At 42.5% G+C, this 122,319-nt stretch overlaps 3 protein-coding genes across 4 annotated transcripts; all 3 read right to left on the bottom strand.

Annotated features, from left to right (window-relative positions):
• Positions 1-1,249: 1,249 nt before the first annotated feature.
• Positions 1,250-48,594, bottom strand: LOC135465698 (importin-4-like). 2 transcript variants are annotated; one of them, XM_064743010.1, is made up of 29 exons: positions 48,523-48,594; positions 46,723-46,809; positions 46,408-46,493; positions 44,830-44,871; positions 42,312-42,444; positions 41,313-41,449; positions 41,029-41,071; positions 38,229-38,294; positions 37,709-37,810; positions 36,249-36,332; positions 35,741-35,875; positions 32,216-32,269; positions 25,425-25,534; positions 24,358-24,466; positions 22,922-23,060; positions 22,581-22,694; positions 22,158-22,274; positions 19,686-19,809; positions 19,251-19,362; positions 18,687-18,799; positions 18,483-18,560; positions 16,490-16,653; positions 15,881-16,074; positions 13,308-13,478; positions 10,087-10,295; positions 7,927-8,059; positions 5,122-5,226; positions 3,877-3,946; positions 1,251-2,847 (listed from the first exon to the last, which is right to left on the bottom strand). In XM_064743010.1, exons 1-29 carry the CDS (start codon positions 48,586-48,588, stop codon positions 2,717-2,719), a joined length of 3,228 nt encoding a protein of 1,075 aa, XP_064599080.1. In that variant the 5' UTR covers positions 48,589-48,594; the 3' UTR covers positions 1,251-2,716. The 2 variants fall into 2 exon arrangements, with proteins under 2 accessions (XP_064599081.1, XP_064599080.1); XM_064743011.1 differs by lacking the exons at positions 42,312-42,444; positions 44,830-44,871; positions 46,408-46,493; positions 46,723-46,809; positions 48,523-48,594 and adding an exon at positions 42,123-42,155 and having other exon boundaries at positions 1,250-2,847.
• Positions 48,595-52,303: 3,709 nt separating this feature from the next.
• LOC135465532 (glycosaminoglycan xylosylkinase-like) lies at positions 52,304-64,731 on the bottom strand. Its single transcript, XM_064742770.1, has 7 exons — positions 64,274-64,731; positions 61,582-61,665; positions 58,692-58,804; positions 58,146-58,320; positions 56,986-57,189; positions 53,931-53,996; positions 52,304-53,428 (listed from the first exon to the last, which is right to left on the bottom strand). Exons 1-7 carry the CDS (start codon positions 64,729-64,731, stop codon positions 53,218-53,220), a joined length of 1,311 nt encoding a protein of 436 aa, XP_064598840.1. The 3' UTR covers positions 52,304-53,217.
• A 16,614-nt stretch (positions 64,732-81,345) lies between these two features.
• LOC135465686 (negative elongation factor D-like) lies at positions 81,346-104,487 on the bottom strand. The gene is made up of 16 exons (XM_064742991.1): positions 104,180-104,487; positions 102,714-102,862; positions 101,732-101,841; positions 100,899-101,008; positions 99,266-99,373; positions 97,418-97,570; positions 97,077-97,207; positions 95,107-95,227; positions 94,283-94,349; positions 93,714-93,826; positions 89,684-89,820; positions 87,300-87,414; positions 84,341-84,436; positions 83,439-83,579; positions 81,929-82,058; positions 81,346-81,485 (listed from the first exon to the last, which is right to left on the bottom strand). Exons 1-16 carry the CDS (start codon positions 104,255-104,257, stop codon positions 81,463-81,465), a joined length of 1,782 nt encoding a protein of 593 aa, XP_064599061.1. The 5' UTR covers positions 104,258-104,487; the 3' UTR covers positions 81,346-81,462.
• Between the last annotated feature and the right edge of the window lie 17,832 nt (positions 104,488-122,319).

Genomic DNA, 122,319 nt, shown 5'->3' on the forward strand with positions numbered 1-122,319 from the left:
ACTGCCTTGAGTACACCCCAACCTGTAGCATATGCAATGGGTGACTCATATTGCCTTGAGTACACCCCAACCTGTAGCATATGCAATGGGTGACTCACATTGCCTTGAGTACAACCCAACCTGTAGCATATGCAGCGGGTGACCCACACTGCCTTGAGTACACCCCAACCTGTAGCATATGCAGCGGGTGACCCATACTGCCTTGAGTACACCCCAACCTGTAGCATATGCAGTGGGTGACCCACATTGCCCTGAGTACACCCCAACCTGTAGCATATGCAATGGGTGACTCACATTGCCTTGAGTACACCCCAACCTGTAGCATATTCAATGGGTGACTCACATTGCCTAGATTACACCACAACCTGTAGCATATGCAGTGGGTGACTCACATTGCCCTGAGTACACCCCAACCTGTAGCATATGCAGCGGGTGACTCGCATTGCCTTGAGTACACCCCAACCTGTAGCATATGCAATGGGTGACTCACATTGCCTTGATTACACCACAACCTGTAGCATATGCAGTGGGTGACCCACACTGCCTTGAGTACACTCCAACCTGTAGCATATGCAGTGGGTGACGCACATTGCCTTGAGTACACCCCAACCTGTAGCATATGCAATGGGTGACTCACATTGTCTTGATTACACCCCAACCTGTAGCATATGCAGTGGGTGACTCACACTGCCTTGAGTACACCCCAACCTGTAGCATATGCAATGGGTGACTCACATTGCCCTGAGTACACCCCAACCTGTAGCATATGCAGCGGGTGACCCACACTGCCTTGAGTACACCCCAACCTGTAGCATATGCAGCGTGTGACCCACATTGCCCTGAGTACACCCCAACCTGTAGCATATGCAGTGGGTGATCCACATTGCCCTGAGTACACCCCAACCTGTAGCATATGCAGCGTGTGACCCACATTGCCCTGAGTACACCCCAACCTGTAGCATATGCAGTGGGTGATCCACATTGCCCTGAGTACACCCCAACCTGTAGCATATGCAGCAGGTGACTCACATTGCCTTGATTACAACACAACCTGTAGCATATGCAGTGGGTGACCCACATTGCCCTGAGTACACCCCAACCTGTAGCATATGCAGCAGGTGACCCACATTGCCCTGAGTACACCCCAACCTGTAGCATATGCAGCAGGTGACCCACATTGCCCTGAGTACACCCCAACCTGTAGCATATGCAGCAGGTGACCCACATTGCCTGAGTACACTCCAACCTGTAGCGTTACTGATGCACCTTCTCCGGGTGTGACTACATATTGCTGATGTTGTACAAGCATCCGCACGAGCCCCGTCCACTGTTGTCACCAAGAGCCTTGGAACAACAGAAATCCTGGGATCTAGCAATTGTCCGTCCAGTGACACAATTGAAGCAACACCTGGTGTGCCCGTGGTTGGTGGTCATGCACCACACCACTGATCTACTACCTACTCCCTGACACTTCTGACTTTGCATTCTTCTGACAAACCAGGCCGCTTTAACAAATCTCATTTAGAATTCACAAGACATGAAGGCACTGTGGTGAAAATACGTGAACATAAAGCTATTTTATTGGGAGCTCAACATTTCTGGTTGAAGTATTCAAGAATTCCACAACGTCAGCAAATGACAACAGATTTTCTTGTAACCATATCATTTTACGAGAGATATTCTGTAGTACTGCGGGTAAGTAGAGGGTATTTCAGATCATTACGGAAACTAGCTGACCACAGAAAATCTGCTGGCACTGAATCCACTTCCAGGAGATACAGCAGCCAACAAAAGGCCAGGAGCCACTTTCACAAAACTTTTTTACACAAGCTGTCCAGATTAGAATGTCTTAAGGCAGCAGAATATATGCATGTGACATAAGGTACGAAAAACCGATTTACTAACTTTTGTGAAAGTAGGCCCAGGAGGCTTTTCGTCTTGGGTTAAAGTTAAAGGTGTAAGCCATTTTTATCATTCTCCCCATTAGTTTTGAAGATGAACATCCCTTTCACACAACAGAGAGAATGAGAGTGAATTTGAAATTATTCAGTCAGCTAATTTTCTGGAGATACAGAACTCATCAACATAAAGTTACTATTAATCTTAATATCAATAAAATTGTTTAATTTTTTTTTTATAATGCATGTTACCAGTTGCACGTGCCTCAATGTCTTCATCACATATACCCGGTACAGGGATCTTGGAATTTTGGCATTATAATAGCAAATACAGGAACCTGTATAACAAACTCATACTGGGAAGAACAAGTAGCATAAATGAGGCAAGTACTTATTATTTTTGTCATTTTGTGAAAACTTTCAAAGTAAGGAACTGTTCAGTCCAGCTACTAAATGAAAAAAAAAATGCTGAAAAAAAAAAGAAAATAAAACAGGATACCTCACAGTATCTCCGCGAAAAAAAAAGTTTATTGCGCAGATCAATAACAGGAAAGCAATATTCTGCAATTACAGGTAAAATGTTAGTGGCATGCAATTAGCCTTCAAATGCCCTCATTAAACATAAATCTATAACTTTAAAATTAAAAAAAATAAAAATAAAATAAGATTAAAAGAAAGAAATATCACATGTTTAAACACTTAGCAGCACAATTTCAATCCTGTCAATTCCAACTGCTTTAGACCACCACATTTATCATCAGCATGAGAATGTAACAAACATTTCACCTGTTGTAATAAAACTCTAACCTAATTCTTTATCAGCTCATTTTGGTGGCAGCCTCTAGTTTGGCTCTGTTTTCCTGGGAGAGTCCAGCTTTGAGACTTTGGACTTCAGCTGGGAACTGCTTCTCCACGGCTCTCACAAACTCTGCCAGCACCTCTTCTGACTCTGTCAAAAACAACAACATGCCAAAAAATAAGCATCGCTAGGATGGACTGTCACAGCAAGAAGTAAATCACAATACACTTTTGTTTCTACATCGCAACCAAATCTCACTGCAGTCAGTAGTACACCAATAATGTACACTAACCAAATCTGACAGCAAGGTTGCTAAAAGGCTCACCTTTAGAAGATACATACATGCAAAACTTCAGTTCGGGGGCCTCCGTGGCTCAGTCGGTTAAAGCGCTAGCGCAGCGTAATGACCCAGGAGTCTCTCACCAATGCGGTCGCTGTGAGTTCAAGTCCAGCTCATGCTGGCGGCCGTACGTGAGAAGGTCTGCCAGCAACCTGCGGATGGTCGTGGGTTTCCCCCGGGCTCTGCCCGGTTTCCACCCACCATAATGCTGGCCGCCGTCGTATAAGTGAAATATTCTTGAGTACGGCATAAAACACCAATCAAAAAAAAAAAAAAAAAAAAAAAAACTTCAGTTCAATACACTATTGATCAAAACTCAGGACGGCTGCCATGTCATGTGACCAAGTTAACCAAAACCAGCCAAAAATTTGCCTCATAACCTTGTTTCTAAAATTATCAAATTTCAACAACATCCAACAAAAACTTTCCTTTTTACAGTTCTTAAAGCTTTCAAAAAAAGGAAGAAAACTAATAAAACTCTGAACAATTTTAATGGGTGTCCCTAAAAATACATATCATCATCAAAAAGGAAAACATGAAACGTTCCATTATTACCTGTTCCATCTCCTACTATATCTAGCTAAATGCCATACCTTAGGGGAAACAACAAACATGTTTGCAACTATGTTTACTTGAGATTTGTGTCCTAAGGGTCAGCTATGTTGCAATATCAGTGCCTTACCCTCTCACCAAAACACACCAAAATTACACCAAAACATGCGCCTTCAATCTAAACATGGTAATCCATTTATACATATTTAGGGTGTGTGTCTTTTGTGTCAGATTAAGGAAGTGCAGCCGTTTCTCGGCAGTTCTGGCCCATTATCTGAAAAACTTACCTTCATTCACCTCAATGGTCCCTAGGACTTGGGATACCACTTTTAATAGCTGGGGTACATACTGGATCAACTGCAGAATAAGAAACATTTAAATCAGTTAATTTGTTAGTTTTTAAGTACTATTGTCAATAATGATATCTATAAAGAGCTTCACACTTTGTTACAATTAATATATTTATTGCTTTATTTATTTTCTTAGCTTTTTCATTTATTGTTTAGTTTCATGTTTTGCCTGGAACGATCCTGATGACATGCATGACCAAATAAACCTGTCTGATAACGCATTAGGCAATTGATGGAAATACAGCCTTTCTCATGGTCAAATTAAGGAGGCTTGATTCATTTATTCAATTAAATAATATTTAAAGTAGTGCTGAAGAATTATGCATTACGTGTATTCTGCCTGAAACTGTTAATTATAGCATTGGCACTCCATGTCACTCAGGCATGTAACTGGAGCACTGTGACCAACACTTTAGTTTACTTGCACATATAAATCTCTTCCAATGCAGGGGCAGTGTATAAAAACAAAACTTAAAGGTCATCTTTATCTGGGAAATGTGAAATGTCCCAGTAAGTTTTCCTGCTGAAGACACGTTTACATGATCAGAGGGCTCAGAAAAATAACAAATCATAAAAATATTAACACTCGACAAAATTAAAGGTTGGGTTTTCAGTTTGATTTTCATTCCATTTTTGAATTTTTTTTTAGTGTCAGCTCGCTTGTAGAACACAAAATACAACACATCTACTTATTTATTTGAATATAAAAGCTTAACACTGTATTCTAGAGGTTAGCACATTTCACTTACGCAGCTGTGGTCAGCCGCACGTTTCAGGATGTCGGAAACCTGTAAAGACCTGAAGAAGACCCATGAAGGCCTAAAGAAAACCTGAAAAAAAACCTGCAAACCTGAAGAAAACCTGCGAAGGCCTGAAGAAAACCTGTGAAGACCTGAAGAAAATCTGTGAAGGCATGAAGAAAATCTGTAAAGGCATGAAGAAAACCTGCAAAAAAACCTGTGAAGGCCTGAAGAAAACCTGTAAAGGCCTGACAAAAACCTGTGAAGGCCTGACAAAAACCTGTGAAGGCCTGAAGAAAACCTGATACATTGTATTTGATGAACATCCTGACTTTCAGCTGCAGTTTGAGCTGGATACGAATAGTCAATTTCACTAGTGAGGATGTGATGGGGAGAACAACATTTTAGATCATCACTTAGTTTTCCTGACCCTGGGCCTTACCTGTTGATTTCCAGATGTATACATCTGTGTCAAACACCTGAATACTGTAGCCTGCTCATCGTAGTCTTCCTTCAGAGGTAAACACTGTACTATGACGGGAATAACCTGAGAACGTCAAACATATCATACCTACATGTAGTTGTCATCTTTCAGAGGTAAACACTGTACTATGACGGGAATAGCCTGAGAACGTCAACCGTATCATACCTACATGTAGTTGTCATCTTTCAGAGGTAAACACTGTACTATGACGTGAATAACCTGAGAATGTCGACCATATCATACCTACATGTAGTTGTCATCTTTCAGAGGTAAACACTGTACTATGACAGGAATAGCCTGAGAATGTCAACCGTATCATACCTACATGTAGTTGTCATCTTTCAGAGGTAAACACTGTACTATGACGTGAATAACCTGAGAATGTCGACCATATCATACCTAGTAGTCATCTTTCAGAGGTAAACACTGTACTATGACGGGAATAACCTGAGAATGTCAACCGTATCATACCTACATGTAGTTGTCATCTTTCAGAGGTAAACACTGTACTATGACGTGAATAACCTGAGAATGTCGACCATATCATACCTAGTAGTCATCTTTCAGAGGTAAACACTGTACTATGACGGGAATAACCTGAGAATGTCAACCATATCATACCTACATGTAGTAGTCATCCTTCAGAGGTAAACACTGTACTATGACGGGAATAGCCTGAGAACGTCAACCATATCATACCTAGTAGTCATCTTTCAGAGGTAAACACTGTACTGTGACGGGAATAACCTGAGAACGTCAACCACATCATACCTACATGTAGTTGTCATCTTTCAGAGGTAAACACTGTACTATGACGGGAATAGCCTGAGAACGTCAACCATATCATACCTAGTAGTCATCTTTCAGAGGTAAACACTGTACTATGACGGGAATAGCCTGAGAACGTCAACCATATCATACCTACATGTAGTTGTCATCTTTCAGAGGTAAACACTGTACTGTGACGGGAATAACCTGAGAATGTCAACCATATCATACCTAGTAGTCATCTTTCAGAGGTAAACACTCTACTATGACGTGAATAACCTGAGAATGTCAACCATATCATACCTAGTAGTCATCTTTCAGAGGTAAACACTGTACTATGACGGGAATAACCTGAGAATGTCAACCATATCATACCTACATGTAGTAGTCATCCTTCAGAGGTAAACACTGTACTATGACGGGAATAGCCTGAGAACGTCAACCATATCATACCTAGTAGTCATCTTTCAGAGGTAAACACTGTACTGTGATGGGAATAACCTGAGAACGTCAACCATATCATGCATAGTAGTCATCTTTCAGAGGTAAACACTCTACTGACGTGAATGACCTGAGAATGTCAACCATATCATACCTAGTAGTCATCTTTCAGAGGTAAACACTGTACTATGACGGGAATAACCTGAGAACGTCAACCATATCATACCTACATGTAGTTGTCATCTTTCAGAGGTAAACACTGTACTATGACGTGAATAACCTGAGAATGTCAACCATATCATACCTAGTAGTCATCTTTCAGAGGTAAACACTGCACTGTGACGGGAATAGCCTGAGAACGTCAACCATATCATACCTAGTAGTCATCTTTCAGAGGTAAACACTGTACTATGACGGGAATAACCTGAGAATGTCGACCATATCATACTTAGTAGTCATCTTTCAGAGGTAAACACTGCACTGTGACGGGAATAACCTGAGAACGTCAACCATATCATACCTAGTAGTCATCTTTCTCACTCTTCTTCACTGTAATAATACATGAACCAAATCATATGCGCACATTATCAAACAACGCACACTCAAATTCCCTCTGACCCTGGTTTGCACAACATGTATGTGTACATATTACAATATTACAGGCTTTTACCTTGACCATTTGGTATTACCTCCTGGCAGCCTTACTGCAGGCCCTGGACTAACAATTTGGTAATATGTCACATTTGTGACTTGTCTGATCAAGACAACAGCCTTATTGCAGGCCCTGGACTAACAATTTGGTAATATGTCACATCTGTGACATGTCTGATCAAGACAACAGCCTTATTGCAGGCCCTGGACTAACAATTTGGTAATATGTCACATTTGTGACTTGTCTGATCAAGACAACAGCTTTACTGCAGACCCTGGACTAACAATTTGGTAATATGTCACATTTGTGACTTGTCTGATCAAGACAACAGCCTTATTGCAGGCCTTAGACTAACAATTTGGCAATATGTCACATTTCTGACTTGTCTGATCAAAAAACAACAGCTTTACTGCAGGCCCCGGCCTAACAATTTGGAAACATGTCACATTTGTGACTTTTGTCTGATCAAGACAACAGCCTTACTGCAGGCCCTGGACTAACAATTTGGTAATATGTCACATCTGTGACATGTCTGATCAAGACAACAGCCTTATTGCAGGCCCTGGACTAACAATTTGGTAATATGTCACATTTGTGACTTGTCTGATCAAGACAACAGCTTTACTGCAGACCCTGGACTAACAATTTGGTAATATGTCACATTTGTGACTTGTCTGATCAAGACAACAGCCTTATTGCAGGCCTTAGACTAACAATTTGGCAATATGTCACATTTCTGACTTGTCTGATCAAAAAACAACAGCTTTACTTCAGGCCCCGGCCTAACAATTTGGAAACATGTCACATTTGTGACTTTTGTCTGATCAAGACAACAGCCTTACTGCAGGCCCTGGACTAACAATTTGGTACAGTGTCACTGCAGCATTATTGCTGGCTCTTACCTGATCAAGAGGCACTGCACCACTATTGACTGAGACGAGGCGACAGGCGGCTGCACAGATGTTATCAATGACTCGTCCATTACTCTCCTTGCCGAGCACATCAAACAGAGTTTTGAGGACTTCAGGGTAATGGCTAAGTAGACGTCAGGAATGATACATGTATCTGATAGACCAGCTGTCATCATGGATGAGTTGAAGCATATACCAACAAGAAGATTATAAAGTACGTGTCAGGCCAAAATACTGCAACATTTATTATGGTATTACTTCAATGAATGTTGGTTCAAAGACTTTTAGTTTCATATATTTTGATGCCATTTTTTTTTTTTTGATGGCATATACAACATTTCTTCTCTCCTGAAATGGGTTCAGCTTTAAGATTGGAGTAATCAGAGCACCCAGAGAAGACCACCAGCCTGTCAGCTGTATGTCAGCTACATATACCTGTATCAGTTGTATGTGGTCAGCTACATGTACATGTATCAGGTGCATGAGGTCAGCTACATGTACATGTATCAGCTGTATGTGGTCAGCTACATGTACCTGTATCAGTTGTATGAGGTCAGCTACATGTCCCTGTATCAGCTGTATGATGTCAGCTACATGTATATGTATCAGGTGCATGAGGTCAGCTACATGTACCTGTCTCAGCTGTGTGAGGTCAGCTACATGTGCATGTATCAAGTGCATGAAGTCAGCTGCATGTACCTGTATCAGCTGTATGAGGTCAGCTACATGTGCATGTATCAAGTGCATGAAGTCAGCTACATGTACATGTATCAGCCGTATGAGGTCAACCACATGTACATGTATCAGCTGTATGTGGTCAGCTACATGTACATGTATCAGCCGTATGAGGTCAGCTACATGTCCCTGTATCAGCCGTATGAGGTCAGCTACATGTGCATGTATCAGCTGTATGAGGTCAGCTACATGTACATGTATCAGGTGCATGAGGTCAGCTACATGTGCATGTATCAGCTGTAAGTGGTCAGCTACATGTGCATGTATCAGCCGTATGAGGTCAGCTACATGTACATGTATCAGTTGTATGAGGTCAGCTACATGTGCATGTATCAGCCGTATGAGGTCAGCTACATGTACATGTATCAGTTGTATGAAGTCAGCTACATGTACCTGTATCAGCTGCTTGATGTCAGCTACGTGTACATGTATCAGCTGTATGATGTCAGCTACATGTACCTGTATCAGCAGCATGTGGTCAGCTACATGTCCCTGTATCAGCTGTATGATGTCAGCTACATGTACCTGTATCACCTGTATGAGGTCAGCTACATGTATATGTATCAGCTGTATGAGGTCAGCTACATGTACCTGTATCAGCTGTATGATGTCAGCTACATGTACATGTATCAGCTGTACGAGATTAGATGTTTTCTGAAGAATCAAATGTCTGCTGTGCGAGATCAACTGTCTGCTGTGCGAGATCAAATGTCTGCTGTGCGGGATCAACTGTCTGCTGTGCGAGATCAACTGTCTGCTGTGCAAGATCAACTGTCTGCTGTGTGAGATCAACTGTCTGCTGTGTGAGATCAACTGTCTGCTGTGCGAGATCAACTGTCTGCTGTGTAAGATCAGCTGTCAGCTCTATGGGATCAGCTGTCTGTTGTATGAGGTCAGCTGATGTATGAGATCTGCTCTCCGATGTACGAGATCAGCTCTCCCCAGTATGAGATCAACTGTCTGCTGTATGAGATCAACTGTCTGCAGTTTGAGATCATCTTTCTGCCATGTGATCAGCTGTCTCCTGTACAAGATCAGTTGTCTGCGGTATGAGATCAGCTGTCTGCCATGCGAGATCAGCTGTCTACTGCATGTTTATTTATTTTTTGACTGGTGTTTTGCACTGTACTCAAGAATATTTCACTTTTACGATGGTATTGTGGTGGAGGAAACCCAGCAGAACCTGAGGGAATCTCACAAACATTGTGTTGCGCTGGCACGCTAACTACCTTTGTCACAGAGGCCACTGTCTGCTGCAGGTCAGCTGTCGACTGTGTAAGATCAGCTGTCCACTGTGAGATCAGTTGTCCACTGTATGAGATCGCCTGACTTCTGAGGAGTGTGCTACAGAGCTGGTCAGAGGGGTTCAAGCTTACAGACCATTTTCGCTGCCACAGTAAACTGTAGAAAGGATACGGATGTAGATTGTGGCCTCCATTGGAGACGAGGATGCCGACTGCATAAGCCGCATTGCTGCGCACTTCCTCATCCTCGTCCCGAAGCCCTTTCATGAAGACTGGATACAGGACGTCGACAAGACTGGACGACGCTGAGCCACATGCCTCCACAGTTTCAGCCAGCGTCCCGATCGCAAAGGACCTCTCCGGTACAGAGCTCGTCTCTCTCTGACACATACAACACACCAGGTGAAACATGAATGTTAAACTTTGTTACACAGGGCCCGGTTGTTCAAAACTGTTTGAAGACTTAATACCAGATTTAACTTTAACCCAAGTCCTCAATTTTGCACTTGGCCCAAAAATAATTATAACGGTATATTACATATGAACTAAGTCTGCTACTGTTAGACTTTGGTCAGCTGTGTTGGCTGCCAAATTTGTCTAAAAATCTTAATTATAAACTTGACTTAATACCACTTTTAGCTAATACACTTTGGAACAACTGGGCCCAAGTCTATAAGTCCTCTTACCGCACCCCCCCACCCCAGGTTAGGCACTGATCATACACATACTCAGTTCCCTGAATCCACCCCACATGTACATCACTTTATTACACTAGTCTACAAGTCCTCTTACCCCAGGTTAGCCACTGATCATACATATACTCAGTTCCCTGAATCCACCCCACATGTACATCACTTTATTACACTAGTCTACAAGCCCTCTTACCCTCCAGGTTAGCCACTGATCATACACATACTCAGTTCCCTGAATCCACCCCACATGTACATCACTTTATTACACTAGTCTACAAGCCCTCTTACCCTCCAGGTTAGCCACTGATCATACACATACTCAGTTCCCTGAATCCACCCCACATGTACATCACTTTATTACACTAGTCTACAAGCCCTCTTACCCTCCAGGTTAGCCACTGACCATACATATACTCAGTTCCCTGAATCCACCCCACATGTACATCACTTTATTACACTAGTCTACAAGTCCTCTTACCCCAGGTTAGCCACTGATCACACATATACTCAGTTCCCTGAATCCACCCCACATGCACACCACTTTGTTACACTAGTCTACAAGTCCTCTTACCCTCCAGGTTAGGCACTGATCATACATATACTCAGTTCCTTGAATCCACCCCACATGTACATCACTTTATTACACTAGTCTACAAGTCCTCTTACCCCAGGTTAGCCACTGATCATACATATACTCAGTTCCCTGAATCCACCCCACATGCACACCACTTTGTTACACTAGTCTACAAGTCCTCTTACCCTCCAGGTTAGGCACTGATCATACATATACTCAGTTCCTTGAATCCACCCCACATGTACATCACTTTATTACACTAGTCTACAAGTCCTCTTACCCTCCAGGTTAGGCACTGATCATACATATACTCAGTTCCCTGAATCCACCCCACATGCACACCACTTTATTACACTAGTCTACAAGTCCTCTCACCCTCCAGGTTAGCCACTGATCATTCATTTACTCAGTTCCCTGAACCCACCCCACATGTACATCACTTTGTTTACTCCTGCGTTCTCCCAGCCACAAGGCCCTCTCAGAAGTCAAATTGTTTAGATATGATGAAGACATTGAGAGGTTATTTTGATATGAAGACAACACTGACAGATTGTTTTGATATGATGTAGACAAACACTGGTAGGATTGTTTTCATATGATGAAGACACTGGAAGATTGTTTTCATATGATGAAGACACTGGGAGATTGTTTTCATATAATGAAGACACTGGTAGAATTGTTTTGAAATGATGAAGACACTGGGAGATTGTTTTGATATGATAAGACGACAGCATACACAGTGAGTTAACAAGCATATTAACATCGCTGTTTGATGACACTATTAAAGGACGAGTTACTATACCTGCAGGTATACATGTACTGACATAGCAGTTTGCATCAAGTTAAAAAGGCATATCTTTGGGTTCTTGTGATGCTGCACATCCAAGCTATCCTGGTTTAAAGTAAACTAAAAAGTGTGCAGTGAGAAAATGAAAAGCGCGATCAGCTGTCTGCAGACGAGAGTTTTTTCTGTAACCTTATATACAGCTGTTTCCGCAGACATCACTCATACATTTCTTTGTCTTTCAGACATATGTGGCTGTGGTCATTTAGGTATGTTTACACCCTTCTTCCAAAATAACTCTGGTTATATTATTTGTTGTCTTCTCATTTAAACAAGTACAGAAGTTTACCCAGCTTATTATGTCAGCTGTCTGACAGACAGACGAATACAAGTATGTCTAATTCCTTGATACATGTCAGCTGTCTGACAGACAGACGAATACAAGTATGTCTAATTCCTTAATGCATTATGTCAGCTGTCTGACAGACAGACGAATACAAGTATGTCTAATTCCTTGATACATTATGTCAGCTGTCTGACAGACAGACGAATACCAGTATGTCTCATTCCTTGATGCATTATGTCAGCTGTCTGACAGACAGACGAATACAAGTATGTCTCATTCACTGATGCATTATGTCAGCTGTCTGACAGACAGACGAATACAAGTATGTCTCATTCCTTGATGCATTATGTCAGCTGTCTGACAGACAGACAAATACCAGTGTGTCTAATTCCTTGATGCATTATGTCAGCTGTCTGACAGACAGACAAATACAAGTATGTCTCATTCCTTGATGCATTATGTCAGCTGTCTGACAGACAGACGAATACCAGTGTGTCTAATTCCTTGATGCATTATGTCAGCTGTCTGACAGACAGACGAATACAAGTATGTCTAATTCCTTGATGCATTATGTCAGCTGTCTGACAGACAGACGAATACAAGTATGTCTAATTCCTTGATGCATTATGTCAGCTGTCTGACAGACGAATACAAGTATGTCTCATTCCTTGATGCATTATGTCAGCTGTCTGACAGACAGACGAATACAAGTATGTCTCATTCCTTGATACATTATGTCAGCTGTCTGACAGACAGACAAATACCAGTATGTCCAATTCCTTGATGCATTATGTCAGCTGTCTGACAGACAGACAAATACCAGTGTGTCTAATTCCTTGATGCATTATGTCAGTAAAAAGATACATGTAACTGACATCAACTTCAAGGGTATCCTGAAATCTCTCGGATTATCTTGACCACGAGTTGCCCTTTTGTTAACAACAGCTTTTGTGTCTGTGATGACAAGGTGCCAGTTTGCCAGGTCAATGCTACATACCAGTTTCCTGAGGAGGTCTGGAAGGAAATTTGAGAGGATAGGGAGGAAGTTCTGTCCTCCCATGACGCGCGCCATGGCTGGGAGAATGTCGCCGGCGCACTCGATGAGCATTCCGTCGTACTCGGCCTCCTGGTCAGCATCATCGCCCTCATCTCCATCCTGACACGATGTCTGCAGCAAAGACATTGACTGATTGATGGCCATGCTTAAGAACTTTTCACTTACATGTACACATGATGGTGGACAGACATTGGGGAATGCAGGGACACATGATGATGGACAGATATTGGCGAATGCAGGGATACATGACGGTGGACAGACATTGGGGAATGCAGGGACACATGACGGTGGACAGACATTGGGGAAAGCAGGGACACATGACACTGGACAGACATTGGGGAATGCAGGGACACATGACGATGGATAGACATTGGGGAATGCAGGGAAACATGACGGTGGACAGACATTGGGAATTGCAGGGACACATGGCGGTGGACAGACATTGGGGAATGCAGGGACACATGACAGTGGACAGACATTGGGGAATGCAGGGACACATGACAATGGACAGACATTGGGGAATGCAGGGACACATGACGGTGGACAGATATTGGGGAATGCAGGGACACATGACGACGGACAGACATTGGGGAATGCAGGGACACATGACGGTGGACAGACATTGGGGAATGCAGAAAGACACGACGGTGGACAGACATTGTGGAATCCAGGGACACATGACGGCGGACAGACACTGTGGAGTGCAGGGACACATGACGGCGGACAGACATTGGGGAATGCAGGGACACATGACGATGGACAGACATTGGGGAATGCAGGGACACATGACAATGGATAGAAACTGGGAATCACTACGTTATCCTACAAAGAATTTCTGGCTTGAAGTTCAACTTCACACTCATTGGGAGATCAAAGTACATGTTGCCTTCCAAATTTACAGATATACTGCATCCCATTCCAAATTGCCAGGTGTACAGCTCACATGCCTGAAATACAAACAGCTTAGGCCTCAGTCTTATCATTTATCATTCAGACAGAAAACTATGTCTACTTTCCATTTTTTGATACAGCTGCCTGAACCACTGTTTCAGTTGAACATACATGCCTCATACTGTACGTGAATTGCTGAAGCTAATGGCTTAGCCTACCTTGTGTGAGAAGATCTTGATGACAATTAGAATAGCCTCCACCTTCAGGCACGCCTCATGCTATAAGTGAATTGCTGTAGCTAATGGCTTAGCTTACCTTGTATGAGGAGATCTTCTTGGTGACAGTTAGAATAGCCTCCACCTCCAGGCACGCCTCATGCTATAAGTGAATTGCTGTAGTTAATGGCTTAGCTTACCTTGTTTGAGGAGATCTTCTTGGTGACAGTTAGAATAGCCTCCACCTCCAGGCATGCCTCATGCTATAAGTGAATTGCTGTAGTTAATGGCTTAGCTTACCTTGTTTGAGGAGATCTTCTTGGTGACAGTTAGAATAGCCTCCACCTCCAGGCACGCCTCATGCTATAAGTGAATTGCTGTAGCTAATGGCTTAGCTTACCTTGTTTGAGGAGATCTTCTTGGTGACAGTTAGAATAGCCTCCACCTCCAGGCATGCCTCATGCTCTATGTGAATTGCTGTAGTTAATGGCTTAGCTTACCTTGTTTGAGGAGATCTTCTTGGTGACAGTTAGAATAGCCTCCACCTCCAGGCACGCCTCATGCTATAAGTGAATTGCTGTAGTTAATGGCTTAGCTTACCTTGTTTGAGGAGATCTTCTTGGTGACAGTTAGAATAGCCTCCACCTCCAGGCATGCCTCATGCTATAAGTGAATTGCTGTAGTTAATGGCTTAGCTTACCTTGTTTGAGGAGATCTTCTTGGTGACAGTTAGAATAGCCTCCACCTCCAGGCACGCCTCATGCTCTATGTGAATTGCTGTAGCTAATGGCTTAGCCTACCTTGTGTGAGAAGATCTTGATGACAATTAGAATAGCCTCCACCTTCAGGCACGCCTCATGCTATAAGTGAATTGCTGTAGCTAATGGCTTAGCTTACCTTGTTTGAGGAGATCTTCTTGGTGACAGTTAGAATAGCCTCCACCTCCAGGCACGCCTCATGCTCTATGTGAATTGCTGTAGTTAATGGCTTAGCTTACCTTGTTTGAGGAGATCTTCTTGGTGACAGTTAGAATAGCCTCCACCTCCAGGCACGCCTCATGCTCTATGTGAATTGCTGTAGTTAATGGCTTAGCTTACCTTGTTTGAGGAGATCTTCTTGGTGACAGTTAGAATAGCCTCCACCTCCAGGCACGCCTCATGCTCTATGTGAATTGCTGTAGTTAATGGCTTAGCTTACCTTGTTTGAGGAGATCTTCTTGGTGACAGTTAGAATAGCCTCCACCTCCAGGCACGCCTCATGCTCTATGTGAATTGCTGTAGTTAATGGCTTAGCTTACCTTGTTTGAGGAGATCTTCTTGGTGACAGTTAGAATAGCCTCCACGGTGCCCTCCACCTCCAGGCACGCCTCATGCTGTACATGTTGCTGTAGCTAATGACTTAGCCTACCTTGTGTGAGAAGATCTTCTTGATGACAGTTAGAATAGCTTCCACGGTGCCCTCCACCTCCAGGCACACCAGTTTGGCCTTGTCTATGATCTCCTCTAGAGTCTCAAACGCTGTCATGACCACGATCCTTTCTGGCTCTGTCTCTATGATCTCCAGCAGTTTGGGTATTACTGTGCTTGTCATGGTCTTTAGGGCTGAAACAACGACAACAACAACTACAAACAGTGAGTATAGGGTTACAGCTAAGAACACTCATACTTCTGACCGGCCTTTTTTGCTTTCAGTGACAGTCACATTGAAATTGTCCCAAAATTTCACAAATTGTGTCTTGTGTCACATTTTGTCTCCTGTCACAGGAACTGTGATCTCTGGTGTATCTATTTCTCCACTCTCACACAAGCACAAAACCAAAGCAAAGACACAGATGGATCAATTCTAGTTTTTCCACATAAAATGGTGTCAACAAACAGTGCCCATTAAAGGCCAATCATCACTTGGGTTTTCATGCAAAACCCACCACCCCATCCCTCACACCTTCATCCCTCCCAAAAAAGTTGAATGCTACTTCCAATTATCATGTTATGTAATACAGTCACATGTCCAACACACCTGTTCCTGTTTCCTCCGATTTGGTTTGGTGATACTCATTAGCCAGGCACGTGCAGAGAGACCCCACTCCCATCACAGCGCCCTTCCTCACATTGGAAGCTGGGTAAGAGAGCATGCGCAACAACTGGGCAAAGCTCTTCTCCATGTACGGCATAAACGCTGGCCTACAAACAACAACAAGGTCAAATCAATGGTAAACTCAATGGCAAAGCATGTGTTTTTTTTCAAGCATATGCAACCAGATATATACGTGTACCTCCTAGTTTCTTGCAAAATGTTACTAAAAGGTTTATGTGAAAACTTTTTTCCTGCTTTGTGTCTTGTGTAAACAACTGGCAACAGAATCATTGGTTACAGCATACTGAGGAAAAACTTCATTCAACTGGATGGAGAAAACATCAGTATCCAGGCTGGAACATTCCCTGTCCAGGCCACCCAACTAGATGGAGAATACATCAGTATCCAGGCTGGAACATTCCCTGTCCAGGCCGCCCAACTAGATGGAGAATACATCAGTATCCAGGCTGGAACATTCCCTGTCCAGGCCACCCAACTAGATGGAGAATACATCAGTATCCAGGCTGGAACATTCCTTGTCCAGGCCGCCCAACTAGATGGAGAATACATCAGTATCCAGGCTGGAACATTCCTTGTCCAGGCCGCCCAACTAGATGGAGAATACATCAGTATCCAGGCTGGAACATTCCTTGTCCAGGCCGCCCAACTAGATGGAGAATACATCAGTATCCAGGCTGGAACATTCCTTGTCCAGGCCGCCCAACTGGATGGAGAATACATCAGTATCCAGGCTGGAACATTCCGTGTCCAGGCCGCTCAACTAGATGGAGAATACATCAGTATCCAGGCTGGAACATTCCCTGTCCAGGCCACCCAACTAGATGGAGAATACATCAGTATCCAGGCTGGAACATTCCTTGTCCAGGCCGCCCAACTAGATGGAGAATACATCAGTATCCAGGCTGGAACATTCCTTGTCCAGACCGCTCAACTAGATGGAGAATACATCAGTATCCAGGCTGGAACATTCCTTGTTCAGGCCGCCCAACTAGATGGAGAATGCATCAGTATCCAGGCTGGAACATTCCTTGTCCAGGCTGCCCAACTGGATGGAGGAAACATCAGTATCCAGGCTGGAACATTCCTTGCCCAGGCCGCCCAACTAGATGGAGAATACATCAGTATCCAGGCTGGAACATTCCCTGTCCAGGCCACCCAACTAGATGGAGAATACATCAGTATCCAGGCTGGAACATTCCTTGTCCAGGCCGCCCAACTAGATGGAGAATACATCAGTATCCAGGCTGGAACATTCCTTGTCCAGGCCGCTCAACTAGATGGAGAATACATCAGTATCCAGGCTGGAACATTCCCTGTCCAGGCCACCCAACTAGATGGAGAATACATCAGTATCCAGGCTGGAACATTCCGTGTCCAGGCCGCCCAACTAGATGGAGAATACATCAGTATCCAGGCTGGAACATTCCTTGTCCAGACCGCCCAACTAGATGGAGGAAAACATCAGTATCCAGGCTGGAACATTCCTTGTCCAGGCCGCTCAACTAAATGGAGAATACATCAGTATCCAGGCTGGAACATTCCTTGTCCAGGCCGCCCAACTAGATGGAGAATACATCAGTATCCAGGCTGGAACATTCCTTGTCCAGGCCGCCCAACTAGATGGAGAATACATCAGTGTCCAGGCTGGAACATTCCTTGTCCAGGCCGCCCAACTGGATGGAGAATACATCAGTATCCAGGCCGGAATATTCCTTTTCCAGGCCGCCCAGAGAGCTGTACTAAGCGTACATGTAGCTACTGCCATTACATCCATCGGGCATACACGTTAATTATTGTTTTATTAGGTTGGAGAAAAACAGCCATTTTTAGATACTTTCTGATAAAGTTGTAGTACGTGACCAATGTGATGGCTACATAATAACATCCCCAAGCCATCCTACACGTAGATACTCACCCTGCATTAGCCGCTAACTCTCCCAATGAGCTACAGGCGTCTTCCTTTTCATCGAGGTATGCATTCTCTACTGACACCCTGCCAAAAACAACACACAGTACTCAGATACTTTGTCAAAACAAAGAATATACCATTACTACTCTTTGTCAAAACCCAGTAAAAAACTCTTTGTCAAAGCCAAGCATGAAATACCCCAATATTCACCCTTTGAGGTCCTCTTCTTCCTCTTCACTCTCTTCGGCTATATCTTCACTATCACTCACTTCTGTGTCATTCAACAAGTTATCTATCTTCTTCTTTTCATCTGCTAAATGGGCCTGTGGAAATAAAATCAGAACATAACATTACAAGTGCCAATGCAAACACACCTGTGTGCATTTACTGCTTTGGTCAGGTAGAAGTAAAATGAAATCTTACTACTTTAATTGAAAGAAAGGAATTATGAATGTCTGTTCTTGAATTTTTTTTTTCCACAACCGTTCACCTGCTCGACTTCTCGCGAGCTAGTCAGGTGTACTTCTCAGAACCCAAGAGAATGCAGTGTCAAACATGCAAAACTTGCACTATCACTATTGGGCGCTGCTCTGGTATTCAAAACAAAGACACGAAACAAGCCACCTGTACATATATTTTGACCTTCCAAAGATATAAGAAGTTAAAACATACAAGTTGAAAGTAAGCTTGGAAATCATGAAAAACATGACAGCTATTGTTTTTCATGATTAAGTTCAGATATTATGAAGAGGAATGTCAAGGTCGTCTTCCCACCTGTACTCCCTCCACAGACATAATGGACTCGGTCATCAAATGGACCATCTGTGGGAGAAATTCTGCCACATCAGCTTTGAGAAGGGTGGACAGGGCAGCAAACAGGCCATACCTAAACAAAAATACCACCATAACCACAGAGTCCTTGAGCCATCAAACACCAGGTATATAAGAGGGATCAGGCATGTACCCCATTGACAGCTTCTTCAGCAGAATTCGCGAAGTTAAATGTCCACCAGTTTGACAAAAGCAGCATTTTTTTTTTAAATTATCATATTAAGAGTGGCTAAAAAACATTTCACAAAAAGGTAGGATATTAAAACAACTTCATAAGATACTCATAAAAACTTATTTGTCTTTTAAGTTATGTTGTTTGCTATGTATATCAAAAGCCCACGTATATCAGCTTATGTATTATGTATTACATGTCCGTACACACATCTGCGTAGATCTGGGTCATTGACGTTCTCTATCAAGTTGAGCCCCATCTGTACACATTCTCTGGACAAAGGCAGGAAGGCACTGGCACCTACAGTCCGTGCTAACACAGCCAATGTGTCTGCAATCACAACAAAGGCTTTTCACCAATTTAAACTGGAATTTATCAACTTGGTTTTTAACGCCATAGTAACCATCTCCTCCGATTTATCATAGCAGTCATATATATGGACGAGATTTCAGGAAACTGGACGAGCACAGGGAAACCACATCAAGCCTCCTGACAAAGCCACAGCCAGGAGCAGCCCTCATATACATGGACGAGGGTTGAGGAAACTGGACGAGTACAGGGAAACCACAACAACCCTCCTGACAAAGCCACAGCCACTAGCAGCTCTCATATACATGGACGATGGTTGAGGAAACTGGACGAGCACAGGGAAACCACAACAACCCTCCTGACAAAGCCACAGCCCTCTCTGATGGATTGTGCTGATTTATTTATTTTATTTTGTTAATTACTTGACTGGGGACCATCCACAGGTTGCCAGCAGACCACATTGTTGAGAGGCTACCGAGGACACATCGTGCTGCACTAGCAGCCTAGCCATTTGGCCATGGAGGCCCCCCCCACCCCCCAGATTGTGTCAATGTAGTCTTTATATCACTGCATCCAAGAATGGATCTAGAGGAAAGTTAATGACTGCAATAATCAAGATATACACAAAGGTCATTTTAATTCCAGTCTTATTCCACACCTGTATACTCAAAACTATACTCTATCCACAACAGACCAATAAAATCTATCTATTCTATGCTCTGTCAAAAGACTCATGGTTTTCTGATACTGGTGAAAAAGGCGTAAACCATGTTAACTACTGAGCCCTCCATACGAGAAAAATATCTTGGCAAACGAGTACAAATTTTCAAAGTAGAAGTGGAGGTGTCTCTCCACTGTAAGTTAACATTTGCTTAACTTACAGCGGCAGAGTCTACCAAGTCTCGCACTTCCAACGAAATAAAAAACAACTTTAGTCATATCTGGCACCACGGATCACCCACAAGTGAAACATAAATACAAGTGTACAGTACAGCCGGATCCTAACCATCAATCCTACACCCACTGCCGGAGGATACATTGACAGTCGGCCATGGTCATGAACCTGTACCTTGAGCATATCCTCTGTCTCTGGTTTAGACAGGAACATCTTTAGTCCTGCCAGTACCTGAGGGAAAGCTGTGGGAGCACAGACAGCACTGCACACTTACCTCTGGCCTGCACCTGTAACTTCAGCATATCTTCTGTCTCTGGTTTAGACAGGAACATCTTTAGCCCTGCCAGTACCTGAGGGAAAGCTGTGGGAGCACAGACAGCACTGCACACTTACCTCTAGCCTGCACCTATAACTTCAGCATATCTTCTGTCTCTGCTTCAAACAGGAACACCTTTAGCTCTTCCAGTACATGAGGGAAGGCTGTGGGAGCACAAACAGAACTGAACACTTACCTCTGGCCTACACCTGTAACTTCAGCATATCTCCTGTCTCTGGTTTAGACAGGAACACCTTTAGCTCTGCCAGTACCTGAGGGAAGGCTGTGGGAGCACAGACAGAACTGCACACTTACCTCTAGCCTAAACCTGCAACTTCAGCATATCTTCTGTTGCTGGTTTAGACAGAACACCTTTAGCTCTGCCAGTACCTGAGGGAAGGCTGTGGGAGCACAGACAGCACTGCACACTTACCTCTGGCCTACACCTGTAACTTCAGCATAATCTTCTCTCTCTGGTTTAGACAGTAACATCTTTAGCTCTGCCAGTACCTGAGGGAAGGCTGTGGAAGCACAGACAGCACTGTACACTTACCTCTGGCCTACACCTGTAACTTCAGCCTTTAGCTCTGCTAGTACCTGAGGGAAGGCTGTGGGAGCACAGACAGAAATGCACACTTACCTCTAGCCTACACCTGTAACTTCAGCATAATCTTCTGTCTCTGGTTTAGACAGAACACCTTCAGCTCTGCCAGTACCTGAGGGAAGGCTGTGGGAGCACAGACAGAACTGCACACTTGCCTCTGGCCTACACCTGTAAATTCAGCATAATCTTCTGTTCTGGTTTAGACAGGAACACCTTTAGCTCTGCCAGTACCTGAGGGAAGGCTGTGGGAGCACAGACAGCACTGAACACTTACCTCTGGCCTACACCTGTAACTTCAGCATATCTCCTGTCTCTGGTTTTGACAGAACACCTTCAGCTCTGCCAGTACATGAGGGAAGGCTGTGGGAGCACAGACAGAGCTGCACACTTACCTCTGGCCTACACCTGCAACTTCAGCATATCTTCTGTCTCTGGTTTAAAAAGGAACACGTTTAGTTCTGCCAGTACCTGAGGGAAGGCTGTGGGAGCACAGACAGCACTGCACACTTACCCATGGCCTGTACCTGTAAGGAAGGCTGTGGGAGCACACTTACCTATGGCCTGCACCTGTAACTTCAGCATATCCTCTGTCTCTGGTTTAGAGAGGAACACCTTTAGTTCTGCCAGTACCTGCAGGAAGTAAGGCTGCATGCCTTCCTTGGCTGCGTTAGCTGTCAACAATCGAAGAATCAACCTATTCACCTGTGCACTGTCAGGATGTTCAAACAACACAAAAGTTTGGGATGAATATGTGTATATGTTATAAACATTCTTCATTTGTCCCTGTATTCGAACAGAACAGAACAAAGAGGATGCAAGAAAAACAATTTGGGAATTATGCTGTTACAATTTCTGACCTCCTGAAAACTTTGAAAAAACCCTGCCTAATTTTTCCAGTTTATCCAGAGCATGAAAATTTTGTTTTCATTTTTAAGGAAACTTGTAACCTGTAACATTGTGTACGGACACTAACATACCTGCTGCTCCAATAGCACTGATAGCTAGCTCCCTCATGCTGGGTTTAACGTTGGATCTCAGGACAGACAGAAGGTGGTCCATCAAGGTGGGCAGGTAGGGTAAAATACGCTTCCCTGGAAAATACAAAGAAGTCTAAACTTTAGTACAGCAGAAAGGGTAAAACACACTCCAATTACTCTATGAAATACAACTAAGACATTAAAGAATCACAGAAGGCAGACTGGTTAAATACATTTACAGGGTTTGTGGCCATTAGAGAGTTGGGGTGGGTGGAAAAATTAACACTACAAGTGTTGTTTGACGAAGTATTCCAAGAACTCATACATGCCACCCGCCTCACCTAGATTCTCACAGAACATCTCCAGTGCGTAGTAACATTTGCCGATCCCAGTTGGGTTTGTCGCCTCCTCCTGCACTGCCTGGCTGATGTTACCGTAGATCAGGGGAAGTATCTCTGATGCATACTTGCTTATCTGCGGCTGATGTTAAAAGCAAATACATACATTAATCTGACTGCTTTAGTCACTTAAACATATGTTCAAATTAATCCTTGCCCAGGCTGGAATGTAGGCTTTTTCTTTTCTTAAAGTTTGTATTTGTCAGTACGAGTGAGAGAAATAAGGCTAGATTGACTGACTGGTTGATTGATTGGTACTTAATGCTGGATGAGAGCATCTGACACACACCACACCTGAAGGTCCTCACAGAACTGACCCACGGTAAACGGAGCTGTGTTCTTCACTCCATGGCCACAGATTGATTGATTGATAAGCATTTAAGTGCTGGATGAGAGCATCTGACACACAACACACCTGAAGGTCCTCACAGAACTGACCCAGGGTAAACAGAGCTGCGTTCTTCACTCCATGGCCACAGATTGATTGATTGATAAGCATTTAAGTGCTGGATGAGAGCATCTGACACACACCACACCTGAAGGTCCTCACAGAACTGACCCAGGGTAAACAGAGCTGCGTTCTTCACTCCATGGCCACAGATTGATTGATTGATAAGCATTTAAGTGCTGGATGAGAGCATCTGACACACACCACACCTGAAGGTCCTCACAGAACTGACCCACGGTAAACAGAGCTGCGTTCTTCACTCCATGGCCATAGATTGATTGATTGATAAGCATTTAAATGCTGGATGAGAGCATCTGACACACAACACACCTGAAGGTCCTCACAGAACTGACCCACGGTAAACAGAGCTGTGTTCTTCACTCCATGGCCACAGATTGATTGATTGATAAGCATTTAAGTGCTGGATGAGAGCATCTGACACACAGCACACCTTAAGGTTCTCACAGAACTCACCCACGGTAAACAGAGCTGTGTTCTTCACTCCATGGCCACCGATTGATTGATTGATAAGCATTTAAATGCTGGATGAGAGCATCTGACACACAACACACCTGAAGGTCCTCACAGAACTCACCCAGGGTAAACAGAGCTGTGTTCTTCACTCCATGGCCACAGATTGATTGATTGATAAGCATTTAAATGCTGGATGAGAGCATCTGACACACAACACACCTGAAGGTCCTCACAGAACTGACCCAGGGTAAACAGAGCTGCGTTCTTCACTCCATGGCCACAGATTGATTGATTGATAAGCATTTAAATGCTGGATGAGAGCATCTGACACACACCACACCTGAAGGTCCTCACAGAACTGACCCAGGGTAAACAGAGCTGTGTTCTTCACTCCATGGCCATTGATTGATTGATTAGCATTTAAATGCTGGACCAGAGCATCTGACACAGTACTTACCTGAAGGTACTCAGAGAACTGACCCAGGGTAAAAAGAGCAGCATTCTTAACACGATGATCACTGTCATTTAGACCTTTGTACACACATTGTAAAACGTCATTCAAATGTCTGAAAGACAATGATAAAGAATACAATGGTGAAATACACAATGCAAAAATACTGAATAATGAAATACACTGAAATACACAATGCTAAAATACACAATGCTAAAATACACACTGATGAAATAAACAATGATGAAATACACAGTCATACGAAAGACTTTAAATATGGCGCTTGTTGCTGCTTCGCTTGGTGCTCAGCACAGAGAGCTTAGAGCAAGGAAACAGGGCTGGTTGGCCTGGTGTCAGTATGATGTGACTGGGTGAGGTGTCACGTCTGGTGTCTTTAGCATGATACCTCAGTGGCAGCAGGATTTTGGCGGCATGGACTCGCCCTGCCACAAGACACAGTACCTGTATACACACCTAATGACTTCTCGACGTCATATGACTGAAAAATTGTTAAGTATGACGTTAAAACGCAGGCATTCCTTCATTCATTTAGAATGAATACATATTCATTACAACCATATCATTGCTTTTCATTTCGTGTATCTGTGATGACACTACACTGTCGGATAACTTGACGTATTCAGGTGGAAGAAAGGCTAGGTGAAAATACTAAAATGATACAGTATGGTTCAGAAGGATTTGTAATCTGATAACACTGTCTAACCCTTATAACTGAAGAGTCCTCACAAGCAAAATCTTCTGCAGTTTTTGTGAACTTTTCTCTTGTGATAGGATATTCCTTAAGTGACCTTTCATCAGGAAGATGTGATATTTGCTGTAATGTATTTTACAAATTAGCAAAGTAACTCAGACTATTTTGACCTTTATCACTTAAGATGCAGAAGATTTCATACTGGAAGATTCCTGTTTATTCTAATCCAGTTCACTTGCATTGAATAATATAGGTATCTAATCAAACTTTTCACTCAACTATAAGTAGATAATCATAAAACTGAGCAAAGAAAGCAAAAAAAAAACAAAACAAAACGGAAGTGAACGGTTATGTTGCTAACTTTGTGGCAATGTAATCAGCACAGCCCTCCGTTATCACCGCCATGGCTAGGTATGCTGCTTTCCTGTGCTGCCACTTCTGATGGGACAAGGCAGGTTCTACCAGCACCATCTGCAAACACACAGACATATACAGACATGACAGCGATATCGTCTGCAAACATAGACACATATAGACATCACGGCAACATTGTTTGCAAACATACAGACATGACAGCGACCCATCTGTAAACACACAGACATATACAGACATGACGGCGACATCGTCTGCAAACATACACACACATATAGACATCATGACGACATTGTTTGCAAACATACAGACACACATAGACATCACGGCGACATTGTTTGCAAACATACAGACATGACAGCGACACCATCTGAAAACATAGAGACATATATAGACATGATGGCGACACTGTCTGTAAACATACTGACATATATAAACACAGGGTTCATACACATATTTTAACCCTGAAATTCCAGGATATTTCAGGACTTTTTGCAGTGATTTTCCAGGAGTTTCCAGGACTATTTCCGGTTGACGGGCAGGGTGTGATTCATGCCTTTTGTACACACAAGCTGCTACATTTGTCAACCCAACATGTACAGTATCGGTTATTCTCGGTATCAGTATAATGGGACTCCCGCTGGATGAGGGTCGTCCGACTCGTCACTGATAAGATAAGAGCAGTGGAAATCTATAGCCTGATGACTGGAGTTTATTAAAGCTAGTACTTGAGAATCTTTCACTTTCTTAACAGCCTATGGGGTTTCTAAATTGGGAGCTGGAGAGAACCACTGGACTTCGGAGAATTATAAACAATTCCTTCACTAGCGATGAACATTTGTTCATGCAATTGAAGTGGTGAAAGGCTAATAAAAATGATTTTAAGCAAAAGTTGTCGGGTGCAAGGAGATCTGCAAGCACTTTTAATCACTTAGTCACCAAAGCCAATGAAAAATTAAGGTGAAAAACAATGAAAATTGTTAACCAAGACTGGATTCGAACCCACCACAGTTTGCAGATTTGTGACTATCTGACTGATAAAACAAGACTATTTCATAGCAATAAAACTTACCGAAATCAGATGATCACATGACTGAGCTAATTGGCTAGGTACATACATGTACAACATATACCAGGGACATATCCATGGCTATTTCAATACTGTTCACTGGTTTGGGAGCTTAAATTCTTAATTATTCCAGAATACATTTATTGAATACAACGTCCCCCACCCCGAGAATTTATAAAACAAAGCACACCAATAATAAATTTCAAAACTTTACTGAGACACATTTTCACTGTTCAAGATAACTGATTATTTCTGTTGGTAAAGTCATGTCAACAAGAGAAAAGATAAGAAATTTAGTCATCCCTTAAGTTCATTTACTTTCTCATCTAGTTCAGTACAGAGAGCATTCAGTTCTTCTTTCTTTTGTCTGGCACTTCTACGTAGGCTATTTGATTTGGCAATGAAAGTTAGCTGGCTCGTCGTTTCAGCTTTCTCAGAATATTTGTCAGCTGATCGCTCTGATTTTAATATGTCTTTCTCAATCCGTGCTTTTTTTGTTTTTAGGGATTCAACCTCATCAAGAAATGCTTTTCTTTTTTTACGATCTTCTAAGTGTGTCATATACTTCTGCCTGGCTGCTCCAGCAGAAAGAAGCAATTGTTTACTGATGTATACCTTGGTTATTCCACCAACTGATTCAATGTGATCACAGATTATACGCTGTGAAACAAGGGACTCTTCAAGAAGATTTTCAACCTCTATCTGACAGTTAACTGAAAAGCCCCGTTCGACAGATGCTTTGCCATGAGAAATTAGGAGAATGTCTCAGACAATGGTCCAGAGCTTCTTAAAGCACTCCTTTGTTCCAAAGGTCTGATGGAAAAGCAAATCCAGTCTGGAATCGTACGGCTTAAACGATTCGAACTGCGAGTGGTGTTCCACAACTGTTGTGTTAATGAAGTCCTCAAATTGAACTAATATATCATCACACTCCAATATCCCTCCCAATAATTTGTTTGCTTCCACCATTTTAGTTAGCAGTAGTTTCATTTTATCCAAACACTCTTGTTTTGATGTGGCGAGCTTCCTTGGGTCGAGACAGGTCAAGTATCTCGTCAGTGAATATTTCAGGAGACACTTCTCCATGATCTTAGCTGTTGTCTTCACAAGAAAATCCTTGCATTGTGTTCTTTGTTCCATCACTTCTTGGTCACTCACTTTTGATGTGCTACATGTAGATGCCTGGATTTTTTTCAACTCGGCTTCAGCAGCAAACCCTAAATCAATCTTGTTGCAGGTCTTGTGAATTTTCTTGTCTTTTGGGTCTAGCTGCAATAGTTTACTTATGGCTGAAGCATTAGTCAAAGAGTCTGTTTTCACAAATCGCCTCATTAGAGCTGAAAGTAATCTGAAAAGGTCATTGGCTAGGAATGGCACCATTGGCTTATCAGTTTGATAGTTAATTAGAAATGTAGATAATTGTTTGGCAATAGAAGAAAATATGTGCAACTTTACAACAATGAGCTTGTCTTGAGTGCAAGATACAACGTTTTCAAAGGACACAGTGTTTGGACTTGGGACAACTTTGTTCTTAACTTTCTCTACAAAAACTTTTATAGAAGGATACACACTTAAAGCCCTATCAATCACATTTACATTTTCCACCCAACGATGTGCACAAAATTCTAATGGAAATATGTCCGAGCCTGTTGCATTCAGAAACTCATCTCTTCTGGCAGGTGTGTCTTTGAACAGTTTATAAAGACTCTGTAGAAGTTTCTGAACTGGCCAGGTAGAACACACAAATCCATCACGAAATGCACCATGAACAATGTGAAGTCCACAACTGCCAATGTTAAGAAGTGAAGTATTATCAACTGTGGACAGTTTATCTTGCATCTATAAAATTTCCAGTTGACATTTGGTCCATCCACTGAAACTTGCAATAGCTTCTTCAAATCAAAAACTTCTGTGATCTTTGAAAAATGTTCCACCAAATCTTCTGCTGTTGCATGGCCCATGAACGTTGAGTCATAGTATCGTGTTGACACCTGGAAATGACAAATTATATATCACTCATTGAATTAATTTGCATTACAGTGTAGCATCAACTAATTATAAACACAGTAGTATAGTATAGTATACAGATATTTGTTGTGTTATTTATAAGTCATGCATGTGCTAGCCATAACAACACAACAATATCTAATCTATGAGTTTTAATTAATGTTTTTAACTATAGGACATACCATACATCACAGAGCAGAAATGTCAAAATGTCTTAAACCTAATTAAATCTGAAGTCAGTGTATAATCTAAGTTATTTTAATTTATTAATAAATGTACAAAATTAGGCCTCATATAATCCCAAATATTTTTTTTATCACATTTTGGCCAAAAATTCAGATTGCCTTAAAATATGGAAACATCAAGATTCTGACCTCTCCTTATTTATAGTACACCTAGGCTAAATCATGTAACACATCAAATTTATATCAAACTACATAGGCCTATTTAGCATATAGAGTATACAATAAAAATAGAGACAATGGCTATATAGATTCGGCCTTCTTAAATTTATTTAGATTAAATGTTTAAAAAACTTCGAAATTATTTAGGGCCTACCTGTCCATTGCTTCCCCAAATTCTTATATGCAGGTCCATCTGTTTATTTTTTGTCTTGGAGTTCATGCTTTCGTCAAATGAAAGTACATATGCTTTTTACTTATGGACTTGAGTTTTCAGTAGTTCTCTGAAGTAAGGAACAATTCCGAAGTTACACAAGTAAATGCATTTTCTTTCACCGCAGGAAAATTGTTTGGCTATTTCTGAGTCCGGGAACACCTCCACAAAAACGTCGTGGCTGTCAGAGCACGACTTAAAAGAATAGTGGGATTTAACAACCTTTAGGGCCCAAATTATTTCCGCTTTCAAACAGTCACTACGAGTGACAAAGTCCGTCAATGAGGATTTCTTTGATGTTAGAACTTGTATCAGAGTTGGGTGCATCTTTCTCGCTCTGGGTAAAGAAATCACGAATTGATAATCCGCTTTCCGCCTCGTTTTGCCTCACGAGTTGTGAATGTATTTGACCTTTGCTGTGGCTTCGGAGAGCAGTTTCGCCCATGTTTGATACATCAAAGTCTTTCATACACAACATACATCTAGCACTGTGTTTATCCCACCCTTTTCTAAGCCAGTCTTTGTAGTGGGGATATTGAAACCACCAATCACTGAATAAACATTTGCCCAGCGGCATTGTTGTTTTATTTAGCAGTGTTCATCGTCACGCATTGCTAGCACATGGCCCGTTTAAGCTCTTCCGTCCATTCATCGCACTCCTCCGTAATATAACAGCTTTACATGTATGTCGGAGGGCGGCAGATTGGCTGATGAAATTTGAAAGTTTACGGTAACTGTAACAAGGGAGATAATTTATGTTGCAAAACACACGTGTTTTGTAATGGAAAATCCCACAGCGTGTCAAACGGAAGATTTCATTCGAGTTTCAGCAAATTTGTTAGCTTTATTTTTAAGAGCGCTTTCCATCGCATTAAACTGAAAATTTGTTTCAGCAGATTTTATTTTTTCCAGAGGAGTTCATATGCGAATTTAAGGACTATTAAGGACTTTTCAAAACTTAAAAAAAATCCAGGACTTTTCAGGATTTCCAGGAGGCGTGCGAACCCTGTAAACATGACAACAGCACTGCCTATAAACATACACAGATGCTGTAAATCTTTAACCTTTTCAACCCCTAAAAAACTTTTTTGTATGAAATTTATGCATGTGTTTATTACAAAAATGATGCTGGTTTGTCTCGTTTAAGATACAAGCTTCATTAAACTGTGCAAATTACTTCTCTACACAGACAGATGGCAACAGCACCATCAGTAAACACACACATAGATATGACATCAGCACTTTCTGTAAACATACACAGACAGATGACAACAGCACCATCTGTAAACATACACAGACAGATGACAACAGCACCATCTGTAAACATACACAGACAGATGACAACAGCACCATCTGTAAACATACACAGACAGATGACAACAGCACCATCTGTAAACATACACAGACAGATGACAACAGCACCATCTGTAAACATACACAGAGATATGACATCAGCACCATCTGTACAGAAACACAGATATGACAACAGCACCATCTGTAAACATACACAGAGATATGACATCAGCACCATCTGTACAGAAACACAAATATGACAACAGCACTTTCTGTAAACATACATACACAGATGACAACAGCACCATCTGTAAACATACACAGAGAGATGACAAGGACAGCTGTCACATGACACTGAATAGAGGCCTCTAACACATATATAGCAGCTGTCAATCAAAAAATGGGAGATCTAGGATAATGATCATGAGACCAATTTCCAAAAGCACATTCAACACAACCCACAAAAGAACTAAACGAGAAGATAAAGTAAGTTATCTTCAAACAGGCAATGCAAGTTTGACTTATCAGTAGATAATGGACTATCTATTCGTACACGTATGTATGGTCTACTGTTAACCTGCAGACGGTGGTGGGTTTCCTACTGGCCGCCGTTGTATGAATGAAATATTCCTCAGTACGCAGTGCTCCAGATAAGGGGCCTATCGGCACAATTACACCTCCAAAAATGCCCAATACACATATACTTGAAAAAATCGGAGGAACAAATAAGCCTAAAAATTTGATACACATGAGTTTTTAAAAATGTACATGTTATTTCATGTTGATAGGCAGAATCACGCTTGGCTTAAGTATGGGTAAAACTATGCAAAGCTCTCACAATACTTCCCATTTGACTTGTACATTGTCTGCAAACTTGCACTGATTATAAATGACTTGAAAGGTGCAAGTCGCGCACATTGTCAAGTGAAAGAATCCCAAATTTTCAGATCTTTGAGGAGAGAAGACCCAAAAGCAGCGACGAACAACCAAAGACAAGCTGGAGTGTGTTAGAAAATATTAAAACAACCTGTTTTAAATTTGGAAATTCCAAATACTGGTACATGTTTTTTTATTATTTTATAAAAAACATCCAGTATGAAGAATGTGAACTGTAATCATTTTGGTCTACCTACAGTGTAGTAGTAATCTGAACATTTACTCAGTATCGGCAGCAGCACTTTACACTTGCAAACAGAACATTATTTCTACATATGGCCCTGAAAGGTCACCATTTCTTAGACTAAGAACATCTTTCAGGTGCAGAATATTGCATCTACATTCTTTGAAACATTGCATATTCAAATGTTTATTAACATGTACCACAAGTTTATCACAAGTTTAACTTTGTTCAAAGATGAAAAGAAAAAATAACATTTCATTCAGGACCCATTAAATTTTCCTAGGAACCACGCAAAATGGCCACATGTCAGTCCAGGGGACTCACTCCACTGAATACCTATCCACAGATATTTATCTGGAGCACTGAGTACGGCGTAAAACATACATCAAATAAATAGATAAATAGTTCACTGTTAAATCCTGCCTTTGCCAGGACGTTTTGTCTTTGTGTTTTTTTCATCTTAAAACCTGGTAATGTTGACAAGTACATATGCACTGCAAGAGACCAATGGTCTATGCAGCTCAGACTGAATCAACAAAATGCAGGACAAGGTATCTTATGGACTGTTCATTTGTACATACATAGAGAGAGAAAGGTCTGTAACTAAAATTAGAGTTTTGAGGGTTAAATGGCAAAGAAAACAGAGAATATATGTAAAAATTAAATCAGTACTTACCACATGAGGGATGACTCTCTCTGGAGGCAGATGAAGGGCCATTGTATCAATAACCTGTGGGTAGAGAGAGAGCAAACGAACATAACTGATCGCTGTGAGTCTGAATCATACAAGTCATTCATTAATTTGATGGCTTTTAATGCCCAGGCCCTGGGATCACCAATCGATCTTAGACCGAAGTCCAAATTTCAAATGACTTTAAAAATGTTGTTTCCTAAATTTTGCTTGATAATGTGAATTCTGGGGAAGTTATTCTAAAACAAATTTCAGCTGGAATAACAGCTACTTTTGGTTACTAAGACCAACCCTTAGCTACATGCACATAAGAATTCATTCTTACTCCACAGCTTCTGTCCATATAAACTGTAATATCAATTGGCTGACTACTGTATGTTAGAAGCTAACCTGTCGTGTAGCCTATAGACTAAGGGTGTTTGTGTGTTGGAAGCTCACCTGTCCTACATAGGCAGAGGGGGTGTGAGTGATTGGAGCTCACCTGTCCTGTTGTAGGCTGAGAAGGTGTGGTGTTTGGGGCTCACCTGTTCTGTGTAGTCTAAGGGTAGGTGTGGGTGCATGTGGGTTGGAAACTCACCTGTCCTACATAGGCTGAGGGGGTGTGAGTGTTAGGGGCTATCTGTCCTGTATAGGCTGAGGGCGTGTGAGTGTTTGGAGCTCACCTGTCCTGTTGTAGACTGAGAGGGTGTGAATGTTTGGGGCTCACCTGTCCTGTGTAGACTAAGGGTGTTTGTGTGTGTTGGGATCTCACCTGTCCTACATAGGCTGAGAAGGTGTGGTGCTTGGAGCTCACCTGTCATGTCTAGACTAAGTGTGTGTGAGTGTTTGGAGCTCACCTGTCCTGTTGTAGGCTGAGGGGATGCGAGTGTTTGGAGCTCACCTGTCCTGTTGTAGGCTGAGAAGGTGTGGTATTTGGAGCTCACCTGTCCTGTCTAGATTAAATGTGTGCGAGTGTTTGGAGCTCACCTGTCCTGTCGTAGGCTGAGGGGATGTGAGTGTTTGGAGCTCACCTGTCCTGTCGTAGGCTGAGGGGATGTGAGTGTTTGGAGCTCACCTGTCCTGTAGTAGACTGAGGGGGTGTGAGTGTTTGGAGCTCACCTGTCATGTGTAGACTCTTGGGTGTGTGTGTGTGTTGGAAGCTCACCTGTCCTACATAGGCTGAAGGGGTGTGAGTGATAGGGGCTATCTGTCCTGTATAGGCAGAGGGGGTAGGGTGTTTGGGGCTCACCTGTTCAGTGTAGGCTAAGGGTAGGTTTGGGTGTGTGTGGGTTGGAAGCTCACCTGTCCTACATAGGCTGAGGGGGTGTGGGTGTTAAGGGCTATCTGCCCTGTATAGGCTGAGGGGGTGTGAGTGTTTGGAGCTCACCTGTCCTGTTGTAGACTAAGGGTGTTTGTGTGTGTTGGAAGCTCACCTGTCCTACACAGGCTGCAGGGCTGTGAATGTTTGGAGCTCACCTGTCCTGCCTAGACTAAGTGTGTGTGAGTGTTTGAAGCTCACCTGTCCTGTTGTAGGCTGAGAGGGTGTGAATGTTTGAAGCTCACCTGTCCTGTTGTAGGCTGAGGGGATGTGAGTGTTTGGAGCTCGCCTGTCCTGTTGTAGGCTGAGAGGGTGCGAGTATTTGGAGCTCACCTGTCCTGTTGTAGGCTGGGGCATGTGAGTGTTTGGAGCTCACCTGTCCTGTTGTAGACTGAGGGGGTGTGAGTGTTTGGAGCTCACCTGTCATGTGTAGACTCTTGGGTGTGTGTGTGTGTTGGAAGCTCACCTGTCCTACATAGGCTGAAGGGGTGTGAGTGATAGGGGCTATCTGTTCTGTATAGGTAGAGGGGGTAGGGTGTTTGGGGCTCACCTGTTCTGTGTAGACTAAGGGTAGGTTTGGGTGTGTGTGGGTTGGAAGCTCACCTGTCCTACATAGGCTGAGGGGGTGTGGGTGTTAAGGGCTATCTGCCCTGTATAGGCTGAGGGGGTGTGAGTGTTTGGAGCTCACCTGTCCTGTTGTAGACTGAGGGGGTGTGAGTGTTTGGAGCTCACCTGTCCTGTGTAGACTAAGGGTGTTTGTGTGTGTTGGAAGCTCACCTGTCCTACACAGGCTGCAGGGATGTGAATGTTTGGAGCTCACCTGTCCTGTCTAGACTAAGTGTGTGTGAGTGTTTGAAGCTCACCTGTCCTGTTGTAGGCTGAGAGGGTGTGAATGTTTGAAGCTCACCTGTCCTGTTGTAGGCTGAGGGGATGTGAGTGTTTGGAGCTCGCCTGTCCTGTTGTAGGCTGAGAGGGTGCAAGTATTTGGAGCTCACCTGTCCTGTTGTAGGCTGGGGCATGTGAGTGTTTGGGGCTAACCTGTCCTGTGTAGACTAAGGGGTGTGTGTGGGTTGGAAGACCACCTGTCCTACATAGGCAGAAGGGATGTGAGTGTTTGGAGCTCACCTGTCCTGTTGTAGGCTGAGAGGGTGTGGGGTTTGGGGCTAACCTGTCCTGTGTAGACTAAGGGTGTGTGTGTGTTGGAAGCTCACCTGTCCTACATAAGCTGAGGGGGTGTGAGTATGGGGCTATCTGTCCTGTATAGGCAGAGGGGTTTGGGTGTTTGGGGCTCACCTGTTCTGTGTAGACTAAGGGTTGGATGTGGGTGTGTGTGGGTTGGGAGCTCACCTGTCCTACATAGGCTGAGGGGATGTGAGTGTTTGGAGCTCACCTGTCCTGTTGTAGGCTGAGAGGGTGTGGGGTTTGTCCCGTGTAGACTAAAGGTGTGTGTGTGTGTGTATGTGTGTGTTGGAAGCTCACTGTCCTATATAGGTTGAGGGGATGTGAATGTTTGGAGCTCACCTGTTCTGTGTAGACTAAGGGTTGGATGTGGGTGTGTGTGGGTTGGGAGCTGACCTGTCCTACATAGGCTGAGGGGATGTGAGTGTTTGGATCTCGCCTGTCCTGTTGTAAACTGAAAGGGTGTGGGGTTTGGGGCTCACCTGTTCTGTGTAGACTAAGGGTAGGTGTCGGGGTGTGTGTGTGTTGGAAGCTCACCTGTCCTACATAGGCTGAGGGGATGTGAGTGTTTGGAGCTCGCCTGTCCTGTTGTAGACTGAAAGGGTGTGGGGTTTGGGGCTCACTTGCTCTGTGTAGACTAAGGGTAGGTGTCGGTGTGTGTGTGTGTTGGAAGCTCACCTGTCCTACATAGGCTGAGAGGGTGTGGTGTTTGGGGTTAACCTGTCCTGTGTAGACTAAGGGTGTGTGGGTGTGTGAGGGTTGGAAGCTCACCTATCATACACAGGCTGAGGGGGGTGTGGTTGTTAAAGCTCACCTGTCCTGCGTAGGCTGATGGGGGCATGGGTGTTTGGATCTCGCCTGTCTTGCATAGGCTGACGGAGGCACTGGTGTTTGGAGCTTACCTCTCCTGCATAGGCAGAGGGGAGCATGGGTATTGGGATCTCACCTGTCCTGCATAGGCAGAGGGAGGCATGGTTGTTTGGAGGTCACCTGTCCTGTGTAGGCTGAGGAGGGCATGGGTGTTTGGGGCTCACCTGTCCTGCGTAGGCTGAGGGGGTGTGGGTTTCGCTCTCATTAAGCTCAGTCTCATCATCATCGTCCTCACAAGCACACATAACTGGGAACAGGACATGAAGCACTGGGATGACGAGCTTGTGCTTCAGGAAAGTCTGCACATCAAAACATATGAAAAAAAAAACAGATGAATAAATGAAAACAAGCTTTTGAAAGAATTAATATCCAAACTAAATATATGCAAAAGTTAAACATGGACTGGGGTGGTTTTCAATCTGAGGGGCCAAAACAAAAAATTCCATGCAATTCAGTATCAAAATAGGAAATACTTAAACAAGTCATGACATGGAAACCAACGACTGGTCATAATTAAGAAAATTATTAAACATGTAGTACTTATACAAGGACCTGGTTGATTTTCAAACTTGATCTGATGTTACACAAATGTATACAGTATATGTATGTATATCTGATTCTGCAGAGATAAAGCAATCAATTCTGGGGAAAACAAGCAATGATCTTTTTTACCTTTTTCTTCGTTCTGACTAGAGAGCCCACAAAAGAAAGAGCTCTAACTCTGACAGGATCTCCTAAGTCAGAATTTGCTCCAACCTGTTAAAACACATCATTTAAACCAGTGACATCACAGCATTTTGCAACTTTGGGTAGCTCCCTACATATACACTCAGATTTTTTTCAAAGTTGTGTTTTGATAGCAATTGTTATAAGCAACATGGAATATAACAAAAAAATTGTGGTCACCGATGTACCTTTCTGTCTAAGACATATTTTTAAAATGCATTCATATTTGTCCTTTGACTTGTATAAGCTATACACAGCCATAGGCCTCCTACAAATCACCCAGATACACCTACTGCTTTTCACTTCACTTCTAACACTTCGTTCACTTTGGAACCTTATACAAAATAATCATGAGAAAAAACAATATAAACCTAGAATCCGGATCTCGGAAATACCCACCTTCCAGTACCCCAACATTTCCAAAAATAAAAAACAATAATCAGACTCATTATGATTAAGAATGTAAATGTTTAGATGGTATAAAAGATATACACAAAGTGTCGGGGAAATTGGTGAAATAGTTTACCAGGGTTTGCGTGGTGTACATGAAAATCAATAACTGCACTAAGTACCTGAATGGCAGTAATTATAAAAATAATTACCCCATTGTCATCCGGAACTCATAAAACTCCTTTCCTCATGTATTAAGACAGTCATCAGCCGTGAACTCATTATTTCTTCCCTTTATTACGTCACAATTATGGGAGCATGTGCGCTCATAAAACTCCTTCCCGCCTGTATCAAGACAGTCCACGGCCATGAACTCATTAATTCTTCCCTTTATTACGTCACAATTATTGGTGTATGTGTGCTCATCAAACTCCTTCCCGCCTCTATCAAGACAGTCCACAGCCATGAACTCATTAATTCTTCCCTTTATTATGTCACAATTACTGGTGTATGTGTGCTCATAAAACTCCTTCCCACCTGTATCAAGACAGTTCATGGTGATGAACTCATTAATTCTTCCCTTTATTACCTCACAATTATGGGTGTATGTGTGCTCATAAAACTCCTTCCCACCTGTATTAAGACAGCCCACAGCCGTAAACTCATTAATTCTTCCCTTTATTACGTCACAATTATGGGTGTATGTGCGCTCATAAAACTCCTTCCCCCCTGTATTAAGACAGCCCACAGCCGTAAACTCATTAATTCTTCCCTTTATTACGTCACAATTATGGGTGCATGTGCGCTCATAAAACTCCTTCCCGCCTCTATCAAGACAGTCCACAGCCGTGAACTCATTAATTCTTCCCTTTACTGCGTCCCAATTATGGGTGTATGTGTGCTCATAAATGTACGTGCGCTCAGTATACTCCCACTCCCATTCCCCCTCAACCCCCACGCCCCTCTTCGATTGTTCAGTTGGGTATAATAAGAAATGGGATCACAAAACTACCTACCTGCATACAAAACTCCACCACAGTCTTCACATGAAGGGATAGTACAGCTATGTCACAGTCCAACATCTCATCCAAGAACTCAAACACTTCACAAGCGAGTTCCTGACAGATAAAAATGAATAATTCTGTATTCTATAAACACTAAGTTTCCAGCCACATACCTAATATACTGTTAAACAGTAACTACTGGGCTAAGTACAAAATTGAACATCTGCTTAACCGACTGCTGCCAATTGAGCAAATGCGCTGTACTAAAAGCCTCCACTGCTCATTTGATATTACCAGGCATGACTGTGTAAAAGTATACCATCACACGATCTGCCACCAGGTGGAGTCATTCGATATCCAGAGGTGTAGACTTTTTCACAACACCATGTTATTAAGGCTATTCAGGGAAAATCAACCCTTCTGGTAGAATATGTAGCTGGAGAGTAATACTCATCAACATGACAATGGGACTGTAAACAAATTACAACTTAAACCAAAGAAAACAAGAATTTAATGAGTTGAAATGTTTTACCTCATCATGCTGAATTAAAAACTGTATGACTGATAAAACTTTGGGAACCACAGCCTGGAAATACTTCTGAAACACCAAATGAAAACAAATTACAATCATGACAAAGACGTAGACACACATGATCCAGATATGTTATTAGATTCGTGATCATGCTCTCAGTCTTCATCAATCTTGGAGACAATAAGATCACGCACTTCAAACAACACAGTGTATATATCTCTCTGCACATCACACAAGTCCCTCAGATACTTGCCAAAATCAGACAATTCCTCCACCCATATAACTGAAACAATTCTTGAGTATAGTGTTACAAACAACTGAACAAATCAATGATCATCAAGCACACAACACCCCCATATATATGTATAGAAGAAAGAAGTTGATTGTTCTGATGTGCAGAATAGGCATAAGGTATTACATGTATAAACAGGCACAAGGTATTATTAACAGGCACAAGGTTTTAACAGGCACAAGATATAGGCATAAGGTATTATTAACAGGCACAAGGTTTTAACAGGCTCAAGATATAGGCATAAGGTATTATTAACAGGCACAAGGTATTATTAATAGGCGTAAGGTAAGGTATTATTAACAGGCGTAAGGTATTATTAACAGGCGTAAGGTATTATTAACAGGCATAAGGTAAGGTATTATTAACAGCCATAAGGTATTATTAACAGGTTTTGTTTTGTACATACACATATATATCTCACTGATACACCAAGCACACATCATCCCTACATGAAATATACATTTATCCAGCATCAGACAAAATGCTCCACTTTTCATTGGACATCAACGGCAATGTGAAGTACACATGTTCTGAAATCCTGCAGACCATGTCAAATGTGTCTGCTGAGAGGGTTATCTCCCTTTGCTGGATTGTGACTACAACGGTCAAATCGTTGAAATGATTCACCCATACATCAGCCCTTCTGCACTGAATTGATGTGTCTTTGTGAAATAAGTTCATTACATGGTTATTCAGTGATAGGATACACAATTCTATGGTGTAACCAGTTATTACTGTCACAAGTTATTTTTGTATCCTATCACTGAGAAACCATATAACTAATGGGCCGCTGCATGAACAACAAAACTACACACAGTGTGGAGGATACTCCACGGCATGAACAACAATACTACACACAGTGTGGAGGATACTCCATGGCATGAACAACAAAACTATACAGTGTGGAGGATACTCCATGGCATGAACACCAATACTACACACAGTGTGGAGGATACTCCACGGCATGAACACCAATACTACACAATGTGTGGACGATATTCCACGGCATGAACACCAATACTACACACAGTGTGGAGGATACTCCATGGCATGAACACCAACACTACACACAGTGTGGAGGATACTCCACGGCATGAACACCAATACTACACACAGTGTGGACGATACTCCACAGCATGAACGCCAATACTACACACACTGTGGAGGAAACTCCATGGCATGAACAACAAAACTACACAGTGTGGAGGATACTCCACGGCATGAACACCAATACTACACAACGTGTGGACGATACTCCACAGCATGAACACCAATACTACACACAGTGTGGAGGATACTCCATGGCATGAACAACAAAACTACACACACTGTGGAGGATACTCCATGGCATGAACACCAATACTACACGTGTGGAGGATACTCCACGGCATGAACACCAACACTACACACAGTGTGGAGGATACTCCACGGCATGAACACCAATACTACACACAGTGTGGAGGATACTCCATGGCATGAACACCCATACTACACACAGTGTGGACGATACTCCATGGCATGAACAACAATACTACACAACGTGTGGAGGATACTCCATGGCATGAACACCAATACTACACACAGTGTGGAGGATACTCCACGGCATGAACACCAATACTACACACAGTGTGGACGATACTCCACAGCATGAACGCCAATACTACACACAGTGTGCAGGATACTCCACGGCATGAACGCCAATACTACACACAGTGTGCAGGATACTCCATGGCATGAACAACAACACTACACACAGTGTGGAGGATACTCCATGGCATGAACACCACCACTACACACAGTGTGGAGGATATTCCACGGCATGAACAACAAAACTACACACAGTGTGGAGGATACTCCACGGCATGAACAACACTACTACACACAGTGTGGAGGATACTCCATGGCATGAACACCAATACTACACACAGTGTGGAGGATACTCCACAGCATGAACGCCAATACTACACACACTGTGCAGGATATTCCACGGCAGGAACGCCAATACTACACACAGTGTGCAGGATACTCCACAGCATAAACGCCAATACTACACACAGTGTGCAGGGTACTCCACGGCATGAACAACAATACTACACAACGTGTGGAGGATACTCCACGGCATGAACAACAAATCTACACACAGTGTGGAGCATACTCCATGGCATGAACGCCAATACTACACACAGTGTGGAGGATACTCCATGGCATGAACACCAATACTACACACAGTGTGGAGGATACTCCACAGCATGAAAGCCAATACTACACACAGTGTGCAGGATACTCCACGGCAGGAACGCCAATACTACACACAGTGTGCAGGATACTCCACAGCATGAACACCAATACTACACACAGTGTGGAGGATACTCCACAGCATGAACACCAATACTACACACAGTGTGCGGGATACTCCACAGCATGAACACCAACACTACACACAGTGTGGAGGATACTTAGTCATCACTTACATGTGCAATACAAACAAGGAAATATGTGAACACTTACTCCTTCATCATCCCCAGCCATAAAAACAAGCTCAGTCATTGTTCTGAAACAAACAACGTTCACGTTACAGGCATACATGTACATGTGCATTTCATACACAGATGTATACCTTTCCCTCATAAAGCATTTACAATTTTAATGTACTACATGCCCATTCATACCATCATTCCAACTATCATCCAATTAGGATATATAAAGCTGAACACACTTCAGAAATCAGAAACATATTTTTGCTTTCCAATTTATACTTTTTGGGAAAAATCATCTACAGCATGAGCACTTACAAAACTGCATAGTAAGAAACCAGAGGGTTGTTCCTGTCCTCGAGACACTGAGAAAGGAGAGTCATGAGGGAGACCAGGTGAGGTTTGAGCTGCTCCCCGGCCACCATGGCCACTCTGTGAAGAAGGTACAGGCCAACCTAAAACAGTCAGGGGAATACATCAACAAACAGTATGGTACAGACAGGAGAGTCAAGACTATCTGCGCTGTGTGTGGTTTCCTGTAGGAACTGTAAGAATTGACTCACCTCTCTATTCTGGTATCCGCACTGTGTGTGGTTTCCTGCAGAAATCGTAAGAATTGACTCACCTCTCTATTCTGGGTATCTGTGCTGTGTCTGGTTTCCTGCAGAAACTTTAAGAATTAACTCACCTCTCTTCTCTGAGTATCTACGCTGTGTCTGGTTTCCTGCAGAAACTTTAAGAATTAACTCACCTCTCCTCTCTGAGTATCTGCGCTGTCTGTGGTTTCCTGTAGGAACTGTAAGAGTTGACTCACCTCTCTATTCTGGTATCTGCGCTGTGTGTGGTTTCTTGCAGAAACTGTAAGAATTGACTCACCTCTCTACTCTGGGTATCTGCGCTGTCTGTGGTTTCCTGTAGGAACTGTAGGAATTGACTCGCCTCTCTATTCTGGGTACCTGTGCTCTGTGTGTGGTTTCCTGTAGAAATTGTAACAGTTGACTCACCTCTCTACTCTGGGAATCTGCACTGTGTGTGGTTTCCTGTAGGAACTGTAAGAATTGACTCACCCTCTATTCTGGTATCTGCGCTGTGTGTGGTTTCCTGCAGAAATTGTAAGAATTGACTCACCTCTCTATTCTGGGTATCTGCACTGTGTGTGGTTTCCTGCAGAACCTGTAAGAATTGACTCACCTCTCTATTCTGGGTATCTGTGCTGCGTGTGGTTTCCTGCAGAACCTGTGAGAATTGACTTACCTCTCTATTCTGGGTATCTGTGCTGCGTGTGGTTTCCTGCAGAACCTGTGAGAATTGACTCACCTCTCTATTCTGGGTATCTGCACTGTGTGTGGTTTCCTGTAGGAAGTGTAACAGTTGAGGCCACTTGTTCTGTGGAAGGTCATGCTTTGCAATCGTTCCAATGATCTGAGCAATTCCATTCCGTACATTCTTTCTGTTAAAAAAGATTTCCAATGAAAACTGTTAAGGCATCTCAGACAAAAGACAAAAGTTCACCCAATAACATCCCAAAAAGCCACAAAGAACATTTATTTCTATACACCAAAAATTTTATATGCATATGAGGCATATTAAAGTATGTATAAAGAAAAAAAAAATTGCTTTTTTTCACAATTAAGCATTCATGTTAACAAAATACGGGCGGAAGCTGACAGTCTTGCAAATTATGTCAGAACGAACAAGAAATGTTTAGCTGCAGCGATGCAAACACACGTGTGTTGGTGTCACTTTGATCACAGTTTGACATCTTCATCTCGGCTACTGCTAGGCCTAGTTTGCAAGTATGGGTTCGCGGTGTGCTAAATTCTGCTACAGCTTTGTATACAGAGGGCGTTGCAACTTACAATCAGATATCTGACACAACCACTCCACCTGTGCAAAGGTATTAGGTAGTCATGCTTCATCTCCACAAATTTCCATTCATCACAGTTATCATATAATAATGACAATAAAACAATCAACCTGTTGCCAAGTGCTGGTACTAAAAATCATTAAGATTAAAACTGAGGAAAACATGAACTGTTGATGGTAGGAGCATAGACTAAGTGCTGAGTGAAGTGTGAACTGTTGATGGTAGAAGCATAGACTAAGTGCTGAGTGAAGTGTGAACTGTTGATGGTAGGAGCATAGACTAACTGCTCAGTGAAGCGTGAACTGTTGGTGGTAGGAGCATAGACTAACTGCTCAGTGAAGCATGAACTGTTGGTGGTAGGAGCATAGACTAACTGCTCAGGAAGCGTGAGCTTGTTTATGACATTCTTGAAAGGTCAGCACAATTCCCTGACCACCCCTGATGCTCCTCCTCCGCGCCCAGTCAGTAACAACCACAATCAATGCAATGAATCCTGGGATACACTGTCCAAGTCCCAGGGTGTAACTTTAGGTCATTTACCATACATTGTCTTTATAAATTCCATCCTCAAACAGGGATGTCATACATGTACATTTAGATTATAACTATGAAGATTATTCTGGTAAATGTGGCCACACATGTTGAAGAGATATTGGCGTACAGTAGATACAGATTTGTCGAAAATAACTTCAGGACCTCTGTGACATGGTTAATTGCCTCTAAGCAGTTTCTGAGTGTAAAAGGCCAGTTCGCTCAGGATTGGATTTAAGCTGCGAACAAACATTTGGATTATGTCTCCATTGTTGGGTATGAAAACATGAATTACGATCGTCTGTTCACCTAGGCCTGGAGTGGGCCAACGCATATCTGCAGGCAATATCTAGCAGCAAAGACGAAGGGTTTTAATTACTGATTTGTAAAATATTAACCCGTCAATACACTGATGCGAGACCTGCCTTGTGTCAACTACTGGAACCGATAATGTTACTTGTCTGCATGTACACCCTAACACGCTCAGTGCCGGTCCTCAACATGCAACAATTACAGACTCTTGGAACGACTGCAGAAAACTCAGAAAGTACATAGAAAATTTTCTAATAAACCCTGATCTGACTGAATAATTGGAAAGATTTGACGCGTTTTTGTTTGATGCTAAATTCACTATCAGGGTATGGACATGTTTCTAGCGAGATGTTTTCAGTTCGGCTTGTTGTCTGGTCCCTCTTTGTGAACAACCAATCAGTGCTCTGCACTGTGCCATTAAGTCAACGTGTGTCACGTAACCGGCCAATGAAATGTAGCCTCTCAAATCCTTACCTCTGCATTTGTCAAGCGGAATATTTTTGGAAAATCCAGTCAGTGTTAATTTACCTCTGTGCACAGAAGAGTTACACCTGTAACCACGTATGCCGCACTACAAAAACTGGTCTGCTACAGAAATTTTGTTTACGAGGCCAATGCAGATAAACTTGCTAAACTTCAGTGAAGAGTTTGTTCCCAGCAGAATGCCAAGGTATGTGGCGAAGCCAAAATACGTGGTATGAGGGGCCAGTCACATCAATCACTGGTGCTGACCTATCCTTTATCATGGGTTATCACACCTGAAAATATGGTAACCCACAAACTAGTTACCATCACCAGACCTTAATTCCAATGTGTCCTCTCCTGTCATACGTGAGAACATCTGCCAGCAACCTGTGGATGGCCATGCCCGGTTTCGTACAGGTCAAATACTTTTGAGTATGGCATGAAACACGTATCCATTAAACAACAGCTTTGTGCTGCCTGGCCTGGTTGAGTTGAGCAATACACCTCATAGTCATACCTACATCTATACAGTACATGTACTACGTCATCTACAGTGACAAACAGAGTAAATACAGATACAGATAACCATTATCAAAACAAGTTTGTCTTAACTGAGATGAAACAACCTTTTTCCCAATAATGATGAACATACAAACTTACTCTTTCTCTTTAGGCAGAATTAGCAGGATATTATCTCTGATACTGAAAAGAGAAAATAGACAACTTGTATAATGTACCTGTAAGTATATGTTTGTGAGGTACAATGATATGTGAGGCTTTACCTGAAGCTTCAAGAGACCAGTTAACTGGCCAGACCACAGGTGGGGAAGGTTACTCTGGACAAGTAGCCAGCTACCTCACACAGGACACCAGTTAAATGACCAGACCACGGGTGCAGAAGGTTACTCTGGACAAGTAGCCAGCTACCTCACACAGGACACCAGTTAACTGGCCAGACCACAGGTGCGGAAGGTTACTCTGGACAAGTAGCCAGCTACCTCACACAGGACACCAGTTAACTGACCAGACCACAGATGCGGAAGGTTATTCTGGACAAGTAGTCAGCTACCTCACACAGGACACCAGGTAACTGACCAGACCACGCGTGCGGAAGGTTACTCTGGACAAGTAGCCAGCTACCTCACACAGGACACCAGTTAAATGACCAGACCACGCGTGTTGAAGGTTACTCTGGACAAGTAGCCAGCTACCTCTCACTGGACACCAGTTAACTGACCAGACCACACGTGCGGAAGGTTACTCTGGAAAAGTAGCCAGCTATCTCCCACAGGACACCAGTTAACTGACCAGACCACACGTGCAGAAGGTTACTCTGGACAAGTAGCCAGCTACCTCACACAGGATACCAGTTAACTGACCAGACCACATGTGCGGAAGGTTACTCTGGACAAGTAGCCAGCTACCTCACACAGGACACCAGTTAACTGACCAGACCACATGTGCGGAAGGTTACTATGGACAAGTAGCCAGCTACCTCACAGACAATTATTAAAATGAAGTAAAACACCCTAAATCACCTAAAATTTCGTCCACAACTAAGTTGCTCATCTTTTCAGATTCTGAGAGTTTTAATGATTTTATAAAGGTGCTTTGAGAGTTGTTTGGAAGGTGGGATGATATCCTACTGGGAAAATGTCAATTTTAGCACCAGAAGTAATGTCTCATGACATTTATTTGCTGCCAAAAATGTTCTGTTGTGGTAGAATTTTGAGGTCATTTTAGACAGATTTTGTCAAAGTCGACAGCTACCTGCTTCATTTTCTACAGGAGTTACTGTAGTAAATAGATGGTAATAAGCCAGCTTCTACTGAAATCCCTGTACTGCATATGTGCATATGGTTTTAATACCTGTGTGTGCAGGTGTCATGAAAATGGACAGATGCTCGGCCTAACAAATCATGGCTTGTAATGGTTCAACTTTTGACTGAGGTGTAGATTTACAACTGTATTTGTTCATTCAACACACTTCTGACATACCAGGTCATGGTTCAATCCCAGATGCCTCCCACCAATGCCGTACACTTTTCAACACCTTGTGTGTCACACATGAGAAATTCATCAGTTACTTGCCAAAGGGCCATGGTCATTCCAGTTTCTGGACCCGTGAAGCGGACTATTATTTTGTACATGAAATACTGTTATTAAAGTACATCATTAAACCTCACTCAAAACAAATAACTACCATACATCCTAATTCTGTGTAATAGGAGAGCTTACCCCTGAGATACATCTGGGGACAGGCGCTGCCATTGTTTGTGTTTCTGAATCTTTCGCCTCACAAGAATAGCTGCATAATTTCGAACCTGAAAGAACACAATTGTTGGTTTACTGTTGGAGTTGAACCCTGAGCTACATGTACACATGTACACTGCAATGTTATTTGTGACACCACAAGTATAATGAGAATATCTTTTAAGAGTGAAAATAGTCATCTGACAAGAAAATCAGTTTGTGTCATGAAACCCAAAAATCATTTGACCACACTTTTAATTTTTTATCCAAAACCAATGAGATAGTGCAGAGTCTGCTTACCTCCGGGTTCTGTGAAGACCCCAATATCTGACACAGATCCAGTAATACAGACGGTTTCTTGAAAGCTTGTTTGAGTTGCCGGGTGGCCTGTGGCAGAAATGTGCCATAATCAGACAGTCAGATTAAAAGTATCTTATTTCCTCTAAAATTAGGGACACCTGGTATTTTGGCTAACATATATGTAATTATAGCATGAATATTGAGAATATTGACCATCTAATGAACAACATACTCTTATCTTTACTTTTCCACAAGGCTGGTAAAGAAATGTACTATACTTTCAACACCACTAATTTGTCCCAAATTTCAGAAGAATTAGGGTAGTCATGGGTTGTCTGGGTTGTCATCATCCGGTCAACACCTAGTCTAATTCTTCCACCTGTTCGCATATGAGAGTGCAACTTTCTGTGCAAATTATAAGCAAAGTGCACATTTTTAATTTGATTTTAGAGAGAAAACTACATTGGTTGGATTGGTCAGTTTTCAGGCTTCAAAAAAAGTATAATTTTATCAGCTAACACAGAAAAATGACTTCACAATATGCCAGAACCCACATCTTACAAACATGCAAAAATATTGAGAAATTACAGGAGTCAGCATTCTGCAAGGAACAAAGGTCATCTAGTGGTGGGTAATAGCTGGAAAAATTCAATATTCTAGGAAATGTTTTAACAAACCTTTTTTTTTATTTTTGTTATGTCTTGTTTCAGTCTTCCCACTAGGCCTAGCAAACCTCAAAACAAATGGAATAAATTGTTCACAGTTTTCAAAAGTTTTTTTATTTCAACGGGCCACGAAAAATATATCCTACTTAAGATTCTCTTTTAAGTCAACCCGCAGTGGTCTCAGCCAAATTTCAACATTTGAATCTGTGCTATATTCAGAAAGTGTAATCCCTATTAATCATAATACTGTTACTTCATCCACTTTCTAAAATGACATCTGTACCTATCTGATATATTCACCTAAGGGAGTGACGTCATTTGTGATCATCAGGGGGGTAATGCATGTTCGCTGTAAAGTCTACCACTCAACCCGCAATGGTCTCAGCCAAATTTCAGCACTAGAATCTGTGCTATATTCAGAAAGTGTAATCCCTATTAACGATAATATTGTTACATGACCGAAGCTGGGCCTTACGTACAGGAACGGCCAGCTTTGCTTTGGACTAGGTTACTGCGTGACGTCCACATTTGAGAAGTGAGATATGCTAAAATATACCAGGAATTTATTTAAATTTTGGACTAAAGATGTGCATTTGAGACTCTTTCTCGAGTTGAGCACCTGATACTGACTATCATGAAATATTCGACCGCGTTTGTAGTGACAGACAGTGGATCAGTGACATATTATGAGCTTTTGCTCTTAATCCACAAGAGAAACTGGCGTGCGCTTTCGTTTTGTGATGGATTTAAACGCCCGTAGCAAAGCGTGTTATGGAATGGAACGACTGGATTTTACAGTTCAATGATTGCACGCTGAGGCAGTTAAATATCAGAAATTGTTGAAAATAAACCTCAACGTTTAATTTAATTGAACTAGGGCGAACGCTGTAGCTCAGTAAAAATACAACAGTACTTCTTTCACCAAAACATAAACATCGAGTGATTTTAAAGAAACTTCGTAAGGCGGGAAACAACAGATGAATGAATGAATGACATCACCGTGATCACGCATGTCTACACCACGTGTCCATAAAACATCCTACAAATTGTCACAGACAAAGATCAGATTTCGTCTCGCGCCCATATGTGAGCTTATCATAACTTGCTTCATATAAGGAAAGATCAAGAATCATACCTGTTGAATAGCATCATTGTCAGGAACCAACAGTTGCCCAAGGATTCCTTCCAATGGGCCAGCCATGTTGACGAGAACGCTGTGCGTAACATGTTGAAGAGTTACGGCAAGAGGAGTAACTCTTCACGTTACTTATGACCATGTCTGCAGGGTACAATACAGTTTGTGCCGGGAGGGTTTTTGTAGACGGAATATCGCAAAGCAAAATTTTACCATTCTTTCAGTGTGATTTGATATCAAATGTGTGTTGACAGTTTGCAAAATAGGCATATATATTTTTGTTCATTTGTCTTTCCAACAAAAAGTACAACAAATTGAACTATGGCAGTTTTTTTAAATACGTTTTCAAATAATGTACCACGTTATATATGTAAATATTTAAGGGGTTATGATGAATAAATGGGATGAAAAGCACACACAAGAAAGGGTTAAATTTTCTAAATGAAGAGGAGGTACTTTCGTTATTTTAACTATAATCAAAAAGTTTGACTCCCGTTTGTCAAACTGTCTGAAAGTTCCAATAAGGTCCGATTATTCAACGCTTCAATCCCATTTTCACATTTGTGATAGTTTTAACAGCACGTGGTGTGTTGCTAAGGTACCATGAAAACTCTCATCAAGTCTTTTACGTTCTTTCTCCAGGGAGATTACCTGTAGCATTATAATCAGCTTTTATTACAGCAAATGCGGAATTATAGTCATTTCAAAGTTTCGAAAGAAAATCATCAGGATGAAAACAGTGTAATGAAACAAATATATATATATATATATATATATATATATATATATATATATATATATATATATATATATATATATATATAGGTGTGTGTGAATAACATTGGCAGTATATTTTGTTCAGGCCTGAAAACTGTAGCAAAGGAGATACTGGAAGAGGTCCTTAGATTGTCAGTCCTTACATTCGTGGGCGGATCTGCCTAAAAAAGACTCAAGAGAAGGTAAGCACCGAAAGTACCACAACAGCCAGGAGTGGATGATTTGTCGCTTGCTATTTCTGTATCTTTAGGTAATGTAACATTTTTCTCTTGATTTTTGTTTTTCACATCTTAAATTTGTTTAACAAAACGTTAAAGCCCTAAATGTGTGACCCAAGCCAGCAAAGACAGACTTACCTCCTTTTAATTCTTTTTTCCAGCTAAAAAGTTATTTTTTAGTTCTTCAGTGTTTTTGGTTTTAACAGTAAAGCCAAGGTATAAACAAATTTTAAAGTATACATTTTCTTAAGCAATGTAGTGGAGTTTTCTTTTGTTCTGAAAGCTCATAGGGGAAAATAGTATGACCGATTGCCAGTGTGAATTATCTGGTGCGTTTTTATTATGTCAATTTAAGCCTCTCATTATCTTGATGTGCACATGTTCGTTGTTTTGATGTTTTATTGTCATAGAGGCCCAGTATTTTTTGTACAACGTGTACCAGCTTTTATGTTAGAAACCATTCATGAAATAATTTTGTGTGTTTTTATTTTAATTTTATTTTTTACAGCTTAAAGGAAAGAGCCTTTGGAAATTATATGTACGCACGAATAATGGGTGTGTTGCTTTTAATGTCTTTAAAAGAATTTGATAAAATGGTATCTTTATGATTTACTGACATAAATCTTGGTACTTTTGATCCCATAGAAGGGAGATATTTAACACCAGGTTGTATAAGTGGAATTATGATTTTTGGCGAATACATCTTGATACAGGATAGTCGCATGTCGCACTTATCTATATTGTGTTTACTATGACAATTTTTTGAACTATGTCCCATTTTCTATCTGCATGTAGCAGGGTCTTCGATACAGAGGTGATGATGTTTCGTATCTCCCACTGGTTTAATTCCGCGGTTGCCATGGTAACCAGTTTGACGTTTTCTGTATATCCACTACATAAGTAGGTATATCCGGACTAATACTCCAAGCCCCTGAATCACGAAGCGACCTTAGGCTTTAGTCAAAATTTCAATCATTAAACTCGGTATTTTGCATTCTGTTATTTTAGCTGACAGGACCTGGTATGGTTAGGCGGGAAATCGGCCCGAGTGCAAGAAACTGTGCACCTCAGGAAATGAAATTGACTATAGCTGTGATTGACAGCTCCTGATACTTTTATAGCTACTTCTTTTCACAATTCCGTTTCACTCCTCTTTTCCCGTTGCATGGTAAGCGTAGGAGTTGTAAATCACCAAACACGCACTGAAAATAACCTCTATCCGTGCATGTTCGCGATTTACACGTCATAAAATCGAAAAATTCGCCAATCAAATAACTAAATATATAACAAACGTTACATACAGCCTCAGAATCCCACTACGTATACATACAGCATGATAAGTTGATGATAGACGACCACATGTGCAGGATTCACTTTTGATTTCCGTATAGCTGACACATGCTACGTATTACCATACCTTATCACTATGTTTTAAAAAAAATGGGGAACCACTAAGAATCGAACTCATTTCTCAGTGCTACCTGTTTTCCAAAGTGACCTCGTCAGTTCTCTTTTATTCTCTTTATCATGAAGGATGCCTTAACCTTAACAACTGCAGAAATACGGATTTTAAATTTGCAAAACCGATCACATTATAAAATTTATGTTAAGACAAACGTTAACCAAAACAAAACTTTGACAACATACAGAAATTCATGTATGATATAGTTTCAGTAAAAATATTTTTCTGATTAACGTCGATCTTCAAACAGTGGATTAAAAACACAACACCTCGTTTGAACCATAACTGGCAATTTGGATTCAGATTGCATTTTTGGCGGGTTATTACCAAGTAATCATGTTTTTTTCGGGGGAGGGGGGGGGGAAGGTATAACCTTTATTGGCGCTTCGACCTAGTTTTGTGCTTGACAACTGTGCTTGCTTGGGGTTTGAAATTTACACTTTATTATCGTATCCCTCTGGGGCCGATTTTCCGCCTTACCGTGATAGGGTCTTTTGTTTCACAATAACTTTAGGCGATATTTTGACCTTATTACTTAACAAAATAACGAATGGAATTTTGAGTCCAGCATCGTATCGTGAAACGAGTTCAATTGTTTTACACGTGCATGTAGTCTGACTTAGGTTGGATATATATGGATGTATTAGATATAAACATGGATAAAAGATTGCTCTGCGCTCAACACCTATATTAGGATCAATAGCCCATTTCACAAACCGATTTATATGCAACACACTGATAAACATTCTTAGCGGATTCAATGTTGTGGTTGTACACATTTGAGCATCCAGAAATAATCTGTGTTGTTAAAAAGAGTGAAATTTTACATTTTAAAATGCCTGGGCCACCATATAAAGCCTAAAATGGACCTCCATCTGAAACCCCACCTGGACCCCGTATGAACCCCACTTGCAGCTCCATCTGAAACCCCAACTGCACCCCCACATGAATCGCCACCTGCACCTCCATCAGAAGCCCTTCCTGGACCCCCATCTGAAACCCCACCTGAACCTCCATCTGAATTCACACTAGATCGTCATCTGGACCTCCATCTATGCCCACATCTGTACCCACACCTGAATCCACCAACTGCACCCCCGTCTGAACTTACACTTGAACCCACAATTAGGCCCCCATCTGAACCCTTGACTGGGCCCCTCTCTAAACCTGGGCTACAAACTTTCAGGAGTGTCGAGAACTTTCTACTCATCTAAAATTTGTTCATTTTTTATTTGATTGTTGTTTATCATCAGAAATTAATTGTACTGGAAATGACTCGTTACACGTGTTGCGATATGTCAAGAAACACTGAATACATGTGCATAGGTAGATTTTATTTTCGATCCAGAAATGGTTCGTATTAGTACTTGTATGAATATATGACAGCATGATTGGGCTGGCTCAACCAACCCCATGAAACATATGCAGTGACAGAAGGCACTTGGCATTTTGACACATTCTCAGTATCACAGCATTAACTGTATGTTACAGCTTACTGTTACAACATATCACAACAACTAAACAAGTTCACAACATATAATCCGTTGTGAGTATTTCTAAATCACTGAGCCCCAAAACAAGAAAAGTCACCAGAGCAAGGAAGTCAAAGCGATCGCATACATCAAACATGGCGAATCGCTCAAGCCAAACACAAATGGCATTCTGGCCTGATGCCTACAGTTTCGGAAGCTTGGCATGTTAGACATCATGCTGCGCGTCGATTATGGTTGATAGGTGAATAGTAAGGATCGAAATGTCAGCAAATGGTTCTCCAGGAATTCCATGGATATTCTGGGTGGTTATTTTGTGTGCCATTTTAAAAAAAAAACACGTCAATGTTCTCGGCTGAAACACTTCTGTGAAATGTGTGTTTGAATGCCATATTGAACAGAATAATCTGACGCAATGACAGAATGCGTTTTAGCATCACAATACAACAGATTTTCTTTACATTTTAAGGATTTTCTTTTTGAATGTACGGCATCCTCCCAGGACAGATGGCTGAATGTTTTATTACTATTATGATTATTGTTATTAAGTTTAAATTGCTTTCACACTCAAACTTTCGTTGGCAAACATATTTACTTTCCTATTTTCAAGAATTCCGATGGGCGTCCACTATACATTCCGACTTGACAGCACGATAAGAGCGAATCTATCCAAATGTTAATGTTTGGTTCCTTGGTGTGCCACATTGACTGCATCAGCGCGTCTGTCCGCGTGCAAGAGTACGAGCTCTCAGTTAGTCTTGTCAAACAGCACAGAGGAATCCACAACTTCCTCACACTTTTTGAGGGCCTCAAACACCTCGTCTGCCCGCCTAACCACTGCGTCCAGTTGATGGTCAGTCAGTAATGGATAGAGACGATCTCTTGAGCTCGAACGCTCGAAATCCTCTCGTAACGTTGGTAGACGTCGGTTTAGGGCGCCAATGGTTGACTCTCGGACTCTGCGAAAGGAAAACATACACATATTAGCCCAGAACAATAAAGGGGAAGCGAGACGTGATCCAGAGTTTGGAGTCTCTTATGTTTAAATAGCTGAGACGCACGATATGTGAGTCCAAAACCGGTCTTTGGAAGATTCGTACCAGTATCTCATGGAAGATTTTGTTTTGTTTTACGCACGTGACAGTTGGAATTCATGTTTTGATGAGAAAACTACATAGAATATCTGCATAGGATTATGAAGAACGAGATGATCTAGGATTATGCAGAATTTTGAATACGGAATATTGCCCACTAAATCCGCGTAAGGGCAACAGGAAGTGCTAATGGTGAAATATCAATATAGGTTCAGTAGCTTCATGTAGTATTGTGACAACAGATGTGCGTTTTGCCATATCCCGTTAAGATCATATGCGCCTGGTATGTATACTGGGGTGAACAGTGGGGGTATATATGCCTCCATGGTTGAACTAAGAGCATTCCAATACGAGTGCATATACTTACCTACAGCACTGAGTAAGAGCTGCTAGATTTTTATTGGCGTTAACTTCCCTCGTCGATAAACACATCCTGAAAGACAGAATAATAGTTTACACTGAGTTCTTTTATGTATGCTTATCTTTAAAATTTGCTTATGTAATCACACGCCATGCAGCATTTAGGCCATACTGAGAATCTTTCAACATAGCAAATAACGCTTCCAGGGTGTAGATTGGTTTAGTGGCCCCATGAGACAGCTAACCCTGGAATTCAATGGACAAAATTCCGAAGAACATATTGGCGTGTTTAATACACCTGTGTATACATGTCTGCTATGATTAATTACAATCTTTTTCACAGAAGTGTTGAATACGTTGGTTACATAAACTGTACGGTTGGCCAACGACTGAGCGGCTGTATGCGCTAAACCTTTTCGTAAGCAAGCATGAATGAGTTAGATACGTTGAATGAGGCGATCGCTGACTACTTTGGGTTAGGGCTACAGATTAAACAAATACGACATATGCTCTATTTTAACAATGGATTTGCCCTAAGTGAGTGACACATAAAGTATAAAAGCATATTACGGTTATCTATAGCTTATAATGCAGCCATTGGCTGATTATCTCCGGTCCCGACTTAGTTATGCCGGGGCCCGAGATAATCATCCAATGACAGTGTCACATACATGAGTGTTTCAACAAAAGCGCGAAGCAAAACGTCATTCGATTTGCTTATTATGGCGGGGCCCGAGATCTTTTTGTGGGTTTTTTTTTTTTTTTTTTTTTTTTTTTTTTTTTTTTTTTTTTGAGGGCGTTTTTCTTCGGAAGAGTGGGAAGAATACGAGTAACTTTGGACTGAAGACATTGCATGTTACAAATACGATTAGGCCTACTGTCGTGCTTATGATTAGATCACCCTCGGGACGAAAATGCTGTATGAAGAGGCGTGGGTAATGCTAGGGTACTTTTATATCTACATGTGTATGTTTGTTTAAAACTGTTTAAACGTCGTATGAAGAACGTCTTGAGTGAAATGACAAATCATTCACCAGGCTATACTGCTACTCTGATTGTTCACTTGTATTGATTATCTCCCTTAGCCACGATATCCGTAAGGTAAGTGACCCTATAAACAGTATAGCCGACATATGACTGAAAAATTGCTGAATGCGACCCCAAACACGAACTCACTCACTCACTAAAAACAGTATTTCAACATTGTCTCTCCTGTTTCTGTTTGTTTTAATGCTTGTTACGGTCGATATATGGCGCGTGAACCTAGTGGCGGGTTCTGTGATATTCTGTGCTTACATATCAATATCAAGCATTCGTGCAGAGCTTGCTCGGTGAACTCGACCAGTCGTATATCCGACTGAATCATCCATGGATAAAAGTCCGATGGTCTAGTGGTCTAAAGCCGGCAGCAGTACGTGTCCCTAGAGCTGTACGTGTACTTCCATCAGCTAAGCTTCATTAATAGCAACCCTGATATGCGGAGGCGAAGTTTGCTTCAGGTCTTTTTCTCCACCCATAAGAACGGTACCGCCATTATATTAGTGAAACGTGGATCGAGCGGATCGTTATCGTGGTTTTGATGGTTGCATGTATTTGAATCTCTAGGGCATACGAAGAATTTAGCCCTAGATGTTGTGATGTGATGACACGACAACAAGTTTTAGATTGATGACGTCTAATACATTGTAATTAAAATCACTGCATTTTTTACCTAGTTCTGTAGAAGCTCTGTTGTAAGGGGGTTTATATAAGTTGGTACTAATTTAGCAATTACATGAGCAGTTAGAATAAAATCATGACAGGTAAATTTGTAAGAGGCTGGTTTGCACCGGAAACGTTTACCAACTTTCGCACTCTCGTCGATGCTCCGACTGTTGTGTTTTATACCGGTGACAATATCAATTAATGGCTTGGCCTTACATGAAGTTCGAGGCTTCTTACCTTCCACTGGCAGGACATATTTGTGTGTTTACATCTTACCTTCCACCGACAGGACATATTTGTGTGTCTATATCTTACCTTCCACCGACAGGACATATTTGTGTGTTTATATCTTACCTTCCACCGACAGGACATATTTGTGTGTCTATATCTTACCTTCGACCGACAGAACATATTTGTGTGTCTATATCTTACCTTCCACCGACAGGACATATTTGTGTGTTTATATCTTACCTTCCACCGACAGGACATATTTGTGTGTCTATATCTTACCTTCCACCGACAGGACATATTTGTGTGTCTATATCTTACCTTCCACCGACAGGACATATTTGTGTGTCTATATCTTACCTTCCACCGACAGGACATATTTGTGTGTTTATATCTTACCTTCCACCGACAGGACATATTTGTGTGTCTATATCTTACCTTCCACCGACAGGACATATTTGTGTGTCTATATCTTACCTTCCACCGACAGGACATATTTGTGTGTTTATATCTTACCTTCCACCGACAGGACATATTTGTGTATCTATATCTTACCTTCGACCGACAGGACATATTTGTGTGTCTATATCTTACCTTCCACCGACAGGACATATTTGTGTGTCTATATCTTACCTTCCACCGACAGGACATATTTGTGTGTTTATATCTTACCTTCCACCGACAGGACATATTTGTGTGTCTATATCTTACCTTCGACCCACAGGACATATTTGTGTGTCTATATCTGTATAATTTTATTATTAATTCTGCTTTTAACTTATGCTACTGCTGTCAGTTTTATAGGAAGAAGAAACCGGAGTGGCCGGAGTAAAACACCAGCCACTGACAAATTTCCGACTTTTCCATGTGTGATGCATTGAAGCGTACGCCATGCAAATGAGAGACAAATTTAATGGACCACACAGAATACTAAGAGTGAAGTTGACCACCCATTATCTAAGACCCCTTAGAAACAGTGCGAATAGAGAAATTTCAAAATTCATAGTCCCACTCTGGGATTGAGCCCATACTTCGTATGTTCTAGCGATTGAAATCACCGAGTCACGGCCTGCTCCCTTCTATATTACATATAAAATAAAGTAAATAATATAATGAGTGTACATACGTACCCTAAGCCATGGTCGATGTGAACGGTCATTATAGGGTTGTCTTGTTCATCCCGTATGTACACGTGTTTTTCATCCTGATTGCCTAGCACGTGACCCATAATGGTCATGTCGACGAGATCCAAGAAGTACCGAGGCTTGTCGTAAATGCGCATGCTCCGAACCCAATCACAGTGAGGAGGGTCATTCACACCGAAATTGTATATGCTGAAATGTGACAAAACACCACAATGTATAAGAGTACCAAGTTTCTCAAGCACGACTTTTTGTGGTTTTGCATCCATATCTAAACAGAAGATGTATGTATAGCTATTTATGCTAGGAACAGAACTGATCCGAGGCCTGCGGGTGACTAGCAACTGATAGATCACACAATAGACTGGATTGTGTTACGAGGTGATTTAGTAACAATCGCTAATTATTGAGATTAAGATATTAAGACCCAAACTAAAATCTTACATGAATTCAGTATTTGTAAAGAATATGGAGTTAAAACAATTATAATCACCAAGGGTGGAGGCGACAAAAAGGCCACACAGGGTGCAAGAAAATAACAGAGTGCCGTACGTAACGCTCTCAAAGGGAGAGGAGGGTGGGGTTTCGCAAATTAATCATATCATGTAGCATGCATAAGCACAGTTCTCGGTTCATCTCCTAACAGAAAAGGAACCCAAAAGACCATTGGGATAGCGTACATGAAAATATTATCATGGCAGCACCTACAACGAGCGCGCGCAATAGAAGATAGCGCCACATGCACTGTAAATACGTTACATAAAGGAAAACAAATGTGAAGAAAGGGGAGATAACTTTTAAGCAAGACCAAAGCTAATGAAAAAACTACACGTATTAACTTAATAGCACGCTGTCCCAATATAAAAACTATTAAAGCTATGCTATGATAGGTATTTCTCGAGTTAGGTATTTCTAGAAATTTACTGTGAATCTAAGCGTCAAGTCTGACATTGCTATCACACGTATACACAGCACCAAACAACGTTCCAGGAGTAGAATAATTATGAGGTTTATTGCAGAGCAGAACTACTTGCCTTTCGTTAAAGGTTAACTGCAGAACAGGACTACTGGACTTTTGTTAAAGGTTAACTGCAGAGCAGGACTACTTGCCCTTCATTAAAGGTTAAGTGCAGAGTAGAACTACTTGCCTTTTGTTAAAGGTTAACTGATGAAATGGATGGTAGGAGCTATTCACACCGAGTCTGTAGCTTATAGGCTGATGCAACCAGAACATGAGAGCGCCATCGACGACACCGTCTTGGAAACATGTCGACCTTTCTACCTTACAGTAGAAACATTTGTGACGAATGCATGCAGTCCCATCTGTAACACACACAAGGGAGAGTACGTAGTTATACGTGTTGCTGGACTACGTCAACGCTCCCTGAAGTTTCAAGAATGTTTCTGGTCTGAAACCAGCACTAGATCAGCCACGATCGGGAATGTATGGGTATATGCCAAAGGTCGGTGGTTTATCCCGCCCATAAATTAACCTGACCGCCTTGCTATAAGTGAAACATTTTTTGAGTACGTCGAAAAACACCAATCACATGGAAAAATATATGCTACCCAAATCTGGTGTAGAAACCTAGAAATCAAAGGAAAAAAAATTACAGCTGAGTGATAATTTTGTATTATCTTTTTTATCCGTTCAGGTTTCGAACTCATACTTGTGAAAAGATTCTGGGTCTTACCTGGGTAAGTCTTAATGAACTTTTTCACAGATCGAGCTGCATGCGGTAAGATTTCGCTGGTTATGTTCACCTTCCTTCCTGCGACAAACGGCACCGTCCTGAACCCGAACAACCTGATGAAAAAGACGGACGAGAATAAAGAAGCCATGGCATTCAACAAACATTGCAACACAGTACAGATTTATATCTTCCTGTTAACAGGAGGGACGGCGGAACCTCCACGTCTTCCTGGCAATAATGTCGGTATAAAAAGAGAAAACAACGATAGAACAAAGAAAGAAAAGAAATTATAGCAAAGAGAAAGGAAGAATGCGATACCCCAAGGCTAAATAATCGCTTTCTTGAGCAATGTATATATAGATATCTAATCCTATAACAGGGATCTATGCCACCGGAACATGCATCTTTTGCCTTCAGAAGTTAGTGAACTGTAATTCCACCCAGCAGATTATTTTGTAGCAAATTGTCAATGTTATAATTCTAAAGTATTTCGCACATTCCTTTTCGGAATCACTCTCTTTCAGTAGAATTGAAAGTTGCTGATATTCCGTGACTGAGTTGGCTAAGATAACGGTGAAAACCCACCAGACGTATGCATGCGTATTTAGTCGTCCTCCTGGTACCCCAGCTGAGCGCTGGCACACCTTTGCCGAAATTCTTGTATCTCACAGGTGTCAGTTATGGCAGGTGTCAGTTACTGCTGGTTGTCAGTTACTGAAGGTGTCAGTTACGGCAGGCATCAATTACTGTAGGTGTCAATTAAGTGTCCATTACCATCAGCCTATATTCCTCGACTTTCCATTCGAGTTTGCAAAGAAACACTAATGCAAAACCGTTAAAAAATATGGTTTGATAATATATACTTCGTGGAGAAAAAAGTGCCAGACCGCTGTACAGTTTATGTCAAAATGTTGCAAAAGGTTATACCAATGTGTAATAAGGTTTAGTCTGCTTTAATCTCAACTATAACTCAGTTAAACAGATGCAACAGAATATCCTTGGAAATTAAAATCTTCCGGAGGACACAACAAATTTTGAATTCTGGTTCTGTTCTTCTTTTGAGTAAGCAAGCCGTGCAGTGCAAAGTGCTTAACGCTATTGTCACTGTTGTTGCGTAAAACGAAGCTGTCTGGATGTATAGCACCTAAGTAAAAAGTAGTCCAAAGATTCTTCCACTTGGAAATAGTCACACAGTCCTCGAGCGTGGAAATTTAATCTGTGCAGACGTGCATGTAATGAACATATTCTGAAAAACAGAATATCAGCCTTATGACTTCTTAGTTGAATAAAATCATTACAGACAGACGGTTGCAAGACCTTCACTTGCTGCACGAAACAAGTTAAATTTTAGTGTAGCCAGAGAATAGGTCGAAAATATGCATGTATATAATACAGAAGACATTTAATAATGCTCATTTAGGGGCCTCTGTGGCTCAGTTGGTTTCCCCCGGGCTCTGCCCGGTTTAGTACGGCGTGAAACACCAATCAAATAAATAAATAAATAATGCTCATTTCTTACAGCAGTAAGGTTTAGGACTACGTTTTTTAGGAACAGTAGCTCAGGCCAATGGTACAATAACAGCCAAACGTTTCTCCTCTCACGGGTTCAGTATGATAAGCATGAAGCACACTCCACAAGCCTATATGGTCACATACATGAAATAAAGAAACCCACTGTACATACATATATACGATGAGTGAACAGAATTGAGCAGAAAATTCTACAAAGCACTTTACCTCCAAAAGTTTCAACTTTTACATAACCTCGACCTTGATGGCAATGTCGTTAAAAGTATTTCAATTAGCAACCTTAATGTTGAGATCATATATATATTCATATACCAGGCTTAATGATATTAAATAACCTCTTACTCGAAAATCTGGTTTCAGGAATGTTACAACATGCGTGACCTTGACCGATGATCTTAATAGAACCTGCACGAATGCTATTTTCCAAGAAAATAAAACACGGCGGCGGCAGATAAACCCCGGCAAAAGGCCCGCGCCGAGGACTGTTTACCTGCTTGTTTACCAGAAGCAAATAAACCGAGGCATATACCCCGAAAAATTGGAGGTCTATAACTTTACTAAATGTAAAATTTAAACACATCAGCGCATATACTGTAAATATACCAATATTAGATAAGATAAAAAATGAGGACCAGAGGGGGTGGGGGTTGGGGGTCGCACCTGTCAGGTGTATCTCCTAAAAGATAAGTTAGATACACATGTACGATATTGTGTTTGAGACAGTAGAAAAAGACATACCACGGTTACTATTATTTACATATTTTGAAAAAGACTTTATAGAGCACGCTCTCGAGTCCTTGAACTTAGTAAAAACTTCAGAAAATGTGCAATATTTGTGTGCAATAAAACGGACATAAATAGCCGAAGATGCAGACATTGTGATCCCATGTCACCTTCTGTATATATTTTCAGATTAGCGCTAAAATACTTGCTTATATTATGAAAAGTCAGTGGTCAAACTTAAAAGCGCTAGCTTAGCCGTAAATCACAATATTTCCTTGCATTTATTAGTCAGGTGAATTAACTTTTGATTCAGTTTCCGTCAGTGTTATTGTGATTGTAGTATCATTTATCTGCTTTATGCCCTACTCAAGAATATTTCACCTACGTGACGGCGACCAGTGTTATTATGCATGGAAACCCACGACCATCCGCAGCTTGCTGTCAAACCTTACCACGTACGACCGGAAAAAGTGACCCAAAATGGTGAGTAATATGTAGCTGTATGTTAGTTATAACCTAGACAAGGGATGAGTAACAATACACAGTGATCGTGGCATATCTGTTGATATGACTGGTGAACTACGAGGGCTTCTTGTGCATCAAGTGGTCATACACCCAAATTTCCCCGAGTTCTTACCTCATTAAGTGGAAGGCGGCTATTTCCACACGCGGTTGCTCGTGTCCTGTATTACACGACGTCTTTCTCTCTCTTTCTGGCTCTCTGCAGGAAAATCATAATAAGGCTTGAATATATTTAGGCAAAAGGTCGTTATAGCATGAGGGCTATATATCGGGTGGACATAAAAAATGGGCCGCATTTTGATGCTGCATTGCTCTATTATCCTTTGTTCAAAACCTTTCCAACTTTAGACATTCAAATTGCATGAGTTTGTTAATCTACTGACCAGTTTTCAAGGTCATAGCTTGAGTAGTCTGTACACAGGGTAAAAATGAAAACATAGCCTCAAAAACGCACGTTCCGATGACCCACATTTCAGCACCTGTGTGATACGCGTCAATCCAGTACAAGAGCAAAAAGTGTCTGTCTCGAGTGTCAGAGAAACCCTTCTGCCAGATAGGCAGAAGTTTTGTTCAATCAAGATTGTTTCCTCTGCGGTGGACAAGGAACTGATGAGCTTTTTAAGTAAAACAAGGTAGAAGATCATTCTGAAATGTCTGGAACATGCGTTTTTGACTCTATTTTGATTTTGGTACCATGGAAAGAAATCTTAAAGGATGAAATTGAAATTTGGTCTATATACTTAGGACATAATGGATTTTGAATGTGTAAATTTTTAGAAGCTGGCGCAAGAGGGTTTTGAAGATATTGAGTGTCAAAGTACGGACAATTTTTAATGCCCACCCGATATATGTTAATAGCCTATGAGGCTACTTTTCACCAGGGGCGTCTGTGGCTCAGTTGGTTAGTGCGCTAGCGCAGCGTAATGACCCAGAAGTCTCTCACCAATGCGGTCGCTGTGAGTTCAAGTCCAGCTCATGCTAGCTTCCTGTCCGGTCGTACGTGGGAAGCTCTGCCTGCAACCTGCGGGTGGTCGTGGGTTTCCCCCGGGCTCTGCCGGGTTTCCACCCACCATAATGCTGGCCGCCGTCGTATAAGTGAAATATTCTTGAGTACGGCGTAAAACACCAGTGAAAAAAAATAATTAAAGGAAAAGAAAACTTATAAACATGACGCAATAGGCTGAAAAGAGCCTATTTCTGGTGGTGCCTGCTGCATAATTTTGCGATTTTTCCTCGCCATACACGTAAAGACTGAAAACAGCAAAGCTGGTATTAATCGTGTAGTTCATCGGGTCCTCCATCTTTAACATCCTGTAATTTATGCTGGGAGTGTTTTGCCCCTCAGCCAATGAGAGTCGTTAAAACTGCCGGCTTGTTCGTGTACACTCGGATCCTACGTCCAACATTCCGGTTTCCCGATCGTCAAGTGGAAAACGAATTGTACTGTTCGCTACCTTATGGAAAGAAGAGCTCTACCGAAATGTACGAACTGCACTTCGGGGGTTTCCGACGGCAATTTACCTCCTAACACAGAAGACTTCAGAACTATTTCTTTGGCAAAATGGAGTTACCCACAGCGGATTTTGAAGCTGACTTTATTTATAATTTATCAACGTGAGGTACATAGTAGGATTGCCTGCGAGGAAATGCACCTGCGAGGAAATACATACTCCTTTCAATGGTATTTGATTGATATTTAAAGTTTCTTTTCCTTTAAATAAATACTTTTCACCCATGCCAAGCACAACTAGAATTCGCTTTGTCAGTCTATCGGTGTGCCGTCGGTCAATGTATCCCTGCATGCCCGTCTGTATATCTATCTGTCGTTCGACCTGTATACCTGTCTGTCTGTTTATCGTTTGCTCTGTCTGTATGTCTGTCGGTCGGTGTGTATCCCTGCATGCTCTTCTGTATGTCAGTCTGTCGGTCGCCCTGTATGCCTGTCTGTCTGTTTGCCGGTTGCTCTGTCTCTATTTCTGTCGGTGTGTCTGTCGGTCAAGTCAGGGCATGCCCGTCTGTATATCTGTCTGTCGGTCGCCCTGTATGCCTTTCTGTCTGTTTGTTGGTTTCTCTGTTTGTATGTCTGTCGGTGTGTCCGTCGGTTGGTCTGTATCCCTGCATGCCCGTCTGTATATTTGTCTGTCCGTCGCCCTGTATGGATGTCTGTCTGTTTGTTGGTGTGTCCGTCGATCGGTCTGTATCCCTGCATACCCATCTGTATGTCTCTATATGTCCGTCTGTGTGTCTGTGTGTCTGTTTATCGGTTGCTCTGTCTGTATGTCTGTCGATGTGTCTGTCGATCGGTCTGTATTCTTGCATGCACGTCTGTATGTCTGCCGCTCTGTCTGTGTGTCGTTTTGTTTGTCGCTTTGCCTGTATGTCTGTCGGTCGGTCTGTATTCTTGCATGCCCTCCTGTATGTCAGTCTGTCCGTCGCCCTGTCCGCCTGTCGGTCTGTTTGTTGGTTGCTCTGTCTGTATGTCTGTCGATGTGTCTGTGGATCGGTCTGTATACATGCATGCCCGCCTGTATATTCGTCTGTATGTCCGTGGCTCTGTCTGTCTATCGCTTTGTCTGTCGGTTTGCCTGTATGTCTGTCCGTCGGTGGGTCGGTTGCTCTGTCTATATATCTGTATGTCTGTCTACTCGCCGCTCTGTCTGTCTGCCAGTTTGTTTGTCTTTTGCCATCTTACCTTTCAACAATGAACATTGACTTAGCGAGGTTCGCGGGTGCAACACGATATCAGCTTTCTACAGTATGCCACGTTAAATCAAACAAAGAAAATAATTACTTACTCCAGTACTTACACAAGCTGAGGTTTGAAGATGGCGTACTGACCTCCTTCTAACCGAACCTTCCATTTATAAGACGTTCCTCCGGGGCTTCCTTGGGCACTCACAATTTTGCTGGTGGCCATCTTGTTCAGAACAATGCTCACATTAAAGTCCTCCGGGTAGAGTCCATTAGGGCCTAGCATATGCCCCGCTGTCTCCCAAAATTCCGCTAGGTTAGAATGATTTAATTCCTCCTCCAGTTCTTTTGTTTTTGACAAACCAGTCTGTGTAAAACTACTGTTGGACTCGATTTGATTGTCTCTTGGAAATGGAAGTTTAATCTGACTGACCTGTGCCGAGTCTTTCATCAGATGGCAAGTGTAAAACAGTGTGCGGTCTGAAGTGAGCACATGGAGTAGGGCCACCAGGGCAACAGCTGCTAGCAGAACCCTCCATAACTTCCGGTTAGGAAAACGGACCGAGAGAGACATGCCTGTTGTGAAGAGAAACAAGCAAACATACAGGACATCACACTAGCATACCTGTATGTAACACACAATTAGCGCGTGCAGTATCTGGGGGAGGAAGGAGGGGGGGGGGGGGAGTGGGTGCGATCGTGTGCATCCGTGGCCGAGGTGATTAGCACGCCAGCGTTGCGCAATGATCCACCAATGCGGTCACTGTGATTTCAATTCCTGCTCATGCTGGCTTCCTCTCCAGCCGTACGTGAGAAGGTCCACCAGTAATCTGCGGATGGCTGTGGATTTCCCCTGGGCGGGGTTCTTCTTGTTTTTTCGCCAACAAGCAAATCTTGATGGCTGTAGGTAGTATTAGGTATGTGACAGCGTCGGTGGCCTAATGGATAAAGCGTCCGTCTCGATGTCGGGAGGCAGGGATCAAAATAGTTGGCCCGGTGCCAGTATAATGTGACCAGGTGAAATGTTATGTCTCGTATTTTCGGCATGATATTTGAGAGGCGGCAGCGTTTTGGTGGTAAGGGCTCGTCCTGCATCCCAAATGACTCCTCGTCCACACATGACTGAACATGCAACTGTTAAGAACGAATATGCATCATATGATGTAGGCTTACGTAATGTACAAACATGAAGTGTAATGTTTGTTTTCATTTCTGCGAATACCACTCTGGCCTAAGAAGCTTGTTTAAAGTAAACACCGATATCTAGCTTCCCCAAGATAGTTTACGTTAATCGTTATATTGGTTTTTAGGTTGAGTTCGATTGAGTCATATTTCTTTCCGAGATCCATGCAGTCGTGTCAGAGATCACAAGGTGTTTTATCACCCGATGATTCACTGATTATAATCTGTTTGGTTTAACCTGTCGCCTATCACCAGCTGTCTGTAATATCACTCGTATTCACTATCAAAATTTCCTTTTGTCACTGCCAAGTAGCATCACAAATTCTACACCTCCATATGTTGCATCTTCCACATTATTGCAAAGAAAATGCAGTTGGAATATTTTTTTCTAATTCATAGTGTGGAATTCCATGATAGCTTGTTCTCGAGACCAATACTCCATTACCTCAGACGAAATCATAATTATTTACAAACAAGTGGCATGCTGGATAATGAGCAGAGAGTATGTTGTGACGGGGAGCAACATCAGCTATGGGTATACCTATACTGTCACCCATTTTAAACCCTGTTTCTGAAGCTGCAACGTTTGACATGGCCTTTTACTTTAATATACATAACCTTAATAAACAAAATTTATTTCACCACTTTTTGCTTTATTATCTCACGGCAGTATCTTTTCAACATTCGATGCTAAGTAATTTTCGAAAAAAACTGTGTGAGTCGTTTTCGTCTCTGTGTATTGGGTGCTACAGTAAAACAGATTACTGGTCAGTGACCATGAAGCTCTGGTTTTACAAAAAGCATAACGTTAGCTCTACGGATAAACCCAGAATTAAGTTAAAATTAGATAAATCCAAGGTATATACACTATATCAGTGTTTTCCAGAATGCGTTAAACATCAGTGTAGTTCCAAATTCCTTGACTTTCATTACAGTTGTTGGAGTTTCTCACATATCTCCTCTGCTCTCCATGACAAATGTTTAATGCGCTGTTCGAAGTGTGATTATTACCTATCAAAAATGTTAGAATGTATCATTTCTCTTTGTGCCTGTGGCATTTGATACATATCCAGTACTAATACTTTATCACGCATTATAATACATATCCGGTACCGACACTTTATCACGCATTATCTAACATATCCAGTAGTAATACTTTATCACGCATTACGGTACATATCCAGTACTAACACTTTATCACGCATTATCTAACATATCCAGAACTAACACTTTATCTTGCATTACGATACATATCCGGTACCAACACTTTATCACGTATTATCTAACATATCCATAACTAACACTTTATCTCGCATTATGATACATATCCTGTACTGACACTTTATCACGCATTATGACACATATTCAGTACTAACACTTTATCACGCACCAAACGCATTCATCTTTAAATGCAATACTATCCGCAAGAATGCAAATCTCATCTTCATATATATCAAAAGTGATTTTCAGTAGTGGCCGGGCAATCTGAAGAAATTTGACGTTTCAATGTTTCATTAAACATTCGACACCTAACATTTCGTACCACTTTTGTGTGCCTGATACGTCTACCTGATTTACTTCAGTGTGTCGTGAATGCATGCGTACAATTGATAACAATCCAGCTGTAAAGTCCGATCCGTTCATAATAACCGTATAGTGCTACTTTTGGCACCTGTTACAAAATTCGATTTCAACATAAAACTTGCTAACTTACTCAGTTGTTCAGTTGTTGTTGACAATGCCAATCTCAAGAGCTGGTCTCACCGACTGGAATGGCATGACCTTTCAAGATCTGCACGAGTGATATACACCAAAGACGTATTTAATTGCCAGATTAGAAGAAAAGACAACACCAGACGTGTACATGTGTACACGTGTAGATGTGTACATGCGTACATGCGTCGATAATGTATTTATAAAGTATGAGTTTTTGTCTTTGTGGTGTTGCAAATAGCAGTTATTTCACACTTCGACGCGAGTTATCTTTATAGTATGGCATCATGCTTACCTCAACCCAAACCCTGGTTGGCCATTTAACCCTAGGCCCATAGGCCTGTGTGTTATACATGGCATCTTGTTTCCGCTTACCTCAACCCAAACTCTGGTTGGCCATTTAACCCTAGGCCCATAGGCCTGTGTGTTATACATGGCATCTTGTTTCCGCTTACCTCAACCCAAACTCTGGTTGGCCATTTAACCCTAAGCCCATAGGCCTGTGTGTCATACATGGCATCTTGTTTCCGCTTACCTCAACCCAAACTCTGGTTGGCCATTTAACCCTAAGCCCATAGGCCTGTGTGTCATACATGGCATCTTGTTTCCGCTTACCTCAACCCAAACCCTTTTTGGCCATAGGCCTATGTGTCATACATGGCATCATGTTTCCGGTTTGCTTTAACTTGGTACATAACATGACCACGTAAGAATTTCTGTTAAAAGACTGATTCATTGAGTTACCAATTACATCAGCAAAAATGCTGTCTTCTCTTTTAATAAATGTGCAGGTTATAGTAATGTGTCTTAGTGGTTCAGCAATATTGTCTACAACAAACTGTCTACAACAAAATTGTCTTCAACAAAATTGTCTTCAACAAAATTGTCTTCAACAATATTGTCAACAACAAAATTGTGTATAACAAATTGTGCCTTTCATTAATGGCCAGTGCTTCACATATACGTCACATAAGACCTCATACGTTCCTTTATGTATTGCATGCTATAACGTCAATCAAATCATCATACACTGAGCATACAAAGATACTCCTTGGTCGAGCTGAATAGTTCTGGAAAAAATTTGCAAGATGGAGGACAAGTGGAAATCTATAGGCGTCAAAACAGATATAACTGTCAACCACAATGAACGTTCCAGGTCAATGTATTGCAACACCAAGTTTCAATACAACGTTCAGCACCCAGGAGTTAAGAAAGTATATGGAGTAAGAAATTAGGACGGATTCACTGAAAGGCAAAAAGTCAGCTGTTTTCAGTAGCGCCAAAAGGGACCCACGAATGTTCAAGGAATTCATTTAATTAGTATCCAAATCGTGTACAATTCGCTTTTACATGTTACGGTAACGTTGATCAAAATATGAAACCCTATTAATGTTTGAGAATTTGATATTGTTTTACCGGTTCCCCCCCCCCCCTGTTCTGTGATGTGGAAACTTCGCTCACTACTGATTGCAACTGTTCATGTATATCGCACGTGGCGAAATGATGAAGCAGAGCCCGAGAGATTCTGGACACTCCGTCCCTATTTATACCGATGAGGAAAATAATATGAAAGCTCTTAGCACCGGACTGAATATGATTCACTGGAATATAATATTTACCGAATTATTACTAAATTTATATATTCCATTGTTCTTTAAGACGATGGTTAAGAATTTTCATCTGATCAGATATATCTTTGTTGTCTTTAAAACACCAGAAAAAAAAAATGAAAACGGCAGAATAATTAAAGAACAACTGACCTTACTTTGCGTTGGCTGCCTAGTTAGTGCCTGTTCTTGAAATAGGGTAGTTCACAGAGAAGAATGGGCGATCACCCTGCACAGCTTTACTCATGTCAACACTAATTTCGTTGAACATGATATTGACAACTAATGTACTTAATTAATGTACATATCGCTCCATTCTCCTATCAAATCGATGTTCCTCACCAGATCGATACCCGTCAACGCACATCTGCCTCCCTCGCCCCATATGCCACCACCTGGAATCGATTATGTATACTATACATTAGAAACCAATCAGGATGCCATGCCTGGTACCTCACTGGCGGCATGATCTCGCCCAGACACAAGAAGTCACAGCATATATACACGCAGCTCATGACTCCTGGCCTTGTCGTTATATGATTGAAAAATTATTAAGTTTCCTTGCTCTAACCTCTCAAGTTTGATCACGTGTCTCCCGATTCCGAGGCGGACGGTCTAACCATTAGGCCACCAAAGAGCTGACAAATCAATCTAGATATACACAGTAGGTAATCTGGTAAGTTCTGTATAACACCGGTAAGCTATATATCCACATCACAAACCCAGTCCGTCAACCGGTGAAACAAAATCCAGTCAAATTTCTAGTTGGGTTTCATATTTTGATGAACGTTAAGATGTGGACCCTACTTGCGCATTGTACACGATTTGGATACTAGTTAAAATATACGCACTTGAATATCCGTGGATCCCTTCCGGCGATACTGAAGACATGTCGTATGGGGGATGGAACGCCTCGCGCCTTGATCGCGCAAAGATTTTAGATTGTTGTTTAGGAAATGTCCTTGACATGTGTAGTTCATGTAGCGATCACACCCGTGGGCCTATAGCTCTGTGATGTCAAGCCGAAAATCATACACAATAATACACAGGTTCATGAGAAGTGAAGAAAAAGAAAATCGCTGAATACAACTTTGATAAACCTATCATTCACACTGAACTTTTTTCTTCAACAAGGATCTTTGTTCGACAAGAAACAAGGCCACAGTTATGTACACTGTAAGTAGAGACGTGATTTTAAAGATTGCCTTTCACCAAGGATCTGAGTCGTTTCTATGCTATCTGTATACGTTAAGAAGACTCTAACAATACGGCTCATTCTGTAAATTTTAGGAACTTTACTAAAACCAATAAAGACAGGATGAGTTGTACCAATCTATACATGGTGTTACTGATGTGAGATTTCGAGAGGAACTGCTCTCATCATCAGATATTATACACACAAGAGTTCTCATAGGCTGACCTTCATGTATATGCACAAGTGAATTCTGTTCACAAAACGTCACATAAGCACGCGATATGCTGAACACCATATTCTAATCAAGAACAGTAACCAGTCCGCAGTGGCTGAACATTGTTACAATGAAAACCACAGTGCCAACGTTTTGCCGTATGAAATATTAGACTTTTCTACTAAATGTTATCTCCTGGCTTACAAAGAATCATTCCATATAAACCAACCCACTCCCTCTCTTAACGTACAAGGCAGCTCTGTACCCTTAAAACTGTTCAACTAGCCACTGTTCATGTCCACAATTTAGTTGTAGCTAAACTAGTTTGGCTCCTCTTCAACATTATGTTTGATACTTTTCTGTATTACACACCTACTGCACATTGTCGTATTCTGTATTACACACCTACTGCACATTGTCGTATTCTGTATTACACATCTATTACATATTGTCGTATTCTGTATTACACAATACTGCACATTGTCGTATTCTGTATTACACACCTATTACATATTGTTGTATTCTGTATTACGGACCTATTACATATTGTCGTATTCTGTATTGCACACCTATTACATATTGTCGCATTCAGTAATGCACACCTATTACATATTGTCGTATTCTGTATTATACACCTATTACATATTGTCGTATTCTGTATTACATAACTATTACATATTGTCGTATTCAGTATTACACACCTATTATATATTGTCGTATTCTGTATTGCACACCTATTGCATATTGTCGTATTCAGCATTACACACGTATTGTATAGTGTCGTATTCAGTACTACACACCTATTCTGTATTACCCACGTATTACATATTGTCGTATTCAATATTACACACGTATTGTATATTGTCGTATTCAATATTACACACGTATTGTATATTGTCGTATTCTGTATTACACACGTATTGTATATTGTCGTATTCTATATTACACATCTATTGTATATTGTCCATGTTCCTTATATTTTATTGTACACAGCTCTGAACAGAATTCACTTGTGCATATATATGAAGGTCTGCCCATGGTAACTCTTCTGTGTGTATAATATCTGATGATGGGAGCAGCTGCTCTCGAAAGCTCATATCAATAACACTATGTATAGATTGGTACACCTCGTCCTATGAACTTTAGTACCGATTTGTACGCTATAGCAGGTACAAAGAGGAGATTTATATCTTGAGAGAGGTAATTGGGTCATTCTAAAATATACAACAAAACATAGGTAATCTGGAATGTCAAAATCTTACTCGATATGTTACTGTCTTCTCAGTATCGATAAACAAACATAGATAAAGCAGGTATGTATCGTGTCACAAGGCTTCCAAGAGTTTTCTTCTCATAATCAAACACGAGCTCATGTTGTGTGCTGCTTGTATAATTAAGTAGACCTAAGTATGTAAGCGCTATTCGATCTGTAAAAACATCCCGCGAGAAACGCTGGCGGGTGTTTGCGTGTAGGGTTAACAGATTGCGGGATTAGACATTGCTGACTGTTCCTGTCACTTTACACTAGATGTGCGTGGATCGATCGATTGCTTATTATTTAACGCCATACTCAAGAATTTGTCGCTTATGCAATAGCGGTCAGTCTTATGGGTGGAAAAGCGGAATGTCGGGGTGGGGGTGGGGCGAGGGTGAGTGTTAAATCACCAATGTTTGACCGGCTATTGACAACCTTTCTTACATGTGAAGTACAGATATGGCATGTTGGTGGAAGACACATGGTTTTTAAGACATGTCAGGTGTAGATTGTTCAGGCACCTCTACGCATGAGCACGGTGTAGGCCGTACTGGCGGCTCTACTGACAAGCACGGTGTAGACTGCACAGACGGCTCTACGCACGAGCACGGTGTAGACTGTACAGACGGTTCTACGAACAAGCACGGTGTAGACTGTACATACGGCTCTACGCACGAGCACAGTGTTGACAGTACAGACGACTGTACATACGAGCACGGTGTAGACTGTACAGACGGCTCTACGCACGAGCACGGTGTCGACTGTACAGACGGCTCTACATACAAGCACGGTGTAGGCTGTACAGACGGCCCTACGCACGAGCACGGTGTAGACTGTACAGATACCTCTACACACGAGCACGGTGTAGACTGTACAGACGGCTCTACGCACGAGAACGGTGTAGACTGTACAGACGGCTCTAAATACGAGCACGGTGTAGACTGTACCGACGGCTCTACATACGAGCACGGTGTAGGTTGTACAGACGACTCGACGCACGAGCACGGTGTAGACTGTACAGACAGCTCTACACACGAGCACGGTGTAGACTGTATAGACCGCTCTACACACGAGCACGGTGTAGGCTGTACAGGCGGCTATACGTACGAGCACGGCGGGCCGCTTGTTGTCACCTAGTCACATAAAACATTTAGGACGAGAAATCTGTGCATTGACTGTTAATTCAAGGTTGGATTTGAACCCAAACGTCATGTATCCTTAAGGACAACCTTTAACCACCAGAGCACGGTCCATTGCGGATGTGCATGGACCCATGGATTACTTGTTTAATACTTTTCCACTATAGTGAAATCGTGTCTAAAAATCATTCGGAATTTTGTATGGACACAACATGCATAAGGAAGGAGTACTGTAAAAGACGTAAAAAAGACTGTTAAGTATAGGCCTACTCGTGTCAAGCGAAATACGGCCCAAGCGACGAAACTTTCCGCAATCTGTCACCCAAATTCGCATAATTCAGGGGCATCGCCAGGGTGATGTCGTCGGGTGCGAACGAAGAGAAAATTAACTGTTTAATCGATATTAGGGATTACACTTACTCGATATAAAGCAAAAATTCTAGAGCTATAAACTGGCTATAGTGCAATCAGGTTTTCGTATCGCATTTTCGGGCTTCACTTCCCACTCACGGGTTTTTTCACCTTCGCATGTTCGACTTAAGCTCTTTTTGTGTTTTCGGCCTTGTATTTTTGTAAGGTCGAAACAAAGAAAATTGCGGATGGTCGCATCCGCCTTCCAAATGCAGTATATGCCTACATGGCCGACATCCAATACAGGCGTATGTACAGTACACTGAATGCTATTATTGAGACTGTGTCTGGTGTAGTAAGGTCACTCACGTTACCGTATGTAGCGGTCAAATTATTAGTTTGTTAATCTTTAGTATTGTTATGTTTGTAATGTAAGCATTATGCCATGTAACGTGTTGATAGTGGACGCTAGAGTGTGCGCCAGGGGAGGTCACTCTGTAGCAACTAGTCAAAGGGCGATGTTCCTCGTAATAGTCTAATATGAAGACTCGTCGTAGAGGGCGCAAATCCTGAGATTTCCTGGTCGTGAGTATCTACCGAGGTCTATAAAACGGTAGAATCAATACCAGCCTTGTTTTTGTAACGAAGCTACTCATTCTCTGTATTGTATAACTGTTATTAATCTTGTAAGAGGCGCTTGCATGTATACATGTGCTCACTGGTTCGCGTGGTATATTACCGTATACTTTCTGTCCAGCGATTTCATTGTTTTTGTGACCTTTGGTAATTGCTATGATTACAGTTTAACATTGGTTGATAATGGGAACTATTTTAAGTTGGCTGCACATTGTGTGCGATATTTTATTTATAAAATAGTACGTTTCTCTTATGGAGTTGGACAACGTGCAGTTTGACGACATTTCTGTCTCCAGAACCGTAGGGCCTACCTATTTAGGCTTATATACAGCTTCGTTACTGATAACTGTTATTTGACAGTTTAATACTAGAAATAAACTAGTTCCGACTTTTGAGACTGTGTATGCATGCATATGTACTCAACATTTTCCCGACCAGATATGCAGGTTAACACAGAAGCATGATATCAAATATCCCGTGACCATGCAACACAGAGTTAATCTACTGATTCATACAGTCGGATTTAAACTCCATAGTATGTAAACATCTAAAGAAGGATACAACAAGGGCAGAATTTAAAGAGTTTTATGGTAGTCTGGGAGCTGGGCGAGGTTTAATTAACATGGAATGCACAAAAGGCTTGAGGTGAAGATGGTATAGTACTACCCAGACATCACACAGAACAGCCATTCTTACGTTCCGAAGGTGGTGGGTGTGATAGGGGGCGCCACCCAGAAACCCCCAAAGCTGGATTTAATTAACATGAAAGGTAGGCTACAAGCTTCATATCTATGCCAAATGATTATGGACACCACACTTAATCCGAATCTGCAGGATGAGAATAGAATTTTTGGTAGAAAAATCACTTAAGAACGACGCTAATTATCACTAATTAAGGTTTTAATTAATTAATTTATTTATTCGATTGGTGTTTTACGCCGTACTCAAGAATATTTCACTTATACGACGGCGGCCAGCATTATGGTGGGAGGAAACCGGGCAGAGCCCGGGGGGAAACCCACGACCATCCGCAGGTTGCTGCAAGACCATCCCACGTACGGTCATGTTTTAATTAACATAAAAGGTACAAGTATGGAACCAAACCAGGAATGTAGAGAGTGGTTGTCTGGTTGACAATCACTAAAGTAAGAATGACAATTGTGGTGAAAAGGTCACGTAAGAACACGTCAAAGATCACTAATTAAGCCAGGAACTAATTAAAATTGCCATATCTCTTGAACTATATTCTAAACCAAGTTGAAATTGGTCTCTAAATGAAGAGGAAGTAAAGAAGCAGTACTTGGGTATCAAAACTTTTAACAATGTTACTTCTAACTGGGTCAAATTTGGGAAAAAACACCTAAAAATGTACCTACATAAAAGGTACAAGTATGGAACCAAACCAGGAATGTAGAGAGTGGTTGTCTGGTTGACAATCACTAAAGTAAGAATGACAATTGTGGTGAAAAGGTCACGTAAGAACACGTCAAAGATCACTAATTAAGCCAGGAACTAATTAAAATTGCCATATCTCTTGAACTATATTCTAAACCAAGTTGAAATTGGTCTCTAAATGAAGAGGAAGTAAAGAAGCAGTACTTGGTTATCAAAACTTTTAACAATTAATGTTACTTCTAACTGGGTCAAATTTGGGAAAAAACACCTAAAAATGTACCTACTTGACACCCAGGCTAATTACCATTTTAAATAACATGAAAGGTACAAGTACGAAACCACTGTGGATTTGTAGATGGTGGTCATCTGAAAATAAATCATCAACTTAACGGAAATTGTGGTGGAAAGGTCACTTAAAAATAGGTCAAAGGTCATACCACGACAACTGACCCCAAATTAACATTTTAATTAACACGGACGGTACACATTTAAAACAATACGGATATTGTTGAGAATGGTGTTATGATTCAGACTCACCAACTTAAGAACAGAAATTGTGGTGGAAAGGTCACTTAAGAGTAGGTCAGAGGTTATACAACACCCAATGAAAGCATACAATGATACATGTATGGGATTTATTATTGACTACATGTACGTATCGTTTATTGATTAAGGATTTGCCTACCTAGATTATTCACAGAAGACCATAAGTAAGCATGGGTTGTCTTTCTGATTGCTTCTGCCAATCTTATTGGAGTATATTTATGTCAGGACTTTGGGTGCTTTCTGAAATAAATTGACAGTTTGGTCCCTGCAGCGCAAAACGTGGCGTGTCAAAACACGTCTTCAAGGGTTAGCATACGGCACGTCAAAAGTCGTCTATATCGGGGAAAGAGATAATTCAGCTATTCTATGAAATTTTCTCGTTAGAGTAGGCCTCTACCCCGGGCCCAAACAACTGATTCAGAGTAGGCCTCGTTGTCTCGTGTACATTTGAGAGGTTTAGTTACAAGTCTTGTGACGAGCTTCTAACTTCCGACGTGAATGACATCATCACTATCTGCGCAGGTCTTGAAGTTGTCGTCTGCAGTTTACAAGTTCCCGACGTCAAGCAGACGATCTTCACGCAAGTTAAAAACTTCCATTTATAAAGCCTTAAACCTTCCATTTTTGTGTCAAGACTACACGTAATAGGTAATGCCATATGTGCAAGAAGTAGTTATTACTTGTTTCTACTAATTTATTTTGGATTTAAGAAAGAAATGTTTGTTTTTTTCCACAGTTCGGTTTTATTTTTCACTGGAAAAAAATAATCAGTTACTAAAACTTACAAAAAAAAAAAAAACAGATAACTATGATTGAAAACTTGAATTTGAATTTGTTCAAAAATAAATGGTTACGGCTAAAGTCAAGTCTACCTTGCCGCTTTTGTCAAGAATATGTTGTTGTTGTTGTTCACCTCCTAGGCAAAAACTATACTTGTCCTCAGACTTTGCATGTATTACAGTACATTACAGACGTCATTCACAATTCTACAGGTCGGAAGTTAGAAGTTCGTCACAAAACTTGTAAATAAACCTTTCTAATGTACACGAGACAACAACGCCTACACTGAATCAGTTTTTTATTCAAAACTGGATTATGGCACCCCACTGGCTCATCATGCATTAGGTACCCATGCTACAGGGCATGCCACGTGATATCTAGTTGGGGCCCGGGGTAGAGGCCTACTCTAACGAGGAAATTTTGTTGAGTAGTTGTATTATCTCTTGCCCCAAATAGACGACTTTTGACGTGTTTTGACGCACCACGTTTTGCGCTGCACAGACCAAACTGTCAATTTATTTCAGAAAGCACCATAAATGCTGAAATAAATATACTCCAATAAGATTAGCACAAGCAATCAGAAAGACAACCCATGCTTACTTATGGTCTTCTGTGAATAATCTAGGTAGGCAAATCCTTAATCAATAAACGGTATGTACATGTAGTCAATAATAAATCACATACATGTATGCTTTCATTGGGTGTTGTATAACCTCTGACCTACTCAAGTGACCTTTCCACCACAATTTCTGTTCCTAAGTTGGTGAGTCTGAATCATAACACCATTCTCAACAATATCCGTATTGTTTTAAATGTGTACCTTCCATGTTAATTAAAATGTTAATTAGGGTCATTGGTCGTGGTATGACCTTTGACCTATTCTTACATGTCCTTCCCACCTCAATTTCCATTAAGTTGATGATTTATATTCAGATGACCACCATCTACAAATCCACAGTGGTTTCGTACTTGTACCTTTCATGTTATTTAAAATGGTAATTAGCCTGGGTGTCAAGTAGGTACATTTTTAGGTGTTTTTTCCCAAATTTGACCCAGTTAGAAGTAACATTGTTAAAAGTTTTGATACCCAAGTACTGCTTCTTTACTTCCTCTTCATTTAGAGACCAATTTCAACTTGGTTTAGAATTTAGTTCAAGAGATATGGCAATTTTAATTAGTTTCTGGCTCAATTAGTGATCTTTGACATGTTCTTACGTGACCTTTCCACCACAATTGTCTTTCTTACTTTAGTGATTGTCAACCAGACAACCACTCGCTACATTCCTGGTTTGGTTCCATACTTGTACCTTTCATGTTAATTAAAACTTTAATTAGTGATAAATAGCGTCGTTCTTAAGTGATTTTTCCACCAAAAATTCTATTCTCATCCTGCAGATTCGGATTAAGTGTGGTGCCCATAATCATTTGGCATAGATATGAAGCTTGTACCGTTCATGTTAATTAATTCCAGCTTTGGGGGTTTTCGAGTGGTGCCCCCTATCACACCCATCACCTTCGGAACGTAAAAATGGCTGTTCTGTGTGATGTCTGGGTAGTACTATACCATCTTCACCTCAAGCCTTTTGTGCATTCCATGTTAATTAAACCTCGCCCAGCTCCCAGACTACCATAAAACTCTTTAAATTCTGCCCTTGTTGTATCCTTCTTTAGATGTTTACATACACTATAACGGCACTAGGGGTGAGTATGTCCCTGAAGCACTGTGCACACCTATAAGGTATACAAGTCTGTCAGGCCTCTATCCTTTCACACCGAAAAGCTCACCGGATTAATATTCTAGTGATATACTAAGACAATTCATTCTACCTTGGACTAACACAACCTACAAATCCTATCAAGCTATGGATGGGGTTATTGGACATCATGCACATCTTTATATATTAGCCAAGTGTTGTAATATTAATTTGCAAGAAAAGAAAATGTGTACACAGTGTAGTCGAATCGATTAGTGGTTTGAAAATGGGACAAGCTGCACTCATGAGATGTTATTTGCTGAATATTTCAAGATGTATGAAATAGCGATGAATCACACCAAAGTGGTTTTACCAAGGCGAAGAGCAATCAACAGCATTCCTGTCTGTACGTCACACACCAACAGGGCCGGTGTGTCAGTACGTCACACACCAACACGGCCCACATGTCTGTAAGTCGCTACCCAATACGGCCCGCCTATCTGTACTTCACACACCAGTAGGGCTGCCTGTCTGTACGTCGCACACCAATACGGCCCGCATGTGTGTACATGTACGTCACGAACCAATACGGTCCCCGTATCTGTATGTCGCACGCCAATACGGCCTGTGTGTCTGTAAATCGCACACGAATACGGCCCGCGTGTCTGTACGTCACACCAATAGGGCCTGTGTGTTTGTATGTCGCACACGAATACGGCCCGCGTGTCTGTTCGTCACACAAATAGGGCCTGTGTGTTTGTATGTCGCCAATACGGCCTGCCTATCTGTGCGTCTCACACGCATACGGCTCGACTACCTGTACATCATAAACCAATACGGCCCACCTATCTGTGCGTCACACACGCATACGGCTCGACTACTTGTACATCACAAACCAATACAGTCCGCCTAACTGTGCGTCACACACCAATATGGCCTGCATATCTGTCTTCCCACGTGGTAGAGTTCTTCAGTAAATGACCAGGTGTTTTTCCCCGGTTTCCTTCAACAGTAAAGCTGAATAAGTGAACAATTCTTGAGAATGGCGCTCAACAATAATCAAATAAAGAAAGAATAAACTTCACGATACCCGTCTGTTCTCTTCTTAAAGTAGGTGGGCGGAGGAAGAATGAAATTCTGGAGTGCTGATGCTAACATTGGAATTTCAGAATATTGACCGAACAAACTCCATTCAACAACGAATTTCCCACTTCCTTCATGCAAGACCACACATACATGTAGAAGCTATGCACTGATCAATGTCACCAAGACGCCTAGAACAGTGAAAAGAAGACGTGCTGAACCCCTACCCCTGTTCAAGAACTAGTGGGTAGATGAATAAACAGGGCTTAACGCCACAATGGCAGTATTCCAGCCATATCGTGGCGTGAACATGTTCGAAGCACGAAACAGATATGGCTATCCACGAGAGAAAAGACAAGAAGTTCATCATGGAGTTGGAGATTTATGGTCTGTAAATTTATATACATGATGATATATCAAACAACTGCTTATGCAAACAGGCGCACCTATAGCTCTTTGTGTCAGATTGTATTACAACAGTAACCTGTCCAGGCATACCTGTGAGTTTCCACGCAAGCCCTCAAATCCAGAACATAGTGAGGTGACAAGTGAGGTGACAAGTGGATGACTAAAGTTACCTTAGCATCTGAACCCTTACCAGTTCTTGATAATGTACAAATGTTCTTCTATATGTATGCCAAAGCAAAAATACCTCTTTTAAAATACATGCATTTACATACACTTCCATTCATTGCTGTTGCGTCACTGGCTAGCTTCACTGATCACCTCGGATGTCGGGTGAGTGTCGGCTTTTCAAAAACTGAGGTTGTATGCTGAATCCAGCTCCTGCTGCTTCAGCTTTGGCTTTAAACCAGAATGCACTCAAATAAGTGGGGCATTCTTAACCACGGTGCTAAACACCAATCAAACAAAATAAATAAACCCGATATTTAGCGATCTAAAACCCCCCCAAAATCATGAATGATTATCCATGAATGCATGGTAATGGTTATCTCTTACAACTGACAACCCTTGTAATGGTCATCTCTTACAACTGACAACCCTTGTAATGGTCATCTCTTATAACTGACAACCCATGTAATGGTCATCTTTTACAACTGACAACCCATGTGATGGTCATCTCTTACAACTGACAACCCATGTGATGGTCATCTCTTACAACTGACAACCCTTGTAATGGTCATCTCTTACAACTGACAACCCTTGTAATGGGCATCTCTTACAACTGACAACCCTTGTAATGGTCATCTCTTATAACTGACAACCCTTGTAATGGTCATCTCTTACAACTGACAACCCTTGTAATGGGCATCTCTTACAACTGACAACCCATGTGATGGTCATCTCTTACAACTGACAACCCTTATAATGGTCATCTCTTACAACTGACAACCCTTCTAATGGTCATCTCTTACAACTGACAACCCTTGTAATGGTCATCTCTTACAACTGACAACCCTTGTAATGGTCATCTCTTATAACTGACAACCCATGTAATGGTCATCTTTTACAACTGACAACCCATGTGATGGTCATCTCTTACAACTGACAACCCTTGTAATGGTCATCTCTTACAACTGACAACCCTTCCAATGGTCATCTCTTACAACTGACAACCCTTGTAATGGTCATCTCTTACAACTGACAACCCTTGTAATGGTCATCTCTTACAACTGACAACCCCTGTAATGGTCATCTCTTACAACTGACAACCCTTGTAATGGTCATCTCTTACAACTGACAACCCTTGTAATGGGCATCTCTTATAACTGACAACCCTTGTAATGGTCATCTCTTACAACTGACAACCCAGGTAATGGTCATCTTTTACAACTGACAACCCATGTGATGGTCATCTCTTACAACTGACAACCCTTGTAATGGTCATCTCTTACAACTGACAACCCCTGTAGTGGACATCTCTTACAACTGACAACCCTTGTAATGGTCATCTCTTACAACTGACAACGTTTTCATCACCAGGGAATCTCACTCCACAGCCATCAGGCAATCTTGTTCCATTGTCATCAGGTTATCTTTAATACTCTGCTCCCATAAGGCAATCTTACTCCACTGCCATCAGGTAATCATTCTCCACTGCCATCAGGTAATCTGCGCACTGCCATCAGGTAATCTTTCTCAACTGTCATCAGGTAATCTTGCGCCACTGTCATCAGGTAATCCTCTCACTGCCACCAGGTAATCTTTCTTCACTGCCATCAGGTAATCTTGCTCCACTGCCATCAGGTAATCTTTCTCCACTGCCATCAGGTAATCTTTCTCCACTGCCATCAGGTAATCTTCTCACTGCCATCAGGTAATCACGCTCCGCTGTCATCAGGTAATCTTTCGTACAACATGTACATACAGCAAACTTTCCTCACGTATAAGCCTGATGTCAAAGTCTGATGGTCCATTACAGACATATGTAATATCCTCCCATACAATCTGTCCACCAGCAGATAGGTAGCAGCAATCTGACTGTTACCAGCTGTAAAAGTTCATCCCGTTTAAACAGTATTGTCTAGTTCAACTCAGATGAATGTTCTTCTCCTCAATAGTTTGAACGACAATGGGCTGAAATGACATAAACAACACTTATTTTTTATTTCGTGATATTTAGAGCCAGTGTATAAAAAACAACCACTTCTAGTGCTAATGACAAATTAGTTATGGATGACAAATTAAAGAAAACAAACTCCTTCAATTATTGCTGATGATGTTTGTATATTGTTCCTGAAAACGTTCTCAAACTAATTATTATATTTAATTACATCTAGTTTGCTTGGTGTTTTATACCATACTCACCATTTAGGATAAGAATTCTACTGATCTCACCCAAATATAACGAGTTTTTTGGAAGGTACATGTAGAATGATGTCCTACTGGAAAAATGAAAGTTTTGGCACCAAAAGTAGTATTTACTGGCATTTGTTTACTTCTAAAGTGCTTTATCAATTTGTAAGTATTTGTGTAAGTTATACATATTATTCAGCTGGGATGCATGTACATGTACTTACATAAAAACTCTGACACAGCATCATTTCCATCATCTGTTTTCAGCAACCCAGTGATTTCTTCATTTTCTATCAGAGGCAAAAAGAGCTGAACAAATTCTGATGTATAGGGGGGAGCTATGACATCTAGGACCTGTAGTAAGACAAAGGAAAACTGTGACCTATTTCTGCAAAATACCATGACATCTGAGATCTATGAATTAATGTGATCTACATACCCTGAAAACACAAATACACATGTGTGCACATACTCACTTTTACAACATGTTTTGAAATTATTTCTTCCTTGAGCAAGAATCAAACTAACAGGTGCTGTGTAGACAACATGAAGATTTTATTAGACTGATTCTGGTGTATCCATAAAGTAGACATGGAACACACAACTGTCAACTCACCTCAAGTTTCGTTATTCAACCATGTGTCAAATGTCAAAAGGTCAGCGAGTGTGATCATCAAGTTTTCACCAGGAAAAATACAGTGCACTCATTTTACAGACTGATCAAAAATCTATTGCCAAGGGCACATTTGGTCTGAGATTTGGGAGTGTGGAAGACGGAGTTATTCCCCTTGGTCTTGGAGGGCTAACTGGTCACCGGGCAGAAACTCTGCCAAGACTGTAGCTTCAGTGTATTACAGACATATGTACTAACCTCTGTTTGTTCAACCCTGCTGTACCTATAATGCAGTACAGGCATAATGTATATAAGCTGAACGCAACTGTCAGTACCCACCTCTGTCAGAAAGTTTTGTACCAGTCTGCTCACCACAGCTGTCAGCACCCACCTCTGTCACAGTTTTGTACCAGTCTGCTCAACACAGCTGTCAGTACCCACCTCTGTCACAGTTTTGTACCAGTCTGCTCAACACAGCTGTCAGTACCCACCTCTGTCACAAAGTTCTGTACCAGTCTGCTCACCACAACTGTCAGCACTCACTTACAGCTGTAGGTCACAAAGTTTTGCACCCGTTGGCTCTCCACAACTATCATACTCACCTCTGTCACAAAGTAACAAATTAGTGAGATGTCTGTAACTTGTTTTGTATCAATTAGATCATCACAATTATCATTACTCAACTGTTCCACACAACTGTGTGCCAGTCTACTCACCACAACTGTTAGCACTCACCACTGTAACAAAGTTTTGCACTAGTCTGCTCACCACAACTGTCAGTACCCACCTGTCACAAAGTTCTGTACCAGTCTGCTCACCACAACTGTCAACATTCACGTGCAGCTGTAGGTCACAAAGTTTTGCACCACAACAACTATCATACTCACCTCTTTCACAAAGTGCCAAATTAGTGAGATGCCTGTCACTTGTTTTGTAGCAATCAGATTATCACAGCTATCAGCACTCACCTGTGCCACACAGTTGTGTAACAGTCTGCTCATCACAGCTGTCAGCACTCACCTGTGTCACACAGTTGAGTAACAGTCTGCTCACCACTTTCAGCATTCTTCTCTGTCACCAAGTTTTGCACCAGTCTGCACACACCAACCATCAGTACTCACCTCTGTCACAAAATAACGAATCAGAGAGATGTCCGTGTCTTGTTTCTCCAGACATTTGCGAATGTACGTCACCACAGGGATTACACAACCACGACTAAACAAATGCACCATACGATCCAGCAATGTCTTCTTCAACTCCAACTGAAAACGTAAACATACCTGTCAAGACTCAACATGACTGCACTCTGTAAAAATGCTTCAGTGAAAATGAACCTAAGCTCAATGTGATATACCTCAGTAATGTGATTACTAGGACAATGGCATGCTGCATAAAGCTAAAACATGTCATGGCATTTTTTCTCTTTGTAATCTTGATAAACACAGTATATATTTATTTATTTATTTCATTGTTTACCATGTACTTAAGAGTATTTCACTTATACCACAGCAGCCATCATCATAGTAACTGGGCAGACCCTTGACCATTTGCGGGTTGCTGGCAGACTTTCCCATGCATAGAAAATGGTCAATGATGCCCCTGTCTTCCTTTACATAGCCTAACATTGGTTGAAGACTTCTTGTTCACCATTAATATGGTGCAGTGCACAATGCCTGTATGTAGGTCACATATAGGCAAGTTTGTTAATAACTTGCCAAAGGTCGGTGGTTTATACTGTGCACTTCTGTCTCCTCCACCCATGAAACTTACCTCCATTGTGTAATTGTAAAATTCATGTGTATGGCGTCAAACAACAAGCAAACAGACAACTATATCAATAAAGGAAAAACATTGTAAGAATACAGAATGACGTATTTGTACCAGCTACATGTAGTGGGTGGGCACACAATGGACATAAAGCTCATTAATACTCTGTCTCCATGTATTTCAACAGACTAGATAAAATATTAGAAAGTGTATAAAGCTTTTTGGGGCTAATCCTTACCAGAGTATCTGAACTTACCCTCACAAGAACATCTAGTTCCTCATATGCTGACTCAAACAGACGGACCAGGAGGTCCAAGGACTTGCCATGTAACAACATGTGACAGGTGACAATCTGTGGATGAAAGCCACACACGACTGTCATCAACACACAAATACTCTTATGGCATCAGATTTTGTTAAAGGCTGTAACTGGTTAAGGAAAACAGGCTAGGGGACAAATAATCTAGCTGTGAGTGGTGAAGGTAAACAAGATAGGGGACAAATAATCTAGCTGTGAGTGGTTAAGGAAACAAGCCAGGGGACAATAATCTAGCTGTGTGTGGTAAAGGTAAACAGGCTAGGCAACAAATAATCTAGCTGTTAGTGGTAAAGGTAAACAGGATAGGGGACAAATAATCTAGCTGTGAGTGGTAAAGGTAAAAGGATAGGGGACAAATAATCTAGCTGTTAGTGGTAAAGGTAAACAGGATAGGGGACAAATAATCTAGCTGTGAGTGATAAAGGTAAACAGGATAGGGGACAAATAATCTAGCTGTTAGTGGTAAAGGTAAACAGGATAGGGGACAAATAATCTGGCTGTGAGTGGTTAAGGAAACAAGCCAGGGGGCAAATAATCTAGCTGTGAGTGGTTGAGGAAAACAGGCTAGGGGACAAATAATCTAGTTGTGAGTGGTAAATGTAAACAGGATAGGGGACAAATAATCTAACTATGAGTGGTTAAGGAAACAAGCCAGGGGACAATAATCTAGCTGTGTGTGGTAAAGGTAAACAGGCTAGGTGACAAATAATCTAGTTGTTAGTGGTAAAGGTAAACAGGATAGGGGACAAATAATCTAGCTGTAAGTGGTAAAGGTAAAAGGATAGGGGACAAATAATCTAGCTGTTAGTGGTAAAGGTTAACAAGATAGGGAACAAATATTCTAGCTGTGTGTGTGGTAAAGGTAAACAGGATAGGGGACAAATAATCTAGCTGTTAGTGGTAAAGGGAACAATCTACTGTATATGTAGGAGTGATGCTAGTAAAAGAAAACAAGCTAGAAGTGGCAAAGAAAGATGAGCTTGGACTTGAAGGCACACAAGACAGAAGCGGTAAAGAAAAATGAGCTAGGACTGGTAAAGGCACACAAGATAGAAGAGTCAAAGAAAGACTTCCTAGGACTGGTAAAGGCACACAAGATAGAAGTGGCAAAGAAGCTTAAAATGGTAAAGCAAACAAGCTAGAAGTGGTAAAGGCAAACGAACTTTAGATTCTACATGTAGGACTGGTTAACATGTACATGTATTAATTCTAATGGCAGAGGAAGATATACATTTTCTTTTTCACTGGAGTTTAACAACATTTCACATACATGTACATGGCTGAGCTCAGATTTATCACATTGACAGTAACACTGAGAGGATCACACTGACAGTAACATTAACAGAGAGGACCACACTGACAGAAACACTAACAGAGAGGACCACACTGACAGTAACACTAACAGAGATGACCACACTGACAGTAACACTGAAAGGATCACACTGACAGTAACACCAACAGAGAGGGCCACACAGACAGTAACACCAACAGAGAGGGCCACACAGACAGTAACACCAACAGAGAGGGCCACACTGACACCAACAGAGAGGACCACACTGACAGTAACACCAACAGAGAGGACCACACTGACAGTAGCACCAACAGAGAGGACCACACTGACAGTAACACCAACAGAGAGGACCACTCTGGCAGTAACACTGAAAGGATCACACTGACAGTAACACAGAGAGGACCACACTGACAGAAACACCAACAGAGAGGACCACACTGACAGTAACACCAACAGAGAGGACCTCACTGACAGAAACACCAACAGAGAGGACCACACTGACAGTAACACCAACAGAGAGGACCACACTGACAGTAACACTAACAGAGAGGTCCACACTGACAGTAACACCAACAGAGAGGGCCACATTGACAGAAACACCAACAGAGAGGACCACACTGACAGTAACACCAACAGAGAGGACCACATTGACAGTAACATTAACAGAGAGGTCCACACTGACAGTAACACCAACAGAGAGGACCACACTGACAGTAGCACCAACAGAGAGGACCACACTGACAGCAACACTAACAGAGATGGCCACGTCAACAGTAACACTAACAGAGAGGACCACACTGACAGTAACACCAACAGAGAGGTCCACACTGACAGTAGCACCAACAGAGAGGACCACACTGACAGTAACACCAACAGAGATGGCCACATCGACAGTAACACCAACAGAGAGGTCCACACTGACAGTAACACCAACAGAGAGGGCCACACTGACAGAAACACCAACAGAGAGGACCACATTGACAGTAACACCAACAGAGAGGACCACATTGACAGTAACATTAACAGAGAGGTCCACACTGACAGTAACACCAACAGAGAGGACCACACTGACAGTAGCACCAACAGAGAGGACCACACTGACAGAAACACCAACAGAGAGGACCACACTGACAGTAGCACCAACAGAGAGGACCACATCGACAGTAACACTAACAGAGAGGTCCACACTGACAGAAACACCAACAGAGAGGACCACACTGACAGAAACACCAACAGAGAGGACCACACTGACAGTAACACCAACAGAGAGGACCACATCGACAGTAACACTAACAGAGAGGTCCACACTGACAGTAACACTAACAGAGAGGACCACACTGACAGTAACACCAACAGAGAGGACCACACTGACAGTAACACTAACAGAGAGGTCCACATTGACAGTAACACTAACAGAGAGGACCACACTGACAGTAACAGTACCTCCTCTCTGTATATCTCAATTTTATTTTCTTACATACATGTACACTCGTGGTTTGTGCTGAACGCTGTTTCTGAAATTGGTTTTATTGACCCAGAGAGTTTATAATGACTGATGTCTGGTATACCGATGTCTGTTTCAATGCCTAGAGCTCGCCAACTCACCTCATCCAGTAAGACCAGATGTAGCGGTGTGTGGTCAGTGTTCAGCTTGAAATAACTGGCCTCCGACACGGTGCAATCAACCCATTTTAACACACCCATGGCAACCACAGGGAACCTACAACATCAGCAGCACACATATGTACCATTACAGTTTATGATCACAAAGGAGATGTACTCCACCTGCTGTACACACACATGTACTCCACCTGCTGTACACATGCATGTACTCCACCTGCTGTACACACACACGGACCCACCTGCTGTACACACACATGTATTCCACCTGCTGTACACACACATGCTCACCTGCTGTACACACACATGCCCACCTGCTGTGAACACACATGTACCCACCTGCTGTACACACACATGTACTCCATCTGTTGTACACACACATGCACTCCACCTGCTGTACACACACATGTACTCCACCTACTGTACACACACATGGACTCCACCTGCTGTTCACACACATGTACTCCACCTGCTGTACACACACATGTACTCCACCTGCAGTACACACACATGTACTCCACCTGCTGTACACACACATGTACTCCACCTGCTGTACACACACATGTACTCCACCTGATGTACACACATGTACTCCACCTGTTGTTCACACACAAGTACTCCACCTGCTGTTCACACACATGTACTCCACCTGCTGTACACACACATGTACTCCACCTGCTGTACACACACATGTACTCCACCTGCTGTACACACATGTACTCCACCTGTTGTTCACACACAAGTACTCCACCTGCTGTTCACACACATGTACTCCACCTGCTGTACACACATGTACTCCACCTGTTGTTCACACACAAGTACTCCACCTGCTGTTCACACACATGTACTCCACCTGCTGTACACACACATGGACTCCACCTGCTGTACACACACATGTACTCCACCTGCTGTACACACATGGACTCCACCTGCTGTATGCACATGTGTACTCCACTTGCTGTACACACACATGTACTCCACCTGCTGTTCACACACATGGACTCCACCTGCTGTACACACACATGTACTCCAACTGCTGTACACACACATGGACTCCAACTGCTGTATGCACACGTGTACTCCACCTGCTGTATGCACATGTGTACTCCACCTGCTGTTCACACACATGTACTTCACCTGCTGTACACATGCATGGTCATGCTATTAAATCGAATATGGAAGTATAACCTTGCTCACCTTGTCTTGGGTACATGTGTATACCTTGTTGTAAATTTTCAACGTTTTTGACCTATAAAAAATTTTTTTCAGCAGAATTTATTCATACAATTGTTGTGAAAATCACACCAAAAATGATTTGTTTGCGTCCCTAAAGTTGGAAGCTACATGTGCATAAAACTGTGCAGACTATTTCTCTGCACAACATAGTTCTCTCAGAATGTTTCAAAATATTGGTAAGTCGTGGTTAAAAAGCCTGAAGTTTTTGATTACATAAATCACTCCTGGTTTAAATGTGTTCTCACCACTTAAAGAGGCTTAAAGCCCAAATCATTCACTCAATCATTGATTCGGAAACGTATTCTACCAACAGATTTCAAGAAATTGTCATATAATAACACCTGATGAATGGTTTATACACTGCAGTTTGGTAAGAATTTGGATCAGTTTTGTCAGTGCTGTCTGCATTATAAATACAATGTTCAATGAGATTTAATATTCTTAATTCCAGGGTCGTGATTAATAGCAAAGTGTACATGTGCTTTCAGACAGCTCATGGTAATATGCTGAACAGAGAATTGAATTTGGGGGTAGATGATGTCCGTGAGTCTAAATGCTTGCTTTTCATTTGCTGAGAGACACAAAAGGTCCTGGACAAATGCAAGCTTGGGGCAGGGATATTTTTGACATTGCCCTCCTTACACTGTCCTTGAGACCTGAGACGTGGTCAACAGTGTCCGTAGGACCCATTAGGTGCTCTATGAAATATACCTACATCCTTCCACCATAAGCATGCACAATGAGCATGGCTCTGAGAATGAAAATCTGCATGCCTCACATGAAGAAAGTTTCCCAGTTACTTGCCAAAAGACAATGGATTAATCTAACATCACATAAAGTGAAACAATCTTGTGTTTGTCATGACCAGACACCATTCTTCCAAGTTGTTCTAAGATGCCTTGTAAGAATTCCAGATAAAAAGTTGATGAACAGGGTCACATGTACATGTACCAAGCATGTCAGAAAATTTTGGGAGATGATGGTTTCGGTGTGTTTCCATCCCTCTTCATCATTAACTCTGGTCCTTTCCTATCCTTATCTTTTTTTATAAGTTCCGTAGATTCCTGAAGCGCTTGAGTACATGTACACAGCAATACACAAACATAGAGTGTTAGTTTATCTGGTGGTCTTACTTGATACACTGGAACAGTGCTCCTATCTCTGTCATCAGTTCTGAGGACCCCTTACTCACACTACACAGGGTATGTGCCTTCTCCACAGACTGTACAGTCGCTTTCAGGTCCTCTTTGTTTATGCTCTTCCTGACTCCCTGCAACAAAACCCTGGTTGTCACTAACACAGCTACCTCAGCACATGACCTGGTGACAAACAAACTCTGGCTGTCACTAGCACATTTCTTTCACTACCTGATCCTCAGAAACAAAACACAGGCTGTCATTAACACAGTTGTTTCACTATATGATCGCCATAAACAAAACCCTGGCCGTCACTATCACAGTTGTTTCACTACCTGATCCCCAGAAACAAAACCCTGGTTGTTACTAGTGCAGTTGTTTCACTACCGGATCTCCAGAAACAAAACCCTGGCTGTCACTAGCGCATTTCTTTCACTACCTGATCCCCAAAAACAAAACCCTGGCTGTCACTAACGCAGTTGTTTCACTACCTGATCCCCAGAAACAAAACCCTGGCTGTCACTAGCGCATTTCTTTCACTACATGATCCCCAAAAACAAAACCCTGGCTGTCACTAATGCAGTTGTGTCACTACCTGATCCCCAGAAACAAAACCCTGGCTGTCACTATCACAGTTGTTTCACTACCTGATCCCCAGAAACAAAACCCTGGTGGTTACTAGCGCAGTTGTTTCACTACCTGGTCTCCAGAAACAAAAACCTGGCTGTCACTAGCGCATTTCTTTCACTACCGGATCCCCAGAAACAAAACCCTGGTTGTCACTAACAAAGTTGTTTCACTACCTAGTCCCCAGAAACAAAACCCTGGCTGTCACTAATGCAGTTGTTTCACTACCCAGTCCCCAGAAACAAAACCCTGGCTGTCACTAATGAAGTTGTTTCACCACCTAGTCCCCAGAAACAAAACCCTGGCAGTCACTAACACAGCTGTCTCATTACCTGATCCCCAGAAACAAAACCCTGGCTGGTCTCATGACACAGCCACACATGTAACTATCACTTTATCAGTACCCTCTTCTTTCCTTTCTGAAACAACCCCTTAAGCATCACTGCACTGCAGTGTGTTTCACCCCTTCAGTGCCTGACTAGACACTATTCTCATGGAAGATAACTGAGAGTGAAAGTGAAGCGATAAGTGAAGAATTACTCACAGATGGCTTAAAGCAAACAAGCTTTCATTTGATCTATCACAATAACATCATCTACATTTTCAAATTTCACAGGGTAACATTGTACACATCCATGTGTTTATTAGTTTACTATGAATTACTGCTTAACTAAAAAATCTCACAAACCATCAAACATGCATGATATAACGCTAATGGTAGAATGCATTTTGTGGAGAAACAACAGGTAGTGAATGTTTCAGACATATTGTTCTTGAGAGACTAGAAGGCAATTCGAGCATCAAGGCCTGTATTAACACTGCCAAACCCACACGTTTCCCTTGAGAGACTAGAAGGCAATTCCAGCATCATGGCCTGTATTAACGCTGCCAGACTCACAAGTCTCCCTTGAGAGACTAGAAGGCAATTCCAGCATTACAGCCTGTATTAACACTGCCAAACCCACAAGTCTCCCTTGAGAGACTAGAAGGCAATTCCAGCATCATGGCCTGTATTAACGCTGCCAGACTCACAAGTCTCCCTTGAGAGACTAGAAGGCAATTCCAGCATTACAGCCTGTATTAACACTGCCAAACCCACAAGTCTCCCTTGAGAGGCTAGAAGGCAATTCCAGCATCATGGCCTGTATTAACACTGCCAAACCCACAAGTCTCCCTTGAGAGACTAGAAGGCAATTCCAGCATCACGGCCTGTATTAACACTGCCAAACCCACATGTCTCCCTTGAAGGACTAGAAGGCAATTCCAGCATCACGGCCTGTATTAACACTGCCAAACCCACAAGTCTCCCTTGAAGGACTAGAAGGCAATTCCAGCATCACAGACTGTATTAACACTGCCAAACCCACAAGTCTCCCTTGAGAGACTAGAAGGCAATTCCAGCATCACGGCCTGTATTAACACTGCCAAACCCACATGTCTCCCTTGAAGGACTAGAAGGCAATTCCAGCATCACGGCCTGTATTAACACTGCCAAACCCACAAGTCTCCCTTGAAGGACTAGAAGGCAATTCCAGCATCACAGACTGTATTAACACTGCCAAACCCACAAGTCTCCCTTGAGAGACTAGAAGGCAATTCCAGCATCATGGCCTGTATTAACACTGCCAAACCCACAAGTCTCCCTTGAAGAACTAGAAGGCAATTCCAGCATCACAGCCTGTATTAACACTGCCAAACCCACAAGTCTCCCCTGAGAGACTAGAAGGCAATTCCAGCATCACGGCCTGTATTAACGCTGCCAAACCCACAGGTTTCCCTTGAGAGACTAGAAGGAGGCAATTCCAGCATCACGGCCTGTATTGACACTGCCAAACCCACAAGTCTCCCTTGAGAGACTAGAAGGCAATTCCAGCATTACGGCCTGCCAAACCCACAAGTCTCCCTTGAGAGACGAGAAGGCAACTGTAGCATCATGGCCTGTATTAACGCTGCCAGACTCACAAGTCTCCCTTGAGAGACTAGAAGGCAATTCCAGCATTACAGCCTGTATTAACACTGCCAGACCCACAAGTCTCCCTTGAGAGACTAGAAGGCAATTCCAGCATCACGGCCTGTATTAACACTGCCAAACCCACAAGTCTCCCTTGAAGAACTAGAAGGCAATTCCAGCATCACAGCCTGTATTAACACTGCCAAACCCACAAATCTCCACTGAGAGACTAGAAGGCAATTCCAGCATCACGGCCTGTATTAACGCTGCCAAACCCACAGGTTTCCCTTGAGAGACTAGAAGGAGGCAATTCCAGCATCACGGCCTGTATTAACACTGCCAAACCCACAAGTCTCCCTTGAGAGACTAGAAGGCAATTCCAGCATTACGGCCTGCCAAACCCACAAGTCTCCCTTGAGAGACGAGAAGGCAACTGCAGCATCATGGCCTGTATTAACGCTGCCAGACTCACAAGTCTCCCTTGAGAGACCAGAAGGCAATTCCAGCATTACAGCCTGTATTAACACTGCCAGACCCACAAGTCTCCCTTGAGAGACTAGAAGGCAATTCCAGCATCACGGCCTGTCTTAGCTCTGCCAAACCCACAAGTCTCCCTTGAGAGACTAGAAGGCAATTCCAGCATCACGGCCTGTCTTAGTTCTGCCAAACCCACAAGTCTCCCTTGAGAGACTAGAAGGCAATTCCAGCATCATGGCCTGTATTAACGCTGCCAAACCCACACATTTCCCTTGAGAGACTAGAAGGCAATTCCAGCATCACGGCCTGTATTAACGCTGCCAAACCCACACGTTTCCCTTGAGAGACTAGAAGGAGGCAATTCCAGCATCACGGCCTGTATTAACACTGCCAAACCCACAAGTCTCCCTTGAGAGACTAGAAGGCAATTCCAGCATTACAGCCTGCCAAACCCACAAGTCTCCCTTGAGAGACTAGAAGGCAATTCCAGCATCATGGCCTGTATTAACACTGCCAAACCCACAAGTCTCCCTTGAGAGACAAGAAGGCAATTCCAGCATTACAGCCTGCCAAACCCACGTCTCCCTTGAGAGACTAGAAGGCAATTCCAGCATCATGGCCTGTATTAACGCTGCCAAACCCACGTCTCCCTTGAGAGACTAGAAGGCAATTCCAGCATCACGGCCTGTCTTAGTTCTGCCGAACCCACAAGTCTCCATTTGAAGTGAATCAGCATTGTTGAAGTATGATTTCATTCCACGTACTGGAGCCTTTTGAGTTCAATAATTTAGACTAAAACTGAGACACCGTTGAAATATATCTATAATAGGTTATTAATAATATAACATCCAACTGAACATATTGAAATGCCAGTCTCATCCTCATTCAGTCAGCTTTGGGTACTGGTTGAACATATTCAGCAATCCTAAATAAGTATACAACATCAGCTGCCTATGAGTGTGTATATCTCACCTTCTTGTAGACCTCAGCAATACTGGAAGCATAGGACAAGATGAACATGTACTTGGACTTGTGCTCAGGGTTGATTCTGAAGTTAGGTTTAAATAAACACTCGATGAGTAAATCTGGAAATAAAGAAGAAAACAAGTAACATGCAGAAAAAAATGGCATATCTCACAAAGTGAGATTTTTTCCTGCAAAAACATAAAACAGCCCATAAAAGAACAGTATTTATTTATTTATTTGATCGTGTCTTATGCTGTACTCGAGAATATTTCACTTCAGTGAAGATGGCCAGCATTATGGTGGGAGGAAAACAGGCAGAGCCCAGGGGAAACCTACAACATCCGTGGGTTGCCGACACCTTCCCCAGTAACACTGATAAGGAAGCCAGCATGGACTTGCGGAAGAACATGTTCAGCTTTAAAGCACATAAACCTTGTTCCCTGAATGAACAATATCATCCTGTACCTCTTAGCAATCTATTCAATGACTGCTAAACATCTAGATACTAGCTCAGGCTTGCTCTGTAAAGTGTTCTGTACTCTTGAATTTGACTTGTAGAGTACGTGTGTACTTACCCAGGAAGGTAGGTACTCTGATCAGCTCCACAGGTGGGGGGTTTGCCTCAGAGTACATCTTGAATAACTGTAACATACGCAGCAGACATGGAGCACAATCAATCTGTTATAATACAACACTACAGCATGCAGAGTACAACCAGAACTGTGATGACTGTGAGACAACCTGATGGGAGACGATCACACATTATTGTACAAATTCGGTCTCATCAATTTACCTCTACACAGGCCCTAGCATCAATCCAACAGGCCCGGTCATACTACTATATGTGTACTGTATATATACCAAGGGAGAAGGTCAGGAACACACAATTATCCACAAAAATGTACAAACAATCCATCAAAATATCAGCACATAGATAAGTGATTAATCTAGATACAGCATCACTGTCTTCTGACAATTGCACAGGACACTGGTGACATGAGACAGAGCAGACAGAAATCAATGACATTATCAAACTATTCTCCCATACAATACATCTACACTGTGTACTTCATTTTAGTCTTTTCTTTGCCTTTAACCTTCCCACTTCATTGAAGAGATGTGGGAATGTTTACAACACAGATGGCTCACTATTTACAAATGTATGTATTTCTATTTGATTGGTGAAAAATATTTCACTTCCATGATGGTGACCAGCATTATGGTTGGAGGCAACCTGGCTTTAACACAACGGCACGGTTGTCTCCATTGGTCATACTGGATTACATTAATTAGCCATCTGTTTCTGTGCTCTTACAGCAGAGGTAAATTTTGTCATGGATAATGAAAATCATGACCCTATGCGTGAAAAGAGCAAACACAGCCTCAGGTGAAGACTTACAATGGTGATATCTGCCGGGTTCAGAGCTTTCCTGGACAGCATTGAGGAGAGAGCCTGACATGCTCGAGGGTATGCTGAGGCTCCATTCAGGGCCATTGTGATTGGTGTGACATCAAACCCTCTGGGGGGACAAAAATGAAGAAAATAAAAATAAGTTTTGTAAAGAGCCCAATGCTTAAATGTGGTGATTTTTTGCATAAACTACAAAGATCTTTGATCTGAAAGTGAAAGTTATCAGAGTAAATATACGCTAATGGTTATGTTACACCTCTTCGACATTTTGTGTATGTGTCTGTACTTTGCAGATGTAGCTTTTACTGGATTTATTTATCTGATTGGTGTTTTATGCTCCTCAAGAATATTTTACTTATACAATGGCTGCCAGTAATATGGTGGGATTAAACGGGGAAGAGCTGGCGAGAAACCCACAACCATCCGCAGGCTGTTGACAGATCTTCCCACGTACTGCCGGAGAGCAATGGCTAGCAATAAACCACACAAATCTGTACAGTCTGAAAATGCCATGTTGTTCCCCATGAATTTCAGTACGTCATGACAACAGTGGCCCTGATGCATTCATTTGAACATTTCAATCATTTTATCGACATCACACAAACTGCTTGTACATTTGTATGAACATCAATAACACAGACATCACAAAAACTGCTTGTACATTTGTATGCACATCAATAACACAGACATCACAAAAACTGCTTGTACATTTGTATGAACATCAATAACACAGACATCACAAAAACTGCTTGTACATTTGTATGCACATCAATAACACAGACATCACAAAAACTGCTTGTACATTTGTATGCACATCAATAACACAGACATCACAAAAACTGCTTGTACATTTGTATGAACATCAATAACACAGACATCACAAAAAGTGCTTGTACATTTGAACATCAATAACACAGACATCACAAAAAATGCTTGTACATTTGTATGCACATCAATAACACAGACATCACACAAACTGCTTGTACATTTGAACATCAATAACACAGACATCACACAAACTGCTTGTACATTTGAACATCAATAACACAGACATCACACAAACTGCTTGTACATTTGAACATCAATAACACAGACATCACACAAACTGCTTGTACATTTGAACATCAATAACACAGACCACCTGTGATGTCAGAATCTTCTAAAATTTATTTATTTGATTGGCGTTTTACGCCGTACTCAACAATATTTCACTTATATGACGGCGGCCAGCATTATGGTGGGTGGAAACTGGAAACAGCCCGCGGGAAACCCACAACCATCTGCAGGTTGCTGCCAGACCTTCCCAGGTGCGGCTGGAGAGGAAACCAACATGAGAATGTTCCAAAAACAGAGAGATAAAGCAATATTGCATTAAACTGGGCACTGCTCTTAACATGAATTATTTCAATAGCGAAGAAAGCTTCCACATTACCGTATTTCACCTAAACTTAGTTATGTTAAAATTCTCTTTCAGAAGCACATAAAATGATACCTTTGATGTCAAGACTTAAGTTTTTTAGATAAGAAATTAAGCCAACTTCAGATAAACCTCTTAAATGCCCCTGAATTTATAAGCTGAAGGACTCAATCAGGACTAAGCAAACTGTGTCACTTGAAAAATGCTGCACTTTAAGTTGAGATACAGTATTTAAACAGCTGCATATACCACACCTACCAGGCGATGTTTCAGGGGCAATAACTCTTAGTGACAACATACATACTGATCTTTGAATGAGGGATAAAAATATCGCCATGGTCATCATGAGCATTTACCCCCACAAGTGAAGAAATGTACAACAGTCAATACTATTAAGAGTTCTAGTCCAGCTCAGGTTGCCTTCTTCTCACATTATATGTAGGAAGGTCTGCCAGCAACCTGAGGTTGGTTGTGAACAAACAGGCCAGTTTCATACTGACACTCTACATCAACAATGACCAGATCTGACACACAGACTAACCTCTGACTAGCCCCCTTCTGCAGTTCCTGGCACAGCCGTTTTATATTTGACCCTCCCTTTGTCTCCTGAGACAATATATGCATCAAGACCTGGCTGTACAAATAGGTATGCTCCCCGTGACATACCATCTTCTGAAAAATGTGCATCAAATGCAATTAAAACAGTGCTCTGCATTTACTGATTTCATATGCAGGTGTATTAAAGATTGTACTAAAGATATTTTCTCTGCAACTCATGAAAAACACATGCACTAACATGTACACTATACGGTGACATAAGCATGAAGATACTTTAATACCTTCAAATTTAGCAGTAATATCCGAGCAGTTCTGGCTGATTACCGTAAACTCTGGGAGATTCTTCTCAATGGCATCCTCCCCACCGTCCAACAAACTGGAGATTGATGTCCTCAAGACACGAGAGAACACTTCAATCTGATGACATGCTGTTGACACACTGGTTATCTCCCCTTGGTATCCAGCATCTGAGATCAGCTTTAAATTTGGAAGAGAAAACAGTTATTAAGCAGGCTGTACGATTTAACATTTATTATTGCATCGTTAATCTCATTACCTAATTACATTTATATGTAACTGTATATGTAACTCCAGACCCGAAAATATTCACACCCGAACAATATTTAAGAAGTGAAAAAATTTGCAATCCTCACTAATATCCTTGCAAAGTACATCAAGAGATATCCTTAAAGATTTTTGTGAAGAGAAAGAGACAAACAATGATTAGTTTTCAGATACTTAGGCAAAAACTTTTTTCACTTGTCTGTAAAAATGATTCGTACTTGTTACCAAAGTTGCCTTTAGTCAGTGACACGTAAGAATCCAAGCTCTACACACCGACATGTTGAACATCCATATTATTACAACGAGAATGCAGTTAGAATTCTATTTCTAATTCATAATGTTAAACCCCAAAAGCTTAATTTCGACATGAAAAACTCATTTCCTCGGGTGACTTCATAATTAGTCAAAAGCAAGATGCATGCTGGGGAATGAGCATGGAGTGTAATTTATTTTACAATGGCTGCACCAACATATGGTTAGAACAAACTCTACGCAGAAACACAACCTACACTACTGTGTCGTGTGAATAGATTACATCGCTTTCATTTCCTAACATCCATCGCTAAATCGACCGGAAGTGGGAAGGTCTGTCAGCTACCTGCCGATGGTCGTCGGTTTCCCCCGGGCTCTGCCCGGTTTCCTCCCACCACAATGCTGGCTGCCGTCATATAAGTGAAATATTCTCGAGTACGGCGTAAAACACCAACCAAATAAATAAATAAATAAATCCATCTCTAAATCTATACTGCCCTTAGATCAAACACACAGCTGGTGTTGTTACATGTCAATGACTAAAGTCAATTTTGTTAGTGAGTATGACTAACTTAACAGACAGCTGAAGGCCCCTCCTTACAAGGAAAAGACTATACGTAATATTCCTGCTTATTACACTTCTTGAAAATACAATTCCATAAACGAGAATACAGTTGGGCCATTCGTCATATGTTATGATAATTGAGAAAACACCTCAATACCGTGCAGTCATTTTGCATGACATGTTTTGTAATCTGGCGGGGGTGCTTGAAATGTGCCATCAAACTTTGTCCTTGCCATGATATGGCTGCAAAATTACCCATGTGGCATTAAGCCATAATCATTTCATTCACTCAAACTCAGTCAGCTGGAACTTGCCATATAATGCATCTGACTGATGAAGTCACCATTACAACTTTTCTGTACATTGCTTCCGTCATCAACCGTCTCAAGGCTACAGATAAAATCTAAGTAAAAACGATGAACATTAATATCTGTGGCTCATTTATGTAGAATATCCGCTACAGTTTTTGAACAGTTTGGAAACATGACAAGACATGAGGGAATAACAGCCCGCTTTCTCAAAAAACAGTGCTCTACATGTAATTCCTCAAGCTTTTCACATATGAAAGAGCAACTTTCAATGCAATTTATGCACATTTTTTATTTGATTTTGGAGACAAAAATACAACGGTTGGATTGGCCAATCTCAGGGCTTCACAAAAATTATAGTTTATCAGTCTACACAGAATAATGCCTTCAGAATACGCTTGAATAACCACCTTGCAAACATGCGAAAAGGTTGAAGAGTTACTTAGTTACTTAGTTTCCTGCCCCCTAGATTGTGTAGCAAACCTTGATAGTGAAATTGAGCATCAGACAGTCTGGGTATTCCTCGGCCAGTCTGTAGAACAGCTCTCGCCACGGCTGATGATCAATCATCTCCGCCAGCCAGGACGGGGTCTGACAAAAATAGCAACAACACTGAGCATAAAAGGTTCAACAAGCTTTCGACCCGCTTGTCGGATCTTTATTAAGTGACTAAACACTTTTATTTCAAATAATATCAGCTTTACTGCTTTGAAAATGCTATTATTATTGAACCCACCATAAGTCTATAGCAATGTACATGTATTTATTGATCACTTTACGTACTTATTTCATTGTTGTTATTGTTAAATATGGTGTCATATTAACCATATTTAATAGGTATAAAGTGCTTTTAACATAACATGCTACACAAACATAAGATGTACATGTATATTTGTACGTGTAGATGGTAACATTTCTTGTATGGGAAGGGGGAGAAATGCATATGGTCATGTGTAAAAACCAGGTTTACAATGTATTCGTTTGCTGAGGATTTACGTTACTGTAGACAATATTTTGCTGGTACAAGAGCAATCAGTACTTGTTCAATGTAAACATGATTAACAAAGAGAGAATATCAGATCCCCACATCAGCCCCTACATCACACCTCACATCAGATCCCCACATCACACCTCACATCAGCCCCTACATCACACCTCACATCAGATCCCCACATCACACCTCACATCAGCCCCTACATCACACCTCACATCAGCTCCTACATCAGCCCCTACATCTCACCTCACATCAGATCCCCACATCAGCCCCTACATCACACCTCACATCAGATCCCCACATCACACCTCACATCAGCCCCTACATCACACCTCACATCAGCTCCTACATCAGCCCCTACATCTCACCTCACATCAGATCCCCACATCAGCCCCTACATCACACCTCACATCAGATCCCCACATCAGCCCCTACATCACACCTCAAATCAGATCCCCACATCAGCCCCTACATCACACCACACATCAGATCCCCACATCACACCTCACATCAGATCCCCACATCAGCCCTCACATCAGCCCCGACATCAAACCTTACAGCAGCACTCAATCACACCTCACATCCGATCCCCACCTCATCCTCACATCAGATCCCCTACACCTGACCTCACATCAGCCCCCACATCAGATCCCCACATCAGCCCCTACATAACACCTCACATCAGCCCCGGGATCAAACCTCACATCACACCTCACATCAGATCCCCACATCACAACTCACATCAGACCCCCACATTAGAACCCACATCAGACCAGCACATCAGACCCACACAAGATCCCCATATCAGACCAGCACATTAGACCCCCACATCAGACTTCACAACCAACCCCACATCAGCCTAGCACATCAGAACTCACATCAGACCCCTTCATCACACCTCACATCAAATCCCCATATCAGCCCCCACTTCAGACTTCTCATAAGATCCCCACATCAGGAAAGCACATCAAACCCCACCTCAGCCCTCGCATTAGACCTTACATCAGACCAGCGTATCAGAGCCCTGCATCACACCTCACATCAGACTCCATACTACAACCCCCACATCAGACCCTGCATGAGACCCCAAATCACAAGCACACACAGCCTAAACAATCTCACCTCTCCCTCATCTGAGAAAATAGAGTCTGCCTTTTTAGGGTCAAAATGTCGGAGAACCATATTCTTGAGATGAGATTCCACCATTTCCTGGACCTCTCGGATGTCTGCTCCTGCAAAGATGGTCAACAATCAGACTGACAACAACCATGGTCACATTCACACATCTACATGTTGTTTTAGCTCGTTTTATTTCATTTCATTGTTGTTTAAAGCCTCACTAAAGAATTTCTGTCTTATACGATGTCAGCCAGATTTACGTGTGTGGGAACGAGAGCTTAGGGTGAACCACCAACCTCTGCCAGGTTACTGACACACTTTCCCACGTGATGATGCAGACAAATGTGCCTATAGTGAAAGACAACTGGTCTCCAAATAATGTAAGACTGAGAAAACAGCCACACAAACATCGTCGTCTAAGGCCCCATAAACAGTGAAAGGCTGAATGGAAACCATACATTTTGTCTCCTTTAAACCATATGCCAATTTATACCATTTTAAATGATGTCCTATACATACATGTATATAAAAAAATTATCTCTACCAAGGAGGTTTCAGGTGTTCCAAGTGTTCCAGGGATTTGGATGAAATTTTGTGTGCAGGTTGGCCTCAGTATAAGCACCACATTGTTACATTTTGGAGGGTATCTTAACCGGGATCTACATTCAGGGATGAAACAATTCTTTTCCTTTGCCACGATTACCAGATAGGCTAACACAGTATTGTCCCATTTTGTTGGAACTCTTCATACAGTTTTGTACGATCAGCTCAGGAGCTCTCGAAGTGCTCTCTTGTTGAAATATGTTGAACTGTATAAAAATGTCTGTCGTACTCACCAGCCTGTATCAACCACTCTGCGAGAAGATTGACGGTCTGAGCAACGGCAGTGTAATTATCTGACAGCAACTCCACCACTCTCTCTGGGGACCCTCCCGCCTGAAGGAACCTGAAAACAGCCAGCCAAAACCCATACAGAACACAGACAACAAAAAGATACCATCTGACATGTACGTATCTATATGAACGGTTTCAGACATGCAGGGATTCATAAGAGCCCAAATATTACAATTCAGAACACAAGACCTGAGGTTTTTTTTTTTTTGACCAAATTGAGTTTCAAGACAATTTACCCGTCGATTTGGAAGTCTGCATTGAGTTAAAATATATTTCACAAACTTAGCTAAATTTTATGTTGTATTGTGCCATTATCTATATATTTCTGATAACATCCATTTAACAGCTTAAAATGTTGTACATTTGTAAATACAATTAACAAAGCAACCAGCATATAGTGTACAACAAAAAAATATTTTGATTTTAAAGGTTTTCTTCTCACCTTTAAATACCGTTTATTTAATACTATACTTTTCTTTTAAATTTACTTTCCATGTTATATTTTCCATGAGAAAATGATATTTTGTTTATCTTAACCTACTCCGTTCTGTGTTTATTTTTTGCCAAATTTGAGCGGCAGTCACATTACATAAGGCTTCCTTCAGTGGAGTTATCTAACAGGCTATGCAGTATAAATAATATAATAATATCTTTGCTAATATCTAGATTTCTTGCCTTACTTTTTCTCCCTAACTGAATAAACTTCTAAATTCTGATCTGAATTCAATTTCTTATGATTCCGCTGATTTGACACTTTTGCAATATCATGCCTATGTGACACAGCAAGATTTTCCCACTGACCAGCCAAGCATACATAATGTGAGGACAAACAGCGCCAAGTATGATGTCACCACCATTTACTTGTGAAATAAGCAGTGACCTCATATGAAATATGAAGCTATCTCTTCTGAAATGCAAAGTTACCTCTTCAGCATTGCAGATATGCATGGTTCCATGATGTAGTCTTTACTGGCAAAGCTAGAGAGGCACTCCTGCTGTACCACAGCCTCGTCTTCTTCTTCATCATCATCTTCCCCAGCATCCATGTAGTCCTCATCTCCTCTGTATGGGGACTGATCAAAACAAACCACAAGAATACAGATAATTGAAAACCACAGGTTATGAGGTGTGCTGGTCATCATAAACCAGTTCAGATGAAACCACAGTTACACAGACCTTCATAAACTGCAGATAAACTGGTCATCACAAACCACAGATACGCTAGTCATCACAAACCACAGATACGCTAGTCATCACAAACCACAGATATGCTGGTCATCACAAAACACTGATCAAAACAAACCACAGTTATACAGATCGCTGAAAACCACAGATATGCTGATCATCACAAAAACAACATATATGATTTATTTTTTAATTTATTTCTTTCATTGTTGTTTTCTGGCATACTCAATAACTTTTCACTCATAAGAAAGTGAAAGTAGGCCCAGAACTACCCAGTAATACTTACACAATGATGCGATCTTACATCTGACACAGAATAGTATGTTTTGAGTTGATTTGAAATATAACGGCTGATCACTGCATTTATGTCACCTGTTCTCATATACACCTTGTCTTTCAAAAGTTTTGCAGCCATTCCTTGCCTTGAACTTGTAAGGCGCCATTCTTTTATTTATACATCTGTCATGCAAATGTGTGGCTTATCACATCCACGGTAACGTCACAGCTAATGTTTAAGTGAACTGAACAAAGTGCATACATCAGTGGCTGAAACCCTTACCCAGCATTAGTCACTGCTTTGAGGTGCCATCTACCACGGCAGAATTGCCAAAGACTGTCCATTTACGGTTAATAAAATGTTGGACATGCACGACCTTGGGTCGTTCAAAAAAAAAAGACATAGAATAACTCTTATTTCAAATGCAAGTGACGATGCTGAATGCTTTAGGTGCATATTACTAAGTTAGGCTAAATTCTGTAGCAATATCTGTCTGAATGTCATTTTAAACTAGAGTTTTGAGTCAAGTTCCTGCTGCCTTTTTTAATGCTTACACTTGTCCAGTTTGGGCTACGGTTTTTAGATGGTTTCAAAGTGACCAGAAGACTCGGCTCTTCACTGCTGATTTTAAAATGATTTGTCTTATCAGGTAAATACATAGAGTATGTAGGCTATGTTTCAAAGTGAAGCTAGGCAATAATCTTTTAGCCACAGAGGCGGATAGCAAATTGGGCATTTTCTTTTTATTCTTGTTTTGAATCCGCCATGTGGTTTGTGGAGTTACACCAACGACGAATAGTAGTGGATGGTCTGACCTGGTGAATTGAGTCAGTGAGTGAAGTCACCCGGCCTAAACATTGTAAAATTTACTGCTGATTCACTGATTTATCAACTCTCCAAACTAAACTGTCCGCTATTTCGGCATTACCCCCATTCCTGCGTCGTCGTCCATATCGCCATCTCTCCACATGTTATCCGTGTCATCGCCTTCATCGTAATCTGCCATCTTCTAAACAGAAATCTGACAGTGACACATACAATGCACGTTGTTGTTGTAATGGGTCACCGGTTAAAACAAGAAAGATTTCCTCTTGTCATCTCTTTAAGTTTACGTTTCAAATCTCAGCTCATGTTAACCTTAAGAGTCACATTCCATAACCCGCAAATCTCAAATCTTCAAAGAATCTACAACTGCGAAAATTATTAATATTACAGATGCTGAGGTGAAATCACACCACTCAGATCAAAGCGTAAACAAGCGCTTTTCTTGCGATTACCTCCCCTTGTTCTGAAAAGGGGGCGTTGTTAAAGGCGCAATTTATTTGATCGATGTTTTAGGCCTATTCAGTGTTTAAGAATATATATACATATATCTATATATATCTATCTATATATATATATATATATATATATATATATATATATATATATATATATATATATATTGTTCTTTTGTTTTTCACTTTACCAGAGAGATCAACATCCTTTCAGATTTTTAATAAGTGAAAGATTGCATGATTTTACCAGTATTAAGGAGAGCCTAAATAAGTTAACAATAGGTTTCACAGAAAATATGATTTATTAACGAAACACCTCAGATCAGTTTTTAAGCATGTCTGTAGATACTGTGCACATATAGACCTATAACGACTTGCTACATAACGACCAGTGCGGTATTAAGTGCATATTGAGCAAGTTGTTATACAAGCATGTTGGGCCCATAGATACAAAGGACACCTGCACTAATTAACCTGGGACCAACATTTATAAATCTGAACTTTGACCCACTTTCTCAAGTTCGAGTATGGAACAGAAAGTATAAGCCTATATGCACGTATGTATGCACACAAGGAATCTAAATGGAGGAGTTAACGGATTAAGAAGAATTTCCACCATGTGAGCGCCAACCATAATTGGCAGGAGACTAGGCCTACCGGGTACCCTTTACTTAAAGTAATTTAAAAAATAATCAATTCCAACCACGTATGGCCGAAATACAGAAATTAGGTAGTAAATATATGTTTATTCAGGGTAATATTCTGCAGCGAATTGCTGCATATCCTATTTTGTACAATGTAGGCATCCAGTAGGCCTATAGGCCTATAGCGAGCATACTCTGTAAAGCAAAGTTATTTGTTTATTTGTTTGGTGTTTCACGCCGTACCGAAGAATATTTTACTTATACAACGGCGGCCAGCATCATGGTGTGAGGAAACCGGACAGAACCCGAGAGAAACCCACGATCATCGGCAGGTTGCTGGAAGGCCTTCCCACGCACAAAAGCAAATGCAAGAAGATTAATAGTTAGCTAGGTTATACCAGAAGGTAAATATTCTGCACCATTAGGGGGCCCATACTGACGTGCTCATACACGATATAATGTGACCGTCTCACTCATTCTCTCCTAATCTACTTTCAATTAGTTGTAATATTATAAATTATTGGTATGTAGAGAAAAAACTGATCCAGAAAGCCACACTCAAAGTTCAACTTGGGTAGACTCAGACCCACTGGTCAGTCAACGAAAGCTCCATATAGCTTATTCCGGCTATAACGCCTAGACAACACCAGACCACGTTCACCCAGAGACCATAGCGTCACACGCTACGCTGCTATATAGAGACCACATGAAGAAACTCGTCCCGCAAAAATAGTACACAGGAATATAAATGTACCTCATGGAATTTATTCCAAAAGATTGTTAAGGAATTTTTTTTTCAGTGTGGGCCTACATAGTTACACAAGGCTTAGTTCTACCTTCAGTTCAGTCCAACTTATATTTAGCCGACAGGGATACCGAGACAAAAGAGGAAAAGAAAACAATCAAAAATAATAATATTTAAAAAATAAATAAATAAATACTAGGGGCTCCTTAATTTTCAACATTATTCATCCCTGCCTAAGACACCGTTTTATGTGCTGTGCAATGAAAATGCATATGGCTGCTTACCTGCCAAAGCATAGGTAAGATATCAGCATTTAAACACAGGGCTGCACATCTAGCTTTATACATTAATTCATAACATTGTCCACGCTTTATGAATACATTATAGCCTGCAATGCTTGGATAGTTCCTAATAACAACAGTATTTAATACATAGGGTATTACATAGTAAAATTGACACTCGTGACTCCATAACCTTTAGATTTCATGCACTTAGCTATATAATATTATTGAAGACGAACAACACACAGAGTAAGACTAGAGCGGTGACATCAGTGTGGCCGCTGTGACTTTGAGAAGAAATATATCTACCTGTTTCCAAATTAAAGTATACTTTATGCATCCCCTTTTTTATGTTTAATGGCTTAATTTAACGGATATGTGATTTCCAAGTTAACATTGCAGACAGTAGCAGCTTAAGACATCCGTACAGTTGCAGGTGCACTAATGGTTTTAGCAGAGACGGAAGTAATTAGTGAAATTCATTTATATTTGTTGTATTCCAATATGCACTTGGTATACAGTGCGAAAGCAGTTTCAACAGCACAAGTCAAGACGTCCTTAATTGCAATGGGTTGTGGTTCCAAATACGTTGTAAGCTAACGTATAAATGGATATTCTATATTTGTCTGATTTTGTTAGATGATGTACACCCGATGCAGGTGTACGTGTGTAAAACGGAATGTTTAATTAAACAATACACAGATTGTGTGAGCAACATCACGCTCGTCTGTGAGTGCAGGAACAATCAGTTTCGGGAGGCTAGAAAACGAGCCTGTGTAGTGTGATGTAAATGGAGGTAATTTATATATAACAATAAATGAAGACATATAGCCTGGAATGAAGGCATGCATATGGAATAAGGCCCATAGTATCAAAGGACATGCACGTGAAAATCGAGTAAGCCTTTGCACACATGTATGTGTTCGGCATACACTTTGTACACAGGTCCAGTGTGTACGAGTTCGTCTGTAGGGCAACAACACCCGTACCTTTCCATGGTGATATTATGCAATTTTGCAACCGACATATGATTAAATGCATGGAACAGCGAATAACGTTTAAAACGAGAATGTGGACATTCACTAAGATGGCATGTTGATAATGAGAAAGTATAATGAGACATCAATGCAAAAGACGGTTTAACAAGATGATGACAAGACGGAACACCGAATACAGGAGAGACGCAATATGAAACATCGATTTTAGCAGAGGGATAGAAATTTGAAACACTAGGTGTCGGAAGATGCCAGTAGTAAACACCAAAATAGTGGGGTGAAGACGTTATGTATGTATGATTGGTGTTTACGTCGTAAATTTTTGTTCTTTGACCTTAATCATTAGGTGCTTGTGTGTGTGTGTCTGTACATACATACATGCCAATTTTCATACATTTTACTGTTGCCCAAGTACACAATATATACTTTATACACACAGTCATTCAGACGACCATATATAAGAGAATGTGACATGTTTGCCTGTGGTCAACCAGTGTTTACACGGTGTCATTCAGACGATCGCATATAACAGAATGTCGATCATAAACCGCTCACACGCCGTAATATTAGTCGCCCAGTAGACCTCGTATTTCCAATGATATGTAGCCGCCTTATAATGGAGATATATAGATATATAGCTAAATTGATAGCTGTCTCTTCTGCACTGTCCAACAGTAAATATATTATAAGCCAATGTCATATACGCTCTGGATATCCGTCTGTTGATATCCTCTTCGGGGAATCCGGCACACCTGCCGCTTGGTTTGTTAGAAAACAAAACAATAACGTCATCGGCATAACACGTTTCTGTGGTCATATTCTTTGGATTTTGCCTTTTTAAGTAAAGTTGAATAAAACAGTAATTATTGGACATCATAGATGGCGCTGTAGGGCGAATCTATGCTCACTTGCCATCATGTTCGCTACGTTATCGCCCACCACTATACGCTTCTGCACATACATGAAAAGGTATGACTGCCGATACCAACAGATAATTATGTGACATTACAGGCTATTCTATAAGACAATCCAGAAGCTAGAGACCACGTGAAGAAATTTGTCACGCAAAAATGTTACACAGGAATATGCTTGTTGTCAAATTGATATCAGCGATAGTGTATTCGTTGGATTTGTGTCATTTTCAGCTTTCCAGATAGCTTAGGTGTTTTTATTTTTTATTTTCAGCTTTTCCAGATAGCCTAGGTGTTGTTAGGCCGTCAACTTAAACTGACGTATGTATCATACGATGCAGTATAAACCCATGCCGTATTTCGTACATCAGAATCAGCAATACCATTTGTGAGAGAGAATTTCAGAGGGAATAACTCTGTGCCGCTTGTTTACGCTGCTATAGACGGGGACTACCCTTTGTTTTTTCCAATGATATATAGCCACCTTATAATGGAGATATATAGATATATAGCTATGTTGATAGCTTCTTTTATGCACTGTCCAACAGTATATATTATAAGCCAATGTCATATACGCTCTGGATATCCGTCTGTTGATATCCTCTTCGAGGTCTTACTCCGACAAGGAATCCGGCACACCTGCCAACTGGCCCGTTAAACAAAAAAAATTAATGAAGTCATCGGCAAGCCTCACGGACATTGGCTGACACACTGTGCTCGGGGAGTCGCGGCATTATACTCTAAAATAGTTATACTCTACTTTACTCTACAATAGTTATACTCTACTATACTCTACAATAGTTATACTCTACTATAGTTATCCTCGGCTATAGTTATACTCTACTATACTCTACTATAATTATCTTCTACTATAGTTATCCTCTATCAGACTCTACAATATTTATCCTCTACTATAGTTATCCTCTATCAGACTCTACTATAGTTATACTTCACTCTACTCTACTCTACTTAGGCTATTATTCGACACGCTTCTGTGTTACAGAGACCGGCTTTTCCCACCACCACCACCGAAAACAAAGCCAGCTCGAGTGGAGCAAGTCAAGAGGTGGAGGAGTTGCTCAAGGAAAAGTGGAAGATCCCGGCGAGCCAGTTCCAACCCGACCCGACCCAACCCCGCGAAGATCTCTTGCCTAGCCGTGAGAGTGATTTACGGGAGTTGTATCGGCAGCATTGGCCCTCGAATCGGAGCCATTTTATCGCGACAAGCCGGTCCCAGACCGCTATAACTACCGATAGCGATCTTGGAGCCATCCCCGCCTATCTGGACGCGATTTGTGAGGACCCGGCGACCGCCTTAATCGTCAACTATATCTTCGGCTATATCTTGCGCCACAAGGAGACGGGGCAGGTGCGTTATTATTACCTCAACACCAACACTGCCCGGGTACCTGATGCGCCGTGCCACTTGGCGAGTCGGGCTGACCTGCGTGAACTTCTCACCCAGCATCTCCACAGCCAAGATCCACTCGCCTGGGCACAAAAACAACGGCCCGATACAAAATGGGTCGTGGACCTCTTCACCATCGTGTTGTTTTTGTGCACAAACTACCCCATCAACCCATCGGTGATGGTAGGATAACGTAGCCGCCTTACCTGGCGGGGAACAAGGGGCTGCACACGTTGGTGGGAGGAGCTAATGGTCCTTACAGGGACTATTTATGTTTATTTCGCTGTTTGGCCATCCATCGGGATAAGGCCGACCCCAAAAACTGTGACAAGCAGACTCGACGTTACCACCGCATGTGTATGGAGGCGGTGGACCCGAGGTATTTCAGCGGTGTACCTCTCAGTGCGCTGGATACGGTGGAGAGCCTGTTTAACGTAAATATTCAAGTGTACCAACTCGTTCCCATAGACGGCTCAACGGAATAGACGTCCCAACACATCCCCATGAGTGTCAGCGTGAATACCTGACTACGACCAACCCGTGTGCTTCATCTCTACCGGCGATCTGCGCGGGATGATGGCTTACCTCAATACCATCAGCGAGACCAGTAGCGCCTATCTCACCGAGCGTTATGCCTACATCCTGGACGAGTTAGACGATCGCCTAGATCCCAACGACACCAAACCGTCTTACACTCGGTGGTTGTGGGACAAATTCTTCGCCTATATCAACCCGCTCCCCGTCCTTGCCTTCAACTCGGGTAACTACGACCTCAACTTGATAAAACAACAGCTTTACCCCTACCTGGTCAAGGGCGGTGATTTGGAGTACGTTATTAAACGTAACAATAACCACATGGCCCTCAGCACGCCGCAGCTGAAATTTCTGGACATTCGAAATTACCTGACCCTAATTACAGTTACGACAAGTGGGTGAAAGTTTACGACTGCCGCGTCAACATAGGGAAATTTTGTTACAGCTACATAGACTCCCTTGCCACGCTTTCGATAACGATCTGACCCACCAGCCGTGCATGGACGCCGAGTACAATAGCCTGCAGGAAGTGTGGAGGAAGCACGACATGCGTACCATAAAAGACTTGCTGCGGTGGTATAACAACCTGGCCCTTCATGGAGGCGGCGAAGAAGATGGTGGTGTTCTACGAAACCATGCACGTCGACGTCTTCAAAGACTGTAATAGCATGACGGAGCTCACTCTACGCTACTTGTTTCATGATTTGTGCTCTGTGTTCACGCTCGTCGGTGAGAAAGACAAAGACATGCACGACTGCCTAAAGAAAAACATCGTGGGTGGGCCGAACATCATGAACGAGAGAGGTAAGCTCTGTCAGCGGATCGTTGGGTTCGATGCAAACGCATTTTTCTTGGCCTGCCTTGCCTCACCCATGCCGGCGGGTCACTACATCCGATGGCGACGTGATGGGAGACGTTCATCGCCACGCGTCTGGCTGCAAAATGGCTGGACTGGCAATTGCACCAGGGGGTACCCATCCGCCACAGGCTGAACCACACCGAGAAGCGGGTCAGTGATCTGCAACTCCTCCTAGACGGGTTCGCCCACATCGACAGACGTCCCACTGTCTTCCAGTTTCATAGTTGCTATTACCACTACCACTGCTGCCACTTGAATCACCCACGCCAGGGTAAGCTGCGCTACAACGACCGGCGAGGGTTGACATCTCAAGACTTGCGCCGGGAAGTGGAGTCGAACGATGCCTACATCAGCTTCCTGGGATACCAGTTGGTGTCCACATAAGAGTGCGAGTTTCTTCGCCTGCTGAACCCGGCGTCTTCATGCAACAGTACGGCTTACCCCCGTCACGGCGACATCCAAAGATGCAGGTTCAGCTGGTGGAGGTTGAGTTGCTTGGCTTCGTCGAATGCGAAATCCACGTGCCGGGCCATCTCAAAGCAGACTTTGCGGAATGTCCACCCATATTTAAAAACATCGATGTGAGCCGGGAAAAGATAGGCACCACCATGGCGTGTGCGGAGGTAAAATGACATCATGCCCGGTTCCAGGCGTATGCTGATCGGGAGTATTTTCGGTAGGAATATTCTGCTGGCCACACCCTTGCTCCAGTGATATCTCCAGTGACCCGCGTCTACCAAATGATGGAATACACGCCCAAGCGAGCCTTCCAATCATTAGCGGACGCCTTCACCCAAGCCGGGCGAGAGTGGGACGCCGACCCTTCCAAGGCTCTTATCGGGGGAAACGATGAAGTTGTTTGGAAATTCCGGCCATGGCAAAACCGTGACAAACCAAGACAGGCATGTAGATGTGAAAATCTGTGACCTGACGAAGACGCGCAAGTTACTGGAGAGTGTACGGTACCGTACCGTCGACCAAATCGATGACGACACCTTCGAAGTGGTGAGCAGCAAGAGGACCATTCGTTACAACTTACCCTTCCGCGTACATGGCCTGGTCTGACCCAGACTGGGAATCCTTGGTTAAACCTGAGCTGCGGGCGGTATACGAGGCGGAGCGGGACAAATGGTTACCTCGACCCGACCACTACGACTTTGATAAACGTACGCCGGGGCTCTTCAAAGTCGAGTGGGCCGGTGGTGCTATCGTCAGTTTGTGTTCGAAGACATACTATTGCTACGGCGGGGAGCCGAACAGTAAAGACAAGCTCTCCTGGAAAGGCGTTAGCGCTCGGGGCTTGAATAAGGACGTCTACCACTCCGTGTTGCGCGACCACCAAAGCACGAGTGGTGTGAACCGCAAGATGCGGATGTGAGGAAACAGCATGTATTCGTACACACAAACGAAAGTGGCCTTTACTTATTTCTATGCAAAGAGGAAAGTACTGCCGGACGGTGTGAGCACCACCTCTCTTGATGTTTAACAGGACGGTTATAAATAATGCCCCTTCTAGTGTGTTGTCGTTGAAGACAAAACACCACTGTATGCGAGTGTCATTGTGTCTTCATTCATCTTTATTTCATAACATGTCGAACAGAAAACGGAAAAGAACGTTATTTTACAGCCCGCTAGTTCGTGGAGTGATAAAAAAACTGGGGCTGGACCCCAAACTGGCGGCCCACCCAATCGAATACCATTGTCGTTACACGACGTGTCCAACGTATGTACAATAGCGTCCATGGGACGATCTCGAGCTCGCTGGGTTAAGTAATACACGCAATATTGTCCACACACGGCCGTGTCCAGTGGTGTGTCCTCCAGTGGAGCCAAGGGGTGATATATGTGTGGAGGGGTGGGAGTCCGTACGAATCAAAGTATTCTCCCCGGAGATGGGGTGGGCTTGGCCACATGTCTTTGAAGACGGCTACTCAATCTTGTCTCGGGCGGAGGCACGTGTCTGTGTTCATGATGCAGGCCCAGGGTGTGTCGGTCACTTGGTGAGGGAGGTGGTCTCTAGCGTAGACATCCCCCAGCACGGCACGGGTAAACATGTCCGTCTGTAGCACACTTCCCATTTGCACCGTGTCCGTGTTGTTTTGTGTTTTCAACTGGCGAAGTCACAGAGCACGTTTCGGCCTTTGTTTCTGTTATATTGCTGAATACGGCGTAGCACACCACGCTAATAGTTTCTGGCAGTGGTTTGACAAACCGCATCTCCAGGCGCAAATCACCTTTCTGCACCACGTTGAGTTGGTGGTCGTCGTGGAGGTTGGGGGTCAAGTCGAAACAAAACAGCGTGTTGCCTTCGGCGAACGTGGTGCGAAGGATGGCGTTCCGTTCGTCGTGAAACAGTTCCCCGTGTTGGTAAAGAGATTCATGTACGTTCTGACGAAATTCCCGCTCTCAAAGTCAGGTGTCAGGGGCTTGGCAGGAATTTGACGGCCACCGACATGGAAGGCGACGAAGTTTGTGTACAAGTGCTGGAAATAGAACGGGTTTTTAGTGTAGTTCTCGTCAAAAGCCGTGTTGCTCACACACCCTACCACTAAACGTGTCCGTAAGCTGCCAAGAAATAGGTCTTGTTCGTTGATGAGGGTATGGAGAAATACTTGGTCAGCACGCGGAGAAAAGGATACTTGGCAGGGGCTTTGGCTAACGGTTTCAAATGCCCCAGTTGAACACCTTTTCCAAGCGGGTCTTGTAGTCGGGAATCTTCTCACCAGACATTAAGGCAAACGCGCCCTGGCCGGGGGTGACACGAATGCGGATGGTCATGTTCTTCAGCAGGTGACGCCGTTGCAGGAACATGTCGCAGTGCATGTGCCTCAGGATGTCAAAGGACCGACTTTGAGCCGTGAGCTGCAGCCGTTCGCCAAACCCCGTGTTGGTCTCATTCGTCGCGTCAATCACTGAGTGTCCATGTACCACAAAGCAGAGGACAGCTGTGTGTTCTTGGTCTCTACGCCGTAAGACAACAACGTCCCCAATTAGGCACGGTACGGGTACATTTAGGTGGAAGCGTTGATGTCGTTCAGTTTGTCGTTCAGGGAGACGTCGACCTGTCGCTACAGCGAATGCAGTCACAGGTAAGTCGGAGCTACACTCTTGCCAACCTCTCCATCCTCGTCGAGGATTTTCGCCTTCACGTACTTTCGCCAAGTCCAAGTGTCACCGTCCGCGTTGGTGATGAGAAATTCCACGGACCCCCAGATCGATCAGGATGGTGATAGGACTGTAGGCATCCCAGCGACCTTTACAAAAGTTGGTGTCGACAGGAGGTAAGGTCCACAAATCAATGTCACTGCTGATCGACGGACAACATTCGGTGTGGGGGAGAGCCATGCGTTAGCTAAAAATATCCGGTGCGGAGCGGGTTTTGGTGCGTCGAGGTTGGGTGGGGGAGCTTGCGTCTTCTGGGCCCAACGTGGAGGTGAGGACGAGTGGAAGCGGTACGTCTCCTGCGTGCAGACGAGTGGGAGCTTCTGTTATATAGACGTCTCTCCCACCCCATTCAGTTTGCCCTGCATCCTGCGCTGGGCGTAGCGACAGGCTTTGACCACCAGCTGTTTTCTCCTCTCCAGAGCCCGTCGTTTCATAGCCTGGCTCACCGGCACTCCAACGTCCCACACGTCGTCCATGACTTTCAGGCCGGTACGTAACGCAGTTTTACCCAGCGCTTTCACAGCCGGCTCTAACAAGGGCGGCGCCATTTCGATGAAGCTGCCAAGCAAGCCGTGACCGCGCTGTACAACCGCACCCCGAAATACAGGTACCCCACCTCAGCTAGCTCGCTTGGTTTAATAGTTGAAGTAGGATCGGTACATGGCGGGGTTGTCTACGGCAGTCTACTGCACAACTTTACCACGTTCAAATGCGACGGGTTGAACCGTGTCGTCCCTAATATCAATTTCTACCGTCGAGAATTGCTTGCAAAGCACGAGGGTGTATTTTCCGTGTTGGAAGGTCTTGGAGATGTGCTGCCCGTACTTGCCTTTCGAAGTGACCAGCCCCAGCAGCGGGGCCAGCGTGTCTCCCACCACACATGGTTCGACGATGTCCGTGTACACGTACAGGGTGGGAGTGGTGGCCTGTAAATCCTCGGCGCCGATATGCAGCAGATCCGCCGGTCCCATGACCCAATAGTACGGTAAATTCATGACCTGCTTCAGACGCGGGCTGAAACTGAGTCCCAGTTGTTTCCGAAACCGCAGGCTGTAATTCCCCTGCTTATCATCGAAACCGATCGTCACATCACCGGCTTGAGCCTTGAGTGAAGGGATGTGTGTGTGGGTCAACAAGTCGGTCAGGCCCTGGGCGAGGTCTTTGGGTGAAGGGTAATAGCCTGCTGCCAATGTTAGCGTATGCTGAGCGTGATGTCTCTCCTCTATGGGGTCTAACACAAACCACACTTCGTCTTGCCGAACGTTGAGCCAGGTCTGGAGGTATTCTATTTCTACCAACCCACATTCCCAGTCACCAGTCAAATGCATGTGATGTGGTAGTTGGGTGGTGAAATGCGTCAAGGTATTGCTGGGGAAGTAGTCGAGCGAGCTCGTTGGTGTGGTGATCTCCTCCGTGCGGACTGACCGTTTTTCCATCTGGTGAGGATATTTAATACGGACTCCATTTAGCGGGGGTACGATGGCTGGAGACGGCTTCAGTCCGGGTCTTCGCTGTTGTTGTCCCTTGGGTCAGCGTGCTGTGGTGATGGCAGTGGTTTTATTGGTCGTGGTTTTGGCGGGAGGAGGAGGAGGAGGAGGAGGAGGAGGAGGAGGAGGGCGAGAACGGGCGGGTAGAGACCGTGACGTGGTAGTGTTTTTTCGTCTCAGCTGGTTTGTCCATCTCTTCCCGCACCAAATCAGGCAAGCGATCGTGGTGTGATCGCTCGGTGTCGCTCCAGAGCAGAGCAGAGCAGTCTTTTGCCGTAAAGCGACGGAGAGGCTGTCTAAAAACTCTTCCTCGTTCACACGACCAACAGGTTTGGCGATGGGTGGGTTCGTCGTTGGACTTGGCTGTTGAGCCAAGATCTTTATCTTGAAAACGCGGGATACTGTTGAAGAGTGTGGTGATACCGTTGTATTTTCTCATTGTCCTATAAAGATGTGTCGTGGAGGATTGTTACCATCTCTTGGTTGAGCGCGTTGAGGGCTTTAACAGAACTGGGCACGGGGTACGGGGTGACGGGGTACGGGGGTGGTAACCACGTGAGCGTATCTAAGAGCCGCGGATCGACCAAGGCCATTTTTTTGGCGTGCTGCATTACCTCCCACCAGCTATGCTCTTAACGACGCCACCGATGAGGTGTGCGGCGGAGGCGAGGAGGGAGCCGAGCAGCGCTTCAATGAGACCACTGCGTTGAACAATCCGTCCTTTTTATGCAGGGAACACTATTCTTGACCAAGGTGCAAAGAGCCGTCTTGTGCCGCTGTAACTTGCCCTTCTGAGCTGGCGATAGTGGAACGTTTCCATTTAACACATTCTTTGCACATTCACACAAACATCGGATCGTTACCGTGCAGCACGGCGCGTTGAATGGCAGGGGTGGCTCGAGCCAGCAGGGACAGCAAGGGACTGTAACGTTGGAGCCGGTGTGACATCGCGGCTGTTTGACGAGGAAACAACTGATTCAGTAGATCGCACGTACAAAGTTTTATGACTTGGGGATGTAGGCGTGCTGAATCTCCCCGGGGAAGATGTGGGTGCGAAGTCGCAGGTGGCTGGGTATGGCTTGCTTGAAATCCACCAGGAAATACCCGAGAGGTTGGTTGGTGGCAACCCTCAAACGCCTCGCGCACGGACTGCGTCCACCCCAGAGCCATCTGTTTACCGATCGTGGTAATTTGAGACGTGTCTCGTGGGATTTTGAACAACACCAAGTAGTGTGCGGTCAAACTGATGGTGCAATGATCTTTGGTTTTGTTGACCAAGTTCTGCACGTAGTACACCACGGTGGTGGCTCCCGTTGGCAAAGAGTTTTGTCATGCGTTCGTCCGCTTCGGCCATCAAATCGTCCACGACGACTAACGTCCGCTCCCCCACGTCGACTGCTTACGGGCGGGGCACACAATCTTGAAACCGAACGTTGGGTAACATGGCTGCCACTCCGCGTAACACCAGACGACGCGTTGCAGGGGTGGGTAAATGGGAACTTGAGCGTGCTCCACCAACCGTTTTGCAAACACGGCCTTTCCACACCCCGTCGGCCCGCTGACAATGCAGGTAAACGGACACTCCCATCGAGTATCCATGGATGGAGAAGCTGGATGGGCCAGTTTGGCTGCTCCTACGGATGAGGGTGAGGGACAGTGCAGGAGGCCGCTGCGGTCACCGCGGCTGTCGCCGCGGGCGAGAAGGGTGAGGTAGACGGGTTGCGACTGCTGGTGCTGCTGCGGCTGCGACTGCTGCTGCGGCTGCTGCCGCGCCGTGCCGTGATGGGTGAAGAATAGACGGGTGTGGAAACGGTTATCGGTACCGAAGTGTTGTTTGGGAGCGATGGTCGGTGACGCCGGCGGAATTGGGGTGAACTGGAGAATCCGGTAACTTTAACCGTGGAGTAATGGTTGGGTCCATGGACGCGTCCTGCTCTGGAATAAACGCCGTGTGGGTGGTGGTGAAGGTTTTCTAGGCCAACGAAGCAGCGTCTTGTTCAATTGCCCTTGTAGATATTCAAAGGTCGATTGGTCTTGGAGAGAGTTCCGCGGCCAATACACCCATTAAAACTCCGATGTACAAGAGAACTCCGAGCACGGCTGCCAAGGTGCCTTATTCTCGCGCATGCGTTGTACCCACTGATGCATCCCTTGAGATAGGTGGCACGGGAGTGACAGTTACCCCCGTCATCCTTGGAGTTAAATACTTTTAACGTCCGTGGTCGGCACCCAAGAATTAAAGCTGGGTGCATAGCCGACCAACTTCACCCAATAGTACAGTTTTCCTCGGCGACGTTCCCTTTTTAAGATCTTCTCCACCTGATAAAACTTTTCTGCCGTAGCCGTCACCGGTTACAGTTCAATCTCGTAAAACGTCCCGAGCAAGCGTTCCCCGCCCAAATCCTGCAGTGTGCACACGACAGGTTGACGAGCGTGGGTGCGGACGATGCGAAGCATTTCCGTGCTCAGGTAATGGTACACCAATCGTTTGGACGTGGGTGGAACGTACAAGGCTTGACGCACTTCTTTCTAGTTCTGTGTGGTGACTTCGATGGGGGCCCACCGTATACTCCGGTGATACACTCGATTGTAACCGCGGACCAGCGCCGGTAAGGCGTCCAGGTACCGGCGAGTGTTGTGAGCGGTGAAATATTTGGACATGCATCCATTCAAAGTACGGTTAAACCGTTCTACCACGGACGCTTTGGTTTCGTTAAACGTGTGAACGAAAAACACCTCGTTGTCCTTTAAAAACGGTCTGGTCTGTTCAGAAACTCTTTGCCCTCGTCCGTTTGCAGGTACAACGTTCGACGTCCCGTCTTGAAAATACGTTGAAACACCTGGAACAGATGAACACCGGTTTTGGTGGGCAGTAGAACCGCACAAGCGTACTTGGAGAGGACATTGATGCAGGTAATTAGGTAACGGTTGTCGTCGTTCTCTTTGGCAAACGCTGTCATGCCGACCAGATCCGCCTCCCACTAATTGTCTATACCCCCAACCAAAACTCGGTTACGAGGGCAGCGCCGTTGCGCGGGACGGTGCAGCGTGCACGTGTTCTGCTGAGCCAGCCAAGCTGACACACGGGCCCGACTCACTTTGAATCCATGAGGCGGGCTGCCATGAGCAAGGGCTGAACGCCGCTGTAAGACGCTGGACTGTTGGGGACATAGTACAATGCATAGAGAGCGGTATCAACCGGATCTGAGTCTCTGCCCGCGAACGTTCTCTGACCCCGCTTTCGTCCCCGCCGCCGAGGCAGCGGTGGGTACTGCTGCTGGCTAGTTGACCCAGCCGGTGCGAGACATATTCCGGCGTCATCCTTGGTGTCCGTAGGTAGTGAGTGAACCTATCCCAGATAGCCGATACATATTATCCAGTGTACATGCATTTGTCAACAAAATTCAGTTTCCTCACAGAGCGCGGACTTAACACCACCACCACCACCGCCTCACCACCACCGCCACAAAACAACACGTTTGCAACATTCTATACTACTATCGTCAAAGGAATATAAAAACAACAATAACAAATACTGGCATCTGATTGGAGGAAATAAAGACTTTAACAAAATATTTCCTCTTCGTCCTCTAATCGGCTACCATAGAGGCAAGAACCTACGTCAAACCCTGCGTAAATTCAAATAATATCACGTACTAACTTTATCTTTGTCGTGGACTCCTGATCAGGGTATACGCGAGCATTACATGCCAAACATACCTGAAACACTATAAACATAGTTATGTATAGACTGAACCAATCTCCAATGCTACTACAACTATTCGCTTATATACAGGGTCTTTTTGTCTTGCATTATTTACACAGCTTGCTTCATTGGACAGTGTATAGTCTACCCCAGTGTGTGGGTGCGTGTGTGTGTGTTTTCATTTTTCTTTTCAGAGCGTTACAGTTGAATACGTGGTATTCAATTGTAACCCCGCGGTACTTATGCTTATGGAAGAGTTTTTCTAGATAAAAAAGCCATATTCGCTAATCAGATCAAATTTGATGTATTTACCAAGAATAGCTCAATTCATAGACTTTCAGGAAATAGCATAACCGTACCTTTACTATCTATATAGCTTTGTGGTGTTAAATGATTCCAATGCCTGGGATAGTTATAATGCTGCTTTTATTACAAATTTTAGGGAGCTTCTCACATACTATTGGATAGGAAGCCGGCATAAGCTGGGCTTGAACTCACAGCAACCGCATTTATAAGAGACTCATTGCGCCGTGCTGACGCGTTAATCCCTCGGCCACGGAGGCCCTCGTGCCTTCATAACTGTACTCATAACTATAATCACATGCCTTGAAATTTACTTGTTTGTAACATTTGGAAGGTTTCTAGTTAACTCAGAATGGCGTCTTAATTTCATTGCATATTTCATTTCCCTTTAATGACATTATCGTAAGTGTTTTAAATTAATTTTATAAGCCCGTGAAAAATTATCGTTTGAAAAGACCGACAGGAGGCCGGGCAATTTAACATGGCTTTTGCCAAGATTTGACATGACCAAAGCCGGTTTGTTACTCACGCCGCACCTTTTTCTCCACGGCCCATAAACCCGATGTCTGTCTCATACGTTACCAATTTCTGAACACTCGTTAGTCCTCAAGGAAAACATATAAATGAATTTAAAACATCTGTGGAAATCCATCCTCAAAATACATGTAATTGGAGCATAAGGTTTTTTAACCCTAACAACACTGAAATAAATAAACAAATGTACTGAAAAAATAACTTTATGCACAGCTCAGTAAGACGCTCCACAGGTGTCTCAGTAGTACAAGTCGTCCTCACCAAAGATTTTGCCCGTTGGAGTCATGGTAATAGATATGTGTCGAGGGGTTGATGTCATGCAGAAAGGCTCTCAGATCCTGTTTCCAGCTCAACGACAATAAACCATGGTGTAAGGGAGACTCTGCCAAGCGGGGTGGCGGGGATGAAGGGGTTGGGGGTGGGTGGGTGGGGGGGGGGGGGTGGCAGTAAAGGGATAGTTGAACATTCTGATTTAGCGGAGACATAACAATCACCATGCTCTGATAACCCTCTCTGTTAAGCGTGGAGAGACTAAGCAGCATTTCTGTATATGCCGGTGCCAGATATAAATTGTCCTGCGCATGACAAATGTACGGAAGCCGATAGAGGACATCTCGCTATCTCGCCCTTTCTGACACCGGACGAGGGAGCGAGGTGAAGAGACAGGGAAAAAAGGTAGCCAGGCAGCGAGGCGGCAGGCAGTTGTTGTAATCACTTTAGTGTCAGGCTGAGGCATACATCGTGTGTAAGTTGAGTTCTTGCTTCTTGGTGAATTATAAAATATCACTCATCACGACCATGTCACTCAAATTTCATCGGCCGAGGACGTTAGCACGCTAGTGCGGCGCAATGACCCGAGAACCGTTCTCCAATGTGTTCCCTATGAGTTAAAGGCCAGCTCTGGCTTCCACTTTGGTCGTACTCAGGAAGGTCTGTCGTACAAGTGAAATGTTTTTGAGTACGGCGTAAAGCAATAATTTAGTATATAAATAAAGAAGTAAAGACCTGGTATGGTAGCACGAAAAATCAGCCCGAGAGAGGCACAGTAAGAAAGCGCAAACTTCAAAATCCCAGCACAGTTCTGTAAATTTCCAAATAAGAAGTATATAACTCGGTTAAGCACCCATACAAGCTATATCACCATAAAAGACATGGTTGCTTAGCAATAACCCGGCTGAATTTCACTCTCGATCAAAAACCCAAATTTTACGTTCAAGCCAGTCACTGTATTCTTAATTTACAGCATGAAGATCAACGTTAAACAGAAACATATGTTTATGTTGAATTAATAGAATAGGTGTGCTATATTCCGGAGAACAACCCGTCTGAAGAACAGAACATACATTCCAGCATGACTCAAAGAGCAGACTTTTTGTTACAGATTACATTTTTCAGAGTAGTTTGGGATAATTTCATACGCACTCTCTTTTTTTCTGCAACATGGGTTTTCACAGATGTGCTGGAATAATATATGATCGTATGGAACTACTTTAGCACCATAAATGATTTGATACCTCGGGATTGTAGGCGGAATCATAAGTTTCTCGATATACTGATGTAGAACCAAGCCATGCAAAATAGAAGGAAACTCAACTTTCCCAGTCATAGATGCATGTTTAATCGAACGAGTCCCATAATTATATTCACGTTGGTGGTCATGTATGTCACAGTAAAACATGTGGTTTTGGCCAGCACTACTTTATAGTGTGTAAACATGTACATCTAAAAGCATAGTGTAGACCTGTACATCCAAAAGAATAGTGTAAATCTATACACCAAAAAGAACAGTGTAGACCTGTACATCCAAAAGAATACTGTAGACCTGTACATCCAAAAGAATACTGTAGACCTGTACATCCAAAAGTATAGTGTTGACCTGTACACCCAAAATTGGGTGTGGAGTTGTACATCCAAAAGCACAGTGTATACCAAAAGTATAATGTTAGGTAAAGCCCTAAACCACTGCTGCCCCACACTTAAAATCAACTTTAAATAATGACGTGTCTGTTGTACTGCATTCCTCAGAAAAAAACAAGCTGCACAGTGACAACAACAACACTCCAAATGTTGCCATGTTTTTGTCAAAAGGTATTATTTCTGACAGTCCTTCCTGTAGGACAATAATGCTGGTGTGTGACATACATTGTTACTGGATTTTGTGCCAGGAAATGAAAATTACATGGGCCTGTATGTATTTCCTGCCTTTAGGAGTTCAACAA

Source organism: Liolophura sinensis, chromosome 5, assembly GCF_032854445.1.
Source record: "Liolophura sinensis isolate JHLJ2023 chromosome 5, CUHK_Ljap_v2, whole genome shotgun sequence".
Classification (NCBI taxonomy): Eukaryota; Metazoa; Mollusca; class Polyplacophora; order Chitonida; family Chitonidae; genus Liolophura; species Liolophura sinensis.

Coding starts and splice junctions, on each gene's coding strand:
- LOC135465698 (XM_064743010.1), bottom strand. CDS start 48,588: ATGGCTGGCCCATTGGAAGGAATCCTTGGGCAACTGTTGGTTCCTGAC. Junction 32,270..35,740: donor CCTCAGCCTACGCAGGACAG/GTGAGCCCCAAA, acceptor CTCTACCCACAG/GTTATTGATACAATGGCCCT. Junction 22,695..22,921: donor GATGTTCTGTGAGAATCTAG/GTGAGGCGGGTG, acceptor TGTATTTTCCAG/GGAAGCGTATTTTACCCTAC.
- LOC135465532 (XM_064742770.1), bottom strand. CDS start 64,731: ATGTCTCTCTCGGTCCGTTTTCCTAACCGGAAGTTATGGAGGGTTCTG. Junction 61,666..64,273: donor ATCTTCAAACCTCAGCTTGT/GTAAGTACTGGA, acceptor ATTTTCCTGCAG/AGAGCCAGAAAGAGAGAGAA. Junction 53,997..56,985: donor CACATCGACCATGGCTTAGG/GTACGTATGTAC, acceptor TCTGTCTTTCAG/GATGTGTTTATCGACGAGGG.
- LOC135465686 (XM_064742991.1), bottom strand. CDS start 104,257: ATGGCAGATTACGATGAAGGCGATGACACGGATAACATGTGGAGAGAT. Junction 97,571..99,265: donor TGCTCAATTTCACTATCAAG/GTTTGCTACACA, acceptor CCAAATTTAAAG/CTGATCTCAGATGCTGGATA. Junction 89,821..93,713: donor TTGCTGAGGTCTACAAGAAG/GTGAGATATACA, acceptor GTTTTGTTGCAG/GGAGTCAGGAAGAGCATAAA.